The 144179-nt window shown below is 35.1% G+C and overlaps 6 protein-coding genes and 1 long non-coding RNA gene across 29 annotated transcripts; 6 read left to right on the plus strand and 1 right to left on the minus strand.

Annotated features, from left to right (window-relative positions):
* Positions 1-6263: 6263 nt before the first annotated feature.
* Cln7 (CLN7/MFS domain-containing 8) lies at positions 6264-69943 on the plus strand. Of its 19 annotated transcripts, XM_073981569.1 has the most exons (9): positions 6351-6396; positions 6710-6896; positions 10375-10553; positions 10609-10953; positions 66512-66858; positions 66962-67468; positions 68582-68733; positions 68800-69287; positions 69364-69943. In XM_073981569.1, exons 5-9 carry the CDS (start codon positions 66676-66678, stop codon positions 69780-69782), a joined length of 1749 nt encoding a protein of 582 aa, XP_073837670.1. In that variant the 5' UTR covers positions 6351-6396; positions 6710-6896; positions 10375-10553; positions 10609-10953; positions 66512-66675; the 3' UTR covers positions 69783-69943. The 19 variants fall into 19 exon arrangements, with proteins under 19 accessions (XP_073837671.1, XP_073837669.1, XP_073837680.1 ...); XM_073981570.1 differs by lacking the exon at positions 6710-6896 and having other exon boundaries at positions 6264-6396; XM_073981580.1 differs by having other exon boundaries at positions 6339-6896; positions 66966-67468.
* On the plus strand, positions 27678-29171 carry LOC141401525 (protein roadkill-like). Its single transcript, XM_073981816.1, has one exon. It carries the CDS (start codon positions 27985-27987, stop codon positions 28978-28980), a length of 996 nt encoding a protein of 331 aa, XP_073837917.1. The 5' UTR covers positions 27678-27984; the 3' UTR covers positions 28981-29171.
* LOC141401454 (speckle-type POZ protein-like) lies at positions 41391-44100 on the plus strand. 2 transcript variants are annotated; one of them, XM_073981714.1, is made up of 3 exons: positions 41391-41406; positions 43334-43422; positions 43548-44100. In XM_073981714.1, exon 3 carries the CDS (start codon positions 43582-43584, stop codon positions 44098-44100), a length of 519 nt encoding a protein of 172 aa, XP_073837815.1. In that variant the 5' UTR covers positions 41391-41406; positions 43334-43422; positions 43548-43581. The 2 variants fall into 2 exon arrangements, with proteins under 2 accessions (XP_073837815.1, XP_073837816.1); XM_073981715.1 differs by lacking the exons at positions 41391-41406; positions 43334-43422 and adding an exon at positions 41490-41514.
* Positions 69944-76423: 6480 nt separating the features above from the next.
* On the plus strand, positions 76424-83143 carry LOC141404134 (uncharacterized). Of its 2 annotated transcripts, XR_012412955.1 has the most exons (3): positions 76427-76583; positions 76642-83024; positions 83083-83143. XR_012412955.1 is itself a non-coding variant. In XM_073987454.1 (2 exons), the coding sequence occupies exon 2, from the start codon at positions 77829-77831 to the stop codon at positions 82632-82634; it is 4806 nt and encodes a 1601-aa protein (XP_073843555.1). In that variant the 5' UTR covers positions 76424-76583; positions 76642-77828; the 3' UTR covers positions 82635-83143. The 2 variants fall into 2 exon arrangements, 1 of the variants encoding a protein (XP_073843555.1); XM_073987454.1 differs by having other exon boundaries at positions 76424-76583; positions 76642-83143.
* Positions 83144-86766: 3623 nt separating this feature from the next.
* Positions 86767-96606, plus strand: Su(z)12 (Polycomb protein Su(z)12). 2 transcript variants are annotated; one of them, XM_073987456.1, is made up of 6 exons: positions 86767-87367; positions 87434-87765; positions 88632-88806; positions 88868-89762; positions 89831-90705; positions 95616-96606. In XM_073987456.1, exons 1-6 carry the CDS (start codon positions 87112-87114, stop codon positions 95804-95806), a joined length of 2724 nt encoding a protein of 907 aa, XP_073843557.1. In that variant the 5' UTR covers positions 86767-87111; the 3' UTR covers positions 95807-96606. The 2 variants fall into 2 exon arrangements, with proteins under 2 accessions (XP_073843557.1, XP_073843556.1); XM_073987455.1 differs by having other exon boundaries at positions 86789-87367; positions 96206-96606.
* A 3947-nt stretch (positions 96607-100553) lies between these two features.
* LOC141404136 (uncharacterized) lies at positions 100554-101001 on the minus strand. The gene is made up of 3 exons (XR_012412956.1): positions 100896-101001; positions 100759-100823; positions 100554-100689 (listed from the first exon to the last, which is right to left on the minus strand). It is a non-coding gene; the product is annotated as an uncharacterized lncRNA (long non-coding RNA).
* A 17910-nt stretch (positions 101002-118911) lies between these two features.
* LOC141402384 (farnesol dehydrogenase-like) lies at positions 118912-121937 on the plus strand. Of its 2 annotated transcripts, XM_073983454.1 has the most exons (3): positions 118912-119048; positions 121072-121677; positions 121751-121937. In XM_073983454.1, the coding sequence occupies exons 2-3, from the start codon at positions 121105-121107 to the stop codon at positions 121913-121915; spliced, it is 738 nt and encodes a 245-aa protein (XP_073839555.1). In that variant the 5' UTR covers positions 118912-119048; positions 121072-121104; the 3' UTR covers positions 121916-121937. The 2 variants fall into 2 exon arrangements, with proteins under 2 accessions (XP_073839555.1, XP_073839554.1); XM_073983453.1 differs by lacking the exon at positions 118912-119048 and having other exon boundaries at positions 120981-121677.
* The last annotated feature ends 22242 nt before the right edge of the window (positions 121938-144179 follow it).

Consider the following 144179-nt stretch of genomic DNA (forward strand, 5'->3'; position numbering starts at 1 on the left):
ATAAAAGCACCCTTTCTTTGAGAAAGGGATTATAAAAGCACCCTTTCTTTGAGAAAGGGATTATAAAAGCACCCTTTCTTTGAGAAAGGGATTATAAAAGCACCCTTTCTTTGAGAAAGGGATTATAAAAGCACCCTTTCTTTGAGAAAGGGATTATAAAAGCACCCTTTCTTTGAGAAAGGGATTATAAAAGCACCCTTTCTTTGAGAAAGGGATTATAAAAGCACCCTTTCTTTGAGAAAGGGATTATAAAAGCACCCTTTCTTTGAGAAAGGGATTATAAAAGCACCCTTTCTTTGAGAAAGGGATTATAAAAGCACCCTTTCTTTGAGAAAGGGATTATAAAAGCACCCTTTCTTTGAGAAAGGGATTATAAAAGCACCCTTTCTTTGAGAAAGGGATTATAAAAGCACCCTTTCTTTGAGAAAGGGATTATAAAAGCACCCTTTCTTTGAGAAAGGGATTATAAAAGCACCCTTTCTTTGAGAAAGGGATTATAAAAGCACCCTTTCTTTGAGAAAGGGATTATAAAAGCACCCTTTCTTTGAGAAAGGGATTATAAAAGCACCCTTTCTTTGAGAAAGGGATTATAAAAGCACCCTTTCTTTGAGAAAGGGATTATAAAAGCACCCTTTCTTTGAGAAAGGGATTATAAAAGCACCCTTTCTTTGAGAAAGGGATTATAAAAGCACCCTTTCTTTGAGAAAGGGATTATAAAAGCACCCTTTCTTTGAGAAAGGGATTATAAAAGCACCCTTTCTTTGAGAAAGGGATTATAAAAGCACCCTTTCTTTGAGAAAGGGATTATAAAAGCACCCTTTCTTTGAGAAAGGGATTATAAAAGCACCCTTTCTTTGAGAAAGGGATTATAAAAGCACCCTTTCTTTGAGAAAGGGATTATAAAAGCACCCTTTCTTTGAGAAAGGGATTATAAAAGCACCCTTTCTTTGAGAAAGGGATTATAAAAGCACCCTTTCTTTGAGAAAGGGATTATAAAAGCACCCTTTCTTTGAGAAAGGGATTATAAAAGCACCCTTTCTTTGAGAAAGGGATTATAAAAGCACCCTTTCTTTGAGAAAGGGATTATAAAAGCACCCTTTCTTTGAGAAAGGGATTATAAAAGCACCCTTTCTTTGAGAAAGGGATTATAAAAGCACCCTTTCTTTGAGAAAGGGATTATAAAAGCACCCTTTCTTTGAGAAAGGGATTATAAAAGCACCCTTTCTTTGAGAAAGGGATTATAAAAGCACCCTTTCTTTGAGAAAGGGATTATAAAAGCACCCTTTCTTTGAGAAAGGGATTATAAAAGCACCCTTTCTTTGAGAAAGGGATTATAAAAGCACCCTTTCTTTGAGAAAGGGATTATAAAAGCACCCTTTCTTTGAGAAAGGGATTATAAAAGCACCCTTTCTTTGAGAAAGGGATTATAAAAGCACCCTTTCTTTGAGAAAGGGATTATAAAAGCACCCTTTCTTTGAGAAAGGGATTATAAAAGCACCCTTTCTTTGAGAAAGGGATTATAAAAGCACCCTTTCTTTGAGAAAGGGATTATAAAAGCACCCTTTCTTTGAGAAAGGGATTATAAAAGCACCCTTTCTTTGAGAAAGGGATTATAAAAGCACCCTTTCTTTGAGAAAGGGATTATAAAAGCACCCTTTCTTTGAGAAAGGGATTATAAAAGCACCCTTTCTTTGAGAAAGGGATTATAAAAGCACCCTTTCTTTGAGAAAGGGATTATAAAAGCACCCTTTCTTTGAGAAAGGGATTATAAAAGCACCCTTTCTTTGAGAAAGGGATTATAAAAGCACCCTTTCTTTGAGAAAGGGATTATAAAAGCACCCTTTCTTTGAGAAAGGGATTATAAAAGCACCCTTTCTTTGAGAAAGGGATTATAAAAGCACCCTTTCTTTGAGAAAGGGATTATAAAAGCACCCTTTCTTTGAGAAAGGGATTATAAAAGCACCCTTTCTTTGAGAAAGGGATTATAAAAGCACCCTTTCTTTGAGAAAGGGATTATAAAAGCACCCTTTCTTTGAGAAAGGGATTATAAAAGCACCCTTTCTTTGAGAAAGGGATTATAAAAGCACCCTTTCTTTGAGAAAGGGATTATAAAAGCACCCTTTCTTTGAGAAAGGGATTATAAAAGCACCCTTTCTTTGAGAAAGGGATTATAAAAGCACCCTTTCTTTGAGAAAGGGATTATAAAAGCACCTTTCTTTGAGAAAGGGATTATAAAAGCACCTTTCTTTGAGAAAGGGATTATAAAAGCACCCTTTCTTTGAGAAAGGGATTATAAAAGCACCCTTTCTTTGAGAAAGGGATTATAAAAGCACCCTTTCTTTGAGAAAGGGATTATAAAAGCACCCTTTCTTTGAGAAAGGGATTATAAAAGCACCCTTTCTTTGAGAAAGGGATTATAAAAGCACCCTTTCTTTGAGAAAGGGATTATAAAAGCACCCTTTCTTTGAGAAAGGGATTATAAAAGCAGCCTTTCTTTGAGAAAGGGATTATAAAAGCACCCTTTCTTTGAGAAAGGGATTATAAAAGCACCCTTTCTTTGAGAAAGGGATTATAAAAGCACCCTTTCTTTGAGAAAGGGATTATAAAAGCACCCTTTCTTTGAGAAAGGGATTATAAAAGCACCCTTTCTTTGAGAAAGGGATTATAAAAGCACCCTTTCTTTGAGAAAGGGATTATAAAAGCACCCTTTCTTTGAGAAAGGGATTATAAAAGCAGCCTTTCTTTGAGAAAGGGATTATAAAAGCACCCTTTCTTTGAGAAAGGGATTATAAAAGCACCCTTTCTTTGAGAAAGGGATTATAAAAGCAGCCTTTCTTTGAGAAAGGGATTATAAAAGCACCCTTTCTTTGAGAAAGGGATTATAAAAGCACCCTTTCTTTGAGAAAGGGATTATAAAAGCACCCTTTCTTTGAGAAAGGGATTATAAAAGCACCCTTTCTTTGAGAAAGGGATTATAAAAGCACCCTTTCTTTGAGAAAGGGATTATAAAAGCACCCTTTCTTTGAGAAAGGGATTATAAAAGCACCCTTTCTTTGAGAAAGGGATTATAAAAGCACCCTTTCTTTGAGAAAGGGATTATAAAAGCACCCTTTCTTTGAGAAAGGGATTATAAAAGCACCCTTTCTTTGAGAAAGGGATTATAAAAGCAGCCTTTCTTTGAGAAAGGGATTATAAAAGCACCCTTTCTTTGAGAAAGGGATTATAAAAGCACCCTTTCTTTGAGAAAGGGATTATAAAAGCACCCTTTCTTTGAGAAAGGGATTATAAAAGCAGCCTTTCTTTGAGAAAGGGATTATAAAAGCAGCCTTTCTTTGAGAAAGGGATTATAAAAGCACCCTTTCTTTGAGAAAGGGATTATAAAAGCAGCCTTTCTTTGAGAAAGGGATTATAAAAGCAGCCTTTCTTTGAGAAAGGGATTATAAAAGCACCCTTTCTTTGAGAAAGGGATTATAAAAGCACCCTTTCTTTGAGAAAGGGATTATAAAAGCAGCCTTTCTTTGAGAAAGGGATTATAAAAGCACCCTTTCTTTGAGAAAGGGATTATAAAAGCACCCTTTCTTTGAGAAAGGGATTATAAAAGCACCCTTTCTTTGAGAAAGGGATTATAAAAGCACCCTTTCTTTGAGAAAGGGATTATAAAAGCACCCTTTCTTTGAGAAAGGGATTATAAAAGCACCCTTTCTTTGAGAAAGGGATTATAAAAGCACCCTTTCTTTGAGAAAGGGATTATAAAAGCACCCTTTCTTTGAGAAAGGGATTATAAAAGCACCCTTTCTTTGAGAAAGGGATTATAAAAGCACCCTTTCTTTGAGAAAGGGATTATAAAAGCACCCTTTCTTTGAGAAAGGGATTATAAAAGCACCCTTTCTTTGAGAAAGGGATTATAAAAGCACCCTTTCTTTGAGAAAGGGATTATAAAAGCACCCTTTCTTTGAGAAAGGGATTATAAAAGCACCCTTTCTTTGAAAAAGGGATTATAAAAGCACCCTTTCTTTGAGAAAGGGATTATAAAAGCACCCTTTCTTTGAGAAAGGGATTATAAAAGCACCCTTTCTTTGAGAAAGGGATTATAAAAGCACCCTTTCTTTGAGAAAGGGATTATAAAAGCACCCTTTCTTTGAGAAAGGGATTATAAAAACACCCTTTCTTTGAGAAAGGGATTATAAAAGCACCCTTTCTTTGAGAAAGGGACAAATGGAGCACCCTTTCTTTGAGAAAGGGACAAATGGAGCACCCTTTCTTTGAGAAAGGGACTAATGGAGCACCCTCTCTTTGAGAAAGGGACTAATGGAGCACCCTTTCTTTGAGAAAGGGACAAATGGAGCACCCTTTCTTTGAGAAAGGGACAAATGGAGCACCCTTTCTTTGAGAAAGGGACAAATGGAGCACCCTTTCTTTGAGAAAGGGACAAATGGAGCACCCTTTCTTTGAGAAAGGGACAAATGGAGCACCCTTTCTTTGAGAAAGGGACAAATGGAGCACCCTTTCTTTGAGAAAGGGACAAATGGAGCACCCTTTCTTTGAGAAAGGGACAAATGGAGCACCCTTTCTTTGAGAAAGGGACAAATGGAGCACCCTTTCTTTGAGAAAGGGACAAATGGAGCACCCTTTCTTTGAGAAAGGGACAAATGGAGCACCCTTTCTTTGAGAAAGGGACAAATGGAGCACCCTTTCATGGAGAAAGGGACTATAGAAGCACCCTTTCATGGAGAAAGGGACTATAGAAGCACCCTTTCTTTGAGAAAGGGACTATAGAAGCACCCTTTCTTTGAGAAAGGGACTAATGGAGCACCCTTTCTTTGAGAAAGGGACTAATGGAGCACCCTTTCTTTGAGAAAGGGACTAATGGAGCACCCTTTCTTTGAGAAAGGGACTAATGGAGCACCCTTTCTTTGAGAAAGGGACTAATGGAGCACCCTTTCTTTGAGAAAGGGACTAATGGAGCACCCTTTCTTTGAGAAAGGGACTAATGGAGCACCCTTTCTTTGAGAAAGGGACTAATGGAGCACCCTTTCTTTGAGAAAGGGACTAATGGAGCACCCTTTCTTTGAGAAAGGGACAAATGGAGCACCCTTTCTTTGAGAAAGGGACAAATGGAGCACCCTTTCTTTGAGAAAGGGACAAATGGAGCACCCTTTCTTTGAGAAAGGGACTAATGGAGCACCCTCTCTTTGAGAAAGGGACTAATGGAGCACCCTTTCTTTGAGAAAGGGACTAATGGAGCACCCTTTCTTTGAGAAATGGACTATAGAAGCACGCTTTCATGGAGAAAGGGACTATAGAAGCACTCATTCTTTGAGAAAGGGACTATAGAAGCATCCTTTCTTTGAGAAAGGGACTATAGAAGCATCCTTTCTTTGAGAAAGGGACTATAAAAGCACACTTTCCTTGCGAAAAGGACAACAGAAGCACCCTTTCCTGTAAAAAGGATCTATAGAAGAACCCTTTATCAGAGAAAGGGACTATAGAAACATCCTTTCTTTGAGAAAGGGACTATAGAAACACCCTTTCTTTGAGAAAGGGACTATAGAAACTCCCTTTCTTTGAGAAAGAGACTATAGAAGCAACCTTTCGTTGAGAAAGGTACTATAGAAGCACCCTTCCTTTCAGAAAGGGACTATAGAAGCACCCTTTTTTATAGAAAGGGTCTATAAAAGCACCCTTTTTTTATAGAAAGGGACTATAGAAGCACCCTTCCTTTCAGAAAGGGACTATAGAAGCACCCTTCCTTTCAGAAAGGGACTATAGAAGCACCCTTTATTTGAGAAAGGGTCTATAGAAGCATCCTTTTTTATAGAAAGGGACTATAGAAGCACCCTTTCTTTGAGAAAGGGACTATTGAGACACCCTTCCTTTGAGAAAGGGACTATAGAAGCACCCTTTCTTTGAGAAAGGGACTATATAAGCACCCTTTCTTTGAGAAAGGGACTATAGAAGCACCCTTTCTTTGAGAAAGGGACTATAGAAGCACCCTTTCTTTGAGAAGGGGATTATAAAAGCACCCTTTCTTTGAGAAAGGGACTATAGAAGCACCCTTTCTTTGTGAAAGGGGCTATAGAAACACGCTTTCTTTTCTTTTTTTGTATGAAATGGTCCATTTTATTAAATGTACCAACAGAAAATCGCTACATTGGCATCACTACTCACTGTTGTGTTTGGTTTCGTAATCTCACACATTCACACTCTGTGTAACACAGATACTTTTTCAAGTATCTGCGAACACCATTCACTCTCTCATGCTCACTTGTTGATTGCTTTCATTGAGATTACGAACGGCGGGAAGAATAACAATAACACCCATGAAAAAATCATAAGAACAAAAAATGTTTAGTTTGTTAAAGATCGCGCGAATGGGAGAGGTCGTCGTTCGGAAAAGTAAGGAAATGTTTTTTTTTTTATTTTCTCTGATGGGAGAAAGATTCTTATGTTCGGATAATATTATAGAAAAGTAACGAATGGTAGGCAGGAGGTCATTGGCGCCGTTATTTCTGTTACCCAAAGAAGAAAAAGGAAAATATTATTAAAAAAAGTGTCAAAATTGTAAAAAATGTATGCAAAGTGTGAAGTCATTCCGATGTGTGTTTTGAAGTATAAAACTCGCGTACAATCTCCGCCCTCCCATATTGTCATAATAGAAAGTGCTGTTTTTTTTTAAGTTGAATAAATTTCTATTTGAATAAATTTCTAGTTTTGTATGTGGACCCGAAATTGTCGCTACAAAACAAAAAAAATGTGTATTGAAATAAAAACAAATGCATTAAATTCAATTTCATGAATAAATAAAAAAGAAAAAAAAATCCCAAAAAATATGTGTAGTGAAATAAAAACAAATGCATTCAATTCAATTTTATGAATAAATAAAGAAAAGAAAAAGTGTATGTGTGTTTGTGCTTGTTTTTTTATCTCAATAGGGTGAATATATGGGCTGAAAAGTATCGGTCTTCTATACCAAGAAAACCAATAGTAGGAATTTCGGTTACTTGTCGGATCGGAAAGTTGTATGAAGTTGTTGACATAATGACAGAATGAAATGTCACAGCGAAATCGAAGAAAATCCTTGGGAGATTCACAGGGGAAATGTATCTACGGCATTTATCTGCGAATTCGAAACGAAATCTGGACGAAAACAAGTAAGAAAGTGTCAGTTTGGTGTGCCGACAGAGGCTGAGGGTATCCCTCGGACCTAAAGATAGAACGTAAATACAATACTTCTGACGTCTATAGGGGTTTTGGTTCCATGGTCCGAAGTAGTCAATATAGTCGGACATTATCAAACCTCATCTATGCCGCCTGCAAATAATATTACCAAGGTCATAAAGTTATGACCAATTCGGTTACTCTCTTCACCATTTCAGCGAACATGTTTGAAGTTTGTTGCAGAAAGGGTCTATCGAAGCACCCTTTGTTGCAGAAAGGATATATAGAACCACCCTTTGTTGCAGAAAGGATATATAGAACCACCCTTTGTTGCAGAAAGGATATATAGATGCACCCTCGGTTGCATAAAGGGTCTATCGAAGCACCCTTGTTGCAGAAAGGGTATATAAAAGTACCCTTTGTTGCAAAATGGATCTATAGAAGCATCATATGTTCCAGAAAGGGTCTATAGAAGCACCCTTTGTGGCAGAAAAGGCCTATACAAGCACCCTTTGATGCAGAAAGGGTCTATAGAAGCGCACACCTTCTCTTAAAAAGAGTCTATAGAAACAACCTTTGTAGCAAAAAGGGTCTACAGAAGCACCCTATGCAGCGGAAAGGGTCTATAAAAGCACCCTTTGCTGAAGAAAGGGTCTATAGAAGCACCCTTTGCTGAAGAAAGGGTCTATAGAAGTACCCCTTGTTGCAGAAAGCGCCAATAGAAGTACCCTTTGTAGCAGAAAGGTCCTATAGAAGCACCCTTGGTTGCAGAAAGGGTCTATAAAAGCACCCTTTGTTGCAGAAAGGGTCTATAGAAGCACCCTCGGTTGCATAAAGGGTCTATAGAAGAACCCTCGGTTGCGTAAAGGGCCTATGAAAGCACCCTTTGTTACAGAAAGGATCTATAGAAGCACCATTTGTTGCAGAATGGGTCTATAGAAGCACCCTTTGTTGCGGAAAGGGTCTATACAATCACCCTTTGTTGTAGAAAGGGTCTATAGAAGTACCTTTTTTTTTAGAACTGGTCTATACAAGCACCCTCTGTCGTAGAAAGGGTCTATAAAGTACCCTTTGTTGCAAAATGGATCTATAGAAGCATCATTTGTTGCAGAAAGGGTCTATAGAAGCACCCTTTGTGGCAGTAAAGGCCTATACTAGCACCCTTTGATGCAGAAAGGGTCTATAGAAGCACACTTTCTTGCAGAAGGCACCCTTTGTTGTAGAAAAGGCCTATACCAGCACCCTTTGATGCAGAAAGAGTCTATAGAAGCGCACACCTTCTCTTAAAAAGAGTCTATAGAAACACCCTTTGTAGCGAAAAGGGTCTACAGAAGCACCCTTTGTTGAAGAAATGGTCTATGGAAGCACCCCTTGTTCCAGAAAGGTCCTATAGAAGGACCCTTTGTAGCGAAAAGGGTCTACAGAAGCACCATTTGTAGCGCAAAGGGTCTATAGAAGCACCCTTTGTAGCAGAAAGGGTCTATAGAAGCACCCTTTGTAGCAGAAAGGGTCTATAGAATCGCCCTTTGTTGCAGAAAGGGTCTATAGAATCACGCATTTTTGCAAAAAGGGTCTATACAAGCACCCTTTCTTTGAAAAAGGGACTATAGAAGCATCCTTTCTTTGAGAAAGGGACTATAGAAGCACCCTTTCTTTGAGAAAGGGACTATAGAAGCACCCTTTCTTTGAGAAAGGGACTATAGAAGCACCCTTTCTTTGAGAAAGGGACTATAGAAGCACCCTTTCTTTCAGAAAGGGACTATAGAAGCACCCTTTCTTTCAGAAAGGGACTATAGAGGCACCCTTTCTTTGAGAAAGGGACTATAGAAGCACCCTTTCTTTCAGAAAGGGACTATAGAGGCACCCTTTCTTTGAGAAAGGAACTATAGAGGCACCCTTTGTTTGAGAAAGGGTCTATAGAGGCACCCTTCCTTTGAAAAAGAACCTATAAAAGCAACGTCATTTGAGAAGGGGTCTCTAGAAGCACCCTTACTTTCAGAAAGAGTCTGTAGAAGCAACCTTTCTTTCAGAAAAGGTCTGTAGAAGTATGCTTTCTTTCAGAAAGGGTCTGTAAAAGCACCCTTTCTTTCATAAAGGGTCTGCAGAAGCACCCTTACTTTCAGAAAGCATCTATAGAAACCCCCTTTCTTTGAGAATGTGACTATAGAAGCACACTTTCTTTGAGTAAGGGACTATAGAAGCACACTTTCTTTGAAAAAGGGACTATAGAGGCACTCTTTCTTTGAGAAAGGGACTATAGAAGCACCCTTTCTTTGAGAAAGGGACTATAAAAGCACCCTTCCTTTGAGAAAGGAACTATAGAGGCACCCTTTATTTCAGAAAGGGTCTATAGAGGCACCCTTCCTTTGAAAAAGGGCCTATTAAGGCAACCGTCATGTGAGAAAGGGTCTTTAGAAGCACCCCTAGTTTCAGAGTCTATAGAAGCACCCCTAGTTTCAGAGTCTATAGAAGCACCCTTTCTTTCAGATAAGGTCTGTAGAAGCACGCTTTCTTTCAGAAAGGGTCTGTAAAAGCACCCTTTCTTTCATAAAGGGTCTGCAGAAGCACCCTTACTTTCAGAAAGCATCTATAGAAACCCCCTTTCTTTGAGAATGTGACTATAGAAGCACACTTTCTTTGAGTAAGGGACTATAGAAGCACCCTTTCTTTGAAAAAGGGACTATAGCAGCACCCTTTCTTTGAAAAATGGACTATAGAGGCACTCTTTCTTTGAGAAAGGGACTATAGAAGCACCCTTTCTTTGAGAAAGGAACTATAGAGGCACCCTTTCTTTGAGAAAGGAACTATAGAGGCGCCCTTTCTTTGAGAAAGGAACTATAGAAGCATCCTTTCTTTGTGAAAGGGACTATAAAAGCACCCTTTCTTTGAGAAAGGAACTATAAAGGCACCCTTTCTTTGAGCAAGGAACTATAGAGGCACCCTTTCTTTGAGAAAGGAACTATAGAGACACCCTTTATTTGAGAAAGGGTCTCTAGAAGCACCCTTACTTTCAGAAAGAGTCTGTAGAAGCACACTTTCTGTCAGAAAGGGCTTGTAGAAGCACCCTTACTTTCAGAAACGGTCTGTAGAAGCACCTATTGGTCTATAGAACCCTTTCTTTCAGAACGGAGTTTTCTTTTATAAAAACCAAAACTTTTCAGCCCATGTTATAAAACCGAATTTACACGGACACCTAAAACATGTTTTCTTGAACAGATATTCAATGGACAACCTAAATGACGCGTTTTATTAAAATTCGTTTAGTGTAAATGCGTCATAATAATATATTATGTAAATATGTATTGCATTTGTTTAATAAAATAATCAAAACAAAACACCTTCAATTACTGTGTGACATATATTTGCAGCATCTCAACCATAGAGAGAATATTGAAGTGAGATGTTTAAAAACCGGAATTTTTTTCTCTATTCACCTTGTTTTCTTTATAGTGCGTGTGTGTGACGACGTTTGAATTTGATGCATCTTTCACCGTTCATCTATCTATCCCCCCGCCAAACAATGCATGCAACAGTAATGTTGTTGTTGTTGTTGCTGTTATGAAAAAATACCAAAAAGATCATACTATCAATTTATTTGCTATCGCATTTTTCTCGGCTGTTATGTCAATAGAACCGAAAGAGATTTTTTGTAACAATAATAGTGGGAAATAAAACAAAAAATTAAAAGAAGAAGCAAAAAAAAAAAACGATTATATTCGATTGGTGTTGTTCACCTTGAAAGAACTGACTGACACGGCGTTAGTACTTACGCGGATTTGTTGTTATCAATGCACAGTAAGTATCTGTATTATTTTTACACTCAAGATAAAATGTCAATTGCAATAAATGTTGTAATGCATGTTAAAGGTAGCCATTGTGGTTGTCTGTCATAATCACAACTCTTATATTTATCTCATTAAATTACCTCAAATTAATATCAAGAGCCAAAGAAAGAGATTTTGCATTAATTACAAATGAAAAGCCAGTAGAAAGAGGAAGGGAAAGAATAACAAGTCAGGCTGATGTTGCTTGTTTAAGACCGTTCAGAGTTTTTATTTTGTTAGATGCAATAAATGACTTGAACTTTAACCCTTTGGGAAGGAGAAATCGCTTTCTTCAATTGCTTTAATAACTACTATTATTCATACACTCATGAAAAAATATCAATAAATTGTTAAATTTTATTTGTTGTAGTTCTTAAATTGGGTTCTCTCTCGTTCTATTGAGTACCTACATATGTAAAAATTAATAGCAACAGTTTTTTTTAATTATTAAATGCCTGTCAACAACAACACTTTTAGAGGCAAAAAATTGGATTGTTTTGAAATTTTCACCAGACGACTGTCTTCTTGTCCGCTAAATATAAGCAGCCTTTCTTTTACAAATGGTCTGTAGAAGCAACCTTACTTTCAGAAAGGGTCTGTAGATGCACCCTTTCTTTCAGAAAGGGACTATAGAAGCACCCTTTCTTTGAGAAAGGGCCAATAGAAGCAGGAATTTCTTCATAAAGGAACTATAGAAGCACCTTTTCTTTCAGAAAGGGACTATAGAAGCACCCTTTCTTTGAGAAAGGGACTATAGAAGCACCCTTTCTTTGAGAAAGGGCCAATAGAAGCAAGAATTTCTTCATAAAGGAACTATAGAAGCAAGAATTTCTTCATAAAGGAACTATAGAAGCACCCTTTCTTTCAGAAAGGGACTATAGAAGCACCCTTTCTTTCAGAAAGGGACTATAGAAGCACCGTTTCTTTCAGAAAAGGACTATAGAAGCACCCTTTCTTTCAGAAAAGGACTATAGAAGCACCCTTTCTTTCAGAAAGGGACTATAGAAGCACCGTTTCCTTCAGAAAGGGACTAAAGAAGCACCCTTTCTTTCAGAAAGGGACTATAGAAGCACCGTTTCTTTCAGAAAAGGACTATAGAAGCACCCTTTCTTTCAGAAAAGGACTATAGAAGCACCCTTTCTTTCAGAAAGGGACTATAGAAGCACAGTTTCCTTCAGAAAGGGACTAAAGAAGCACCCTTTCTTTCAGAAAGGGACTATAGAAGCACCCTTTCTTTCAGAAAGGGACTATAGAGCACCCTTTCTTTCAGAAAGGAACTATAGAAGCACCCTTTCTTTCAGAAAGGGACTATAGCAGCACCCTTTCTTTCAGAAAGGGCCAATAGAAGCAAGAATTTCTTCATAAAGGAACTATAGAAGCACCCTTTCTTTCAGAAAGGGACTATAGAAGCACTCTTTCTTTCAGAAAGGGACTATAGAAGCACTCTTTCTTTCAGAAAGGGACTATAGAAGCACCCCTTCTTTCAGAAAGAGACTATAGAAGCACCCTTTCTTACAGAATGGGTCTATAGAAGCACCCTTACTTTCAGAAAGGTTCTGTAGAAGCCCCGTTACTTTCACAAAGGGTCTATAGAAGCACCCTTTCTTTGAGAAAGGGACTATAGAAGCACCCTTTCTTTGAGAAAGGGACTATAGAAGCACGCTTCCATGGAGAAAGGGACTATAGAAGCACCCTTTCTTTGAGAAAGGGACTATAGAAGCACCCTTTCTTCCAGAAAGGAACTATATAAGCACCCTTTCTTTGAGAAAGGGACTATAGAAGCACACTTTCTTTCAGAAAGAGACTATAGAAGCACCCTTTCTTTCAGAAGGGGACTATAGAGGCACCCTTACTTTCAGAAAGGGTCTGTAGAAGCCCCGTTACTTTCACAAAGGGTCTGTAGAAGCACTTTTTCTTTTAGAAAGGTTCTGTAGAAGCACCCTTTCTTTAAGAAAGGGTCTGTAGAAGCACCCATTCTTCCAGAAAAGGTCTCTAGAAGCACACTTACATTCAGAAAGCGTCTATAGAAGCACCCTTTCTTTTAGAAAGCGTCTATAGAGGAACCATTTCTTTCAGAAAGCGTCTGTAAAATCACCCTTTCTTTCAGAAAGGGTCTGTAGAAGCAACCGTTTTTTCAGAAACGATCTGTAGAAGCACCCTTACTTTCAGAAAGGGTCTGTATAAGCACCCTTTCTTTCAGAAAGGATCTGTAAAAGCACCCTTTCTTTCAGAAAGGATCTGTAGAAGCAGCCTTTCTTTCAGGAAGGGTCTGTAGCAGGACCCTTTCTTTCAGAAAGGGTCTGTAGCAGCACCCTTTTTTACAGAAAGGGTTTATAGAAGCACCCTTTCTTACGGAAAGGTTATATAGAAGCACCCTTTGTTACGGAAAGGTTATATAGAAGCACCCTTTGTTACGGAAAGGTTATATAGAAGCACCCTTTCTTACCCTTTTGGTCATAGCAAAGTTACGAAAATCGAGCAGAAATCGGAGGCGAAAAATTGTCGTGACCAGAATAAAAAAATCTACCTAAGGCAACAATTTCAATGCGATCCGAGAAGCGTCACCAAGCAAAGCAATAGTAATAAAATTAAACATTTCCCAAAAAACCAAGACACATATTTCGGGAAGTATGGACTTCCTACCGGAAAACTTTATATGGTTACGATCAGGATAACATTGGCCAAGACTCCCAAAAACATTTCAGAAAAAGTCAAAGTGAATATTGAATATTTCTATATAATGGAAGAGCTTTTGTATAGAAGTGTTCCTTTGTATAGAATGCATGTATTTCAAACTTTTTTTAATTTTATAAAACTTCCAATTTAAAAAAAAAAAAACTTAAGTTAATAATTCAATTCATAAACATTTGTAAGAGCAAACAAATTTAAGTGCATTTTAAAAACATAAATTAAATTCGTGCATGTACAAAAATACATACAAAATGTAGCAAGCCGAACTATAACAGGGTAATTTTCGGAACCCATATCTCGGGAAGTATGGACTTCCGCAATAAATGTTATGTATATATATATATATATATATATATATATATATTTGTGATCAGGGTACCTACCTGTGCAAAAAATCTGGTCCCGATCCGAGCTTAATGCTTAATGATGGTAATAGGCGAATCTATTGTATGTATCGTAATCGATGCAAAGCTGTAATGCGTAATGAGAGGAGAAAATTTTATGAAACAATGTTTGGTCGTATGAATGATACTCAATTGTGGAAATCGCTTAAATCCTTTGGTTGTCTAGATGATGGTGATGAGGTTCCTTTTATTGATGTTAATGCGGTTAATGATTATTTTTGTGGCGTGAGCAACTCGAGTTTGATGGTTAATAGGAGAGTTGATGAGACCAATGTTGAGGATTCCTTTAGGTTTTACTGTGTGTATATTGAAGATGTTGTGAGTGCTTTGCGTAAGGTTAAGTCTGGAGCTGTTGGTGTTGATGGGTTGCCTATTAAGTTTTTTAGGTGTGTCTTTCCTTATATATGTGGTCACTTTTTGCATTTTATTAACACTATTTTTATGACGTCGACGTTTCCGCAAGCCTGGAAGGTAGCTCGTGTTGTGCCTGTGCCAAAGAAAGGGGGTTCGTATAATCACACGAATCTTCGCCCAATAAGCATATTGCCGTCGATGTCGAAGATTGTTGAACACATTGTTAAGAATGCTATTGTAGAGTTTATTGATGACCGTAAGTGTTTGAGTAGTTCCCAGTATGGGTTTCGACATGGCCATAGTAGTACTTTGCATTTGTTATGCCTCACTGATCTTATTCGCGATGTTTTCAATGGTTCTGATGTTGGTTTACTTGTTGGTCTTGATTTGTCCAAGGCCTTTGATTCCGTTGATCATGGCCTTCTGCTCCACAAGTTGAGGCATAAGTTTGGTTTTTCTCTTTCTGCGTGTAGGTTGATTTCTTCATATGTAGTGGGTAGGTCCCAGTTTGTGGAGCATAGGGGTGTACGGTCTGATGTTAGTGATGTTCGGCGTGGTGTCCCGCAGGGTTCGGTGCTTGGGCCCCTTTTGTTTATAATGTTTATCGATGACATTGTGGATTCAATTGCAGGTTCTGGCTGTAGTATTTTTATGTATGCGGATGACATCCATGTTTTCTTCAGGAGTGTAAATCTCTTGAATCTGGAGAATTTAGCAAATTCTGTGCTACAATCGCTATCACTTTGGATCTCCTCTAATGGTTTGGCTATCAACTGGGATAAAACTGAAGCTGTTGTCTTTAATACGCCTGTTAATTCTGTAATTCCTAATATCTGTGTGAGTTCTTCTGTTGTTAATGTTGTTGGTGAGATTCGGTGCTTGGGTGTAGTCATCGATTCTAAGCTTAGTTTTGTAACGCATATTGATGTTCTGTTGTCTCGTGTTCGCTTTCAGCTTAGGAGGCTTTATAGTCTCCAAGTATATTTACCCCTTAATGTTAGGCGGAAAGTTGCTATGTCGTTGTTGATGTCTCATGTAAACTACTGTTTGGAGGTTGTTTCTGGAGCTAGTTCTTCTCAAATGCTGCGTGTTCATAAGATTGTTAATTCTATTGTGCGATATGTGTTTGGTTTGCGACGTGGCGATCATGTTTCGCAATTTGTTGTTAAATTCCTGGGCTTGTCCTTTGACAAGTATGTTGAATATCGCCTTCTTTTATGCCACTATAGGATAATGAAGGACGTCAACTCTCCCCTCTTTAATAAGTTTGTGTTTAATCGATACTTTAGGAATCCTCAATTGTCATTTCCTATATTTTCGTCGTGGATAGGAGAGCATTCTTTTGTTGTTAGGGTTGCAAGATTTTGGAATCGGTTACCTCTTGACCTACGTAATTTTGCTTTCTCCACCTTTGTTTTTAAAAGAAGGTGTTTTGAGCATCTCTCTAACAGATTAATGTAGATTAATGTTTGTTTACTAGTCACTAGTTACAGGGTATACATATATACTTATGATTTTTGTGGCTGGGGAGCCATATTTATATTGTTTGTTTTTTTTTTTTTTTGACTTTTTTATGGATTTGGTTCCTGTAGACCTTCTATGTTCACTCTAGTGATTGAGTGAAACATAGCATTTATTGTGTAGGGACGTCCCTTGCTCATCTCCCCTCCACTTTTCTTAACATTTGTTAAGTGAAGTGCAGTGGTTAGTGGCTATGAATAGGGAGTCTATTTATATTTGTATTTCAATGAATTCCTTTGATAGTCATTAATCATAGTATGCATAGTATTTATGTATATATTTTATTTATGTATTTACATATATATTTAATTTTAATTATTTACTTCTAAGTTCTTGGTGTTTGGATATTGTAGTAAGATAATATAAGTTATTGGCCATGTTGGCTTTTTTATATTACATTTGATGAATAAATGAAATGAAAAAAAAAAAAAAAAAAAAAAAAAAAAAAAAAACTCAACAACATAAGCCCACAAAACTTGAATTATTCATGTATTCTTTCAAAAATCTCCACACACAATTTTAGATTGGACGCACGAAGTTTCTTCCAACTTTCTGTTTTCATGACTTCTTTCATATTTCCCTTTATGAATTGAAGAGCACGGTTTTTGAGATGTTCATTTGAATTAAGATCAGCCAATAGAATAACATCACCAACTGAAGATACATCCATGCTTTTGGTTAATATATTTTCACACATTATTTCCAAGTCCACTAATGCATATGTATTGGCAGCAGAGAATAGATCAAATATCATTTCCTTGGGTATTTCCTTACCCGTGTATATAAACGTTAGCATATCTTGCATTACTTGTGCATCCATATCATCAATATTTATGCGATTTGTCTCAGCAAAGTCGCCGCGAAGCATGGTGGCAAAAACTTCGCTACGTCCACTCAGAATAACTTTGTGAGCCTTGAACTTGCATCCATCTCGTGTAATCAGTGTTATATCGCTAAATTCCTCGTTTGCCAACATTTTGCCAAAATCAGTAACTGTGGTGGTGTCAACTTCTGGCTTCTTACGTTCCGATCTGACATGGATGATAACACTATTTTGGTTATTATAATTACCACCAATCTCGAAAAAGCAGATTCTCTTATTTTTCTCATCGATTGAAATATTTTTTGTTTTGTGGCTCAGACTGTTCGTAATTAAAATCAGCGTTACTTCGAAATGTGGTGCCTCAGTCCAGTTTCCCGATCTGCGTATCGAAGAGCTTTTCTACTTCTATTTTCCAAACCGATTTAATACCCTCATCCTCCAATGCAATTTCAGTTGATATTCCAGCTGTATTATTTGTGGGTAGATAAAAAATGCACAGATTTTTATTGAGATGTCTGAACATTTTCTCGTTTCTTTTATAAAAACGTGCAAAAACTTGTGTTTGGAAAATGAATAAAATTGCTTTTAGGAAAGAAATCGGCTCTTCTATTGGCAGTTGAACTTAAATCATGGCACAATCATACAGGTACCCGCATCAGCCCAGCTGATGTACTGTGAGCTGTCAAAAAAGTTGTTGTAATTGAAAACACAAAATTAAAAAACAAAAATTTAAAAGAAAAACTGTGAATTTTTGACGGATTTTTGTTATAATGTGTTTATTAATAACTGCCTAACAAAATTTTGTTGAAAAAAATGTGTGAATCGCTTTATTTTTGTAAAACATTTTTGACATTTCACAGTACTGAACTCGGTTTTGTTGTAGTTGTTTGCTGATGCATCTACCTGGTAATTGTGCCATGACTTAAATAGAGCGTCGTTATTCTGCCCGCACAATGCAACAAATTGAATGTGATTAGTGCACAACGTATTGTAAGACAAGAACAAATTTCACAAAAGAGATATAAGGTGACCTGCACACACGACAATTTACCATAACGGACAATAAACATAAGGTGTGTTCGTTTACTCAACAATTTGTACAAATTTGTACAAGTTCAGCAACTTCTTGTAATCGGCTAAGGACTTTTGCAATGTACTGTAGAGTAAACGAACAACATCCAGTAAAAATTTGTACAAATTTTGAGTAAACGAACACACATATAATTGGATGCTAACTTTACAAAAGCTTCGCTCCCGTTCTTTTTAACAGTGAAACTCGTAAAAGAGAGAACTATAAAAAATATTTTTTCACACAAAAGTTTTATGAAATAGTCCGGGAACGCAAAAATGCAAAATACGTCAAAAAAAAACTAGAACAAATGTCAAAGTCGGGGTATCAGCCAATCAGACGCCGGCAACCATGTTACTATTTTTACAGACTCAAATTTGTCGAGTAAAAAGTTTTTAAAGAGAGCGCCATTCAGCGCCATTTTTGTTTAATGAAAAGTGAACATTTTACAACTTTTTTGTGTACTGGAACGGGTTTTCAGATAAAATGTGTAAAAGTCCTAAAAGTTGTTAAATCTTTTTAGTTCTAGAACAAAGTAAAGTCAAAACTTTTCATCTTCTTTTAAAGCGGTTTACACACGATCAGTTTTTACTGTCGATATTTCGCAATTATCGATAACTTTCCAACCGTCCAGCAACCACAAAATATTTTGTGGCTGTCTGATGACTGACAAAAGTGAACGGCTACACTGGCAAGCAACCGATTATTTGAGCAAAACTGACAGTCAAAACTGATCGTGTGTACTGTACATCGTGTGTACTGTACTGTACACTTTAATTTCAATAGCTGTTTGACATCTGTGATGGGATTCTCAAACGCATTTTCTTTTTTGTTACCAACAAATATCTAAAATGCTTATAATTTCGCTAATTCACGAAATTTGTCGGTAAGTTAACAACCAAAATATAGTTGTTGCTAAATCCTACCGATATCAACAGTGTTACTAACTTTAATTCATAATTTTGCATTTTTATTTTACCGATTTTTGTCTGTAACCAAAAAATTCTATTGCTCTGTTCCAGAACCTGCAAGAAGCTACTATTTTTTACTACGATAACATTTTTTCCTTTATGTTATCGGAAAAAATATTGAAAATTAGTAGATTCTTGCAGTACTGGAACAGGCCATTTCTTTTTGGTCAATTTCACTAGCATTTACTTTTTTATTATTTATTATTACTGACTGACTGACTTACTACATGGTCAGTGTAGCATAACAAAGCATCTGTAGTGTCTGTAACTATTTTGTTGTTACCGACAAAAAATCGGTAAAATTAAAAAGCTTATAATTTTAATATTTGACATACTTTTTCTATAAGTCAGTGATCAAAATAAAAGCTTTCCCCATGACACAGTTTCAAGGTACTTGCATCAGGCCAGCTGAATGAATAGATTGATATTTCAAATGTTTAATTCGTCCTACAAAAACAAGACCTTTGACAAAATTCCCAAAATTGTTAGACCTAAAATAATTATTTTATCCCCTAAAAATCATGGTAGACCGAGCAAGGTAAAGTAAATACTACAACAAATACAGCTCAACAACAACCACATAGATATTTGTTTTTGTTTGTAATGTTAGTGTCATCGGCTATTGTAAACAGATTAAGGAAATGTCTATAAATTATTGGAATTTAAAAAACTAATATTTTTTCACATTTGGCTATATTACACCATATGCTTTTTCACATGTATGTAGTCACCTTTGGTATACTAATATACAGACCAGCTGATGTCATACATGTGAAAAACATATGGTGTAATATAACCATTCAATTTTCAATTTGAATGTTTTCATATGATTCCACTAAATGCATAAATTCTCGCAAAAAGAACAATTCTTGCAGATAGAATAGAATTCGGACTTGGAGGAGGTTACATGTCATTGATATGAAGAAGTCTCTATGGGAAATAGTTTTATTTTCTGATGAATATATTTTTCTTCAAAAAATATATATCCCTAATATACAACGAACATAGAAATAAATATATAAAATGTCGTATGGAATTTGACACTAACATTACAGCCCAGTTCAGTCAGCTGGGTATTGTTGTTACCTTTTAAGGCCTGCGTACATAAGCTGCTCTGCCTGATTGCCTTGCTTTCCTGCTTCATTTTTTGACATAATAAAAATAAAAGAATAAAGAAGGCCGAGGAAATTTCGAACTGGGTTGCCCTTTTCTTTTTTATTCTTTTATCAGAAGTAAGCAAGGTAAGCAGGCAAGGCAGCTTATGTAAGCAGGCCTTTATTGTTCTACCATGCCTCACAAATTGTAACTTGGCGTTTACTAGGCGTTTACACCAGACAGTTTGTCTTCAAATACAACTCTGATTTACTAACACATACATACATTTGTCGGCTGTCTCCCAGCTGTCTATCAGTTTTTCACAGACAGCAGGGTTAACAAATTTTTGACATTTTTGTGAAAAAGAAGTGAGATGATAATTTACAAAATATGTGAACGGAAAACAAAAGGAAATCTATGGTTTTCATTCATAATTTTACAACTGTTTTTACAGTTGTCTGGACGCCTACGTCACAGAGGCAAGCTTTGGGTTTTTGACAATCAATACATGAAGTCAACTGTCCTGTCTTTTGTAAACGCAGGGTAACACAAAACAGACTGTCTGCAAATACAACTCTGATTTACTTATACATACAAACATTTGGCTAGTTGCCTCGTCACTGTCTGGTAATTTTCGTAGACAGCAAACATGAATATTTTTGAACAAATGAAAACAAAACTATTTCAAATAATAAAAAAGACAACAGAACTGGGATGCAACAAAGCAAAAACAAAATATGTGAACGGAAAACAAAAAGAAATCCACGATTTTCATTCATAATTTTACAACTGTTTTTGCAGTTGTCGGGACGCCTACGTCACACAGGCAAGTTTTGGGATTTTGACAATCAATACATGTACTCAACTGTCCTGTCATGTGTTAAATATAAACAATAAATAGAATTGTTGCTTAAATTTTTTGAAATAAAATTTGCCACAATCTAATGTGTCACGGCGAATCTATATTTTTCACAATTTCTAACAAAATTTTAAAGATTATATTCTATCAACACTAATGAAATTCACTCTAGTGTGGACCGAGACTAATGAAATTCAACCTAGTTTGGACTAGGGATACGTAATCGAAGTCAAAAATCGACTATTCGATCTTTCGATTTTTACCTTCAACGGAAAAGTCGACTTTTCGATCATTCAATTCTCACCTTTAACAAAAACGTCGATTTTTCGATCTTTCGATTATGATCAAAGTCGACTAAAATCGATTTTTGATCGATTTTATAGCTTTTTTGATACATATTGCTGTCAACAGAGGGTGTTATTACAATATTTGGCATGTAAAAAATGTTGGGTAAGAAAATCGAAAGTCGACCATGTAAGGTCGACTTTTCGATTTCTCTATAACCAAAGGTCGACTTCGATTTTTAGACTTTTCAAACCAAAAAGTCGACTAATCGATTAATCGAAAGTCGACTTGCCTATCCCTAGTTTGGACCCCGACTTAGCGACTACTTAACTTTCGTCGCTAACTAGTTGGTCTTTTGTCACACACTGAAACTTGCACTAAAAACTTTTTCATTTTATAGGAGTTTTCAGATCGAGTTACCCACTACAGCAATTTAATAAAATTACTCTAGTATGGAACTCGATCAAAGAGCCCATAATTTCATGAATCGCACTACTGCTTTGGACGTCTACTCCAATTACCCATTGGATTTAATTTGACGTTTAAGCAATGGAATTGACAATTGAAATCGAGTGGATGTCGTAAATGTAAACTTTATATAATGTAGTACCAGCTTATGCTTGGTTTACATTTACGAAATCCACTCGTTTTCAGGTTAAACGTCAATTGAAATCCAGATGAGATTTCTCATCTCATCTGCATTTCATTGGACGTTTAACATATGGATTTGACAGTTGAAATCGAGTGGATTTCGTAAATGTAAACCAAGCATTAGCATTAGTTGTGTTCATTTACTTATAGTACGGTTACACTAGAGATTTTTGTCGGGTTAACCCACTTCATGAGGATTTATTTGACGTTTGCGCTATGGAATTGACATTTGAAAACCAAGCCCACTGGGTTAAGTGTAACCGGGGTATTACCTGAGGTTACCACTGGGTTAATGCGGTTAAGTGTAACCGGGGTATTACCTGAGGTTACCATTTTTAACCTGCAAAGCGTTCCTTAACCCCAAAAAGTGGTAAAACTGGAAGCCATTTTTAAGAGAGTGAGAGAGGAGAGAGAGCAAAAATTACTTTCACTTCTACCAAAGGCTACCAGATGAATTTCTTCAGGTAAAAAGTGGTAGAACTGATTTTTCGACATTCTTTGACAATGAAGAAAAAAATGAACAAATAACAGAAGAAAAAGGCAAACGCTGATAAAACAAAATAAAAACTGGGTAATAAAAGAAGAAAATTGCATTATTATGTTTCTTTTTGACATTGCTACCAGATCTACCATTTTTTCGTTCCTTTACTTTTCTGGTAAAACTGTTCATGAGAGAGCAATTTTGACAGTTTTCTCTTTTACCATTAAAAATGTAAAGGAACAAAGCAAGGCATATTTATATAAGGTAGAAGTGACAATCAGCTGTATTCTTACTGTTTTTGTAAATTTAGTTTTCAAAATGTAATAGGGTCTACTCATGCAATTTAAAACTTCGAAATTTGCTATCATAAAATACTATTTTTCATCCTAAACGTACAAAGAACATTATCAACGAGAGTTCTGAATGCATTATATTTACATTTTGATTCAAAATTCTTATATTTTAGACATGGCACAATAACCCAGGTAGTGACATCGTAAAATTTCGAATATGTTATGTCAAAACTTTGTTTATGTTGTTGGGGAAATTACAACAAAAATAATTTTTTATAAAGTCCCAATTTACATTAGGCGAGTTTACTTGCGGCAAGTCTCTGTTTGTAGGAGAGACACGTAAGGTGAATGGAAATGGAAAAAAATTGCTCGTACCGGCAATTTTCAGGCAATTCCTTTTATTATTTTCATTGTTTTGAAAACAAAACTTGTCGGAACAGAATTGCCTTTTATAAACGCAAGAGGCAAGATTATAGAGGAACGAGAAAAATTGCCGCAAGTAAACTCGCCTAATGTAAATCGGGACAAAGGGATTTGACTTTTCATATTCTATTAGTTGGTGTGGTACCACTACCATGATTTTAGAGGATTTTCAAAATGTTCTTTTTTTTCTGAGAAAATTTTTGGAACGACCCTCAATTCAATTTTCTTTGACAATTAATTTTCAATAACAACAATGTTGTTTTTGTAAATTTGTTAGTTCCCAATAGAAAATGTCTTCAAGACAACATTGATGACTCGTGCACGACATTTCCAATTCGTTCACGACTCTTTGTTGACAGCCCTTTGGTATCGTTGACGACATTTTCACACAATTGTCCCAGTATTCATGCACGACAACATGGGCGATAAGGTAAGACCGATTGGAACCCCCTTCAGAGGTTACGCATCATCCTGAAGAGGCAAACGATGAAATCCAGATCAGTGTTCAAAATAATAGAGAACAGGACTCTACGCCCATAAATCCGTTACCAACAACTAGACCTACTAGGAACTAGAGTTGTGTAGTTCGCGAACGAACTAGTTCAATTGAACGACTCACCTCGAAGAACGACTGAACTAGATCAATCGAAGTCGTTCTTTATAGTTCGGTAGTTCAGTAAAAGAACGAAAGAAATGTCAGCTGTTTCAACCGGCGTTTGCACATTTGTCAGCTGTCCATAATTTTTTCACAGACAGTAGGGTTAACAAATTTTTGACATTTTTGTAAAACAAGTGAGATTATTAATAGAAATGTTTTGAAAACAAAAAAACATGAACAAAAACAAAATATGTGAACGGAAAACAAAAACAAATCGACGATTTTCATTCATAATTTGACAACTGTTTTCAGTCGTCTAGACGCCTACGTCACACAGGCAAGTTTTGGATTTTTGACAATTAATACATGTACTCAACTGTCCTGTCATGTGTAAACGCAGGGTAAGACAATTACATTTTGCTAGTTTTTCTCAATCGAAGAGTGCAAATTTGTTCTTAGAAAGTAATATGTCTGAAAACAGAAAATATGGTGGAATTTGGATGCATTTTAAGGAAAATGAATCTAATGCTAAGTTTACATTTACGAAATCCACTCGCTTTCAACTGTCAATTCCATAGCTCAAACGTCAAATGAAATCTCATCTGGATTTCATTTGACGTTTAACCTATGGATTTGACAGTTGAAATCGAGTGGATTTCGTAAATGTAAACCAAGCATAAAAGAGCGAAATGCAATTTAAGTAGACACATGAAGACAAAGCATCATCATATTCCTTTGGTGGTGAAAAGGCAGTAACCGCCTCTTGAAACGGCAGCAAACACACAGGACTCTGAACTTGGAATCTGACGCGGTTGGAGTAGAATTGCCAAGTACAAGCTCTCAAGAAGAAATTGATAGGCAAAATGGTAGCAAAAGTCATCATGCGCTACACATAGCTGATGAGCCAGAATTCAAAAAAAAAAATAATATAACTTGTGTCACACAGTCCTGGGTATCATGGTACAATAATACAGGTAGCAATATCACGCCAGCTGATGGTAACATAATGTGTCAATTGCATTGAATTGATGTCAAATGTTGACATCTTATGTTACTAACAATTGCCGATGCGGCTACCTGTGTATTTGTACCATACTGGGTATACTCTACCAACGAGAAAAACACTCTCCGAATTTATTATCAACAGTTAATAGGATCTTCGGTCAACTATATGGTAATGAGCAACATTTTAGAGAGTTTCATTGCAAAGTGCTTGCTGAATGACGACCTGAACTACTGAACTAAAAGAACGAACTAGTTCAATCAAAAGACCTGAACTAAAAGGATCGATCAGCTAAACGAACTAGAAAGCACAGCTCTACTAGGAACCGCAGACTTCCAAGGCAACTACAGGACTACCAACTAGATGTCTAAGGTACCTGATCCTGCTTGGCGTGATGTCTTTTAAAACTGAACACCACCTTGCATGGTATAAGTAAAGAGGTAGGTTTAAATGAAAAAATCTATAGAAACCTTGTTTTTCTTGAATTCCTAAAACTTCAAAATAAAAGCAACAAGTGGGTTTGTTTACAATGCATTTTTTGAGCATTTTATAAAAACCCCGAAAAATGAATGAAGAGTTAAGTTTTCTCCACATAATCGAGTTGTGAATATGATAAACTGATTGTTTCAATGCAAATCTCACCAATTTCTTCCATACAAATGGTCTAAAAACAATTTTAAAAATCATTGAATTCGATTGTTTTTAAAATTGTTTGACATGTTATTCAAACACCACACACACATACACAGTTTGTTTATATTGTTTTGAAGTTTTAGGCATACTCGAATGAAAAAATTTAAATTGACAAAGAGCTTTGGCTAACCTTTCTTATTAAACCATGCCACCTTGTATATATATATATATATATATATATATATATATATATATATAATTTTCTATTATATTTCTTATTGGATCTCATTATATGAAATTAATTAATATGCACTTGAATTATAAAAGAGGGGAAAGATGTTATAATCGAATGTATCGATTGTTATCGATAGGTAATAACTTAACTCATGGTAGAACAAATACAAGGTAAAGTTAATACTACAACAAATACAACTCGAACAACAACCACAAAGGAATTTGTTTTTGTTTGTAAACCTTAGTGTCAACGTAAATGTAAACAAAACAAGGAAATGTCTATAAATTATTGGAATTTAAAAAACTAATAATTTTTCACATTTGATTGAATATTTTGGAAAACATGAATGAAAACTCGTTAGATTTTCAATTTGAATGTTTCCATATCATTCCACTAAATGCATAATTTCTCGCAGAAAGTAGAATACTTGCAAAAATGTTTCGGGTCGCTGGTAATTCATTGAAAAAAGAGAAGTTGTTTCAATCATTTGCTTTTGAAAACAAAAAAGCACATGTTTATTAGGGCTTTATTCTTTTCAAGTTTAACAAAATACCACACATATTAACAAATATTGTACCGCCTCTATAAGCGGTGTTTTAGTGTGCGGCATGTCGTTCGGACCTGGAGAAGGTTACATGTCAATGATATGAAGCCGTCTTTATGGGAAATAGTTTTTTTTCTGATGAATAAATTTGTTCTTCAAAAATATATATCCCTAATATACATCGAACATAGAAATAAATACATAAAATGTCGAATGGAATTTGACACTAACACTACAACCCAGTTCAGTCAGCTGGGTATTGCTGCTACCTTTTCTTGTTCTACCATGAACTTAACTCATGAATTTAATAACAATAAATGTCAGTTCTAGTTTCAACCATCCTTTTGGGTGAATTCTGCAAAGAATAAAACATTATGCACAATCTTGTGATGTATAAATATATGTATATATGTCATTTATATACTTCCCTTTAATTGTTTCCAGGATCGCGTTCCAATATAATAGACTCCAAATAAAATTTCCAATTCTATGTTGATTGCTTCATCCTTTGTTAAAGAAACAAACAAAAATCATTGTTTTAAAGTTAATACGTATATCAGCCATACTATTTTTCACTTACCTCCCGCTATTTAGAAAAATGTTCCGAATTTTTAATTCAAAACGTAATGTTTGAACGAAACCAGTCGTATTAAAATATTAACAATTTCTGGATATGTACACTTCTTTCATAGCATATTTCGTTTGAGTATTTTTGGTTTTTTCTGGTGACACATTGCAAGAAATTGCATGACAATTTCGGAAATTTCATTAACGAATCGTCGGCGAACATGTCATCGAAGACTTGATTTTCTATTGGGTTGTTGTAATTCATGCATATACCTTATATAAGTCCATATTTACATTAGGCAATTTTCCTTGCGGCAATTGTCAGTTTGATGAAGAGAGAAGTGAGGTATATGGTAACCCTTTAGCCCCCGGCACATACGGTACGTTGTGCGACGCGTTGCGCGTTGAAAACAACAACCACATGAAAAATGTGTAAGTGATGCCAAGTTTGTTCTTGAAGTTTTCATGTGGTTGTTGTAACACAACGCTCAACGCGCCGTATGTGCCGAGGCCTTTTGCCTCTCAACAACCTCTCTCACCCACAAACTGACAATTGCCGCAAGGAAAATTGCCTAATTTAAATATGAACTAAATTGCGACAGCACTAGACCAAAGTCCCTGTTTATACAGGGAAAGTTGATGGGAAAGAAAATTGAGTTTATGGGCGAGGGAGTAGAGAGGAATAAGAGGGGGTACACACACCTCTGTACTGGCAAATTCTGTTTTGTTTCGTTGTTCTTCGTATACAACCTGAAGTTGGCTGCAGATTTGTTTTTGCATTTTCTTTCATTTTATTTTCTCTGTCGAGAAACAAACAACAGCGAAGACAATTGTAAAAAAACCTTTTGGAGGAAAAACTATTTTTTAAGCAAAAACAATTAGAAATAAGTGGAAATATCAAAATTAAAATGCAATTCAAGGGTTCCTTTAATGATTAATTGTTTATCACTCACGTCCATTTTTACTTTTCATTACAATTTTGCCTTGGCTTTGTTTTTGAACGGCGTAATGAGAAAATGAGTGTGAAGAAGAATAAGAAAAATTATAAAATTGACACAAACATGAGCTCTGTTCCAGAACTAAAAAGTTTTTACAATTTTTACCAATTTTACACATTTTGCGTTCCCGTACACAAAATTTATATGAAAATCGTTTACGACTTTTACAAGTTTTACGACTTTTACCACTTTATAAAGTACGGGAACAGGCCAATGATTTTCGTGTCTAAACAACAAGGAAATTTTAAAAGAAATTGAGAAGAAAAATTTTCTTTCCAGTTTGAGTGTCTAAACACGGTCAAACACTAAATTGTCCTGTGTCCAAGCCACCTTAGGCAATTGTTGTGAAGCTAATGTTGTTGTTTCACAATGCGTCGTGCACAAATTACATTAGACAAGTTACGTTGAATGAGGTTGTTCCAGCGTTAAATTTTTCGTATCTCGAAGGCGAATTGGACAGAAATTGAATTCAGCAAGAATAGTATTTTTTATTAAAAAGTAGAAATGTATTCTCGTTATAAATTGAACTGTACTCGTGGTAATATAAGCGAAATAGGTGATAATACATTTGCTTGGAAATTTCATGGAGATGATTTTGATGAAACTTTTCTGAAGGACGGAGGATTTGTAACTTCTCCAACAACAATAACGGGGCGCAATGGAAATGTCATATCTGAATGGAAACTATTAATAGTTTGGCGTTCTGCAGAAAGTAAATATAACTACGACGCTCGTGTTCAGCTGATTTCAGCGAATACAGCAAATGGCCTTTTCGAAGTTTTGATAGATGTAAAAGGCTACAATATTACCAAAAATATTCCCGTAGAAGAGAAAAACAGTATTTCATTATTCAAGGCTCCTAAAGAATTTTTAACTAAAAATGAAATTATCTTCAAAGTGAAATATGTACCCAAAAAGATAAAAACAAAAGAACAGATGCAACTGGATAAAGTCACATCAAAGCCGAAGCTAATAAATGATTTTTTAAAGATTTTGGTGAACAACAAATATGCCGATATTATTCTGGTTGCACGAGATGGCACTGAATTCATGGCCCATAAACTTGTTTTAAGTGCCCGTAGCGAAGTTTTTGACACTATGCTTCACAGTGCATTTGTTGAGAATAAAACAAATCGGATAACAATTGATGACATGGATGCTGATGTAATGAAAGAAATGTTAACCTTTATATACACCGGCAAGGAGATACCCAAGGAAATGGCATTAGCCCTATTTCCGGCGGCTAATAAATACGCCTTGGACGATTTGGAAACAATGTGTGCAGGCATATTAACTGAAACAATCAATACGGCTTCATCTGTTGAGATTCTCTTACTGGCCGACCGACATTCCAATCAACTCTTAAAGAAGAATGCTATTATATTTATAAATACAAACTTGAAATCAGTTATGAAAACAGAGGGTTGGAAAATTCTCAAAGATACCAACTATGATTTATATAACGAAATTTTGGAAAAGGCCCTACAGGAACGTTTGTAGAGCATTTTATTTATATCCATATAAACTGATTTTATAAAATAACATGAATTTATGTTGAGTTTGGTTTTTTGTAATCTCTTTATGTTTCGTTTGTATTTTTGTATACCTCCTAAAAATAAGATATCCAATAAGAATCCATTTGTATCCAAATGAATTGCATAGTAAATAAAATAAATGAATTGGGTGTTTTATATTGTTTCAAATTCGTGTTTTAGGTCTAGTTGAAGGACTGCATTCGGCCGACAAGTCCTATATCATTAGATATTCTTCTGTTATCCTTCACTACATGTGGACCTCCCGACGACCTATGATTGACTTTTAAACATACGTACATACATACAAACGGATCTGAACTCATCTAATATATTTTCAATAGAAAACCGCATCTGAAATGATCTATAAAAAATTTCATCTGACAAGAACTTTTCTATAGAAAAACGCAAACATCTGACATGAACTTTTCCAAACTTCATCTGACATGAACTCTTCTATAGAAAACTTCATCGGACATGAACATTTCTATGGAAAACTCCATCGGACATGAACTTTTCTATAAAAACTTTTCTATAAACTTCATCTGACATGAACTTTGTTAAAGAAAACTTTACCTGATATGAACTTTTCTATAGAAAACTTCATCTGACATGAACTTTTCTATAGAAAACTTCATCTGACATGAACTTTTCTATAGAAAACTTCATCTGACATGAACTTTTCTATAGAAAACTTCATCTGACATGAACTTTTCTATAGAAAACTTCATCTGATATAAACTTTTCTATAGAAAACTTCATCTGACATGAACTTTTCTATAGAAAACTTCATCTGACATGAACTTTTCTATAGAAAACTTCATCTGACATGAACTTTTCTATAGAAAACTTCATCTGACATGAACTTTTCTATAGAAAACTTCATCTGACATGAACTTTTCTATAGAAAACTTCATCTGACATGAACTTTTCTATAGAAAACTTCATCTGACATGAACTTTTCTATAGAAAACTGACAATTAAAACTGATCGTTAACAAACAGTCTACAATACAACAAAAAATATTTCAATGTAAAAAGCGGGGTACACACGATCAGTTTTGACTGTCGATTTTTCGGAAATATCGATAATGTCAAACTGTCCAGCAACCACAAAATATTTTGTTGCTGCATGATGAGTGACAAAAATGAACGGCCACACTGGCAAGAAACCGATTATTTGAGAAAAACTGACTATATATTCAATTGTCTGACCTTAATTCAGATGAATGAAAGATGTAATGAAAACAGACAGTTCCCAGCTAACAATATCCGAATTCGGACCGAAACTCTGCACAAGTATCCGATTCTGATGCTGAATTCGTTCCGAAATCGGAACAAAATTGTTCGAAAAGTTTTGTCGAAAAAAAATCGGAAGGAACATTCGAGTTTCTTTCCGAATTCTGAACGAAATCCTTTAAAAACTCTATTCTCCACAATTTCGGAGAAAACTCTAAAGGAACATTCGAAAATGGCCAGAAAATCAAATGACTTTTGGAAAATCAGAATTTCGAAAAAAAAAATCATCTCACAAGAAATTTTTTATAGAAAAGTAAATTTCTATAGAAATTTTCTATAGAAAAGTTCATGTCAGATGAAATTTTCTATAGAAAAGTTCATGTCAGACGAAGTTTTCTATAGAAAAGTTCATGTCAGACGAAGTTTTCTATGGAAAAGTTTATGTCAGACGAAGTTTTCTATAGAAAAGTTCATGTCAGATGATGTTTTCTATAGAAAAGTTCATGTCAGATGATGTTTTCTATAGAAAAGTTCATGTCAGATGATGTTTTCTATAGAAAAGTTCATGTCAGATGATGTTTTCTATAGAAAAGTTCATGTCAGATGTAGTTTTCTATAGAAAAGTTCATGTCAGATCAAGTTTTCTATAGAAAAGTTCATGTCAGATGAAGTTTTCTATAGAAAAGTTCATGTCAGATGAAGTTTTCTATAGAAAAGTTCATGTCAGATGAAGTTTTCTATAGAAAAGTTCATGTCAGATGAAGTTTTCTATAGAAAAGTTCATGTCAGATGAAGTTTTCTATAGAAAAGTTCATGTCAGATGAAGTTTTCTATAGAAAAGTTTATGTCAGATGATGTTTTCTATAGAAAACTTTGTCAGATGCAGTTTTCTATAGAAAATTTCATGTCAGCTGAAGTTTTCTATAGAAAAGTTCATGGCAGATGAGGTTTTCTATAGAAAAGTTCATGTCAGATGAAGTTTTCTATAGAAAAGTTCATGTCAGATGAAGTTTTCTATAGAAAAGTTCATGTCAGATGAAGTTTTCTATAGAAAAGTTCATGTCAGATGAAGTTTTCTATAGAAAAGTTCATGTCAGATGAAGTTTTCTATAGAAAAGTTCATGTCAGATGAAGTTTTCTATAGAAAAGTTCATGTCAGATGAAGCTTTCTATTGAAAAGTTCATGTCAGATGAAGTTTTCTATAGAAAAGTTCATGTCAGATGAAGTTTTCTATAGAAAAGTTCATGTCAGATGATGTTTTCTATAGAAAAGTTCATGTCAGATGAAGTTTTCTTTAGAAAAGTTCATATCAGATAAAGTTTTCTTTAGAAAAGTTCATGTCAGATGAAATTTTCTATAGAAAAGTCCATGTCAGATGAAATTTTCTATAGAAGAGTTCATATCAGATGAAGTATTCTATAGAAAGATGAAATTTTCTATACAAATGGTCATGTCAGAAGAAATTTTCTATAGAAAAATTCATGTCAGATGAAATTGTCGATAGAAAATTTCATGTCAGATGAAATCTTCTATAGAAAAGTTCATGTCGGATGAAGTTTTCTATAGAAAAGTTCATGCCAGATGAAGTTTTCTATAGAAAAGTTCATGCCAGATGAAGTTTTCTATAGAAAAGTTCATGCCAGATGAAGTTTTCTATAGAAAAGTTCATGCCAGATGAAGTTTTCTATAGAAAAGTTCATGCCAGATGAAGTTTTCTATAGAAAAGTTCATGTCAGATGAAGTTTTCTATAGAAAAGTTCATGCCAGATGAAGTTTTCTATAGAAAAGTTCATGCCAGATGAAGTTTTCTATAGAAAAGTTCATGCCAGATGAAGTTTTCTATAGAAAAGTTCATGCCAGATGAAGTTTTCTATAGAAAAGTTCATGTCAGATGAAGTTTTCTATAGAAAAGATCATGCCAGATGAAGTTTTCTATAGAAAAGTTCATGTCAGATGAAGTTTTCTATAGAAAAGTTCATGTCAGATGACGTTTTCTATAGAAAAGTTCATGTCAGATGAAGTTTTCTATAGAAAAGTTCATGTCAGATGAAGTTTTCTATAGAAAAGTTCATGTCAGATGAAGTTTTCTATAGAAAAGTTCATGTCAGATGAAGTTTTCTATGGAAAAGTTCATGTCAGATGAAGTTTTCTATGGAAAAGTTCATGTCAGATGAAGTTTTCTATGGAAAAGTTCATGTCAGATGAAGTTTTCTATAGAAAAGTTCATGTCAGATGAAGTTTTCTATAGAAAAGTTCATGTCAAATGAAGTTTTCTATAGAAAAGTTCATGTCAGATGATGTTTTCTATAGAAAAGTTCATGTCAGATGAAGTTTTCTTTCGAAAAGTTCATATCAGATAAAGTTTTCTTTAGAAAAGTTCATGTCAGATGAAGTTTTCTATAGAAAAGTTCATGTCGGATGAAGTTTTCTATAGAAAAGTTCATGTCAGATGAAGTTTTCTATAGAAAAGTTCATGTCAGATGAAGTTTTCTATAAAAAGTTCATGTCAGATGAAGTTTTCTATAGAAAAGTTCATTTTAGACAAAGTTTTCTATAGAAAAGTTCATGTCAGATGAAGTTTTCTATAGAAAAGTTCATATCAGGTAAAGTTTTCTTTAACAAAGTTCATGTCAAATGAAGTTTATAGAAAAGTTTTTATAGAAAAGTTCATGTCCGATGGAGTTTTCCATAGAAAAGTTCATGTCCGATGAAGTTTTCTATAGAAGAGTTCATCTCAGATGAAGTTTTCTATAGAAAAGTTCATGTCAGATGAAGTTTTCTATAGAAAAGTTCATGTCAGATGAAGTTTTCTATAGAAAAGTTCATGTCAGATGAAGTTTTCTATAGAAAAGTTCATGTCAGATGAAGTTTTCTATAGAAAAGTTCATGTCAGATGAAGTTTTCTATAGAAAAGTTCATGTCAGATGAAGTTTTCTATAGAAAAAAAAAAACTTTTCTATAGAAAACTTCATCTGACATGAACTTTTCTATAGAAAACTTCATCTGACATGAACTTTTCTATAGAAAACTTCATCTGACATGAACTTTTCTATAGAAAACTTCATCTGACATGAACTTTTCTATAGAAAACTTCATCTGACATGAACTTTTCTATAGAAAACTTCATCTGACATGAACTTTTCTATAGAAAACTTCATCTGACATGAACTTTTCTATAGAAAACTTCATCTGACATGAACTTTTCTATAGAAAACTTCATCTGACATGAACTTTTCTATAGAAAACTTCATCTGACATGAACTTTTCTATAGAAAACTTCATCTGGCATGATCTTTTCTATAGAAAACTTCATCTGACATGATCTTTTCTATAGAAAACTTCATCTGGCATGAACTTTTCTATAGAAAACTTCATCTGGCATGAACTTTTCTATAGAAAACTTCATCTGGCATGAACTTTTCTATAGAAAACTTCATCTGGCATGAACTTTTCTATAGAAAACTTCATCTGGCATGAACTTTTCTATAGAAAACTTCATCTGACATGAACTTTTCTATAGAAAACTTCATCTGGCATGAACTTTTCTATAGAAAACTTCATCTGGCATGAACTTTTCTATAGAAAACTTCATCTGGCATGAACTTTTCTATAGAAAACTTCATCTGGCATGAACTTTTCTATAGAAAACTTCATCTGGCATGAACTTTTCTATAGAAAACTTCATCTGGCATGAACTTTTCTATAGAAAACTTCATCCGACATGAACTTTTCTATAGAAGATTTCATCTGACATGAAATTTTCTATCGACAATTTCTTCTGACATGACCATTTGTATAGAAAATTTCATCTTTCTATAGAATACTTCATCTGATATGAACTCTTCTATAGAAAATTTCATCTGACATGGACTTTTCTATAGAAAATTTCATCTGACATGAACTTTTCTAAAGAAAACTTTATCTGATATGAACTTTTCTAAAGAAAACTTCATCTGACATGAACTTTTCTATAGAAAACATCATCTGACATGAACTTTTCTATAGAAAACTTCATCTGACATGAACTTTTCTATAGAAAACTTCATCTGACATGAACTTTTCTATAGAAAACTTCATCTGACATGAACTTTTCTATAGAAAACTTCATCTGACATGAACTTTTCTATAGAAAACCTCATCTGCCATGAACTTTTCTATAGAAAACTTCAGCTGACATGAAATTTTCTATAGAAAACTGCATCTGACAAAGTTTTCTATAGAAAACATCATCTGACATGAACTTTTCTATAGAAAACTTCATCTGACATGAACTTTTCTATAGAAAACTTCATCTGACATGAACTTTTCTATAGAAAACTTCATCTGACATGAACTTTTCTATAGAAAACTTCATCTGACATGAACTTTTCTATAGAAAACTTGATCTGACATGAACTTTTCTATAGAAAACTACATCTGACATGAACTTTTCTATAGAAAACATCATCTGACATGAACTTTTCTATAGAAAACATCATCTGACATGAACTTTTCTATAGAAAACATCATCTGACATGAACTTTTCTATAGAAAACTTCGTCTGACATAAACTTTTCCATAGAAAACTTCGTCTGACATGAACTTTTCTATAGAAAACTTCGTCTGACATGAACTTTTCTATAGAAAATTTCATCTGACATGAACTTTTCTATAGAAAATTTCTATAGAAATTTACTTTTCTATAAAAAATTTCTTGTGAGATGATTTTTTTTTTTCGAAATTCTGATTTTCCAAAAGTCATTTGATTTTCTGGCCATTTTCGAATGTTCCTTTAGAGTTTTCTCCGAAATTGTGGAGAATAGAGTTTTTAAAGGATTTCGTTCAGAATTCGGAAAGAAACTCGAATGTTCCTTCCGATTTTTTTTCGACAAAACTTTTCGAACAATTTTGTTCCGATTTCGGAACGAATTCAGCATCAGAATCGGATACTTGTGCAGAGTTTCGGTCCGAATTCGGATATTGTTAGCTGGGAACTGTCTGTTTTCATTACATCTTTCATTCATCTGAATTAAGGTCAGACAATTGAATATATAGTCAGTTTTTCTCAAATAATCGGTTTCTTGCCAGTGTGGCCGTTAATTTTTGTCACTCATCATGCAGCAACAAAATATTTTGTGGTTGCTGGACAGTTTGACATTATCGATATTTCCGAAAAATCGACAGTCAAAACTGATCGTGTGTACCCCGCTTTTTACATTGAAATATTTTTTGTTGTATTGTAGACTGTTTGTTAACGATCAGTTTTAATTGTCAGTTTTGCTCAAATAATCGGTTGCAACCATAAAATATTTTGTGGTTGCTGGACGGTTGGACAATTTTTGAATATTTGCAAAAAATCGTCATTCAAAACTGACAATGTGTACCCAGCTTTAGAAACGTGCTTCAGTGCAGTTGGCCGATAACAGCGTCAAGCAGATCCTGTGGGTATCGAAGAGCTTTTCTACTTCTATTTTCCAAACGGATTGAATACCCCCATCTTCCAATGCAATTTCAGAAGATATTGTAGAAACAACATCTTCTGGTATATAAAATATGGACAGATTTGTATTTAGGTGTTTGGTAATTTTTGTTTTTAAAAATGTGTAGGAGTATTTGGAAAACGAATAAAAATGACTTGAGAAAAGAGAAATCGCCGAAGTTTAACATAAATTTTCGTTATTTCTTCCGCATAATGCAACAACTTGCATGTAATTAGTTCACGACGTATTGCAAGACATCACATCTTTCGTAACAGAGATATAAAGTGGCTTGCACACATGACAATATACTTTAGTCGAGATTGACAGACATTTTTGGGAGAAAAATATGAAGAAGAATATTTTTTATATCTCCCCTGTTTCAGAAACACAATTTCTTATGAAAATATGTAATATTTAATTCCAATAACCGACAACTTGTTTTAAATGAAGACATCAGTTGGTATTATTAGATGTGTTCGTTTACTCAACAACAAGTCCAGTAACTTCTTGTAATCGACAAAGGTCTTTTGCATTGTACTGTAGAGTAAACGAACAACGTCCAGTAACAATTTGTATAAATATTGAGTTACGAACACACATATTGTATCACCTTTTTCTTGCACCATGATCACCACCTAACCAACTGCCAATCATTTGCATGTATATTTAAAATAAATATAAATAACGATGGACTACTGCCCCATATCTGCAGAAGTAAAAAAGCAGAAACAACTTAAGATTGTTGACAACTTGGTTTCACTTTGCCTTAAGCAAAGTCCAATATTTATCATTTAACATATATATTTACACATGCGATATTGTGACGTTTCTAAAGAAATACTTACTAATAAAGAGGTTCTCTTTATGACAGCTCATTAGAGGTAGTTTTTAATGGAAAACCAGATCATGTTTAGCGGAGGAAAGAAGAATAGAAGAATGGAAGTTATCTATAAAGAAGGCTATCCAAGATGAACTTTTATTGCTGAAATGAACGATTCATTTAATTTGGCAACGTAGTACTATTTTCCATGTTCTGGGACATACTATTACAGCGATGGAGCCCACTAGATCAATTATGCATTTTTGGGAGCAAAATAGGAAAGAAGATTTAAAAATGTCTCATTTCGTTTCTTCCAACTTTCTGTCTTCATGACTTCTTTCGAAAAGAAGGAACGGTAAAAATACCATTGCAATTTTGATGGTGCTTTTAAAATTGACATAAACCATTTTGATATTTAGAGGCTCTTACCCAAAAACAATTGACTTCCAACCGCGTTATTGCGTTTTTTCCTTATCTACCCATAAGAAAATTTTTAATTATTTGACCTCCATTCTTAGTAGTGCTCGATTGCGTCTAGCACACTTTTCAATTCTTTTGATTACATTTTGTTGCTTTATTCTTATTTATTCCTATTATATTATTTTCTAATCAGTAACTAGCTTATATTTTTTACTGATACGAATTGTGACCAGTTAGTTTCTCTATAATGTAATGTTGGGGTATGCCATAAACTTTTAATTGTACTGCCGGTTATCTTACTTTTGCATGGGACCATAATTAAGTTATATTCGTCATATTGATAATCATGTTTTCTTGTTTCTTATCGTTGAGGAATACAATAAATGAAATAGAAGTAAAGAGGAGATGGACGTTGCATCCATGTACATGTTTTTGCAGTTGTCGGGACGCATACGTCGCACAGGCAAGTTTTGGTTACTAGACAATCATAATAGCTGTGTTCCTTTACGTTCAAGTTTTGCCACTTTGTACTCGAAAAGTTATCCATTACTCGATGTAAGCATTCAATAGATATGAAGGTAGTTCACAACTTTTGCTACTTCTACTATTTTTAAAAGTAAAGGAACATACCATATATCAACTCAAATGTCCTGTTATTTGTAAACTAAAGGTTGCTCTCTGTTATGCTAGGTTTACATGAAATTATGCGTCTCTAGATCAATGATGAACACGAAGAGATCATTTGTATGGTGAATTGTACGAAATCGTAAAGGCGAGTGCTCATCTTCTTCACCTATGCTCTAGATCGACTTCCATACATGGTAGAACAAAGAAGGAAAAGTAAATACTACAACAAATACAACTCAACAAGAACCACATATAAACTTGTTTCTGTTTGTAATGTTACTGTCACCGGAAAATGTAAACAAAGTAAAGGGGAGTACACACTATCAATCAAAAATGACAGCCAACGTACTTTTAGGAAATTTTTTCCTGCAAATAACAGCTTTTATTTAGCGGAAAACCTTTTAAATACAATATATACGGTATTATTTAGATATTACAAAAGACATTTTTCAGTTAGGCTTTGATATTCACGAAATAGGCCTCGATGACTGTCAGTTTTGCTTGTCAATGTGTACTATACTTAAGGAAATGTCTATAAATTATTGGAATTTAAAAAACTAATAATTTTTTACATTTGATTGAATATTTTGGAAAGCATTAATGAAAATTTTCAATTTGAATGTTTCCGTATCATTTCACGAAATGCATAATTTCTCACAGAAACTAGAATTCTTGCAAATATGTTTGAGGTCGCTGGAAATTCATTGAAAAAGGATAAGTTGTTTCTATATTTTATTATTGAAATCGAAAAAGCACATGTTAATTAGGGCTTTTTTCAAACTTAACAAAATACCACACATATTAACAAATGTTGCACCGCCTCTATAAGCTGTGTTTTAGTGTGCGGCTCGTCGTTCCGACTTGGAGGAGGTTAAATGTCATTAATATGAAGATGTCTTTATGGGAAATAGCTTTTTTCTGATGAATATATTTTTTCTTTAAAAATATATATTCCTAATATACATCGAACATAGAAATAAATATATAAAATGTCATATGGAATTTGACACTAGCATTACAGCCCAGTTCAGTCAGCAGGGTATTGCTGTTACCAGTTTTTGTTCTAGCATGACTTCCATAGTAGAGTAAAATCATAAAATTGCTGCAGTAGGGAATACGATTTAAGAACGCCTAATTTCATGAAATTTTTTACTGAAATTCTTGCTAGTGTGGACTGGGACTATACAAAACCAAAAACGTAAAGCAATAAAGACCCGAACAAATGCATTTTCCAAAAACATATGCTAATGGGGTTTCTACACGGTATGTTTTTTACATATTCATGCATAACAACTGTCACTTTTTTCGCCCATATGTGATTCCTTCTGCACGGCAAAATTTTATTTTTCATTCGTTTTCTGTTGTTTTCTTTATTTATTCCGCGTACAAACCAAACAGCTGTTTACCTTTGGTTGTACAGACGAGAATAGAGCGCGTTCTATTCGAAAAATATACATATGTATGCACATACACTTTCATGCATTGAAATTTCTGTATAGTTCACACCATGTGTACAAAATTCAGGTTTGTAAAAAGTGACAGTTGGTATGCACAAATATGTAAAAAACATACCGTGTAGAACAGCTTTAATAGTTACACATTTTGGTTACAGATGGCTACACAACTCACTGGAATTGATAACAGCAATGCCAATAGTCATGGTACAATAATTCTTAGGTAGGCCACAACTAACAGCTGATTACATTTTTTTTTGTTATGGCTTAATCTGTCAAAACCGTGTTGACATGCAGAGTTGATATTTATTATTGATCAAAAAATTCAACTCTGTTTTGTTTTCATTTCAACGTTTCGTTCTTCTTCTTCTTTGTATACTCATCCGTTATCATTCATCAAAACAATTTTGACGTTTTAAGCCAAGGGTTGTATTTTTTGGCGATTCTCATACCTGGCCTACCTATGAATTATTGTACCATGCCAATAGTTTTTGATTCCCATTTCTCGCGGCAGAAAACATGAACGTCGTGTTTTGTGGCTGAAATTTATTTCTTCACTATTTCTTATTTTTTATTTAATAAAAAAACAAAAGTCAACGCCGTAAATTTGAGTTTTAATGTTTTTCTTGTCAATATTCCAATGAGTAACAGTTTTCGTTTAACAGAATAAGTCTGTCTGGTTACTTTTCCAGCAAGAATTGTCCAGCAAGAACTTTCTCAGAGAGTAAGGAGTATTTATTCTCTTTTGCAAGAGAACTGTAAAAAGTAAACAGACACTTTCCCAGCAAAAACCAGCAAGTAATCAGCTGACTTGCCAAAACAGAACAATTTGTCCGTCAATAAAGGAACCAAAGGAAGCAAAGATATTGTATTTTTTTTTTAATAAAAAAGAAAATGACCAACAAATGTATTTTTTCACTTGCAACTTTGTTCTCCAAAAAAACAATACCATTAGGCTTGCTATTTCCACAATAAAATTGTTTTTAATTTTCACAAACATAAATCAACAACAAATTAAAAACAGCTGATTGATTGTTTTCAGGAAGAAGAAGAGCTTGCAAGTGCTTGCTAGAAGAAATTTGTCCAGCAAGAATTTGCAAGCTCTCAGTGAAAGAACTGTCAAAATGTCTCTCTCGAATCGCTCTCTTTTGCTGGTTTTTTGTGTTAACAGACGACTTCCAGCAACAATTGGTACAAATTGTTACAAATTTTAGGGTAACCAGACACAGCTAATGTTGCTATGATATCGTAGCAACAGTAGAGTTGTGCCAATTGAACTATATTACACGACCTAGTTCACTATCTAGTTTAATGGACACCGGTCGTTTGTAAGAAACAAACTGCGTATACTTAATATCTCACGTTAGTTTGTATAATGTTACTCATACGTTTTTGAACTAGGACAGTGAACTAGGTCGTTCAATAGCCCAACTCTAAGCAACAGAGGTTAACTCCCTCTACAGTTAATTTTTCACAATTGACTTTTCCATGGTACAATAAGAAAGGTAGATGCATCCGCGAATTGCTACAACAAAGCAACTTTTTTTGTAATGTAAATTGTCAATATTTTCGCCAAATGGTCTCTTGTTGTCTCTTTTTATCGCTTGTGTTTGCCTATAAAGTGTAGACATGCTATCTCTTACTTACCGAATCATATGATTTTTTGTTTTGATTTTTCATGGCGAATTCATAGCTTTTTGACGTTTTAGATTCGATCAGCTGGGCTGAGGCATCTACCTTTCTAATTGTACCATGGACTTTTCCTATCTTATAATATTGACATCTTTGTACCATGGTACAATTACTTAGGTAGAAACATCGGCGAATTGCTACAACAAAGCAACTTTTTTTGTAATGTAAACTGTCAAAATTTTCGCCGCATGGTTTCCTGTTGTCTCTTTTTATCGCTTGTGTTTGTATAGTGAAGTGAACTCATGCTATCTCTTACTTACCGAATCATATGGTTTTTTGTTTTGATTTTTTATAGCGAATTCCTAGTTTTTTGACGTTTTAGATTCGATCAGCTGGGCTGAGGCATCTACCTAAGTAATTATACCATGCTTTGTACAAAACTGTCTGCAAGGTACTTGTATGTGTAATCATCGGGTAAAATTAACGAAAACCACTCGATTTCAACTGTCAATTTCATTGATTAAACGTCAAATGAAATCCAAAGGATATCAGATGAGATTTAATTTGACATATATGTACACTGACAGTTGAAATCCACTCGATTTCGTAAATGCAAAAGTAAATTGTAGTGTGTACAAATCACCTTATATGTCCGTTACGAATGTTGTGCTGTCTTACAATACGTTGTGCACTAATTACATTCAACTTGTTGCAGTGTGTAGAGGAATAACGACTCTATTTAAGTAAAACTTTTCTTTTCTCAAGCCATTTTTTTATTAACCTTCGAAATAAAAGTTTTTACACGTTTTTATAAAAGAAACGAAAATGAACAAATACATAAATAAAAACCTGTGTGTCTTTTATTTACCACTAAATAACACATTTGGGCTTAACTCTAGTTTAGTAAAAACTCTCCGATTTTTTTGAAATTTTTACCAGAGGTAGATATTACACTGTGCAACACTCGAAATGCAAACAACTTCTAATGGGAATTTTCTGAAAGTACATATTGAGACTACAAAAACCTTAATTGGGTTTTGTGTTCTTAGATCGGGTTTAGATTTTATGGCCTCATCTAAACCGACCTAAATTGAGCCTTTTTTCCAGTGATCGGACCTTTATTTCCGAAACTAATAAGAATTTTGCTTTGCAGTCTTCATCAATATTGTAGCCCTAAAGTAGTAGAACTTATATGTCAAACAGATGAACTAGGAAAAGCTGCATCTAGCGCAACAAACTCGTTAAATTATAGAAAAGTTTACATAATTTCTGAAATTATGGTCAGTAACAACTAAACTGTTGGAAGTTGAAACAAGTAACCATTCTAAAAATCTTCCAAATAATGTGACTATCAATTCTTCAGAACATTCTGAACCTCTGAAATTGTTATTTCACGTTGTTTAAGGGGTATTTCATAATATACATACCTTTTACAAAACTTATTTCAAACAATGTTCACACAGGCTCTTTATTCTCATGTTGGGGATTTCAATGAATTATTGAAATACTTACCAAATTGTTGTTGAAAAATTTGCTATAAACAAGGCGATAGAGGCATTTTACAACAAAATAATGTTCTGAAGAGTTGTGAATTATATTTCAGAGAATATTTTCCCAAAAGGTAACATTAAGATGAATTTAACATTTTGGGAGATACGCTGCGAAATATATACAAATTATAGAATTTTTAGATATATTATAAAATTTGAGGCAATAAATGCAATTTTTCGAGTTCACTATTCCTCCAAATATTTTCTTCTTGCTCTTATCTACAAGTTTGCTGCAGATGTCAAAACAAGATTCGTATTGGTTTCGGACATACAGCCCCGATTTATTTTAAAAATTCGATCTTTAACCATTTTTAGATGAGGCCATAAAAACCGAACCCGATCTAAGAAAACAAAAACCCAAATATGGTTTTCGCCTATTGGTCCTCTACTTTCATAAAATTCTGGACAGAAGTTGTTTGCACGCGATTGGCTCAAAAATGTTGCACAGTGTTATTGCGCTGATCACGGAAATGCATAATTTTCTTGGGGGACGGACCCGGTTTCCCGGTTATTGGACCCGAAAGTCCGGGTACAAACCCCGGGTTGGACCCGGCTCTACTGAACCGATTGCTACAAAATGGGTATCATTGGAAAGCTTATATATAAAGCTTATTCTAAGAGCCATATCTCTGGATCCAGAGAAGGTATTACAACATATAGCACCATTTTGGAAAGGTTAAAGTGCGAGCTATAATCTGACATAAATTAAGCGGGCTCCCATAATGGACCCATTTTCGATTTTTTGAGGGTTTTATGGAAAAATCCGGGTCCAAAAATCAGTTTTTGGGTTATATCACCTGACCACCCGGAAATAACCCCACCATATGACCACTTGTTGGATAGGTATTTCCATAAGCTTTATAATGATACCCATTTTGTAGCAATCGGTTCAGTAGAGCCGGGTCCAACCCGGGGTTTGTACCCGGACTTTCGGGTCCAATAACCGGGTCCGTCCCCCAAGAAAATTATACATTTCCGTGATCAGTGTAACAATATCTACCTCTGGAAAAAATTTCAAAAAAATCGGAGAGTTTTTACTAAACTACAGTTGTTCCCACATTTGCAATATCTCCGGAAATTGCATTGGAAGATGAGTGTATTAAATCGGTTTGGAAAATAGAAGTTGAAAGGTCCATCAATATTCACAAGATCTACTTGAAACTGTTATCGGCAAACTGCATTAATGCAAGTTTCGAAGTAACGCTAATTGTAATTATACCCACTTATCACCTAACCAAATATATTTCAACCGATTAGAAAAATACGAAAATTTTCTTTTTTGAGATTAATGGACTTTATGTTTCTGATCACCCAAATGCTGTCATCCATGTCAGATCAAAACTTAAAAATCCGGAGGTACTCCCCATAATGACTGATTTAGGCCAAATGCTGGCTAACGAGAAATTCAGCGATATAACACTGATTGCACGAGATGGATGTGAGTTCAAGGCTCATAAAGTTATACTGAGTGGACGTAGCGAAGTTTTTGATACTATGCTTCGCAGTGACTTTGTGGAAGCTAAAACAAATCGCATAACAATTGATGATATGGACGCTGAAGTAATGAAAGAAATGCTAACATTCATATACACGGGTAAGGGAATACACAAGGAAATGGCATATGACCTATTCTCTGCTGCCAATAAATACGCATTGATGGACTTGGAAACAATGTGTGAAAATATATTAACCAAAAGTATGGATGTATCTTCAGTTGCTGATATTATTCTATTGGCTGATCTCAATTCAAACGAACGTCTCAAAAGTCGTGCTCTTCAATTCATAAAGGGAAACGTGAAAGAAGTCATGAAAGCCGAAAGTTGGAAGAAACTACGTGCGTCCAATTTGGAATTATGTGTAGAGATTTTGGAAACAGTTTGTTCATAAACAATTACAGTTTTATATCATCAAATAGATGTACGAACGAATTTAATTTGATTTTATGAAATACATATAAATGTAATTTCTGTTCTTATAAATTGTTATTAAATGAATTATTAATAAATTTAAGTTTTTTATAACCGGAAGTTCTACTAAATAAAAATAAAATACAATTTATAAAAATGCAGTGCTCTATACAAAGGTCTTCCATTTAATCTATGAAGAATCTTTTCTATAGTAAATTTCTCATGATAAAGTTTTCTGTAGAAAAGTTTATGTCAGATGATGTTTTCTATAGAAAACTTTATGTCAGATGCAGTTTTCTATAGAAAACTTTGTCAGATGAAGTTTTCTATAGAAAATTTCATGTCAGCTGAAGTTTTCTATAGAAAAGTTCATGTCAGATGAAGTTTTCTACAGAAAATTTCATGTCAGAGGATGTTTTCTACAGAAAAGTTCATGTCAGATGAAGTTTTCTATAGAAAAATTCATGTCGGATGAAGTTTCCTAAAGAAAAGTTCATGTCAGATGAAGTTTTCTACAGAAAATTTCATGTCAGAGGATGTTTTCTACAGAAAAGTTCATGTCAGATGAAGTTTTCTATAGAAAAATTCATGTCGGATGAAGTTTCCTATAGAAAAGTTCATGTCAGATGAAGTTTCCTATAGAAAAGTTCATGTCAGATGAAGTTTTCTATAGAAAAGTTCATGTCAGATGAAGTTTTCTATAGAAAAGTTCATGTCAGATGAAGTTTTCTATAGAAAAGCTCATGTCAGATGAAGTTTTCTTTAGAAAAGTTAATATCAGATGAAGTTTTCTATAGAAAAATTCATGTCGGATGAAGTTTCCTATAGAAAAGTCCATGCCAGATGAATTTTTCTATAGAAAAGTTCATGTCAGATGAAGTTTTCTATAGAAAAGTTCATGTCAGATGAAGTTTTCTATAGAAAAGTTCATGTCAGATGAAGTTTTCTATAGAAAAGTTCATGTCAGATGAAGTTTTCTATAGAAAAGTTCATGTCAGATGAAGTTTTCTATAGAAAAGTTCATGTCAGATGAAGTTTTCTATAGAAAAGTTCATGTCAGATGAAGTTTTCTATAGAAAAGTTCATGTCAGATGAAGTTTTCTATAGAAAAGTTCATGTCAGATGAAGTTTTCTATAGAAAAGTTCATGTCAGATGAAGTTTTCTACAGAAAATTTCATGTCAGATGAAGTTTTCTACAGAAAATTTCATGTCAGATGAAGTTTTCTACAGAAAATTTCATGTCAGATGAAGTTTTCTATAGAAAAGTTCATGTCAGATGAAGTTTTCTATAGAAAAGTTCATTTCAGATAAAGTTTTTCTATTGAAAATTTCATGTCAGCTGAAGTTTTCTATAGAAAGGTTCATGTCGGATGAAGTTTCCTATAGAAAAGTTCATGTCAGATGAAGTTTTCTATAGAAAAGTTCATGTCAGATGAAGTTTTCTATAGAAAAGTTCATGTCAGATGAAGTTTTCTATAGAAAAGTTCATGTCAGATGAAGTTTTCTATAGAAAAGTTCATGTCCGATGAAGTTTTCCATAGAAAAGTTCATGTCCGATGATGTTTTCCATAGAAAAGTTCATGTCAGATGAAGTTTTTCTATAGAAATGTTCATTTCAGATAAAGCTTTTTATAGAAAAGTTCATGTCCGATGAAGTTTTCCATAGAAAAGTTCATGTCCGATGAAGTTTTCTATAGAAGAGTTCATGTCCGATGAAGTTTTCTATAGAAGAGTTCATGTCAGATGAAGTTTGGAAAAGTTCATGTCAGATGATTGCGTTTTTCTATAGAAAAGTTCTTGTCAGATGAAATTTTTTATAGATCATTTCAGATGCGGTTTTCTATTGAAAATATATTAGATGAGTTCAGATCCGTTTGATGTCACATAAAGTTCCCTTACGTATGTATAAAAGTCCATCATCTGTCGTCGGGAGGTCCACATGTAGTGAAGGATAACAGAAGAATATCTAATGATATAGGACTTGTCGGCCGAATGCAGTCCTTCAAGAAGACCTAAAACACGAATTTGAAATAATATAAAATACCCAATTCATTTATTTTATTTACTATGTAATTCATTTTGATACAAATGGATTCTTATTGAATATCTTATTTTTAGGAGGTAGACAAAAATACAAACGAAACATAAAAAGATTACAAAAAACCAAACTCAACGTAAATTCATGTTATTTCCTTTTATAAAATCAGTTTATATGGATATAAATAAAATGCTCTACAAACGTTTCCGTAGGGCCTTTTCCAAAATGTCGTTGTATAAATCATAATTGGTATCTTTGAGAATTTGCCAACCCTCAGTTTCCATAACAGCTTTCAAGTTTTTATTTATAAATGTAATTGCATTCGTCCTAAGGTGTTCGTTGGAATGTCGCTCCGCCAATAAGAGAATCTCAACTGCTGAAACCGTATTGATGGTTTCAATTAATATATCTGCACACATGGTTTCCAAATCGATCAGGGCGTATTTATTAGCTATCGGAAATAGGGCTAATGCCATTCCCTTGGGTACTTCATTGCCTGTGTATATAAAGTTTAACATTTCTTTCATTAAATCAGCATCCATGTCATCAATTGTTATCCGATTTGTTTTATTATCGATAAATGTACTGTGGAGCATGGTGTCAAAAAATTCGCTACGGGCACTTAATACAACTTTATGGCCCTTGAATTCAGTTCCATCCCGTGCAACCAGCACAATATCGGTAAATTCGTTGTTCTCCAGCATCATTGCAAAATCTTTTACCAGCTTTGGCTTTGATGTGACTGTTTTTAATTTCACCCGTTCTTCTGTATCAATGATTTTTGGTACATGTTTCACATTAAAGCTGATTTCATTTGCAGTTTTCCATTTTCGAATAGGTTGGACGAATACAAGTCTGTTCTCCCTTTCAAATGGAATGTGTTTGATAATATTGTAGCCATTTGCATCTACCATAACATCGAAAAGGCTATTTGGGGTATTCGCTGACATTAGTTGAACATTAATGTTGTATTTGTTATCTACAGAACGGTAATATATTATTATTTTCCATTCAGATATGACATCTCCATTGTGCGCTGTTATTGTTGGAGAAGAGAAACATCCTCCCTCCTTCACATAAGGTTCCTGAAGATCAGCTCCTTGAAATTTCCAAATAAATGTATTATCACTTTTTTCACTTATACATCCACGAGTAAAGCTAACTTTATAAGGTGAATACATTTTGGTTTTTTTTTTTAACAAAAAATTATAATCCAATTCACCCGCCTTGGTGGAGCAGAAGTATGAAAATGTGAAAAATAAAATTAGTGCATGACGCATTGTAAAACAACCTTCGCAGAATAATAAAATAAAGGTAGAATTAGTCATGATCATGGCACAATTACCCAGGTAGTGGCATCATAAAATTTTGAATATGTTATGTCAAAACTTTCTTTATGTTGTTGGGGAAATTACAACAAAAATAATTTTTTATAAAAGGATTTGACTTTTCATATTCGATCAGCTGGTGTGATACCACCTGGTAGTTCTGCCATGGTCATGATCATAATAAAATTATAAAGCTGGGCCCTCATCTATCAGTCAGCCCGACAGCATTTGTGATAGTATGTGTAAATTTTCGAAACTTTGAGAATGTAAGTTAACACATAAACATTAAAAATACCAACTGAATTGAGTTAACACATTAACATACAAAATATCAACTGAATTGCCAGACGCTGAGCTTGCAGTTTGATGCGAGAAGAAAAATACAATGAAAATGCTGATGTTGCAGCAACTGTTGCGAATGTGTGAACCATGAGTTACGTGACCTGATAGTCGATGGTCAGACTAGCAAGATTTCAACATGGCGACGTCAATTTAAAGGTAGAATCAGACGTGACATAACCATAACGCCTTGAGGTCATATCAATCAGCTGATTGAACCAAACCTATGAAAATCAATGTATTCGATCAGTAGTGACCATGGTACAATAAGAAAGGTAGATGCATCGGCGAATTGCTACAACAAAGCAACTTTTTTCGTAATGTAAACTGTCAAAATTTTCGCCAAATGGTCTCTTGCTGTCTCTTTTTATCGCTTGTGTTTGTCTATAAAGTGTAGACATGCTATCTCTTATGCCAAGTTTACACTTGCGCTCCAAAATCCACTGGATTTCACGAAATCCTGAAATACACCCTGGTGTTTACACTAATTTTTTTCTTGGTTTCAAACATATCACAAAAATCAAGGGAGATGCAAATGCGTAGCTGATCGAATATGAATTTTCGAAAAAAGTTGTTGTAAATTGAATTAATCATCAAAAATTTACGACAATATAGAACTTTACTGCTTTATTTCGAAAATGATCGTAAAATTATCTATATATCGCATTAATTGTTTATAATACTAAGAAATGAAAAACTAAAAAATGATTTTATCGTTGAGACATTATGATAATAAATTTTGATAGATAAAATTTGTGTTCAGAACCCGCAAAATATAAGTACTTGTAGTAGTTTTCCCGTTTAGCGCTAAAAATGCGTTCCTGTACTCCGAAATCTAGCAAGACTTGCACTTGTTTTTGAATTAAAGCCTCTTCTCCTGTTCTCTGCTATAAAAATTTGGCCAAGTAAAAACTAGCAGCATGTTTTTTGGCATCTGAACACGATGGCTGATACGCAGATTTTGGCATTTTTGCTGGAGTTTTTGCAATTTCCGTCATTTTTTCGTTCCCGTATTTTTTAAGAAATTTGTATGGGGAAGCAATTTTTGACAATTCGGTCTATTTTCTAACATTACCATTAAAAAAGTACAGGAACGCAAAGAAATTAGCATTGTAACAATGTAATTTAATATTTTTTCACATTGTTTACAAATTTTGATATTAACATATTTTGTTCCAGCAATTCGCACATCTACCTTGTTTATTGTGATACGTGAAAAGTGTTGCAACTTTTGGTACTTTTTTAGGCAAAAGCAAGGTTGTATATCATGTTTAAGGGCTGTTTACACCATCTATCAATGTCATATGAGCTGTCATTTCTTTCACCCATTCGACATTCTCTATGTTTGTCAAAATTGACGTCATCCATACAACTTTCAATTTGTGTGTTCATACCTACAAGTGTTATTTTCGTATGACATAACCTATAAATATAAAAACAGCTGTTTTTGTCATTGTTTACATTTATTGTTGAGTTGCAAATTTTAATTTTGGTTAAAGGAAAATGAATATCTAGCATGTTTGTTGTGGTAGAATAGGTTTTTGGGGTTATAGAGGCATTTATGTTTTTGCCGCAAAGCAATTATTTCCAAGACTGCTTCTTTCGACCAATCGATCTGAAAATTACATTATAAACACTCTTTGTTTACTTTTTACTAAATATTTAAAGAAACATAACTTTCCATTTTATTTTTTAAAAGATTTTGTTTTTTTTTTTTTGAGAATGCCAGAAAACAGCTGTTAAATTTATGTTTACATACAAGAATGCCGTATCAAATAGAGCGCTCCCTAAATGAAAAATTTACATATGAGTTGCCAAATCATTTTGATAGATAAAAATTTTCATAGTGGTCACACTATGTGTACAACATTCGCAGGTAGAAAATTTGACATCTCACACGACATTGATAGATGGTGTAAACAATCCTTTACTGTGATTTCGATGTTGATTTCGCTGAAATCACGAAATGAGATGATTTCATTTTTGTATGCGAAATCATGATAAATTTTGCATGATTCCGCGCGAAATCACGAAACGCCTTCGAAATCACGAAAAGACGCCGAATGTAAACCAAACATTATTTGCCGAATCATATGGTTTTTTGTTTTAATTTTTCATGGCGAATTCATAGTTTTTTGACGTTTTAGATTCGATCAGCTGGGCTGAGGCATTTACCTTTCTAATTGTACCATGGTAGTGACATAACATAATGCCATAGCCATAACCATAAGAAACCAATTGGGTTTTGGTTCTCTATGGGTATGACGTTATGGCTATGTAACGTCTAATTCTAGCTTTATATGCGAAACCTCTGCACAAGGTTTTCTGTGTTCATCATGTTGCCTCTTCATATTTTTCGTAAACAAAAAACCATAAACCATCGACATAAATAGATCTTGGTCATGACATAGCCATAACAACCATAGAAAACCAAATCCCTATTGTTTCTTATAGCACGTTTAGACTTACGAAATCCACTAGATTTCAAATATCATTTCCATAGCATGTACAATGTTTACATTTACGAAATCCAATCGATTTCAACTGTCAATTCCATGGGTCAAATTAAATCCAATCTAATTTATATATACACAATGGAATTGACAGATGAAATCGAATGGATTTCGTAAATGTAAACATAGTATATGTCAAATCAAATCGAGTGGATGTAAAACTATTATTTATTTGACGTATACACTATGAAATTGACATTTGAAATAGAGTGGATTTATAAATATAAACGTACCATTACAGGCGTTATGGTTATGTCATGTATAAGTCCCAATTTACATTGGGCGAGTTTACTTGCGGCAATTGTCAGTTTGTAGGTGAGAGAGGGTGCTGAGAGGCAAAGGGTTACCATATGCCTCACCTCTCTCTCTCTCATACAAAATGACAATTGCCGCAAGTAAACTCGCCCAATGTAAATTGGGACTTAATTAACTTCTTTTCTTGGGACATTTTTGGTTACTATTTTTTTGGTCTATCCAGAACTACAAGAATCTACTAATTGTTACCTTTCTTTTTGATAACATAAGAAAAAAATTGTTATCGTAGTAAAAATGTGTAGGTTCTGGAACAGAGTAATTATTTTTATTAAAAACACATTCAGAAGAATGACTTTAAATTCAATCCAAAGCACGCAATCAAAAGACATACTAGAAGGATTTCAATGATATAATTTCATAGAATTATGCGTTCTTAGATCGAGTTCCATACTAAAGTAATTTTATAAAGTAGCTGTTACGGGAAATATATCTAATAAAGCCTAATTTCATGAAATTATTTCATTGACATCACTCTAGTGTGGACCGGAACTAATGATGTTTTCTAGAGAGACTTATACTATGTTTACGTTTACGAAATCCAATCGTTTTCAACTGTCAATTCCTTTGTGTATACGTCAAATGAAAACTCATCTGATAACGTTTGGATTTCATTTAACGTTTGAGCAATTGAATTGACAGTTGAAATCGAATGGATTTGGTAAATGTAAACACAGTGTTATGGTACGGTTACAAGGTTACACGTTTGTGCAATGTAATTGACATTTGAAACTAAGGTTATGTTTACATTTACGAAATCCACTCGATTTCATCTGTCAATTCCTTTGTGTATACGTCAAATGAAAACTCATCTGAAATCGATTGGATTTCATTTGACGTTTGAGCAATGGAATTGACAGTTAAAATCGAGTGCATTTCGTAAATGTAAACATAGTATCAAACCCACTGGGTTAATCCGGTTAAGTGTAACCGGGGTATTAGTGAATTCATATCAGAAGATAAAAAGCCTTTAGTTGAGTAGTGGAATTCTGTAACTTCTTTTTAGTTGTTGTTGTTTCTACATGTTGTCACTTTGGGTATACTAATATACAGAACAGCTGATGTCATACATGTGAAAAAGCAGATGGTCTGATGGCGGCCTAACATAAACTGTTATGTGTTCAAGCCACCTTATATCTCTGTTGCGATAGTTGTACGGTACTACAATACGTTATACACTAATTATATTAATTTTGTTGCATTGTGCGGGGGGAATAACAACGCTATTTGAGTTAAACCTGGGGCTCAATTCTGTTTCTATGAAAATGTGAACTGAAAACTTCTATAAAGGAAAAAAACTGTCAAATTTAAAAAATATAAGGGAAATATTTTTCATTTCAAATTTTCATAGGGCAAGAATTGAGCCCCAGCCCCTGAGCATCACGGTACAATAATACGGGTAGCATTATCATGCCAGCTGATGGTAACATTTGTCAACTGCATTGAGTTGATGTCAAATTTTGACATCTTATGTTACCAAAAATTGCCGATGCGGCTACCTGTGTATTTGTACCATGCTGGGCATGGTGTAATCAAGGTAAATTTATAGAAGGTATGTGCATGAATTACAACAACTAACAAATTTACAAAAACAACATTGTTGGTATTGAAAATTAATTGTCAAAGAAAATATTGAATAATAGGGTCGTTCCAAAAATTTCCTCAGGAAAAACATAAATACATTGTGAAAATCCGCCAAAATAGAACAAATTTGAATGACAATGTAAATATAAAGCATTCAGAACTGTGGTAGGTCATTTTTACTACAAGTTTAGGAAGAAAAACAGTATTTTATGGAGGCAAATTTCGAAGTTTCAAATTTCATGAGTAGACCCTATTACATTTTGAAAACTAAATTTACAAAAAAAGTAAGAATACAGCTGATTGTCACTTCTACCTTCTATAAATGTACCTTGGGTGTAATAATACAAGGTGTAAGTGACAATCAGTTGGTTTTTTAAGGCCCCCACTCATTAGTCAGTCTGACTGCCAGCATTTATGGTAGTATGTGTAAATTTTTGAAATTTTGAGAATGTATGTGTGAGTTTTCCAAGACTGATGAAAATCAAAATAGTTTTGATTTCAAAATGAACGCCCATCAGTCTGGGTGAATTGTGTATATTTTCAAATTGTCAATAAATAATTTTGAAAAACAGAAAATAATTTTGGTGTTGGAACACAAAAAACGTAGAATTCATTCATTTTTGGAGGAGGAATTCAAGATTTTTAGACTTGACTGATGGTTCGTGCTACACACTTGTCAGTCACACATACAGAAAGGGTTCATCGGACTGATGGCACAGACTGACTAATGAGTGGGGGCCTTTACAAGGCATATTTATTATAAGGTATATGCATGAATTACAACAACTAACAAATTAACAAAAACAACATTGTTGTTATTGAAAATTAACTGTCAAAGATAACTATTGAATAATAGGGTCGTTCGAAAATTTTTTTCAGGAAAAACATAAATACATTTTGAAAATCCTCTAAAATAGAACAAATTTGAATCAAAATGTAAATATAACGCATTGAGAACTCTCGTGTGTAATTTTTATTACAGTTTTATGATGAAAAGAAGTATTTTATGGTAGCAAATTTCGAAGTTTCAAATTTCACGAATAGACCCTATTACATTTTGAAAACCAAATTTACAAAAAAAGTAAAAATACAGCTGATTGTCACTTCTATCTTCTATAAATGTGCTTTGGTTTTTTACTTTGTTATAAACTAAAATGTCAGAATTTATTAGGATCTACCCAGAATATTCCACAATTTAAAAATAGATTTCTTATCTGCTTTTACTACGCCGCATAATAAATATATGAAGTGTAGAATGTATCACATTAGCTCTGTTCCTTTACGTGCAAGAATTTTCAAGTTTTACGACTTTTTACTCGAAAAGCGTTCGTTTACTCCTGAGACTATACAATTCATATGGGAGCAGTTTACAAGTTTTACTACTTTTGCCGGTTTCACCATTTTCAAAAGTAAAGGAACAGACCAATTACGTTCAGAGTAAATTCGAAGCCAATTTACACGGCGTTTATATTATAGATTTTTGCAGGGTTAACCTTCTTTATGAGGATTTAGTTGAAGTATAAGCAATGAAAATGACAGCAGAAACCCAAACCCACTGGGTTTATCCGATTATATGTAAACGGGGTATAAGATTAATTTTTAAATCTTTCCATTTATTTCCTGTCATTTTTTCTGAACTATTTTTGAACGATCCTAGTATTCATTGACAGTTTTGTTCTCATAAAATCATGTTATTTTTGTAAACTTGTTAGTTGTTGTAATCCATGCATATGAGTTTTACATATGAGTTGTCACTTTGCATATACATTTTGTATAGGAGAAGTGACAACTCATATGTCTAAAACATATCGTGTAAAGTACCCATTACACCATGCCATGATACAATTAAAAAGGTAGATGCCTCAGCCCAACTGATCGAATCTAAAACGTCAAAAAACTAGGAATTCGCCAGGAAAAATCAAAACAAAAAACCATATGATTCGGTAAATAAGAGATAGCATGTGTTCACTTCACTGTACAAACACAAGTGATGAAAAGAGACAACAAGAGACCATATGGTGAAAATTTTGACATTTTCTTCAAATTTTACAGGCCTTGTATCATGATACAATAAGAAGGTAGCAGCAACTGCCGTTTTTGGTAACATAAGATGTCAAAATTTGACATAAATTCAATGCAATTGACACATTACAGCTGTGTTCCTTTACTTACCTGAGGTTACCATTTTAACCATTTGTTACCATTTTTAACCTGCAAAGCGTTCCTTAACCCCGAAAAGTGGCAAAACTGGAAGCAATTTTTAAGATAGTGAGAGGGTAGAGAGAGCGAAAATGCCTTTCTCTTCTACCACAGGCTACCAGCAAAATTTCTGCAGGTAGAAAATGGCAGAACTGATTTTTCGACTTTTGTTTGACGATTATTTCACAAAATGGACGAAAAACCGAAGAAAAAGTCGAACACTGACAACACTAAATTAAAAACTGTGAAATAAAAGACGAAAATTGATTTTTTATGTTTTTTTCTGACATTGCTGCCGGATCTACCATTTTTCCGTTCCTTTACTTTTCTGGTAAAAATGTTCATTAGAGAGCAATTTTGAACAATTTTGACACTTCTCTCTTTTACCACTCTTACCATTAAAAAAGTAAAGGAACAAAGCTTATGTTACCATCAGCTGGGCTGATAATGCTACCTTCTTATTGTATCATGCCTTGTACAGAACATAACAAACATGCTCTGTTCCTTTACGTGCAAGAATCTTCATGTTTTACCACTTTTTACTCGAAAAGCGTTCCTTTACTTCATACACCATACAATTCATATGGGAGCAGTTTACAACTTTTGCTACTTTTGCCGGTTTTACCACTTTCAAAAGTAAAGGAACAGACCAACAATTCTTCATTATTGGTGAACTTTTTTGTAGAAAACTTCCTTATGGATGAACTTTTCTATAGACAAATTATCTTATTATCTTCTCAAAATTCTTGTTTGCTAATTTCCAACTTCAATAAACGTCCAACAATAGAAACAGCTTGTTTTTTATTATTCAATTTATTGTCAAGCAAAAGGAAATGTTTTATGGTTTATGAATATAATAAAAAAGGAACACAAACAAAATTCAAATACACATAAGATACAAAAGCTCAATATCCATTTTCCAAAATTTCCACACACAACAGTGGATTGCATTCTCGTAGTTTCTTCCAACTAGGTGTTTCAATAACAGCTTTCAAACTTTTCAGTATAAACGGCATAGCATTCTTCTTAAGACGATCATTTGAATAACGATCAGCCAATAGAATAACATTAGCAATAGTCGACACATCCATTGTTTCTGTTAAAATATGTTCACACATTGTTTCCAAATCGAGCAATGCATATTTATTGGCAGGAGAGAAAAGATCTAATGCCATTTCCTTGGGGATTTCATTGCCCGAGTAAATATATTTTAGCATTTCTTTCATTACTTCAGCATCCATATCATCAATTGTTATGCGATTCGTTTTAGCCTCCTCGAAGTCACCGCGAAGCATAGCGGCAAAAACCTCACTACGTCCACTCAATATAACTTTGTGAGCTTTAAATTCGCCTCCATCTCGTGCAATCAGTGTTATATCGCTATAATCCCCGTTAGCGAAAATCTTTGCAAAATCAGTATTTATATGGGTATCTACGGCGACTTTCTCCATTACAAACTTTTTGCGTTGTGCTTCGACATGAAAGAAAACACGGATTTCGTCACCAGAATTATAACCTAGGTTAAGCAGAAACCCGATGTTCTCGTCTATTTCCTTTATTGAGAAATGTTTAGTGCAAGGGAAGGATTCTGCAATTATCGTAACATCAAAATGTGCCATTATGTAGTTTGTTGATAGCAATATAACGCCGATGTTATAGATTTTGCGCTGCGCATTTTCTACTCTTTCTGCCACTATTTCCCAATTAGATGTGATACCATCATCACTCACTTCAATTTCGATGGACCTCTTAGTACCCAGTTTATCAAAAGTCCACAAATAAAGATTTTCACTTCGTTTTTCTAGTTTGCCACTCATTTTTGATTATTTTATAAAATCGGCAATCAAATAAACAGCTTGTTCGAAATAAACGATCTCAAATTTATTCAGCAGATACATTAAATAGCGCACGCAACTGCTGCCAGACGTATATCGTAATTAGTGCAAAACGTAATGTAAAACAGGATGAGCTTCGTAATGGGTACTTTACACGATATGTATTTTACATATGGGTTGTCACTTTTTATATACAAAATGTATACGCAAAGTGACAACCCATATGTAAAATACATATCGTGTAAAGTACCCATAACATATACAGATTTAAGGTGGCATGTACACACAACAATTTACATTAATTGCCTGTTAAGGCCTGGCTACATAAAGGCCAGAACAGAATCAATCGTCGCTTGCTTTCTTTGCTTCCCCAAATGTCAAATTACACTGTGCAACACTGGAAATGCAAACAACTTCTAATGGGCATTTTGTGAAAGTACATATAGAGACTACAAAAACCTTAATTGGGTTTTGTGTTCTTAGATCGGGTTTAGATTTTATGGCCTCATCTAAACCGACCTAAAATTAGCCTTTTTTCCAGTGATCGGATCTTTATCTCCAAAACTAATAAGAATTTTGTTTGCAGTCTTCTGCAATATTGTAGCCCTAAAGTAGTAGAACTTATGTGTCAAACAAATTAACTAGGAAAAGCTGCATCTAGCGCATCAAAATCGTTAAAATATAGAAAAGTTTACATAATTTCTGAAATTCTGGTCAGTAACAACTAAACTGAGGGGAGTTGAAACAAGTAACCCTTCTAAAAATTTTCCAAATAATGTGACCATCAATTCATCAGAACATTCTGAAAATCTGAAATGGTTATTTCACGAGTTCCATACTACAGTAATATTATAAAGTTGCTGTAACGGGAAAATCTATCTAATAACGCCTTCTTCTTCTTTATTTGCCTATTCGTTTTACGAATTTATGGTGATCAATGCAGTTACATAAAATGTATTACAATATATTCGGTACATATATGTGTTTATAAGTTGTTGATTATTTCAGCAAAAGATTGTCGATTTCTGCACTCGCTGAGTAGAGTTGCAACATCATTTATACCGGTCCATTCCTGAATATTATTTATCCAAGATTTCTCTTTTCTTTCCCTGGACTGTCTTCCCTCTATTTTCCATCGAATAATGTTTTGGAGTAGTTTGTATTTGTTGTTTCCCATGATGTGTCCAAGATATGCAGTTTTTCGTTTCTTTATTGTACGTATAAGCTCTTTTTCTTGATGTATCCTTTGCAGCACTTCATTGTTCGTTACAAACTTGGTCCATGGTATTTTTAGAATTCGTCTGTAGGTCCAAAACTCGAAAGCTTCAAGCTTCTTCATGTCGGCTGCCTTCAGGGTCCACATTTCGACTCCATATAGCAAAACTGACCATACATATGTTTTCAGATATCTTAATTTTGACTTTATATTGATATCATGACTCACAAAAATTTTCTTGTATTTTAAGAAAGCTTCTCTCGCCATTTCAATTCTGCTTCTTATTTCGTTTGAAATGCTCCACTTGTCATTTATTGTGGCACCAAGGTATTTAAAACTATGTACTCTTTCCACGTCGATATTTTTTATTTTTAAAGGCGTTTGATTGCCCATATTCTCTTTGGAAATAACCATATACTTAGTCTTTCTAATGTTTATCTTTAAACCATAGCTTTCACTGTGTGCTGCCAGTCTATGTAGTAGGTATTGGAGTCCTGCAAAGCTATCAGCTAGTATGGTTGTGTCGTCTGCATATCTAATATTGTTGAGAAAAGTACCATTTATAAGAATTCCTTTTTTGATATCGTTGATTGATTCTTGGAATATTCTTTCGGAGTAGACATTGAACAATAGGGGGGATAATATGCATCCTTGTCTCACACCTTTAGATATTATTATGTCTTCTGTACATTCTCCATTGACATCCACATGTGCAGTCTGGTGCCAATACAAGCTTTTTATGCATCGAATTTCATTCTGTCCAATACCAATGGACGTTAGAACCTCTATCAATTTATCATGTTGTACTGTGTCAAAAGCCTTCTCGTAATCGATAAAGCATATGTATACATCTTTTTGAACAGTTTTGCATTTTTGGACTAGGATTTGTAGGGATGAAAGAGCTTCTCGTGTTCCCATGCCTTCTTTAAAACCAAATTGGGATGCACCCATAACTTTCTCACACTTCTGATATATTCGCCCATGAATTATTTTTAGAAAAATCTTCAAAACATGGCTCATTAAGCTGATAAGTCTATAGTCACTGCAGTGTTTCGGTTGGTTGTTCTTTGGGATCGTTATAAACGTTGATCTCAGCCAATCATTTGGGTATTCTCCGGTCTCATATATGTAGTTGAATAGCTTGTTCAGGATATTAATGTTATCTCCCTCTATTAACTTTAGTATTTCCGATGGAATCTCGTCAGGACCACATGCTTTTTTAACTTTTAAGGATTTTATCGCTGACTCAATTTCTTGCTTGGTTATAGATGTTCCTTCTGGCGGTTCATTTCTCATCATCTCATAGGTAGATCGGTTCTGGTCGGTAAACAGGAGCTTTATGTAATCTTTCCATATTGCCATCTTTTCCGATTTATCAAAAATAGGTTCATTTTCATTATTGTATAACATTTTTGGTATTGATTTGTGGTATACGCCTGCCATTTCTTTGATTTTCTTGTGAAGATTGAAATCGTCATTTAACTGTTGCAATCTTTCAATCTCCTGGCATTGTCTGTTTATGAGATTATTTTTCGCATTTCTGATTGCAGATTGTATTTCTCTATTTAATTCGTAGTATATTTCGTAGTTTCGATTTTTATGTTTTCGACGTTCCTCCATCAGATCCAGTATCTCCTTTGTCATCCATTCATTCTTTTGTGTTTTTTTCATGATTCCTAGATTATTGTCCGCTATGGATTTTAGCGTATTTTTAACAGAATTCCACATCTGTTCACTATCTGTAGCTTCAATTCTTCTAATTTCTTGATCAATGATCTCTTTCATTCTGGTCTTAACTCTTGGTTCCTCCAGTTTTCCAGTATTGAGTTTTCCACGAATTGTTCTCTTTGGGTGTCTCTTCAATTTTGCTCGTATTTTTGTCATAAACAGGATATGGTCCGATGGAACATCTGCCCCTGATATGTGGGTGTTTTCATTACAAACGAAGAAAAGCGTTTATTGATCAATATATAATCTATTTGGTTTCTTATTATATTTGTGGGTTTGTCTAGGGGGGATTTCCAGGTATACAATAATAACGCCTAATTTCATGAAATTATTTCATTGATAACACTCTAGTGTGAACCGGAACTAATGATTTTTTCTAGAGAGATTTCTACGAAATCCAATCGATTTCAACTGTCAATTCCTTTGTGTATACGTCAAATGAAAACTCATCTGAAATCGATTGGATTTCATTTGACGTTTGAGCAATGGAATTGACAGTTAAAATCGAGTGGATTTCGTAAATGTAAACATAGTATCAAACCCACTGGGTTAATCCGGTTAAGTGTAACCGGGGTATTAGTGAATTCATATCAGAAGATAAAAAGCCATTAGTTGAGTAGTGGAATTCTGTAACTTCTTTTTAGTTGTTGTTGTTTCTACATGTACTAACTCCGCTACCATAAACTGTTATGTGTTCAAGCCACATTATATCTCTGTTGCGATAGTTGTACGGTACTACAATACGTTATACACTAATTATATAAATTTTGTTGCATTGTGCGGGGGGAATAACAACGCTATTTGAGTTAAACCTGGGGCTCAATTCTGTTTCTATGAAAATGTGAACTGAAAACTTCTATAAAGGAAAAAACTGTCAAATGAAAAAAATATAAAGGAAATATTTTTCATTTCAAATTTTCATAGGGCAAGAATTGAGCCCCAGCCCCTGAGCATCACGGTACAATAATACAGGTAGCATTATCATGCCAGCTGATGGTAACATTTGTCAACTGCATTGAGTTGATGTCAAATTTTGACATCTTATGTTACCAACAATTGCCGATGCGGCTACCTGTGTATTTGTACCATGCTGAGCATGGTGTAATAAAACAAGGTGTAAGTGACAATCAGTTGGTTTTTTAAGGCCCCCACTCATTAGTCAGTCTGACTGCCAGCATTTATGGTAGTATGTGTAAATTTTTGAAATTTTGAGAATGTATGTGTGAGTTTTCCAAGACTGATGAAAATCAAAATAGTTTTCCAGTTTGTCTTCGGACGGCTCACAGCACAGACATAAATTTCTATTGAATTCACGCCTACGGGCTTAAAAAATTGACAAAATGGCGGTGTTAAGTTCTCGCTTGGCATCCCACGTGTTTTAATTATCAAGGATTTATTCCTAAATATACGATTTCTTCGCAGAAGAAGACTTCGTAGCTTCCAAGTGCTATAAAGCCGACTTTTACAAAATTCACTTAACTATTATATAAAACAACGAAAATTCGTAAAGAAATAAAATCCGATCGGATTAACAAAGAAAAGTAGACAAGGTCTACATAATTGATGATGGCTTTAAACTCCCGCACAACTAGGGAGTAGGCCAAGGAGAATTATCTCTTAATTTAATTCGAAAAAAAAAAAAATAGTTTTGATTTCAAAATGAACCCCCACCAGTCTGGGTGAATTGTGTTTATTTTCAAATTGTCAATAAATAATTTTGAAAAACAGAAAATAATGTTGGTGTTGGAACACAAAAAACGTAGAATTCATTCATTTTTGGAGGAGGAATTCAAGATTTTTAGACTTAACTGATGGTTCGTGCTACACACTTGTCAGTCACACATACAGAAAGGGTTCATCGGACTGATGGCACAGACTGACTAATGAGTGGGGGCCTTTACAAGGCATATTTATTATAAGGTATATGCATGAATTACAACAACTAACAAATTAACAAAAACAACATTGATGTTATTGAAAATTAATTGTCAAAGATAACTATTGAATAATAGGGTCGTTCGAAAATTTTTTCAGGAAAAACATAAATACATTTTGAAAATCCTCTAAAAAAGAACAAATTTGAATCAAAATGTAAATATAACGCATTGAGAACTCTCGTGTGTAATTTTTATTACAGTTTTATGATGAAAAGAAGTATTTTATGGTAGCAAATTTCGAAGTTTCAAATTTCACGAATAGACCCTATTACATTTTGAAAACCAAATTTACAAAAAAAGTAAAAATACAGCTGATTGTCACTTCTATCTTCTATAAATGTGCTTTGGTTTTTTACTTTGTTATAAACTAAAATGTCAGAATTTATTAGGATCTACCCAGAATATTCCACAATTTAAAAATAGATTTCTTATCTGCTTTTACTACGCCGCATAATAAATGGCCTGTTCCCGTACTTTATAAAGTGGTAAAAGTCGTAAAAGTTGTAAAAGTCGTAAACGATTTTCATATAAATTTTGTGTACGGGAACGCAAAATGTGTAAAAGTGGTAAAAATTGTAAAAACTTTTTAGTTCTGGAACAGAGCTTAATATATGAAGTGTAGAATGTATCACATTAGCTCTGTTCCTTTACGTGCAAGAATTTTCAAGTTTTACGACTTTTTACTCGAAAAGCGTTCGTTTACTCCTGAGACTATACAATTCATATGGGAGCAGTTTACAAGTTTTACTACTTTTGCCGGTTTCACCATTTTCAAAAGTAAAGGAACAGACCAATTACGTTCAGAGTAAATTCGAAGCCAATTTACACGGCGTTTATATTATAGATTTTTGCAGGGTTAACCTTCTTTATGAGGATTTAGTTGAAGTATAAGCAATGAAAATGACAGCAGAAACCCAAACCTACTGGGTTTATCCGATTATATGTAAACGGGGTATAAGATTAATTTTTAAATCTTTCGATTTATTTCCTGTCATTTTTTCTGAACTATTTTTGAACGACCCTAGTATTCATTGACAGTTTTGTTCTCATAAAATCATGTTATTTTTGTAAACTTGTTAGTTGTTGTAATCCATGCATATGAGTTTTACATATGAGTTGTCACTTTGCATATACATTTTGTATAGGAGAAGTGACAACTCATATGTCTAAAACATATCGTGTAAAGTACCCATTACACCATGCCATGATACAATTAAAAAGGTAGATGCCTCAGCCCAACTGATCGAATCTAAAACGTCAAAAAACTAGGAATTCGCCAGGAAAAATCAAAACAAAAAACCATATGATTCGGTAAATAAGAGATAGCATGTGTTCACTTCACTGTACAAACACAAGTGATGAAAAGAGACAACAAGAGACCATATGGTGAAAATTTTGACATTTCCTTCAAATTTTACAGGCCTTGTATCATGATACAATAAGAAGGTAGCAGCAACTGCCGTTTTTGGTAACATAAGATGTCAAAATTTGACATAAATTCAATGCAATTGACACATTATAGCTGTGTTCCTTTACTTACCTGAGGTTACCATTTTAACCATTTGTTACCATTTTTAACCTGCAAAGCATTCCTTAACCCCGAAAAGTGGCAAAACTGGAAGCAATTTTTAAGATAGTGAGAGGGTAGAGAGAGCGAAAATGCCTTTCTCTTCTACCACAGGCTACCAGCAAAAATTCTGCAGGTAGAAAATGGCAGAACTGATTTTTCGACTTTTGTTTGACGATTATATCACAAAATGGACGAAAAACCGAAGACTGACTGACAATACTAAATTAAAAACTGTGAAATAAAAGACGAAAATTGATTTTTTATGTTTTTTTCTGACATTGCTGCCGGATCTACCATTTTTCCGTTCCTTTACTATTCTGGTAAAAATGTTCATGAGAGAGCAATTTTGAACAATTTTGACACTTTTCTCTTTTACCACTCTTACCATTAAAAAAGTAAAGGAACAAAGCTTATGTTACCATCAGCTGGGCTGATAATGCTACTTTCTTATTGTATCATGCCTTGTACAGAACATAACAAACATGCTCTGTTCCTTTACGTGCAAGAATCTTCATGTTTTACCACTTTTTACTCGAAAAGCGTTCCTTTACTTCATACACCATACAATTCATATGGGAGCAGTTTACAACTTTGGCATAAGACGAGCTGGCCAACTATGCTCGGATCGGGATGAAATGTCTTTTCGCAGATAGATCTCGTCTCCCTGATCACAAATATATACAACATTTGTTGCGGAAATCCGTACTTCCCGAGATATGGGCCTCCGAAATTGCGAAAATTCCTCTGTTAAATGGCGGCTACTTAGAGAAAATTTTTAACTTAAAAGAAAATTGAGTTCCCGTGCCCGAGATTGGCTCCTGTCCATAGGAGAAAGTCTTAAATCCCCGGCCAAAGGCCGGCTTTTTAAGAAAAATTTACATTTTTAAAGAAAAACTTTTCCCATAGTTGGTAAACTCAACTTGTTCCACAACTTTTGCTACTTTTGCCGGTTTTACCACTTTCAAAAGTAAAGGAACAGACCAACAATTCTTCATTATTGGTGAACTTTTTTGTAGAAAACTTCCTTATGGATGAACTTTTCTATAGACAAATTATCTTATTATCTTCTCAAAATTCTTGTTTGCTAATTTCCAACTTCAATAAAACGTCCAACAATAGAAACAGCTTGTTTTTTATTATTCAATTTATTGTCAAGCAAAAGGAAATGTTTTATGGTTTATGAATATAATAAAAAAGGAACACAAACAAAATTCAAATACACATAAGATACAAAAGCTCAATATCCATTTTCCAAAATTTCCACACACAACAGTGGATTGCATTCTCGTAGTTTCTTCCAACTAGGTGTTTCAATAACAGCTTTCAAACTTTTCAGTATAAACGGCATAGCATTCTTCTTAAGACGATCATTTGAATAACGATCAGCCAATAGAATAACATTAGCAATAGTCGACACATCCATTGTTTCTGTTAAAATATGTTCACACATTGTTTCCAAATCGCGCAATGCATATTTATTGGCAGGAGAGAAAAGATCTAATGCCATTTCCTTGGGGATTTCATTGCCCGAGTAAATATATTTTAGCATTTCTTTCATTACTTCAGCATCCATATCATCAATTGTTATGCGATTCGTTTTAGCCTCCTCGAAGTCACCGCGAAGCATAGCGGCAAAAACCTCACTACGTCCACTCAATATAACTTTGTGAGCTTTAAATTCGCCTCCATCTCGTGCAATCAGTGTTATATCGCTATAATCCCCGTTAGCGAAAATCTTTGCAAAATCAGTATTTATATGGGTATCTACGGCGACTTTCTCCATTACAAACTTTTTGCGTTGTGCTTTGACATGAAAGAAAACACGGATTTCGTCACCAGAATCATTACCTATGTTAATCAGAAACCCGATTTTCTTGTCTATTTCCTTTATTGAAAAATGTTTAGTGCTTGGGACGGATTCTGCAATTATCGTAACATCAAAATGTGCCATTATGTAGTTTGTTGATAGCAAAGAAACGCCGATTTTATAGATTCTGGGCTGCACATTGTCCACGCTTTCTGCCACTATTTTCCAATTAGATGTGATACCATCATCACTCACTTCAATTTCGATGGACCTCTTAGTACCCAGTTTATCAAAAGTCCATGAATAAAGATTTTCACTTCGTTTTTCTAGTTTGCCACTCATTTTTGATTATTTTATAAAATCGGCAATCAAATAAACAGCTTGTTCGAAATAAACGATCTCAAATTTATTCAGCAGATACATTAAATAGCGCACGCAACTACTGCCAGGCGTATATCGTAATTATTGCAAAACGTAATGTAAAACAGGATGAGCTTCGTAACATATACAGATTTAAGGTGGCTTGTACACACAACAATTTACATTAATTGCCTGTTAAGGCCTGGCTACATAAAGGATGAAATTGGTGAGATTTGCTGATTTGATTTTATTTTGAAGTTTTAGGAATTCAATAAAAACAAGGGTTCTATAGATTTTTTCATTTAAATCTACCTTTTTACTTATACCATGAGTCTGACTGCCAGCATTTATGGTAGTATGTGTAAATTTTTGAAATTTTGAGAATGTATGTGTGACTTTTTGAAGACTGATGAAAATCAAAATAGTTTTGATTTCAAAATGAACCCCATCAGTCTGGGTGAATTGTGTTTATTTTCAAATTGCCAATAAACAATGTTGAAAAACAGAAAATAATGTTCGTGTAGGAACAGAAAAAACGTAGAAATCATTCATTTGTGGGAGAGAATTTCAAGATTTTTAGACTTGACTGATGGTTGGTGCTACACACTTGTCAGTCACACATACAGAAAGGGTTCATCGGACTGACGGCACAGACTGATAAATGAGTGGGAGCCTTAAAGGCCAGAACAGAATCAATCGTCGCTTGCTTTGTTTGCTTCCCCAAATGTCAAATTATAAAGGAATACCAGAGCCTCTTTGCAAATCCACCTGCGTTCCCCTTTAGGAGGCTCCGATATTCCTTTATTATTTCACATTTTGGAAGCAAGCGACAATTGATTATGTTCTGGCCTTAAGCTGCTTTGCCTGGTTGCCTTGCTTCTGATAAGAGAATAAAAAAGAAAGGGGCAACCCAGTTCGAAATTTGATCGGTCATCTTTATTCTTTTATTTTTATTATGTCAGAAATGAAGCAGGAGAGCATGGCAATCAGGTGAGATAGCTTATGTACCCAGGTCTTGATTTATGTTTTATTTTTTCATAGAAAAGTCCTTCTTTAATGAGTTTATCTATCGACTGTCAATGAAATTCTTCAAAAAATGCAGGGACGCCCTTACTGTAATTTTCTGTACTAAAGGTCATCAATCTTCTGCTATTTTTTTCTTTTTTGTTATAGAAAACCTCTATCATGATGGGAATTTATATAGAAAAGTTTTAGTTTGTTCAGATTTATGTAGAAAATGTCATTATTTATCTATAGAAAAGTTTATAAACATGAATTCTTTTACAGAATTTGTTATGTGGCCACATTACCCTGTTATTTGCCATATGTTAATTTAGCAACAGCTGTTTACTGCTATGAAGAGCTTTGAAATTTTTAGAACAGCTTTTATAGCTTTTATCAAGGTCCTTGTATTCCTGCAACATTTATGTTGCTATAAACAAGGACCTTAAGATGATATACAAATGTATGTTTCATATGATAAAGGAAATAAACATATGCATCTGTGCATCTGTATACCGCATCTCAGCTACAATGGAAACCTGCATATATCCCCATAGAAAAATGTAAAAAGCGAAGAAAATATAATACTTACCAAATAATCTTCTTATTTGTTTATTTTTAGAATGTCCAATTGGTGGAAATATAAAATACAACATCTGTGATCCCTTTTACAAAACTGCCAGTCCTTTTAAAGGACCTTTGTTAGATTTTTTATTTACTTAATAAACGACATCTGCACCAGAAGAGTACAAGACCTATTGGGTTTTCCCAGAAAAAAAGAAAACAATGGAAAAGTTAAAAAATAGTTTTCGCACCACAAAAATTCCCGACAATGTCAATGATGGCCTCGAAACCTTGGATGAATATCGTGCCCGTTGGCGTTCAGTGCGTGTTATTTATTTTACCATGTTCCTGATGTCATTGGCCTTTAGTATAATTCTCACAGGCATATGGCCATATTTGAACAAGGTAATACAAATCATATATATATCTTATTTGAACAAGGTAATACAAATCATATATATATCTTTGAATTTTAGTTTAGTAACCTTATTAAACTATTTCCTCTTAGCTAGATCCAGCCGCTGGCAAAGAATTCATGGGTCTTATTGTGGCCGCCAATCCATTGGGACAAATGATATTTAGCCCCTTGTTCGGTTGGTGGAGTAATAAAATACATTCCATTCGAATACCCATGTTATGTTCCCTAACCCTATTTACCGTGGCCAGCGCAATATATTCATCATTGGAGCTAAGGCCGGATAATGTAAAATATTGGATGTTGGCATCACGTTTTCTTATTGGTGTCAGTTCTTCCAATACTGCTGTGTGTCGTTCGTATTTATCGGATGCAACCCGGCTAAGTGAACGCACAAATGCCGTATCAATGATTTCGTTGGCCCAGGTTTTGGGATTTATCATTGGTCCTGGTCTCCAGGCATTGGTTACACCATTGGGTTCAGATGGTATACAGTTGTCTGGTGGTGGAATAATATTCAATATGTATACAGCGTCGGGATGGATAAATGTTATTATGTCCATTGGAAATCTTATTATGTTTATGCCGTCTATATTTGAGGTGAGTAGTAAGGGAACGTAGCTATAGAAAACTTTATCTGTCCTAAACTTTTCTATAGAAAACTTCCTTTTAACATGAACCCTTCTATAGAAAACTTGATATGACATGAACTTTTCCATAAAAAACTTCATCTCATATGAACTTTTCCATAGGAAACTTCATCTGACATGAACTTTTTTATAGAAAACTTTATCCGACATGAACTTTTCTATAGAAAACTTTATCCGACATGAACTTTTCTATAGAAAACTTTATCCGACATGAAGTTTTTTTATAGAAAACTTTATCCGACATGAAGTTTTTTTATAGAAAACTTCATCTGGCATGAACTTTTCTATAGAAAACTTCATCTGGCATGAACTTTTCTATAGAAAACTTCATCTGGCATGAACTTTTCTATAGAAAACTTCATCTGGCATGAACTTTTCTTTACAAAACTTCATCTGGCATGAACTTTTCTATAGAAAACTTCATCTGGCATGAACTTTTCTATAGAAAACTTCATCTGGCATGAACTTTTCTATAGAAAACTTCATCTGGCATTAACTTTTTTATAGAAAACTACATCCGACATGAACTTTTCGATAGAAAACTTTATCCGACATGAACTTTTTTATAGAAAACTTCATCTGGCATGAACTTTTCTATAGAAAACTTCATCTGGCATGAACTTTTCTATAGAAAACTTCATCTGGCATGAACTTTTCTATAGAAAACTTCATCTGGCATGAACTTTTCTATAGAAAACTTCATCTGGCATGAACTTTTCTATAGAAAACTTCATCTGGCATGAACTTTTCTATAGAAAACTTCATCTGGCATGAACTTTTCTATAGAAAACTTCATCTGGCATGAACTTTTCTATAGAAAAATTCATCTGGCATGAACTTTTCTATAGTAAACTTCATTTGACATTAACTTTTCTATAGAAAACTTCATGTGATATGAACTTTTCTATAGAAAACTTCATGTGATATGAACTTTTCTATAGAAAACTTCATGTGATATGAACTTTTCTATAGAAAACTTCATCTGATAAGAACTTTTCTATGGAAAATTTCAGCTTTTCTAAGGAAAAACTAAGGAAACTCCTTACTTTTCTTTCATTTTTAGGAACGCAGAATAGCCGCCCGTGAAATCATGATAATGCAGGGTAAAACATCGGAAAAGGAAACATGGAAATCTATTAAACCCGATTATATATCTGCCTGGACCCTGATTGTGGCATTTTTTGTATTGGTTTTCAATTTTGTCCTATTAGAGACGTAAGTTTTTGATTTCGATAAAAAAGACAAACCCACACTTAATGAACTTTTGTTTACATCTTACAGCTTGGGAACATCCTTGACCATGGATCAGTTTGCCTGGTCCAATGAAGAGGCTTTAAACTATATGGGTATACTGATGTCGGTGGGCGCCATTGTGGCCTTAATCACCTTTGTGGCTATTAATCCATTGTGTAAAATTTTCCCCGAAAATCAAGTCTTAATATGGGGTGGTTTTTCACTGATGGTCTTGGGTAGAGTTCTTTATATCCCCTGGGGTGATGGACCACCAAAAATTGCCGAAGTATATAATGTTACTATACCGTTGTCGGGTAATTCCACGCTGGATTTAAGGCCAGATGATAAGATTTTCTTGGGTTGTCCAAAAACACAACAATGGTGTGAAACAACACCCGCCCTAACATTGACGCAATTCATCATTGGTTATGCTTTTACCTCAATTGGTTATCCAATTGGTGTGACACTGATCCAAACCATATTCTCGAAAGTGTTGGGACCAAGACCACAGGGTGTTTGGATGGGTTTGATGACAGGTAAGTGCAATGAAGGAGGCGGAGATGTGTTGGGGGAATTTATTTGAAATGTTTGTTTATTTTTTTTTTTTTTTAGGATCCGGTTGCTTGTCACGTGTCATGGGTCCCGTATTTGTGGGCTCAATTTATACACGTCTGGGTACAAATTGGACATTTGGTTTTACATCCATTATGATGTTGATTTCAATGATTTGGCTGTTGTGCTCCCGCAGACGTTTAATACCACCCACATATGACCCGGCCGCAGTGGATCCAGTGGAATTGAAAGAACTCAAAAAGTCGGATTTAGAACAAAATGGCATGGCTAGTAATATTGGAGGTGGGGGTGGTGGTGAGGGTAGTGTTGTTGCTCTAGCAAATGATAATGCAACCCTACCCTATATTGATGCTGAAATTACAGATACAAATGCTGGGGTGGAAGAAGAACATTCCCAGTTATTAAATCAAAAGAAGGCAACAATTGTTGCAGTTGGTGGACGTACAAGTGATACTTAAGGAATTTATTTAAAAAAGTTTTAATTTTAAGAAAAATAGTATTTTTTTAAATGCAACAAATTGTTACTTAGCGAATTTTTTATATACATACTGGAAAAAAATGTATTCCCCCAAACCATTGTACTTTTGTTAATAAAAAAATATTGTACTTAAGAAGGACATTTAGAAAGCTATTTGTAATTTTCTAAAGGACACAAAAAGATGGCCGTTTGTCATTCTATAAGAAGAGCTACTTGTCTTCTGTAAGAATATCTACTCTGTTTCTATATGCTAGAGCTATTCGTCTTCTACAAGAAAAGTGTGCTAAGTAACTTCTTCTAGTAGGAAGACGTATGTATATGAAGACCTATTGATCATCTATAGCAAGACCAACTGGTGTTTTGACGGAACGGGACGAAAGTTAGGTCGTCCTTTCCGTCAGACACAGTGACGAAAGAGAGGGGGAGGAGATAAGTCAACCCCTCCCCACCCCCTGAATTAATAACAACCACCCTCTTAATTATTAATTTATATTTGGTCTGTTCCGGTACTAGAACAGAGGCAATTATTTATAATTTAATTTATATTTTTATAATGAGACAAATAAAAATTAAATAGAATTATGTTTTTCCCCACACACCGCAACTAACTACTTCGTCTAGTATACCGTAATTAGTGCACAACGTAATGAAATGCAACACAACCTTCGTGAGAGACAGATAAGGTGGCATGTGCACACGACAATTTTCATTGACTAGAGTAATTCCACAAAAATGTTGACATGAAATTTTGCTGCTTCCTTTTTGGGAAGAACAATGGGATAATTACGAAGATAGTGGCAATTGGTGTGTTGGCGTATGATTAAAAGTCACAAAAAAATTATAAACTTTTTTGTTTTGGAACACAAATCTCATTGAACCTATCCTACATGACTTGTTGTAACTTAATTAGTTCACGACGCATTGTAAAACAACACAACCTTCGCAACAAATGCATAATGTGGCTGGCACACATCCCAGCAAGCATTTTCTATCGCCCATTACCCGAAGCAGTCACTCCCGGGCGATAGAAACACACATCCGCGATATCGCATTCTAATTGATGTAGGCACACCGTACGGGAAGAAATGAACCACGCATTCGTTTCCTCATAAAAATATCGCCATCGTGACTCTCGACTCTGGACTAAAGCGATTCTTTCAAAGACAACGCATGAGACACATTTATGAGGAAACGAGTGCGTGGTTCATTTCTTCCCGTACGGTGTGCCTACATCAATTAGAATGCGATATCGGGGATGTGTGTTTCTATCGCCCGGGAGTGACTGCTTCGGGTAATGGGCGATAGAAAATGCTTGTTGGATATAGTACCTTTAGGCGACAAATAAGTACATTGTTTGAAAGATATTGTATATTTTACCATAAAATAGTGGCAATGACCAATAAATAAATAAATAAATAAATAAATAAATAAATAAATAAATAAATAAATAAATAAATAAATAAATAAATAAATAAATAAATAAATAAATAAATAAATAAATAAATAAATAAATAAATAAATAAATAAATAAATAAATAAATAAATAAATAAATAAATAAATAAATAAATAAATAAATAAATAAATAAATAAATAAATAAATAAATAAATAAATAAATAAATAAATAAATAAATAAATAAATAAATAAATAAATAAATAAATAAATAAATAAATAAATAAATAAATAAATAAATAAATAAATAAATAAATAAATAAATAAATAAATAAATAAATAAATAAATAAATAAATAAATAAATAAATAAATAAATAAATAAATAAATAAATAAATAAATAAATAAATAAATAAATAAATAAATAAATAAATAAATAAATAAATAAATAAATAAATAAATAAATAAATAAATAAATAAATAAATAAATAAATAAATAAATAAATAAATAAATAAATAAATAAATAAATAAATAAATAAATAAATAAATAAATAAATAAATAAATAAATAAATAAATAAATAAATAAATAAATAAATAAATAAATAAATAAATAAATAAATAAATAAATAAATAAATAAATAAATAAATAAATAAATAAATAAATAAATAAATAAATAAATAAATAAATAAATAAATAAATAAATAAATAAATAAATAAATAAATAAATAAATAAATAAATAAATAAATAAATAAATAAATAAATAAATAAATAAATAAATAAATAAATAAATAAATAAATAAATAAATAAATAAATAAATAAATAAATAAATAAATAAATAAATAAATAAATAAATAAATAAATAAATAAATAAATAAATAAATAAATAAATAAATAAATAAATAAATAAATAAATAAATAAATAAATAAATAAATAAATAAATAAATAAATAAATAAATAAATAAATAAATAAATAAATAAATAAATAAATAAATAAATAAATAAATAAATAAATAAATAAATAAATAAATAAATAAATAAATAAATAAATAAATAAATAAATAAATAAATAAATAAATAAATAAATAAATAAATAAATAAATAAATAAATAAATAAATAAATAAATAAATAAATAAATAAATAAATAAATAAATAAATAAATAAATAAATAAATAAATAAATAAATAAATAAATAAATAAATAAATAAATAAATAAATAAATAAATAAATAAATAAATAAATAAATAAAATAAATAAATAAATAAATAAATAAATAAATAAAATAAATAAATAAATAAATAAATAATACAAAAATTAAAATCGAAAATGTTTACATTTTAAAAGTCAAATTATATTATCATTATTTCTGCAAACTTATTTGTTTTAATTTTCTTTGTCGAATGAGTGTAATAAGTACTGTTGGCACTTTTGAATTTTTGGAATTTTTTCGATTTTTTGTTTTTTTTTTCTAATATTCAAATTCACTCTATGATAAAGAAAATGAAATTTATTTTTTCTTATCTAAATATCACTCACATTATACACAATACATATTATTATTTTTTCTGCTTTTTATCATTCACAATTATTTAGTCACTGCACTTTTTTACATTTCAATTTATAAATGTTTAAATATTAAATTATTAATTTAATTTTTTCAATTTCACTTTTCCACGAACCTTTCGCACTAACAATATCAAACTGACTGATATTTTTCTTTTTGTTGATATTTGCAAATACTTGGAGTAGCTGTAAAACTCTCACCTTATCTCTCTCACGAGAAGAAATAGTAAAACAATGTAAATTGTTTGTGTAAACAATCAAATGCAGAATTTTCATCTTCTTCTGTGACACTAGGTAGTTCTTGCAGATCGATCTAATTTGAACAGTAATACATTTGTTATTGTAAAATGATAAAGTATCGCTCTTTTATAGAAAAGAAGTTCAGAAAGCGATTACTTTTGGTAGAGGAAGTGAGTAAGTCACTTCCAAATGCTAGCTGGGCATGACAATTTAGCGTTTGGTTTGAAGCAGGGTGGAATATGAAGGTGTTCTATCAGTAGCTGTGTTCCAGAACTATAAAGTTTTTACAACTTTTACGACTTTTACACATTGTACCCGAAAAACCGTTCCCGTACACAAAAAAGTTGTAAAATGTTCACTTCTCTTTAAACAAAAATGGCGCTGAATGGCGCTCTCTTTAAAAACCTTTTACTCGACAAATTTGAGCGTGTAAAAATAGTAACATGGTTGCCGGCGTCTGATTGGCTGATACGCCGACTTTGACATTTGTTCCAGTTTTTTTGACATATTTTCCATTTTTCCGTTCCCGAACTATTTCAAACAACTTTTGTGTAAGAAAACATCTTTTACAGTTCTCTCTTTTACGAGTTTTACTATTAAAAAGTACGGGAACGAAGCTAGTGGCTCAAATTCAGACCAAACTGTTATTGCATCACGGTCTAGTAAATAGCGCAATAGTAACGTGTTATTTCCACGCACGCTGAAATTTTCACTTATTTATACCGCATTTTACAAGAAGATGAATCCCAGCAAAAGGAGTAGTGAATAAATTCACACTATTTATAACACTTTGGAATAACTTGCTTAGTCAGTAGTCACACGCACAAAGTTAGTGGTAAAGGAAATTGAGTTTTTTGGTTGAGAAAGGGGAGGAAAAGGTATAGAAGGGCTCTTTCCTCTGCGCTCTCTACCAAAAACTCAATTTTCTTTACCACAAATTTTGCGCGTGTGACTACTGACTAAGTCAGGAATCCCTACAAGCCAGCCAGTTTGAAGATCCATACAAGAAGCGACGAAACAATTCTCCCAAAGACAAAGTTGCAAACATTTTTCCGGTAATTCACAGGAATTCTTAATGGAGTAGAGTTAGAGTCCGTGTCGATATCTGAACTGGTGATGAGAAGGCAATACAAAAATCGTTGATATTATAATATACTAGCAATGACGAGTTAGTTGTGTTTTAAGCGTTGAACTGAACAGATCGGTTAAAGAAGAGCTGCGTGCTAACTGGAAACAAGCTGTGTGCTTAGAGGTAGTTTTAAAGGAATTGACATTTAAAACCCAGTAGGTTTGTTAAATCCGCTTATATATAAACGTACTATTAGAAGTTCAATTTCTATCAGCTGTATTTTCTGTTTCGTCAAACAAAAATAACTACGGTAAAAACGTTTTGTATCATGGCAGAACTACCAGGTAGTGGTATCATACCAGTTGATTGAATATGAAAAGTCAAAAATTAAAAAAAATATTTTTGTTGTAATTTCCCCAACAAAAGAAAGAAGGTTGTGACATAACATGTTCAAAATTACACGATGCCACTACCTAGGTAATTGTAGCTGTGCTCCTTTACTTACCTGAGGTTACCATTTTTCCCATTTGTTACCATTTTTAACCTGCAAAGCGTTCCTTAACCCCGAAAAGTGGCAAAACGGGAAGCAATTTTTAAGAGAGTGAGAGTGGAGAGAGAGCGAAAATGGCTTTCTCTTATACCACAGGCTACCAGCAAAATTTCTGCAGGTAAAAAATGGCAGAACTGATTTTTCGACTTTTGTTTGACGATTATTTCACAATGAAAAAGAAAATGGACGATAAACGGAAGAAAAAGTCGAAAGCTGACAAAACTAAATTAAAAACTGTGAAAAAAGACTAAAATTGATTTTTTATGTTTCTTTTTGACATTGCTGCCAGATATACAATTTTGCGTTCCTTTACTTTTCTGGTAAAAATGATCATGAGAGCAATTTTGACACTTTTCTCTTTTACCATCCTTACCATTAAAAAAGTAAAGGAACAAAGCTTGTGCCATGGTTTTATATGTAGTATCTACCTGAATTGAAAGAAAAGAAATTCGCCTCAAAAAAATTTTTCGCCTCTGTTTATGAATTTTGACATTACAAATCTTTGTTTTTCTTTGAATTCGCTTGCTGAAGGACCTGTAATTGGGCCATGTTGATACCTGTATTATTATGCCATGGTCATGATGTAAGCCTAGCTTTAGACATCGCTGCACGATCACAAAATGCCGCCGTCAAAATTAATTGTTTTCTGAGCAATACTGCCTTTGGGTTATTCAAGAGGTTCGGCGAATCCTTCGCAACTGTTTAAAGAATAACTGTGTTGCATAAATTTGCCTAACCAATTATAAATCCACAGAAGATGAGTACTAAATATTTTGACCAAATCAATGCTAATAAATATAGATGGGAATTCGAAGCTTCTGATATATTCGCTACAGAATGCCGTACTCCAAAATTTGCCGTTGATTGTTGTTGTGATGGTGACATTAAATCTGAATGGAGACTTCTGGGAGGATTATATTCCATTGGTTGTTGGCAGATTTTTATACAATTGACTTCCACGAGCCACAAAGATGCACTGTTTCTAGTTACGATTTCATACCGAGACCAAAGGCTAACTAAAAAGATAACGTCAGACATGATGTATGCTCATACTAGCTTTATGGAATATTCTGTGAATTATAATGTTCCTAATCAACGACATATCTTCGATGTTGAAGTGAAATGTGTAAAGTACACAATTTCACCAAGCATTACAAATGATATAGAAAATATTCTAGCTAGTAAAGAATTTAGTGATGTAACTCTTGTCGCACGAGATGGAACTGAATTGAAAGCCCATAAATTTATATTATCTGCTCGTAGTGAGGTTTTTGCTGCAATGTTCCGCAATGATCTGCTGGAGTGTCGCTGCCGCTCATATATTTGTTATGTTTGTTTACATTTTATTTGATCTCAGTTTACATACAGCATCATATGGGTGACAGTGTGACGTCACCATGGCACAATTACCAGGTAGATGCATCAGCAAACAACTACAACAAAAACCAGTTCAGTACTGTGAAATGTCAAAAATGTTTTCCAAAAATAAAGCGATTCACGCAATTTTTTCAACAAAATGTTGTTAGGCAGATATTAATAAACGAATTATTACAAAAAACCACCAAAAATTCACAATTTTTCGTTTAAATTTTTGTTTTTTAATTTTATGTTTTCAATTACAACAACTTTTTTGACAGCTTGCAGTACATCAGCTGGGCTGAAGCGGGTACCTGTATGATTGTGCCATGGACGTCACTGACACAGCCATCCATATGTTTGCATGTGTGTGTTTCTATGTTTTGATTTATTTTGTTTTGAGTCGTTCTCTTTTTTGATCATTTGAGCCTTTGTTATGTTTTTGTTTACCGCAGTCCTTTTCTCCTCATATTCTACTGCATTGATTGTCACTCAAACAGGTTTTTGTTGGAACAAAACCGTTAGAAGTTTGCAATGCAGTAGAATTTTGTGGTTTATTATTGTCGCCCTTTTTTAATAAATTTAGTTCGTGAGGGATAAAGACTGCGGTAAGTTGTGTGGCTCTTTATATTTTTATTAGTTTTTAATTTTAGTTATTTTTATTAGAAATAAACGCTCTTAACGCTACGTGCGCTACTACCCACATACATATACACGTACATAAGAATTTATGAAGGTGTTTTTATTTGGTTGGTGGGAATTGGTGGCTCACAGGGAGTTGTTAAATTCGCTATCCCTCCCAGGAGAAACTCAAGTCGCAGCCAGCGACAAACTTTATTTCGCATTTCTTGTTGCGATTACTAACAATTTTGGAAAAAATTTATTGTGCAATCTGGAGCGAACTTTGTCAAAAATTTTATTTGGAAAAATTTGTGTACCATTGCTGTTTTGATAATTTGTGTGGCCCGTCGTTAATAATTGGAAAATTGTTTGCTGTTTCGAGAAAGAATTGGTGTTTCAAGAAACAAGTGTGCCGTTTTGCAATTTGTGGCTCTTTTGGATTTTAAAGTTTGTTGTGCTGAAATTTTAAAAAAAATAATTCTGTGGCCATTTTGGAGTGAAATTTGCTGAAATTTTTGGTGACAATTGGAGCCATTTGTGTGAATTTGCTGCCATTTTCAAAAATTGTTGTTTACCGCCGTAAAACTTGGAGAAAATTTGTGTGAACAATTTTTGCGACATTTTTTATTTTTTGAAATCTGTGCTGCCTTTGATTGGTTTGTGTGTGTGCTGTAAAGATGATGCCGAGATCGCCACCAAATACAACAAAAACAAATTGCGAGTTGTACTAAAAGTGTTTCAGTTGGTGCCTCCACTTCAGCCGGGGGGTCAAATATGCCTACCACTGCTGGAGCTTCTAGTACAACAACAACAGGTGTTATCACGCAGCCGATTACAACAGCAGCAATGCAAAGTGTTTCCCAAGTAGAGATGGAAAGTTTAAGGAAACAAATTGACGTGTTGCAGCTACAACTGGCGAATTCTCAGCGCGCACTGAAAGCTGCATCAATACCAAGTTCAACACAAGTGGTTACTGGTAATATTTTAAGTGAGTATGGTGGTGGTTCCTGCAGTGTCCAGTCTGAAGTAGACATAAATCGCCAAAGTGTCACACCACAATCTTACGTAACCATTAGCCTACAGTCTCCCGTCATAGTCAGCTGCCACCTCTGCAACCTGCTCCGTCGTCCGTTGCCCAACCGTCGCTGCCAGCTTCTCTGCCTGCATCTCAGTCGCCCTTGACGCAGCCGTTTAATGCAGTTCAACAGCCGCCATATTATAACAACTTTTTGATGCCGCCATTGCCAAAAAAGTTGTATGACCTGCCGAATTTTAGTGGTGTTCCTGAAGACTGGCCAATGTTTTCAACGGCATTTGAACATTCAACGGCAGCGTACCAGTACAATAATTTTGAAAATTGTTTGCGACTGCAGAAAGCGTTGAAGGGTGATGCCAGAGAATGTGTGAAGTCGTTGCTCATACATCCCGACAATGTGAACACAGTGATGGAGCAACTGAAATTCCAATATGGCCGACCTGAATTTTTGATACGAGGGCAGTTGAAGCAGGTGAGGGAAATTCCGTCCATTAGCGAAAATGCCGTGGAGAAGTTGGTGCCATTTGCAATTAAAGTACAAAATCTTGCCGCCTTTTTGGAAACAGCAAATGGTCATCAACATTTATCAAACCCTACACTAATGGATGAGTTAATTCAAAAGTTGCCCATGAGTAAGAGGTTGGAATGGGCTCAGTATTCATCGAATTTGGAATCGTGGCCTACAGTTTTGGATTTTAACAATTGGTTGAAAGGTGTTGCCAATTTGATCCGGAGTGTTCAGCTTACAACAACAAGTCGTCCAACTGGTGAAACAAAGAAAAAAGTAGTTCTATATGCATCTGATGAGCAAGATAAAGAAGAAGAGTGCCGAATATGCCGAGGACAACACAATTTGTTTGATTGTAAGAAATTCCATTCCATGTCAGTGCCGAATAGATGGAATGAAGTGAAGAAGTTAAGGTTATGTTTTTCTTGTCTTGGTAGTGGACATTCTACTAGAAATTGCCGCCGTAGAAAAGAATGTCATGTAAATGGTTGCCAAAGAAAACATAACAAATTGCTGCATGACAAATCAAAAGATGTTGGTGAAAATAATTCAAATTGTGTTGCTACTCGAGGTAATTCAGATGCAGAACCAGTATTGAGTTGTGTTTCCAGTATTTGTGAAAATTCAAACTTGTTGTTCCGTGTGGTGCCTGTGAAGCTTTATGGTTCGAACTGTGTTGTTGAAACGTTTGCCTTGTTAGATGAAGGTTCGTCGGTGACCATGATAGACAGTTCGTTGGTGAGGCAGCTTGGACTTAGTGGCCGTCAAAGCAAGTTGAATTTAAGCTGGTATGGTGGTAAGTCGTCTCAAGAAAGTGCAATGGTGGTCGATCTTCATGTGAGTGGAATTTCAAAGAAGAGGAAGTATGCTTTGAGAAATGTGTATGGTGTTCCAAATTTGAAATTGCCGACTCAAAGTTTCAACATGAAGTCAAATAAGCATTATGAAGTGCCAGTGCAGCCATACAGCAACGTGACGCCTAAGTTGCTCATCGGACTTGATCATTGTCATTTGGGGTTGCCAGATGAAGTTGTGCCATTGGAAGAAGGTGGCCCTTATGCAGCGAATACACCCCTAGGATGGGTAGTTTTTGGTCAGGTGTGTGGAAGACAGCCTACATCCAACACATGTTTGCTGACAGCTCAGCCAGAGCAAAATTTATATGATTTGGTGTCAAGTTACTTCGAAACGGAAAATTTTGGTGTCAAGGCCCTGCCGACGATAGAGGGTAAGGATGATGTTCGTGCTAGAAAGTTGCTCAAGGATTTTACGATGAAGGTTGCCGGAAGATTTCAATCCAGACTACTATGGCGTGATGAAAATGTAGTCCTGCCGGATAGCTATTCCATGGCCTTTAATCGACTAGCTGGAATTGAGCGGAAAATGAAGAAGAATCCTGAGTTTGGTGCCGACTACAAAAGAATCATTCAGGATTATGTCAACAAAGGGTATGTACGAAAGTTAAGATCATCCGAAATATCTATTTGTAGCCCGAGAACTTGGTATCTACCACATTTTGGAGTGTTGAATCCCCTGAAGCCTGGGAAACTTCGCCTCGTGTTTGATGCTGCCGCCAAAGTTGAAGGAGTTTCTCTAAATTCAAAACTATTGAAGGGTCCTCAACAATATAGACCACCGCCTGCCGTCTTGTTTAATTTTCGAATGGGGAAAGTTGCTGTTTGTGCAGATATCAAAGAGATGTTTCACCAAATTATTATTGCCGAAGAAGATAGGTGTTCTCAAAGATTTCTTTGGCGTGAAAATGAACATTGTCCCCCAGATGTTTATGAGATGACTGTGATGACGTTTGGAGCCGCTTGCTCGCCTTGTATTGCCCAGTATGTGAAAGAGACCAATGCCCTAGAATTTCGTGATCGTTACCCCAGAGCAGTAAAGGCAATTATCGACAACCATTATGTGGATGATTTCGTCGACAGCTTCGAAACATCAGAGAAAGCCATAGAGATATCGATGCAAGTACGTGAAATACACAAATCAGCTGGTTTCGAGTTGCGCAATTTCACATCGAATTCAAAAGAGGTTGTCGTGGCTCTGGAGGGTAATTTGGGAAGAAAGGTCAACTTCTGTGATGATTTAGCCGATGTACAGTTTTCCACAGAAAAGATTCTGGGCATGTATTGGCATCCTGGTGACGACGCATTTAAATTTGAGCTGAAATTCCATCGAGTCAAACCAGACATCATCAGTGGAGAAAGGTGTCCGACAAAGAGAGAATTATTGAGTGTTGTCATGTCGGTATACGACCCCCTGGGCTTATTAAGTCACTTCATGGTAACTGCTAAATTGTTATTGAGAGAAGTCTGGAGATATGATATTCGGTGGGACGAAGATATCCCAAATGAACTGTTTGACATATGGAATAATTGGCGTGATGAGTTGAAGAATGTGGCCCAAGTGAGTGTTCCTAGACACTACTTTGGAATTGGATTGCCTGAAACAGTCGAGTTGCACATTTTCGTCGATGCCAGCGAAGACGCATTTGGTGCCGTGTCGTATTGGAGGTCGATAAAGTCAGATGGTGAGATTGAAGTCTCGTTTATTACCTCAAAAACCAAATGTGCTCCGTTGAAATCAATGACCATTCCCAGACTTGAGCTACAAGCTGCCGTATTGGGAACTCGTTTGCTGTGCACTATCGAGAAGGAACATTCGGTCAAGGTTTCCCGACGAATTTGCTGGAGTGATTCTTCAACTGTCATCAATTGGATAAATTCTGATAACAGAAGATATAAGCCATTTGTCGCCCATCGAATCACAGAGATTTTGGATTCCACACGTCCTACTGATTGGAAATGGTTGCCCACAAATTTGAATGTTGCCGATGAAACAACAAGAGCCAAAAGAAATATGGATTTCTCTTTTAATTCTCGCTGGTACCAAGGTCCACAATTTTTGCATCAGCCGGATGATGATTGGCCCGAAATGATTTCAACCTCCAATGATGAGCCGCCTGAAGAAGAGCTTCGTTCGAAATTTGTTTTAACGGTCAGTACAAATGTTGTTATTGATTTTAATCGTTTCTCTTCTTTTCTCAGGATAAAACGTACAATGGGTTATGTCCTGAGATTTGTCGATCGATATTTGAAGAAGAAAATTGGAGACGGAGAAACTTGTCTAACAGTCGCCGAATTGAAGGATGCCGAAACTGTTCTTTGCCGCCTATCTCAACGCGAAAGTTTCGCCTTCGAATTAGACATTTTAAAGTCTGGTGGTTCCATTCCGAAAAGCAGCGAGTTGTACACGCTGTCGCCCTATATTGATGAAAATAATTTGATGCGAGTATATGGACGTATTGATGCCGCCAGTTGTTTGCCTATTGAAACCAGACGTCCCATTATACTTTCGCCAAAGCATCGCCTAGCCGAACTTATTGTTGTCCACGAGCATAAACTTATGAAGCACCAAAACTTTGAAGCCACTATTGCCGCCATAAGAAGACGTTATTGGATTCCTCGACTTCGAAAACTATTGAAAAGCTGTATCTTCAAATGTAATGTCTGCAAGTTACGCCGTGTCTCTCCAATGCCGCCATTTATGGGTTCCCTGCCTAGTGACAGATTAACTCCAAATGTCCGTCCATTTGCCTACACCGGGTTAGATTATTTTGGCCCAATTACCATCACTATCGGTCGACGTCATGAAAAACGATGGGTGGCTCTTTTTACATGTTTGACGATCAGAGCCATACATTTGGAGATTTCCTTTGATCTGTCAACTGATGCCTGCATTTTAGCCATACGCAATTTTATAAATCGCAGAGGAACGCCCATAAGAATACGGAGTGATAATGGCAAGAATTTTGTTGGAGCAGACCAAGAAGCCAAGAGATTTGAAGAAGTTTTCGAAGTGGTCCGAGTGAAGGATGAGTTGTCTACAAAGGGCATTGACTGGCAGTTCAATTGCCCATATAATCCATCAGAAGGAGGCATTTGGGAACGGATGGTTCAATGTGTCAAAAAGGTATTGCGTGTAACGTTGAAGGAAGTCGCCCCCAGAGAGCACACGTTACATAGTTTTCTCATTGAAGCGGAAAATATAGTCAATTCACGCCCTTTAACCCATCTGCCTGTTGGTCCCGATGAAGAAGAACCATTAACGCCGAATCATTTCTTATTGGGCCATCCAAATATGCCAGAAACTCCAGCCGGAACAATTGTCGACAAACCAGCTGTGTTGAAGAAACAGTGGCGTATCTCACGACAGCTTCGTGACCACTTTTGGAAAAGGTGGATCGCCGAATATTTGCCCACACTGACGAGAAGAGCTAAATGGTGCCAGTACACAAAGCCCGTATCCCCAGGTGACTTGGTTTTAATTTGTGATCCTGATGTCTCTCGTCGTGAATGGAGAAGAGGTCGAGTGCAAGAGGTGTACTTAGGCAAAGATGGTGTAGTCCGACAAGCTGACATTGCCACATCGACTGGAGTCTTGAAGCGCCCCGTCTCTAAACTTGCCGTTTTAGATATTGAATAGTGAATCGGCTCGATTCACGGGGGCGGGGATGTCGCTGCCGCTCATATATTTGTTATGGTTGTTTACATTTTATTTGATCTCAGTTTACATACAGCATCATATGGGTGACAGTGTGACGTCACTGACACAGCCATCCATATGTTTGCATGTGTGTGTTTCTATGTTTTGATTTATTTTGTTTTGAGTCGTTCTCTTTTTTGATCATTTGAGCCTTTGTTATGTTTTTGTTTACCGCAGTCCTTTTCTCCTCATATTCTACTGCATTGATTGTCACTCAAACAGGTTTTTGTTGGAACAAAACCGTTAGAAGTTTGCAATGCAGTAGAATTTTGTGGTTTATTATTGTCGCCCTTTTTTAATAAATTTAGTTCGTGAGGGATAAAGACTGCGGTAAGTTGTGTGGCTCTTTATATTTTTATTAGTTTTTAATTTTAGTTATTTTTATTAGAAATAAACGCTCTTAACGCTACGTGCGCTACTACCCACATACATATACACGTACATAAGAATTTATGAAGGTGTTTTTATTTGGTTGGTGGGAATTGGTGGCTCACAGGGAGTTGTTAAATTCGCTATCCCTCCCAGGAGAAACTCAAGTCGCAGCCAGCGACATGGAGAATAAAACAAATCGTGTAACCATAGATGACACTGATGCTGAAGTTATTGATGAAATGTTGCAGTATATTTACACGGATAAAAAAGTGTCTGAACATTTGGCGGCAGAACTCTTTGCCGTTGCGAATAAATATGCTTTGCTGGGTCTGCAAGAAATGTGTGAAAGCATTTTAATCAAAGAAATTGAAATTGATTCTGTTGCTGAAATTCTTTTATTGGCCGAAAGACACTCGCATGAACGCCTTAAAAATGCGGCTATTCAGTTTATATTAGAATATATTGAAGTTGTCACTCAAATGGAAAGTTGGCAGAAGTTAAGAGATGCTGATCGTAATTTGTGTATGGATATCTTGGAAAAGGCATTACAATCAAAGAATTCACTAATGAATTTTTCCCAAAAACCAACAAACACTCAAACTACTATCTGGCAGAAAATAACACGTCCAATCGTTGTGGTGCCTTCATTATTAGCATTAATTTTACTTAGTCGCAGATAATTAATTGTATTTAAATATTTATTATAAAATTGTTAACATTACCATATGAATATACATATATTTTTGGCCACGAAGGCATTGTATTACAGTTTCAATAAAAAAAATAAAATTATAATCGAACCACTCTTTGTGAATATAGAAATTTTCAATTGGAGCTCTACAAACGTTCATGAAGAGCCTTTTCCAATATCTCGACATATAAATCATAATTTGCATCTTTGAGATTCTCTATTTTCATGACTTCTTTAAAGTTTGTAGCTATGAATGTGATGGCATTCGTTTTAAGGTGTTTATTAGAATGTCGCTCGGCCAACAGAAGAATATCAACAGATGAAGCCACATTCATTGTCTCGGTTAAAATATTTGCACACATTTGGTTTGTTCCTTTACTTTTGAAAATGGTAAAACCGGCAAAAGTATTAAAAGTTTTAAACTGCTCTCATATGAATTGTATGGTGTCTGAAGTAAAGGAACGCTTTTCGAGTAAAAAGTGATACAACTTGAAGATTCTTGCACGTAAAGGAACAGGGCTATTATTTCCAAATCGAGCAAGGCGTATTTATTTGCAGCCGGAAATAGTGCAAATGCCATTCCTTTGGGTATTTCCTTCCCAGTGTAGATAAAGTTTAACATTTCTTTCATTACATCAGCATCCCTATCATCAATTGTTATCCGATTTGTTTTATTTTCCAAGTAATCACGGTTGAGCATTGTTTCAAATACTTCGCTACGGGAACTTAATATAACTTTATGGGCCTTGACTTCAGTGCCATCGCGTGCAACCAGTGCAATATCGGTATATTTGTTGTTCTCCAGCATCATGGCAAAATCTTTTACCAGCTTTGGCTTTGATGTGACTGTTTTTAATTTCACCTGTTCTTCTGTATCAATGATTTTTGGTACATATTTCACATTAATAGTACGGTTACACTTAAGTTTTTTTGCCGGGTTAACCCACTTCGAGAGGATTTATTTGACGTTTGCGCTATGGAATTGACATTTGAAATCCAAACCCACTGGGTTAATCCGGTTAAGTGTAAACGGGGTATAAAGCTGATTTCATTTGCAGATTTCCATTTTCGAATAGGAATTCTTAAGTCCCGGGCCACACTACAGTAATTTCACTCAAATTTTGATATGAAATTATGCGTCTCTAGGTCGACGTCCATAGTAGAGTAAAATCATAAAATTGCTGTAGTGGGGAATTCGATTTAAGAATACCTAATTTCATGAAATTTTTAATGAAATTCACGCTAGTGTGGACCGGGACTAATGGAGTAGAGTTGGACTCCGTGTCGATATCTGAAATGGTGATGAGAAGTAGAGCTGGCAAAAAATCGATGGCACTTTCGATAATATCGATTGTTATTTAAAAATTCAATATCGATAGATAGTTTTACCTATCGATATTATCGGAATAACAACCCCTAACCTGAAATTCATTGAAATAAATAGAAATTTCGCTACTTTTCGGTTGTGTGTGTGTGAGAAAGTAAGCCCGTAGTCACACGTACACATTTTTCGGTAAAGTAAAATGTATTTTTTTATATTTTTTATAAAATAAAAGCAATTGTTTATTCTGCCTCACATTTCTGTGAACTACTTGTGCAAAATTTCAAGAAAATCGTTGACATTTCCGCCATTTTAATTTCCAAATTAATGGTGATGACGGCTTAACGATAATATCGATAGCAATCGATATTTTAAAACATTATATCGAAAACATCTAATGTTGGCAATATCGATAGTTTGCCAGCTCTAATGAGAAGGCAATATGTCCCAATTTACATTAGGCGAGTTTACTTGCGGCAATTGTCAGTTTGATGGAGAGAGAGGTGAGGTATATGGTAACCCTTTGCCTCTCAACACCCTCTCTCACCCACAAACTGACAATTGCCGCAAGTAAACTCGCCTAATGTAAATTGGGACTATAAAAATCATTGATATTTGGTCTGTTCCTTTACTTTTGAAAATGGTAAAACTGGCAAAAGTAGCAAAAGTTGTAATCTACTTCCATATGAATTGTATAGTGTCTGAAGTAAAGGAACGCTTTTCGAGTAAAAAGTTTTAAAACTTGAAGATTCTTGCACGTAAAGGAACAGAGCTATTATGAATCAAAATTAGTTGAGGTTGTATTAAATGGAGAGCGGAGGAAACAAAATGAGTTGCGGTTGAACTTAAAGGAGACATTTTATAATTTTTGTTTATATAATAAATTGTAAATATTTGTCTTATAGCCTGTTTTGCAGGGTAATAGTACGGTTACACTACAGTTTTTTGCCGGGTTAACTCACTTCATGATGTTTTATTTGACGTTTATTTGACATTTTGAACCCAAATCCCCTAAGTTAATCCGTTTAAGTGTAACCGGGGTATCAATAGTACGGTTACATTAAAGTTTTTTGCCGGATTAACTCACTTCATGAGGATTTAATTGACGTTTGCGCTACCCAGCAAAAAAGTTGGAAGTTGTGTATTTGGAGTTATGATTTCACAACATCTTTCGATGTAGTCCAACAGAGTTATGAAAAATGCTCCCCGTTCGATGCATTTTATAAGCAGTTGTTATCGAACGGAGTGCATTTTTCATAAGTCCGTGTGGACGGTATTGAAGGATGTAGTGAAATCATAACTCCACATGCACAACTTCCATTTTTTTGCTGGGAAAGCTTGCGGAATACACTATCATATGCTTGGTTTACATTTACGAAATCCACTCGATTTCAACTGTCAAATCCATAGGTTAAACGTCAAATGAAATCCAGATGAGATTTCATTTGACGTTTGAGCTATGGAATTGACAGTTGAAATCGAGTGGATTTCGTAAATGTAAACTTAGCAATATGCAATACAATGTATCTCTAAATAGCCGGCCTTCGGTGATTTAAGAATTTCTCCTATGGACAGATGCAAATCTCGACCCTCGTAAAAATGCCTCAACGGCGTCACAAAGCCCTCGCTGGCTCTTTGAGCGGCGTCTAAACTGTACAACTGGCATTGCTCATGAATGTTATCATTTCGTAGTGAATGATTCTCTTTTTTTATACAACGAGGAGAACAATTTTTAATTCGCGCGCTGTATTTCTAAGGCAATTTTAATAAACAGAATTTTATAAGAAAAATCAAGCTATTTTTACAAAATAAATAACACCAATGGTCTCTAAGAGCAGAAGACACACGTAGATATAAAAAATTGCTAATTATTATTGCAATTTTATGATTATTACATGCAATTGTTGAAAAGTCTGGCTGGCGTTAGTTTGCTTTGCTGAGAGAGAGGATTGTTGTGAGTTAGTGGCCGAGTGTTTATGTGTGTGTGAAAGTGTTTGGTTGGTTGATTGCGAAAAACAGAACAGAAAACAGAAATGAAAAAAATGCCACCGCAAAAGAAACGTGAAAAGGAAGCCAAAGACAAAGATTCCTCCTTGAATTCCACGGCAAATCATAACAATAATTTGGACAGTCAAACAAACAACAATCATCAGAATATGGTAAATGGTGGTGGTAATGGAGCAGTAGATGCAACAGCATTGGCCACAGCGACGCCGCCAACATCAACAGAGCAAATCAAGCTCAATGGTCATCAGCAGGAGCAGGAACTCTTTTTGCAGGCCTTTGAAAGTATGTTGTTTAAAAGAATATGATTTTTTCTTTGTTTCTTAAAAGTTTCTATTTTATTTTTTGCAGAACCCACACAAATCTATCGCTTTCTACGTAATCGTCATGGCACTAGCCCGATTTTTCTCCAACGCACCCTTAGTTATATGAAGGAACGTATGTCACGCAATCACAAAAAACGTAACAACTTTAAAATCAATAACATGTTGGATACCATAACGCAAAAGGGTCAAACATTAACGAATAATTTTTTGAACATCATTTATTTTGGCCTATTCGAAAAGAATCCCAATGTTGAACATAATTGGCAACAAGGTGATGTGATAACTGTGGAATCAACTTTATATAAAATTACGAAAAGTAAACGAAAGGATAGTACTTCAGATTTTCAGGAGGTGCTGGTATGTATTGTTTATTTTTTTTTTAATTTTATTTTATGACGTTCTTCTTGGGCTTAAGTCTCGTTTAGGGGCACATCTCGGATTGGGCTGGGCTCGAATTTCTACCATAGGTAGTCCTTGGGATCCTGATCACTACGATATATAGCTTTCACGGGGGATGTCCATACTTCCCGAGATATGGGACTTGACATTTTGGCCCTCTATAAGAGGACCCTTTAGCCTTCTATAAGAAGACTTTTTTGCCTTTAATAAGACCTTTCGGTCTGCTATAAGAATAGCTTTCGGCTTTCTATAAGAATACTTTTGGCCTTCTGTAAGAAGACTTTTTGGCCTAGTATAAAAAGACCTTTTGGTCTTCAATAAGAAGTCCTTTCGGCCTTCTATAAGAAGAGCTTTTGGCTTCCTATAAGAAGACGTGTGGCCTTCTGTAAGACTTTTTGGCCTTCTATAAGAAGACATTTAGCCTTATATAAGAAGACCTTTTGACCTTTATTAAGAAGACCTTTTGACCTTTATTAATAAGACCTTTCGGCCTTCCATAAGAAGACCTTTTGGCTTTCTATAAAAAGAATTTTTGTCCTTTAAGAAGACCTATTGACCTTCTATAAGAAGACCACCTTTAGACTTCTACAAGAATACCTTTTTGTTGTCTATAAGAAGCGCTTTTGGCCCTTTATAAGAAGGCATTTTGGCCTTCTATATGAATACCATGTTCGTTACTTTGCGTTATGCTCTATAAGGACCTGTTTAAGAAGACCTCGTGGTCTTTTATGTGGATACATCCTACCTTTCTGTTAGAGAACCTACGTTATTCTATTAAAAAACAGTGTTTCGTTCTAGTTATTATTTTCCTTTCCCATTTTCAGTCCTACTCTTCAACAGTTATCTATAATCCTCATGAAAACTTGGATCAAATGACTGCCGTATCCATACCGGCACAGTCTATACAATCTCTGGGTGATCAACATACCATTTACAAGCTATTGTTTCGTATTAAAGTTGTTCCCAGCAGCAATGAAAATACTGTAAATAGCAATAATGGTGAGTAAAATGGAGAGCTAAAAATACAAATATTTAAATTTGCCCTCTTCTTCTTTTATAGAAACTCCAACCAAACGTTCCAAAATGTCAACAAAACTCTATGGCTGTGAAGTTATTGTCTATGAGAAAAATATTGGCTGCATACCCGAGGGCGATTATGATGCTGCATTGCAGGAATTGAACTCATCAATTATCAAGTCCTTCTCACCAAAGAAACGTAGCTGGGAAACGTTGCCGGATAATTACATTCCAATATCTATGAAATTCGATGTATTTGCACAAAATCCAACTCTAAAGTTTCGTCTAACATGGACGGCAAATGAGCTGCCCAAAGAAATTGCAGCCAAAGATATGGAAAAATATGGTAGTTTTTCGGAAATAACAAATGGTAGTCACCAGGAAGAGGACGTACAAGAACAACTCAACAATAATAATAACAACAACAATAATAACAGTAATTGCCTCAAAGGTGGTTCGGCAATAACCAAAGCTACGAGGTCATCATCCAGTAAAAAACCCTTAGCCAAAACTGAAAAAATTCAAATCGTTTATAATTTTCTATATAGCAATAATACACGCCAACAAACTGAATATACTCAGGAGGTAATATGCCCCTGGTGTGGCCTCGATTGTATGAGACTTTATTCGTTACTTAAGCATTTGAAACTGTGTCATGCACGCTTTAATTTTACCTATCAACCAGCCGCGGGTAATGGTGCACGAATTGATGTTACCATTAATGATTCCTATGATGGTTCATATGCTGGGTCACCATATGATTTGGCTGGACCTTCTGGTTGTAGCTTTGCTCGAACATGTGGCCCTGTAAGGCGTACCTCGGTTACGAATCTTTTGGTATGTCGTCCCAGACGTCAAAAGACATGTTTGGATGAATTCCTGGAACTTGATGAAGATGATTTATCCAATCAGAGGCCCTATGTAACAGGGCACAATAGGTAAGCCAAGAATTTGTAATCTAGACAAGGATATATTCTCTAACTCCTTCCTTTTTTCTTCTCCTTAGACTTTATCACCACACTGAAACCTGCCTACCAGTACATCCCAAAGAATTGGACATAGATTCGGAGGGTGAAAGTGACCCCCTGTGGTTACGTCAAAAAACCATACAAATGATTGATGAATTCACCGATGTCAACGAGGGCGAAAAAGAACTTATGAAACTCTGGAATTTACACGTCATGAAACATGGCTTTGTTGGCGATTGCCAACTGCCAATTGCCTGTGAAATGTTCATTGAAACCAATGGTTATGAAATAATACGTAAAAATATTTATCGCAATTTTATATTACACATGAGTTCGTTATATGATTATGGTCTAATATCACCGGAGACATTCTACAAGATTGTACAAAAACTCCAGGGTATCTTAAGTAGATATCCTGAGGGTCAAGCTCTAATGTCGCGTCAACGTGAACAACAATTAAAATATTGGCTTGAGATTGGTATTCACAAGCAAGAGGAACAAAAACTGAAATCACCACAAAAACCCACAGCAACAACAGCGACAGCGATGGCAAATAAAACGGTTAGCGGTAAGGCGGAAACTCCGGGTAGTAATAAAAAATCAATGCAACCACCTGCAAAACGTACCGGGAGTAATGCACTTAAACGTTCAAGTATTCATTCAAATAATGAGAGTCAGGATACATCTTCTGTAAATGGTGGAGGTGAGAAATTGGCCAATGCCGTCGGCGCAAAGGGTGTAGCTAAAAAATCAGCAACACAGGATGATGACAATAGCGATAAAGGAAATGGTTTGCGTCGCCTTTCAAATGGTCTGGATAAAAAGACTGACAACAACAAATCATCAGCGAATGGCAAAGAATCAGCGGATACGTCAAAGACTCAAGGCACAAAGAGAAGACTGTCAATGAGAGGTGAGTTCAAATGTTTTTGTTGTATTTATAAAATGGTTTGGTATTTTTGTTAATTTTTTTACAATATGTATGATAATTTGCAATTGAAACTAGATAAAACCACAAATTTGAAAGAGCTAGGATTTCACTTTAAGGGTCTTTAATGGTAGAAGAAACCTATTAAGAGATGCAACGGGTCTTCAGGCGTCTTCTGTGATAGAAGATCGAGCGAAAGACGCTTTGAATGTAAAAGAAGTTCTTTCGAAGATTTCCTATGGGCCAGAAGATTTTCCACATGGTCTTCTACAGATGAAACAAGAAATTTTTCGAAGGCTTTCTGTGGTATGAAAGACCTCTATGAGGGTCCTCTATGTCTAGAAATGTTTTTTTAAGTTATTCTATGACTTCTGTGTTGCAAAAGAGCTCTTAAAGGCTGTCCGTTGTATAACCAACTTGCTACATTGATTGCTTTGTTACAGAAAAGCTCTATGAGGTTCCTATATGGTACATAGGTTCTTTTGTGGTGTAGAAGAATTCTTAGAGCGTATTTTGTGGTACAGAACACCTCTATGAAGGTCCCGGAAGGTATTTTAGAAGGTATTCGATGTCTTCTGTGGTCCAGAAGAGGTCTTAGAGGGTCTCCGGTAGTATACAATACTTCTTAAATTGATTGCTGTGGTTCTATGGTGTCCTTTATGCATCGAAAGACTTTTAAAAGGTATTCCATGTTTTATGTGGTCCGTAAGAGTTCTTAGAGGGTTTCCGGTGATATAAAAAACTTCTTAAATTGACATCTGTGGTAATGAAGAGCTCTATGAGGTTCTTCTATAGAACAGAATTCTTCTTAGAGGACCTCCACGAAAGTCCTCTATGTCTCGGAAGGGTCTTTTAGAATTTATTATATGTCTTCTGTGGTGCAGAAGGTCTCTTAGGGGATCTCCGGTGGTATAAAAGATTATTTACATTGACTGCTGTGGTAGAGAAGAGCTTTATAAGGCTCTATACCACTTGAAGATTCTTCCTTGGTTCAGAAAAATTCTTCGAAAGCCTTCAGTAGTAGTATAGAAGACCTCTTTGAAGGATGTCAGAAGAATTCTTATTTTTTTCCTGGCTTACAGAAGAATGACTTTTATGTCTTATGTGTTCCAGAAGACCTCTTGGAGAGTCTATTTGGTACAGAAAACCTCTTAGGTTAGTTTAGGGGATGTGTAGCCACTTGCATAACTACGCCACTCGGCGACCATTCGGTCCATTGTGATAATCCCAAAATAAATAAGATATCTTACAAGAAAAAATCTCAGGATATTATATAGAATATTTTGTATATGGTCTTCTTAGAGGGTCGTCTCCTATGGTACATAATATCTATTAGAGGCTCCCCTATATTTAAGTAGTTTTTCTATGGTTTAGAAAACATCTTCGAGGATTAACTTCTGTTCAGAAGAGGTATTGGGATATTGTTATATTGTACAGAACCTCTTAGGAGACCTCTTAGAGGCTCTTCTGTAGTACAGAAGACCTCTTGGGTGGACTTCTATATCTTTTGTTGTGCAAAAGACTGTTTGGGAGTCTTTTGGGGTACAGAAGATAGTCTTCCGACCTCTTAGAAGGGAGTTTGAACTCTTACATGGATTCTGTGCTAATGAAGACCTCCTAGAAGATCTTTGGTAAAGAAGACTTCTTAGATTGTCTTCTATGCTTCAAAATACCTCCTAAGACTATTTCTATATAATATAAGACCTTTTAGAGCGCATTCAATGATAAAGAAAAAACGATAGAGGGTCTTGTGTGGTCTCCTAGATAACCTTCTACTGTATAGAAGTTCTCTGACAGGGTCTTCTAAGTTTCCGAAGTCCTAAAATGTCTCTTTGGAACTCTTTTGGTGTTCAGATGACCTCTTAGAAGGTCTACTATGGTACACAAATCTTCTTGGAAGTTGCAGAATTGGAGCTGAAAATATCCTCGATAGTCTTCTGCATTGCAGAAGTCCCCTTAGAAGGGCTTTTAGGTGTGATATGATGCAGAACAGTGCCTTCTATGTTAAAGTAGAGCTAACAAAAACCCCTTAGAGGCTCTCCTGTGGAACAGAGTTTTTCTATGGATCAGAATTCCTCTTATAAGGACTTCAAAAAATAATTAATGGTCTTCTATTGGGGGTTATTCTGAATGAAAATTCCCCGTGAGTTTTTGTCTTTACGCCGTTTCAACTTAAGGGAGAAAGTTAAAAAAAAAAACTCTCGGGGAATTTTCATTCAGAATAACCCCCATTGTTTAGAAGTTATCTTTAAGGGTCTTCTAGGCTCCAAAAAACCTTTTGAAGATTTTTTAGTTTTCAGAAGGCCTCTTATATGTTTCAGAAGGTCTCTTTTATGTTTCAGAAGGCCTCATAGAGAGTCTTCGATGGGGTAGAAAAGTTTATAGAGCTTATTTGATGTCTCAAAAAAAAAAATCTAGTAGATCGTTTGTGGTACATAAGTCCTCTTTCAAGACATCTTAGAAGGTTTTCTATGTCTCAGGACACCTCTTATAAAGTGTTATCTGGTACAAAAGGCCTCTTGGAAGGTCTTCTCTATGGCACAGAAGGTCTTTTGTGGTACAAATATCCTCTAAAAGTGTCTTCTTTGATACAAACGCCATTAAGAAGCTCATATAGAGGTTCTTCTTTGGTACATAATTCCTGTTACAGGAACTTTTGCATTATAACTAGACTGCGGAATCCTATGTAAATGCATATATGGTTAGGATGGTCGTAGAGAAAATCTGATTAGACAGAAACTCGTTTTATTACAAAATAAAACGAATTAGGCCCAGAAATTTTTGCATATTTTGCATATTCTGCATATCGTGCATATTTTGACATATTTGTACATATCTGCATAAAAAGAGCATATGCAAAACTATATGCAAAAATATATTCAAGGATTTGTGGTCTAAATATCCTACCAAAATGGCTGAAATTTGGTATTAAGTCTTCGTTAGGGGTATGCAACTTTACAACTGAAATCTGTCCGCATAGGTCCACGTCTTCATATAGGCCCCATAGAACGGTACCTACCGATATTCGGTATTTTGAAAGTTGTAGCTTCAATATCCCACCGAAATGACTGAAAATTGGTATTTAGTCTTCGTTGGGGGTATAAAACACTACACCTGAAATTTGTCGGCATAGGTCCACGTCTTCATATAGCCCCCATAGAGTGGGACCTCCCGATTTTCGGTATTTTGAAGGTTGTGGCCTCAATATCCCACCGAAATGTCTAAAATTTGGTATTTGGGTTTCGTTGGGGGTATAAAACTTCCCACCAGAAATTTCTCGATATAGGTCCACGTCTTCATATAGCCCCCATAGAACGGTACCTACCGATATTCGGTATTTTGAAAATTGTAGCCTTAATATCCCACCGAAATGACTGAAAATTGGTATTTAGTCTTCGTTGTGGGTATAAAAGTTTCCACCTGAAATTTGTCGGTATAGGTCCACGCCTTCATATAGCCCCCATAGAACGGTACCTCCCGATTTTCGGAATTTTGAAGGTTGTGGCCTTAATATTACACCGAAATGGCTGAAATTTAGTACTTAGTCTTCATTTGAAGTATTAAACTTTCTCCCAGAATTTTTTTGGTATAGGTCCACGTCTTCATATAGCCCGCATAGAACGGTACCTCAGGATTTCTGGTATTTTGAAGGATGTGCCTTCAATATCCACCCGAAATGGCTGAAATTCGGTATTAAGTCTTCGCTGGGGGTATAAAACTTTCCAACTAAAATTTATCGGTATTGGTCCACGTCTTCATATAGCCCGCATAGAACGGTACCTCCCGATTTCTGGTATTTTGAAGGATGTGCCCTCAATATCCCTCCGAAAAGGCTGAAATTAAGTATTAAGTCTTCGTTGGGGGTATAAAACTTTCCACCTAAAATTTGTCGGCTTAGGTTCAGGCCTTCATATAGCCCCCCATAGAACGATACCTCCCGATTTTCGGTATTTTGAAGGTTGTGGCTGTGGTTATACATTTCTCTATTTTATTGACTTGTCTGAAGAGAATTTTAAACAGAAAAATTGTACACATAGACATTTTTTGTACCTATTATTGAAATATTTGTTGCATAAGAAAATATGTAAAATGCATAAATTTTGCATATGCAAAAATTTATGCATTTTGCATAATTTTGCATATGTCATATGTTTCGATTGCAATGTAATCAGAAGCCAAAAATATGCCCAGTCCCAAAATTTGACATGAATCGGACCAAAAATAGGTGTTGCATAAAATTCCGCTGTCTAATTATAACAGACCTCTTTGAAATCTTCAAATTTGTGTTTTTATTTACTTTATTTTATTTTTTTTTGTAAATATTTTATTCTTTTATTTAGCTATTCATTCACATATTTTTTAAAACATTTTTAATGTAAGCAATATAATTATGTGTAAATATCATTCAAAACAACATCACCACCAGCGCCATAATCATCACACAACCTTGCAACAGGATTGCATTTATCAAAAGGTCAATAACAAACATCTTCAAAATGTATTGGGAAAACTTCATCACAGATATCACATTTTATCTCTCTCTCTCTCCGTCTTTCTTTATCACTTTCTACATGGTTCATTATCATCTTCCCTAGTATTAAGGATGTAAAGACTTCTTATATATATGCTGCCGTTGCTGTTGCTACCTTTTCCAAAAGAAAAAAAAAAACTGCTTTGAACATTCAAACGCATCATCGTCCATGAACGCATCATCTCCCACTTCAACAACACAATCATGTTTATGCAAAATTTTCTTATTGAAACTTAAAATTTAAGAAATTCTTTTTTTTTTTTTGTATCTTTTTGTCTTACTGTTTGTTCTCTTTTTCTAAAACCAAATCCAAATTATCTTCCTCCACAATGGATAATTGATTGATTCCTTCTTGTGAACTCAGATGGTGATGATGATAATAATAATGGTGTTGATGATAATCATGATGATGTTAATGGTGGACAACAAAATATAGACAATAGTATTTGTACAAATAATCTACCAGAAGTGCAAGAAGAACATGACAAATCTCAAAATCAACAACAACTACTTAATACAGCAGCTACTACTACAATAATAGATTTGAAACAATGATTTTAGTGAAATTTTATTTTTGTGTCACTTTGCGTAATTTAAGATGAAGAGTTTATGGTTAAGTTTGAAATTATATTTAAAACACTGTTATAACGAAATGTTTTGAAAAATTAAGGGGGCCAGGGACATTGAAGTTGAAATGTCTTCTTGAATTGTTGATGCATCCTAACAAAATTACCAAGAAGACACATGCTAAGGTCTGTTGTAACAGACCCACCTTAGAGAGTTACCAATAATTAGCATTTTGCGGTTGTCAAAGTTCGTTATAACCGTGTTTCGAGTTTAAGAAAAAAAAACATTGTAGTTCTTTTGTCTATCGTTAACAAAATATTAGGTTTTATATCATTATTTGCCACTTAAGATTTGTGTTTCTTTTTTCTCCAAACGAATCCCCTTTAGATGTACAACAACAACCAGCCACAAAACGTCAACGTAGTGATTCAACAAACAATAACACTGCCGCCAATATAAATACCTCAAGCAATAGTAGTAATAACAGCAATAACAGTAGCAACTCACGCAAAGACTCATCATCAACGTCATTGTCCTCAACAAACTCCAACACAAACAATCTCACCACAGGTCAATCAAAACGCCTAACAACACGACGCCAATCTTTAGCCGGTCCTTCTCCCACAGAGAGTAAGACACAACAGGAAAAAGCTATAGCTAATGGTAAAAACACATCGTCTGCATCATCAACACATACCCTGCGTACACGTCTTTCGGTACCACTTAATAATAAATCCGAAAAACGTTGATATATATATCGCTGATTTTGTATAATGACAACAACCAAAGGTGATTTTTTTCCAGTCTATATGAAAGAACAATTATGGGTAAACTTTGTATAGATGTCCAACTATATCTCTCAGAGATTTTTAATATTATTGGCTGATTTCCGAAACGTCAGTTGTTTTGCATTTCTTTAGATTTTGTCAAAATTTGTCAGTTACACACTCATGCATTGTTGATTGGAAATGCAACTACGAATGTATCAAAAATAAAAGTGATGCATGTTTGATTTTTTGCATTTAAAATGCGTGTAAAAAGCTGTGAAGTTTAAAAATACAAAACAGTTGTTAAGTATCACTGCGTTATGAAACACAATACTTCAGATATTTGCAAAGCAACTGACGTTTCAGAAGTCAGCTATTCTTCTTATATCTCTCTTTTGAACAAATAACTTTGATACCAACTCTCTCGTTAAGACCGGGATATGAATGAAATTGTTTTATGTGTGAAAGAAGCTGGGGTTTTGGCTAAATTCAGTAGTTTTGCAATTCAAATCAATGTGTAAGGCAAGTTTTGCAGACAGGTCCTCCCACCGCATAGTTATTAGTGTCTCCTTTTATAATTATGTGTGTCTGTTTGCCTGCAAGTGAAAGACTATCAAAAAATTGTGTTAAATGAACCAAATTCAATAATATTTTGTAAAAATTATTACAATATATCTAGTAATCAGACGTACAGACCTATTATACAAATGCCGTTCAGACACATGATGTTTTTTGTTGTATCACATAGAAACTTAGGCCATGTTTATATTATAGCCTTTTGCAGGGATAACCTTCTTAATGAGGATTTATTTTACGTATACGCAAAGGAATTGTCATTTGAAACCCAGTGGGTTTGTTAAATCCGGTTATATAAAAACGTACCATTACGTAGAAGCATATTTTGTTTTGTTTTGATGCATTTTGGCGCCTTTTTTTCGCCAAATATAGTTTCTCGAAGAAAGGGTGGGAATCAAAGCCTTTTTAACAGAAATGATGGCTTTGTTGCTTTTATGTGTATTCTCCCACCATCTTCATTTACTCGGTAGTCAGCAAGTGATAGTTTTATGTAATTAATAACATAGTTTTTGTAGCTGATATCGCACTGTTATTTTAGCATCTCATAGAATTATACGAATGACAGATATTTAACTGTTACCAGGCCACACATTAAGTTGCTGCATTTTGGCGCCTTTGTTTAGATCAATGACTCTCTGCGAGAAAAATTAGAATAAAAGCCAATGATAGCTTTATTGCGTTTATGTGTTTCCCACATTCATCTTCACTTACTTTATACAAATTATAAATTATTGCTTACATAACAAAATTCTTTTAATGGCTTTTACTCAACTATAGATAATGCACATGCCGTTATAGATTGACATTTCAATGTTAACAGGCCACACATTAAATTGATGCATTTTGGCGCCGTTTTTAGTTCAACGGCGCTCTATCCGAGAATGAAGAACGAAGTCAATACAACAGAAATGATAGCTTTGTTCCGTTTGTGTGTTTCCCACTTTCATCTTCACTTTATACGAATTAAAGCATAAATTTTGTTGCTTAAGTGGGGTACACACGATCAGTTTTGCTTAAATAATCGGTTGTTTGCCAGTGTGGCCGTTCACTTTTGTCAGTCGTCAGGCAACCACAAAATATTTTGTAGTTGCTGGACGGTTGGACAGTTATCGATAATTCCGAAAAATCGACAGTCAAAACTGATCGTGTATGCCCCGCTTTACACCTTAAAGTTGTTCCAGTTTCATCCATTATAAATTATGCAAATTCCGTTATTGATAGATGTTTTCATGTTACCAGGCCACTCACATTGGGTTGATGCCTTTTGGCGCCTTTTTTTTAGTTTAATGACTCTCTGCGAGAAAAATGAGAATAAAAGTAAATTTAACAGAAATGATAGCTTTTTTGCGTTTATGTGCTTCCCACTTTCATCTGAACTCTATACAAATTAACGCATAGATTTTGCGGCTTTTACATCTCAATGTTCTTTCCGTTATTGACAGATGTTCTATTGTTACCAGGCCACACATTGAGTTGGTGCACTTTGCCTTATTTTTTAATTCAACGGCTATCTCTTTAATATAAATGAGAATAAAAGCCAATTTAACACAAAATTGAAGCTTCGTTGCGTTTATGTTTCTCTTCCTTCCATCTTCGTTAACTCTGTAGTCAGCAAATGATAGTTTTATGCAATTTAAAGCATAGTTTTTTTTTCTTACATCTCGAATGTTATTTTCAGTGCAAATTCCGTTATTGACAAATGTTTTATAGGTACCAGGCCACACATTAAGTTGATGCATTTTGGCGGCTTTTTTAGTTCAACGGCGCTCTATCCGAGAATGAAGAACAAAGTCATGTGTTTCCCACTTTCATCATCACTTTATACGAATTAAAGCATAAATTTTGTTGCTTACACCTCAAAGTTCTTCCAGTTTCTCCTACTCCCTTATAAATTATGCAAATTCCGTTATTGATAGATGTTTTCATGTTACCAGGCCACTCACATTGGGTTGATGCATTTTGCCGCCTTTTTTTTTTAGTTTAATGACTCTGCGAGAAAAATGAGAATAAAAGTCAATTTAACAGAAATTATAGCTTTTTTACGTTTATGTGCTTCCCACTTTCATCTTAACTCTATACAAATTAAAACATATATTTTGCGGCTTTTACATCTCAATGTTCTTTCCGTTATTGACAGATGTTCTACTGTTACCAGGCCACACATTGAGTTGATGCATTTTGCTGTATTTTTTAATTCAACGGCTATCTCTTTAATATAAATGAGAATAAAAGCCAATTTAACACACATTGAAGCTTCATTGCGTTTATGTTTCTCTTCCTTCCATCTTCGTTTACTCTGTAGTCAGCAAGTGATAGTTTTATGCAATTTAAAGCATAGTTTTTTTGCTTACATCTCAAATGTTATTTTCAGTGCAAATTCCGTTATTGACAAATGTTTTATAGGTACCAGGCCACACATTAAATTTATGCATTTTGGTACCTTTTGTAATTCCACCCTTCTAAAGATGATAAAGAAAGATTTAATGAAAGTTGTGCTGCATTTTTGTCTCTCCCCCCACCCCTTATTTGAGTCAGTGTTGGTTTTATGTAATATTAAGCATAATTTACACCATGATGGAATACATAAGGTTGAAGCGATTAGACCAGCTGATTTAAGCCAATCAAATTGTTATTGTTAATTAATCGCATGAAAACGTAAAGAAAAATGTTGACAGCTTGAAGAACTTTTAATAAAAACCATGGTATAAGTAAAGAGGTAGATTTAAATGAAAAAAATCTATAGAACCCTTGTTTTTCTTGAATTCCTAAAACTTCAAAATAAAAGCAACAAGTGGGTTTGTTTACAATGCATTTTTTGAGCATTTTATAAAAAACGCGAAAAATGAATGAAGAGTTAATTTTTCTCCACATAATCGAGTTGTGAATATGATAAACTGATTGTTTCAATGCAAATCTCACCAATATCTTCCATACAAATGGTCTAAAAACAATTTTAAAAATCATTGAATTCGATTGTTTTTAAAATTGTTTGGCATCCCAGTAGAAAGTGTCTTTAAGACAACATTGATGAATCGTGCAAGACATTTCCAATTCGTCCACGACTCTTTGCAGACAACCCTTTGAGATCGTTGACGACATTTTCACACAAGTGTCCCAGTATTCATGCACGACAACTTGGGCGACAGGGTAAGCGAAGGTGTCGTCGACGACGACTTTGAAGACAATGTCTTGTAATTTGTCACCAACGACCCTCCTAAAGATAATTTTATTTACATACATAAATATGTTTTTAACATTTTTTATTTTATTAACATACAAAATATAACATTTATGTACATATAAAAATATACTACATAATGGGGGTTATCATGAATGAAATTTCCCCGTGAGTTTTGAGTTTCCGCCGTTGCAACTTAAGGGAGAAAGTGAAAAAATCCACGGGGAATTGCCGTTCATGATAACCCCCAATATAAAAGCATTTCCGCGGCAGTGTGGTCTATAATCCAGAACGTCCCAAGACTCCATTTAACAAAAACTCCTAGGACAGCAAGAATTTTTAGGCAAATTCTGCAAATAATAAAACGTTATGCTCAATCTTGTGATGTATAAATATATGTATGTCATTTATGCACTTACCTTTAATTGTTTCCACGATCGCGTTCCACTATAAAAAATTCGAATTCTTTGTTGATTGCTTCATCCTATTTTAAAGAAACAAACAAAATCATTGTTTAAATTTCATATGTATGTCAGTCATACTATTTCTCACTTACCTCTAGCTGTTTAGAAAAATGTCGCGAATTTTTAATTCAAACTGCAATGTTTGACCGATTTCAGTCGTATTGAAATATTAATAATTCCTAAATATGTGTACAATTATTTCATAGCATATTTTGTTTGATTATTTTTGTTTTTTTTTTCTGGTGACACATTGCAAGAAATTGTCATGCATCGTGTCGTGCACGACAATTTCGGAGATTTCATCAACGAATCGTCGACGAAAATGTCATCGAAGACTCGATTTTCTATTGGGATATTATTCAAACACCACACATACATACACGGTTTGTTTATATTGTTTTGAAGTTTTAGGCATACTCGAATGAAAAAATTTAAATTGACATAAAGCTTTGGCTAACCTTTCTTATTAAACCATGATAAAAACAATTTGGTTGCGGTATTTTCTAGTTCACCTTATTAATTGTATCATAGTTTTCACAAATGCCGTTAATAACATATTTAGCAAATCCAGTGGTCATTTTCATACAACATATGTCAAATAAATCGATATAGTGAATGCACTCAATCATCGTATAAAACAGCTTTTACATCTATGTTCATTTAAGTTGTCAATTCCATAGGATATCTGTCAAATAAATGACGTAAATTCCCAAAACAATTGTTTCAAATGCAAGTGTAAAACGCGTTTAAGAGTATTGTCTAAACCAAAGTTTCATATGAAAGTTTCAAGGTGTAACTTAGTCCCGGTCCACACTAGCGTGAATTTCATTAAAAATTTTCATGAAATTAGGCGTTCTTAAATCGAATTCCTCACTGCAGCAATTTTAAGATTTTATTCTACTATGAAAGTCGATCTAGAGACGCATAATTTCATGAAATTTTTTCAATGAAATCACTTTAGTGTGGACCGGGACATAAGAGTAACCTTGATCAATTTCTATAGCAAATATGGGGATACTAATAGCTGGTTTACATTTACGAAATCGAGTGGATTTCAACTGTAAATTCCTTTGCGTATACGTCAAATAAAAACGAATCTGAAATCCATCAATGAAGATTTCCGAAGAAAAAACTTAGCCTTTCCGGAACGTTGAACTAGAAGGTGGTAGCTTAGCTTTACAGCACCGGTCTTATTTTTGAAACATAAACACCTTTTTAGTATTATTAACAGAGGAACAGATCCTCTCCACTTTGTGATCTCTTGAACACACATTTTATTGCTTTTTATAGTATCTATTTTACATATTTTTATACAGTTTACCGCGATAATTTGCTTTAGTGTAAATGACGTTGAAGTATATTTAAAATTCGTTTTTCGAGAAGAAATAAAAACTAGAACGCTTTTTATTCAAAACAAATTTGATGTGTGGCCATGTCGCTTTACTGCATTTTTCATTAACGGCATCTGTGCTCTCTGGAACATACATTTTATTGCTTTTTATAGTATTTATTTTACATATTTTTATATAGTTTACCGCGATAATTTGCTTTAGTGTAAATGACGTTGAAGTCTTTGGAAAATGCGTTTTTCTTGAAGAAATAAAAACTAAAACGCTTTTTTTTTCAAAACAAATTTGATGTGTGGCCATGTCGCTTAACTGCATTTTTCATTAACGGCATTTGTGTAAAACATGGCAGAACTACCAGGTAGTGGTATCACACCAGCTGATCGAATATGAAAAGCTAAATCCCTTTATAAAAAAATTATTTTTGTTGTAATTTTCCCAACAACATAAAGAACGTTTTGACATAACATATTCAAAATTTTACGATGCCACTACCTGGGTAATTGTGCCATGGTGTAAAACTATCATGAGGGGCAATATAATAGTACTCAATATCAAATGTCAATTCCATAGCGTATGCGTCCAATATAATCCAATGGATTTATTTGACGTATACACGATATGTAATTGACATTTAAAATCCAGTGGATTTGCGACAATGATTTTTTGGAGAAAAAGAATGAGTTTCATTAAACTAAATTTATGATGTGGCCATGTTGTCGCTTTACCTCATATTTCCCATTTATGGCATTTGTTTTGTGTAAACCTAGTTTCTCTTTGATACAAGTGGCTTAGGTTATGTTTACATTATCAATTACTGTTATGATAGTTTGCATACAATTTACACCAATTAAATCACGACAGAGCAATATGTTGTTGTAAATCGTTGATCAGACACAGAAGATAATTGTAAAATATTGAGAAAAAAGATAATAACATGGATAACAGTAACCCCCATTATTACAAGTCTTCTTTTGTTATATTTAGAATTTACCCAACAGATTTAGAGCGTTCCGCACAACTTAAAGTTAAAAGTGATGATTAAATTTCAAGGAGGAGCTTCTTGGCATTAACTTTCAATGTAAAAATTATATTTTTAAAAGAACACATATAATAATGGCCCTAAGTGTTATTCTGAATGAAAATTCCCGGTGAGTTTTCTCACTCTCACAACTCACGGGAAGTTGACATTCAGAATAAGGCTGAGAGTTTGTTATTTCTCTTACCCCCCCCAAAAAATTATTCACATTCCTTTAATGAGACCCTACTTTCGCGGGGTATGGATATGTTGTCATTAGCATTCCTTAACATGATAAGTGCTCTATAATAATTTATTGGGCGTATATTTTTATACATTTAACGTCAAAAAATAAATATGGGCAGTTTATCATGATAATGAGCGCCAAGTGTGAAACTTCAGTTAGAGTTATAAATTCTGAGAGAGATATAAGAAATTACCTTGCATCGTTTTTACCAATTTGAATTACAAGTCTTTGGCTATATATGTATATGGCAAGACCAGGGTTGCCAAACCACTCTTTTTTTATTAAATATTTTACCGTTATTATATTAAAAGACTATTTTTTTATTATTACTTAATGATCAAAAGTGTATAGTTGCAAAATACCTATAAACAAAAAAAAATGTTTTAATGTTTTATTACAATTTATAACTAAATTAAGTTAATTTCTTTTAGTTAAAAAAGGAAAAAAATAAAACACACAACAATTGTAAAATATATCAATTCAATTCTTTGTTTTACAAAAAAAAAAAAAAATGTTGCACAGACATGATTTTTTTTGTCAACCCAGCTTAAAGGTTGTTGCTGTGGTAACTGTTACATTTCGTTTTTTTTTTTTTTTTTTTTTGAACTTTATTTTCTTGCAATTTACGACGACCTTGTGTATACAGAACAGTCTATGGTCATAATATGGACCAGAGTAAGGTCAGTTTACACTTACATATATTCACATTGACGTTCATTCTCTTGAAAATGTTCTTTGAATAATTTAAAATCAGTCCATCATGATAGTGAGTTGTACAAAGTTAGCCTCACAGTTGCTTCAGTTCTTCTGCTGTTTTGTTATGCTTTTACAATTTTTTTTATATATTTTTATTTTTTAAATTTGAAATTCAATACTATCTTTTAAATTGTTAACAAAAAATGGAACTTTCGATTGGTGTTTGAATATTATTATATTCAGAAATATTTACATATATTTTTTTACATAACAATTGTTTATTATTTTACAAATGTATAACAGAAACTTATACATATAGATATCTATTATTTTTTTTGCGTTACAATTTAATAAATATTTTTTGTAAATTTAATTATTATAAATATCTATTTTTTTTTTAAATTCAAAAGAAACCTACCAAAACCGAAAGAAAAGGAATCTAAAAAAAAAAAAAAAACAACAACAAAATGAATATTAATTTGTAATACTGAATTTAAACAAAATATACATATATTATACACAAAAATATAGAAGCGGTTTTTTATTTATTTAAAGTGAAAAATATATATATATATATATTTTTTTTTTGAAAATCTTCGAAGCGATTTTCTTAACTATGCAAGAAGATCATAAACAGGGCAATCATGAATATTTCCCTCGCCATTTTCCGTACAGAAAATAAAATAATAAAAGTTATATTTTTTTTAAAATCAATATTTTAAAACTACTAGAATCATTTAATTATGGAATATTCGAAAATATTCCCTATTTGGACATAAATATGGAAATAAAAAATTGTGAAAAGGGGACAAATTCCGCACGGAATTTTTATTCATGATTGCCCTGTAGTGGAATTCTGTAACTCATTTCTCAAGTTACCAAAAAATATTGGAAAATTAAAAAGCAAAATTATGAATGAAAAGTGTCAATAAAAGTTGACAACACTGTTGCTATCGATAGGACTTAGCGAGGGTGTTTGTCAGGTCTCCTACCGGGCGCGTCCCAACCGGCGGATAGGGGGAAGTGGATGGTCGTGCTACTCTATCATTTACAAGGGAAATCACTTGTGACATGACCCGTCTAGGGTGGAGTGGCACAACCACCTACATCTGGAACCTCTGAGGTTCCCGCGGACAAAAAACTGACTACGGGGGTGTTCCCCTAAAACAAAAAACAAACATGGAGGACAAAGAAGGAATACAAGTTACAGTGCAGGGCCTAAATAACCCAGTACCGGCGGGGAATAGTGATCTGCCTGCGAGTCACACCTCGCCGTCATCAAGCGATCGTGAGCAAACATCTCCCACAGATGTGGTTGCCTTGGCATCTGTGGTCGACGGTACTGCTACAAGCACGCAACCGAAAGGTAAAAAAGATGAGGAGAAGGGGAAGCGAAGGGAGAGTTTAATCTGGACCCAGCCATTCGAGGATGGGAGCGACCCTGACTCCGAATCAGACAGCAGTTGCAAAATCAACACCACCGTTGTGGAGAAGCCCTTTAACGAGGAGGTCCACAAGATGGTAGAAGAGGTGAGCGAAAGCATATCTAAACTTACAACGGAGAAAAAAGTTCGGTGGACTGGAGCCCAGAGACGTAGGTACAAGAGGATCCAGGCACAGCTAAACAAAAAACAGCGGACCGCACCAAAAGAGATCAACAATCCCTCCACTTCTTCGGAAACGGCGAAGAGGATCAGATTTCCAGAGGAAGAAAATACCGCCAAACCAAGTAAGAAGAAAATGAGCTTCCCACCATCAAATGCCCTAAGCAATTCCTCTCAAAACCCACGCGAAGTAGACTGCCCAAAGAACCCTTCGACGGAGGGCGAAAAGGAGTACTCGGGCACGAAGAAGGTGAGCGCGACGGCGGAATCCTCTGGAAGTACCAAGGGCTGTGATAAGAAGCCCAGGGCCTTCCAGAAGAGGAAGATGGGCGCAGAGACTGGCTCGGAGCCATCTACTTACGCCAAGGCGGCCAGGAAGAACTACAGGGACGAGAGGTGCTATGCAGTGGTCGATACCAGTAGAGGGTCCGGCAGATTACCTAAAGAACATCAGCAGGCCATCGAAAATATGGTCAGCGATAAAATACTGGAACACATTCTAAAGAGTGGGCCAATAAAAATAGTCAGCAGCGAGCTCAAAGGGGACCTCCTAGTATACCACTTGGGACCGCACGCGAACCCGGCCGCTCTCGAGGAAGTCACCAACAGTGTGACAACTCCTTGGGAAGGCGGCAAATTGAATCTGGTGAGGAAGGACGAGATACCTCAACTGACTAAAGCGACGGTATACGTCAAAGGGTATGGCTGCAAGTTCGAGACAGAACGCATGCTCGAAGTCTTTGGCAAGCAAAATGAGACCTTGGAAGTGAAGAGCTGGGAAGTCTTCCACAGGGAGAAGAAAGAGGATGGCACTCTCCTTGTGGTTGGAATTGACGACCTCTCACTAGCCAGTCTTACAAAGACAAAGGGCAAGGCGTACTACATCTGTAAAGCAGTCACCTTTAAAGTTGGAAGGGCACGAGTCGGGGAAGAAGAAGAGGATGCCCACCAAACCAGCAAGAAGGACAAACCACCGAGCAATACCGAAGAGGGGGTCGAAGCCATCAGCTACTCCCAAGAAGCACGCTTACTGGATGACTCATGATTGAGGTCATCCAGATAAACCTCCATCGGAGCGAAACGGCAACTCAAGCCCTGATGGATAAAATAAACAAAGGTAATATACACATCAGTTTAATCCAGGAACCTTGGACCGTAAAGAACAAGGGTTCCGGACTAAACCACCACCAACTCTTTTACGCTAATACAGGAAACCGACCGAGGACCTGTATTATATGCTTTCTTTTCTCCCCAGAGTTGTCAACCTAGGACGCCACAGTGTTGAAGCAAGGGAATGGTAATATATACTTAGCATCAATTTACCTGTCGTTCGACTTGCCGACATTACCACCTTCGTCGGAGCTGCAGCAACTGGTGAGAAGGATCAAGCAAACAGGTAACAAAGTGGGGTAGTACTAACAGTAACAAGAGGGGTCAAGCCCTTCTAGAATTTTTGAATACTAACGACCTGATAACCCTTAACATAAGAAATACACCAACCTTTGTTAACAGAGTTAGGGAGGAAGTATTAGATGTAACAATATGCTCAGAAAATCTAATAAACGAGGTACATGAGTGGAGGGTTTCAAAGGAACACTCCTTCTCTGACCATGGGTATATTAGCTTTAAAATATCAAGGCCACCGCCGAATCCGATAACTTTCCGAAATAAATCCAAAACAAATTGGACTAAATTCGGAAAAGAAGATATAGATAGAAATGTCAATAAACTAACAGAGGCTCTAGCAAGGTCTTTCGAAGAAAGTTGTCCACTTCGAGAGAGGAAATCTGCCTACAAAAAACCCTGGATGACAAGGGAACTTCGTAACAAAGGCAAAGAGGTCCGAAGACTTTACAATAGGGCAAAACGTAAAAAAGCAGCTGTATTCTGGGACAACTTTAAATGGAGAGACCATATTCAGGAAAGGGCTAATAAAGCCCACAGATGTTGGTCAACCTGCAGAAGAGCTATAGGCTCAAAATGGGGTTTCAATCCTAGGATGACACACTGGTTATGCAGAAGCGTAATTAGACCGATTTTAACTTACGCTTCTGTGGTATGGTGGACAGCTACGGACAAGAAATGCAACGTAAAAGTACTGCAAAAAGTCCAAAGAACGTGCTGCTTAAGTATTAGCGGGGCAATGAGGACTAAACCAACTAGGGCTTTAGAGACAATTTTATTTGTCCACCCAATAGAAATTCAGGTAAGGTATGAGGCAGCCATCGCAGCTATAAGACTTACAGCGTGTTTTTGTAAAAAGTTGTTGCCCATTCGTTCGTCGATTTCATGAACGAAGACACAATTTGGTTTTCATAGCGGTTGACGTTTTTATTCGTGTGACAAACAAATGAAAGCTTTTTATTTTCGTAATTTTTTTAGTTTTCGTAACAAAATCAGACGAACGAATACGTGAAAAATCAACGAATGGAAAAGACCCATCATTTTTAATGAAAATTAAATAATTTGAGTAATAAATGGCACAAAACACACGAAAACTGGAAGGGAAGCAATTTTATTTATTTCCATATGTACATCCGTTTCTTCATATTATCACAATTATTTTTGGACAAATTTGATTACATTTTTTTCTTATTTTTTGTTTTTCATCTGTTTATCGGGGTTGCCATCAAGTAACACATTTTACGTGCAGATGCCTGTGCAAAATTCACAAAATAAGTATCATGGAAACCCTGAAATATAAAAGCTTTTATGAAATAGACGAAAGCTTTCAGATGAAAACGAATTGTTCGTAAAATTTTACAAGAACCAAATTTTGAACGTATACGTTTTAGTACGAACGGTTCGTGTGACAGGCAAGCATTTTTACAAAAACACCCTGTTAAGTCGATGAGCGAGTGGATCGTAAGAGACCACCAAACATACCACCAAAGCATATTACAGGTTACAACGGGTGAGTCATATTGTATCAGACCGTATACCTGAAACAGTTGAATCCGCCTTGTGTGAAATTTTAATACCAGACAGGGACATGTGGATCGATGGAACCCTGGAACGGATGCCAACTGGAAAAGCTAACACAAGGCCAATCACTGTAAACATCCTAACGGACAGTATAGCAGCAATTAAAGCAATAAGCAAGACGATGAAATCAAAAACTGTCCTGCAGTGTAAAAAATCAATCAACGACTACTCCCACCATGGTTCTGTTAACATTATATGGGTATCAGGACATAAAGGGGTTAGGGGTAACGAGATAGCTAGCTCCTTGGCAAGGCAAGCCAGTGGGGCAAACTATGATAAGCCTAGATAACGCTAATGGCCCCGGCACATACGGTACGTCGTGCGTCGCGTTACAACAACCACATGAAAACTTCAAGAACAAACTTGGCATCACTTACATTTTTTTCATGTGGTTGTTGTTTTTAACGCGTGACGCAACGCACAACGTACCGTATGTGCCGGGGCCATAAGCCTTTAAAAGCGGCGCGTCTAGAGTTATGGGCATGGGCAGAAAACGCCCATACATCCCTCTGGAACACTGAAGAGAAAGGGAAAAATAACAAAATCCTCTGGGGAAACCCAGACGAGGATAAAACAAAGGAGCTCCTTCAAATGAGTAAAAAGGACATTAGTAGACTGACAGGCATCCTTACAGGACACCTAGGGCTACAAGCACACCTGCACAAAATCGGTTGTGCAGAAAGCAGCGAATGCAGAGCATGCGTAGAGGACGACGAAACGTTGGAACACTATCTCTGTCATTGCCCAGCCTTCGCGAAGCTAAGAAACCAATTTCTAGGGAATAACACTATACCAGAACCCCACCACCAAGCGAGTTCAAAAACTTAAGAGATTATGTCAATGGCACAGAATTTCTTAACTGATAAATTTATTTATTTATTTTATTTATTTATTATTATTAATATTTCGTGAATTACCGAAATTATAAGCATTTTAATTTTACCGATAATTGTCGGTAACTAGAAAAATGAGTTACAGAATTCCACTACTGAATAATTAATTTTTTATTTTATTTCACTGTTTTTAATTCTGTTTTGTCAGCGCTCGCTTTTATATATTTTTTCTTTATTTTGTCTTCTACCATTTTTTACCCGAAGAAATTTGTCCGGTAGCCTGTGGTAGAAGAGAAAGCCATTTGCTCTCTCTCCTTTCTTTATTCCTTTACCAGAAAAGACTAGTCTGTGTTTAGACACACAAATTTCTCGGGAAAGTAAATTGAGTTTTTTGGGAGAGAGCGGAGAGGAAAGAGCTCCTCAATACTCTTTCCTACCCCTTATTGCCTAAAAACTGAATTTACTTTCCCGAGAAATTTGTGTGTCTAAACACGGACATAAGCGAGAAAGCCAGTCGCTTATGTGTCGTGGCCTTAAAGGTTGAGAACACAACGAGAAATTCATGCTTTCCCAAGCCTTAATTTGTGTAAATGAATAAAGAAATGCAGGATTGCATTTGTATTAGGTAGTACCTGGCCTTTATTCGTTTACATGAAATTGAGCGTGAAGCAAGCAACAAAGTTCATTGTATTTTAACGTTAACTTCCGAATCGTCAGTTGCTTTGTTGTAATGCATGAAACTAGGATTTTTTAGATCGAGTTCCATATTAGAGTAATTTTAAGAAAATTCGGGGAATTCGATCTAAGAACGCCTACTTTCGGAAGTCAGCCAAATTGTAAAAATGGTAACCTCGGTACGTAAAGGAACACAACTTATGTGTCAAGGTACATTTATATATGAGGTAGATGCATGAATTACAACAACTAAAAATATTACAAAAACAACATTGTTGTTATTGAAAAATAAATGTAAAAGAAAATATTGAATAATAGGGTCGTTCTTAAAATTGTATCAAGAAAAAAAAACCATAAATACATTTTAAAAATCCTCTAAAATAAAACAAATTTGAATCAAAATATAAATATAAAATATTCAGAACTGTCGCAGGTCCTTTTTACTACACGTTTAAAAGTTTATAATTTAAGTTAAAAATGTTATGAGTAGAACCTATTACATTTTGAAAACCAAATTTACAAAAAAGTTAAAACTACAGCGGATTGTCACTTCTACCTTCTAAAACTATGCCTTGTGATGTGTTATACCCCGGTTACACTTAACAGGATTAACCCAGTGGGTTTAGGTTTCAAATGTCAATTTCGTAGCGCAAATGTCAAATAAATCCTCATATAGTGGGTTAACCCGGCAAAAAGTGCTAGTGTAACCGTGCTATTAATCTAATCAATATTTTGAAAATACCTATATTCGCTAGGCACGCTAAGCATATCACGTCAATTGTGAAAAGTTCCAATGTAAACATAGCCTTATAGCTGGTTTACATTTACGAAATCGGGTGGATTTCAAGTGTCAATTCCTTGACGTATACGTCAAATGAAAACTCATGTGAAATCCATTGGATTTCATTTCACGTTTAAGCAATGGAATTGACAGAATCGAGTTGATTTCGTAAATGTAAACATAAGCTAGGGTCACTAGAGTGGTTTTAAAAAATCGATGTTGGATTTTTTTTTATGCGGCACGCTCCTAAAATGTTTAGTCATGTTAGAAATTAAGATTGCCAAAGTTGGAGTTCAACCAGAATATGTTAACAAGTACCACTGGGGCCTCAAAGTTTGCAAGGGCCCTTTATATAGCCAAAATTAAAATCTGACCCGATTTTCAAAATTTTTTGTAGGATTACTTGTTTAGCCATTACAAAGAACGGGATTTAAGACTTTCTCTTATGGACAGATGCAAATTTCGGCTACGCGGACCAAAGTTACTTTAAAATTCTAAGTTTTCTTAAGTAGCCGGCATTTGGCCAGGGATTTAAGGCTTTCTCCTATGGACGGGTTGAAATTTAAGCTACGCGGACAAACAGTTTTTTTAAAATTGTAAGTTTTCTTCCTTAAAATTTTAATAACTACCACAATTTTTAAGCAAAAAATATAGTTAAAGTACACTTTTTTCTCTAAGGAAATCAAGGAAATTCCCCAGACGAGATTGATGATGGGTTCAAGGCGGAAATAAGACAGCAATTTGCTGAAATAAGGGACTCATTTCGTTCACTTGCCAGTGATATGATAAAAGATCAAATGGAAATCAAACAAACATTTGAAACCATGGTGACTGAAATTCGATCTGATTTATCAAATGGACTCCAGAGATAAGGGATGATGTGCAGGAGTGCAGAGATCTTGTTGGGTCTCATGATGTTGCCAATAAAAATAAATTCATGGAGCTTGAGCTCCAAAATCATTGTCTTCAGTACAGATTAAACCGATCGGACATTATTGTTACTGGCCTTCCCGACAAAATTGATAATTTAAATGATATTGCTGTACGAATCTGTGGTATTTTCAAAGTGGATATTACTCCGGAGCTTATTGATAGCGTCATCTACATCAGAAAGGGCCGTTCAATTCTAATTAAATTCAAGAATGTTGGAAAAAAAGATGAGGTTATGTCTTCTTACTATAAATTAAAATCACTCAAAGTTTCTGATGTCATTGGCGGATCCGATGGAACGGGTGTATATCTAAATGATAATTATTCCAATCTGGCCAACAAAATTTGGAAAATCTGTTTGAAAGTTAAAAAAGATAACAAAATCTCTGGCTTTATTCTTATTAATCGAGAAATACTAATAACCAAATTAATCACGCCCAATAATATTTCTAAAATGTTGACTTTTCATGAATGTGTCGATTTTTTTTTTTTAAAGCAATGGATATACATAACTTTTAAATTATTTAGTGTCTATCCATTAATTTCAAAATTTTTTGAGATTTTGGCTTACGCCTTTTTCTTACTTGTTAAATTTTTTCATATTGAAATTGTTATTTGTATTCTTTAATATGTTTTATATATTTTGCATTACTCGGTTCCCCCAAATATATGAATATTGCTCCTATTTTGATGAGTTATAACATTAATCTTGGTCCTGTAGCTATGGATAATACTATATTGAAAAATTTTACTTCTTCTTTTTTGAGAAACCTTAATATTGGTCATGTTAATGCTCAGAGCTTATGTCCTTCTAACTCCAATGCTAAGTTGGAAGAGTTTAAGCTTATTTTTGATGACTGTGGATTGGATATTTTGGGAATATCGTAGGCTTGTCTTAAACCCAATATTTGCTCAAGTTCTTTAAACATGTCGGATTATACCGTGGTTAGAAATGATGGCTGTTCTCATAGAGGAGGTGGTGTATGCTTATACATATCCAAAAATCTTGAAAACTGGAATGCTTACAAGCGTTTAAGAAATAAAGCTAAGTCCATAATTAGGAAGATACGTTGTCAGTTTGGCAATTCTTATTTTAAGGATGTCAATCGTGTACAATTGTGGAGAAAAATTCGTCAATTAGGTTGCATTGAACGTGAAAATTCAGAAACTGATGGAAGTGAAGTTCAGTCTATAGCAAATAACTTTCTAAGCAACATGTGTTCCTCTGATAATTTTTCGTTTAACTTTGATAGTGTTACGAATGTAACTGTTAAGTTTAAGTTAATTTGGTTTATTTCCGTTACAACAACCACCATGTAGAAATCTCTTCATCATTTTAGTTCTTACTTTACCTTTCATTAATGTGCTTTTGTTTTGTTTTGCCATAATCATGTAATTATCGTTTAGTTTAGTACTTCTTTATTTCTCGCATTTGTTTGTTGTTGTAATTACGTCATTAGTGTGTTTGTCCATTTGTATTGATATTCCCCCATGTATGTGAGTGTGGTTGTTCGCTTATGGGTACTTTACACGATATGGTTTTTACATATGAGTTGTCACTTTGCATATACATTTTGTATGGCAGAAGTGACAACTCATATGTAAAAAACATACCGTGTAAAGTACCCCTTAGTGCGAATGTGCGTCTGTGTAGTCGTTGTACAGATTCGAGGTGTTGCCAGACGTGTTCTAGAGGACACTCGAACAGGGAGATTTTGGAGTATAAATACAGGCGGAACTAGCAATGACGAGTTAGTTGTGTTTTGAGCGTTAACCTGAACAGTTCGGTTAAAGAAGAGCTGCGTGCTAACTGGAGACAAGCTGTGTGCTTAGTAATTAAAGTCGGTTCCGAATAAGTGTAATAAAGTAAATAAAGCATTGTAGAAACGTAATCTAAAACGAACCCTGTTTTATTTGGTACAAATCGTACTGGGAATAAAACAACGTCTACACGGAGATTAGATAAATCTAATTCCGTAACAATAGTTTGGTTGAAGATTTTGATTCGTTTTCTTTCCGCTGTATATCCGAATATGAGCTATCAGCATCACTTAATTCTATTAAATCAAACACCTGTGGCTATGACTGTATTCCGATCAAGTTTGTTAAACAGATTTTTCCTGCAATTTCGTCAGCTTTGTTGCATATATTAAATACTGCTCTCACAGTCTCCAGTTTTCCTGATGCGTGCAAACTTGGGAAAATAATTCCGATACTCAAGGACTGCCAAAACTCTATCAGAAACTATAGGCCCATTTCCATATTACATTCGTTATCAAAAATACTTGAAAATGTCATGAAGAACCAAATTCTGGAACATTACCGTCGTATATCTTTTTTAGCCCTTTTCAGTTCGCATTTCGGAGAAAACATAATACAACTTCTGCTCTGCTCTCTATTACTGACTCTATTAGACAATAAATGAACACTCATACCAGCTGTATGCTCGTTTCTTTGGATGTCACTAAAGCATTTGATCGTGTCAATTATTGCGTCTTGATTGAAAAGCTTCGCGACCAATGTAAATTTTCTAAAACGGCGTGTCGCTTAATTTACTCATACCTTTCTTATCGTAGACAGTATGTTTCAGTAAATGGTCTGGATTCTACTGTTGATTTTGTGACTTCTGGTGTACCTCAGGGATCAATATTAGGTCCTATTCTCTTTCTTTCATACATTAATGATATAGTTACTGCATTAAAAAGTCCAATTTGCGATCCTTATGTCTTTGCAGATGATTTTCTTCTATTATTTAAGTCCTTTGATTCTGATAATTCTATAAACTCCCACCTTCTTCACGTTTCTCATTTACTGTCACAAAATAAGTTGGATTTAAATCCTCTTAAGACCAAGGCAATGTTTTTCCATCCCCGAAATCAGTTCTCTTCTTGTCATAGAATTAAAATTGGGAACACATTTATTGATACTGTGGATTCTATGAAATGTCTTGGCGTAATTATTGATTTAAGTCTTAATTTCAGTGACCACATTGATGATATATCAAGGAAAGTTTGCCTTATTTTAAGAATACTTTAGTCCCAAATTACATTAGGCGAGTTTACTTGCGGCAATTGTCAGTTTGATGGAGAGAGAGGTGAGGTATATGGTAAACCTTTGCCTCTCAACACCCTCTCTCACCCACAAACTGACAATTGCCGCAAGTAAATTCGCCTAATGTAAATTGGGACTAATAGAAAGTATTGCTTGGTTTACATTTACGAAATCCACTCGATTTCAACTGTCAAATCCATAGGTTAAACGTCAAATGAAATCCAGATGAGATTTCATTTGACGTTTGAGCTATGAAATTGACAGTTGAAATCGAGTGGATTTCGTAAATGTAAACCAAGCATATTATTCGCAAAATTGTTAGATATGTCTATCAAATAAGTGTATATAATCACGTACTTACATTTGAGTTACTGGAAGTATTTCTTGGTTGCAACTTTCATGTCTATATTAATACATAAATTTTTTTACATTTTTATAAACTTATTGAATACCAACAACCTGAAATATTGGTAGATAAGTTTTTGTTTATAAACTTAACACGAAACGTGCAAATTGAAGTTCCCTTGGTGAGAAATTCTATATTTGAGCACTGTTTTTTGGTTCGGGTTTATAGAGTTTGGAATCAATTACCAAGTTCCTTGAAAATGTTCTCATATTCCTACTTCACATTAAAGAGGAAGCTAAAAGTAATTTTTAGTTCTGAGCATAATTCTTAATATTTTTTTTATTTCAAAAAGACCTCTGTTCTATGGGACCATAAAATAATGTTACGGAATTAGATTTAACTAATCTCCGTGTAGACGTTGTTTTATTCCCCGATACGATTTGTACCAAATAAAACAGGGTTCGTTTTAGATTACGTTTCTACAATGCTTTATTTACTTTATTACACTTATTCAGAACCGACTTTAATTACAAAGCACACAGCAAGTCTCTAGTTAGCACGCAGCTCTTATTTAACCGATCTGTTCAGTTCAACGCTTAAAACACAACTCACTCGTTATTGCCAGTTCCCCTGTATTTATATCCCACAGTCTCCCTGGTCTAGAATTATCCAGTAATCTGGCAACATCTCGAATCTGTGTAACGAACACACAGACGCACATTCGCACTAAGCGAACAACCATACTCACATACATACGTGGGGCGAATACAGGCGGACGACAAGCACAGTAATGACGTTATTACAACAACAAACAAATACAAGAAGTAGAGACTAAACGATAATTACATGATTATGGCAAGACAAATAAAAGCACATTAATAAAAGGTAAAGTAACATCTGGAATAATGAAGAGAGTTCTACATGGTAGTTGTTGTTGCTTAAATAAAGTAACTGCGTAATAAAAACTTTACGTTACAATTCAAATTTTTAAATTAACGGAAATTAAACTAAATTAACCTAAACCTATCAGTTACATTCGTAACAATAATATAAAACTAAGATTTTTATTTTTATACATTTATTAACATGCAATATTCATATGGCTGGGGAGCCGTTTATCGTTTTTCTATAAAATTACCATTAAATGTTATTATTATCTTTTGAATTATAATTGTTACTATCATAGTATTAGCTTGTTTATTGTAATCTCCAATACATACATAATTGGCTAGGAAGCTATCTATGTATTGGTTTTTGAAATAAATAAATAAAAAAAACACAGCGTACAACGTATAACCAACGGCGGCAAGAAAATTATGGCGGCGGCCAAACGATCTGGCAACAACACATCGATCAATCAAAAATGCAACACTGAATGGGAGGATCTTAAATAAAATAGACAAAATTATAACGGTATCCTTCAAAAAGGAATACCAAACAACAGCTGCCATAAAAGCGGCAAAATCCCAAGCTCGCTCTCTCTCTTTGAATTCAGTTTTTTTGGACGCGTAACGAGGTAAGGTGGTGGTGATGAATAAAGAAAAAGTTGGTGTACGTGAAAAAAGAAAGAACAGCGCTAACAAAGTTAAAATATCAAAGTGAATTTATTAAAAGAATATATTAACTATGAATGAAAATTCAAGAAAAAGCAGTAAAAATAATTAAAACATGAAAGAAAAAATAATTAAAATAAATCTAAATAAGAAAATAAATTAAACCTGCAAAGGAAAATTAATCAAAGTTATAGGCCGTTTATATATAACAAGGTTAACCCAGTGGGTCTGGGTTTCAAATGTCATTTCCATTGTATATACTTCAAACAAATCCTCATAAAGAAGGTTAACCCTGCAAAAAACTATAATATAAACGCCGTATTAACCTGTAAAAGAAAATAAATAAAACCTGAAAAAGTAACATAAAAAACCTGAAAGAAAAAAATAATATAACCTGAAAAGAAGAAACAAATATCATTCGCTGAAATAAAAAAAAAAACTGAAAGGAGTGGAAAATTGCTAAAATTCTAGAGAAATCTAAGAAAGATTGTAAAAAAGTGTAATTCGCAAAAGAAAGGAAACAGAAAAATACAAATACTTACGCAAAAATATACTTACCGTTTGCCAATGTTAAACAATGTAGTAAAACCTGCAAGAAAGAAAGAGATAAAAATATTTCGAAAAGAAAAAAAGTCAATCACGGTATCGTCAGTGGTAAACTCGCCAAATATCCTGAAAAGAAAGAAAAAAGTATTAAATTAAACACGCCAGTTTATGACCTACTAAATGACAAAGAAAAAGTTAAATTTTGTGAGAAAGTTCAAGAAACGTACCCCGATTTGTGTTTTTATTTATATGATATCGATTTGTACTCTGAAAGATGAAAAAAACATACCGTTCGCATACATTAACCGAAAAGAAAAGATTGATGGAAAAGTCACAACTACATTTTAAGTTATTAAAATAAAATTACATTTTAAAGTATGTTGCCTTCAGCCATATATTCCAAAAATAATTGTTATTAAATCGGTGATAATATATAAACAAAACAGTGACAAAAAGTGTGCTGGATTACGCAGGCTTTACATGTAAAGTCCCAGCAAAATTTATTTGAAGTTGTTCCTTGTGAAGTAGTGATTGAATAGCTTTTTTTGAAGCAGTCCACGCAGAGTCATGAAAAATGCAGTCCGTTCTTCACATTTTGACAATGTCCGATTTGAATCCATTTCATAAAATTTTCACATTTAAGAAATTTCAAAATTTTGCAAAAAAAAAACTTAAAAAGACAAAGAACATAATTTGTTTCTTGTTAATTCTAATAACAGCAATATGTTTGCATCCATAAAAAGTAATTTGTATACAAAAAATAATAAAAGTGATTTCGAACTACATCTTTGTTTGTAGCCAAAGAAGTAGTTGAATCATATGTTGTTGTGATTTATCCACTACAAAGAACTAATGCAAAATGTTTGCTTAAGAAGTAAATTAGACAGTATCCTCACTGCACCATGCCCTTGTAAAAATCATGACTTCTTTCACGTAAAAAGATGTAGTCCGAAATCACTTGCACTCATGATTTAACTACTTCTTTGGCTACTACAAACATTTTGCTGGGGTGTGGTCAGTTGCTCTACACACACATATCATATACCGAATCAATACATCCCAGCAAACATGTGGTGAAAAGTTCAAAAAAAAGAAAACTACAAAAGTAAAAACTTACATAACCTGAAAAGAGAAAAAGTAAAAATTTTGCATAACCTTAAAAGTAAAAACATTACATTTAACGTGAAAAAAGTTAACATAACCTGAAAAGGAAGGTCCTCATAACCTGAAAAGAAAAGATAAAACTCACCTAATCTAAAAAAACACAAAAGGATAGAACACATAACTTAAAAGATGTTTAACCTAAAGTGTTTAGTGAAAAGAGATAAAAAGACAACATACCTGAAAAGAGAGAAAAACTTAAAGAAAGTGGAGTGCGACTATTATTACTTACCCAGCTTACAGTTTCGGAAATTATAAACCATTAAATGAAAATCATAAACACTAAACATAGTCCGATAAACTAAAATAAAAATATCACCCAAAGCCACCTCGCGTCAGAAATGAATCACCAAAAACTTATCTACTTCATCCGTCTTGCCAAAACATAATCCTGTCAACACATTATCCTGCTCATCATGCCGAGAAACGAATCTGCAGCACCAAGCATCAAACCATCCTGCTGACAACATTAAGTAACCGAACAAGGCCAGATCTTTACATTCTTAATTATATTTATTAGATCTAGAATCATTATTAAAACTTTTCTTTTATTATTGAAAGGATTTTCTTGAGCAGGTTTATTTTGCCTTTTAGTTATCCTAATGTTTAAAGCAATTTTTGCAATTAAGGAGAGCATGATCATAAATATTTAATGAGCAAGTTGTAAATTTAAAGGAAGTTTTCTTTACCTTCTATAAAAATCCATTTTATAACCACAGAGCATGTTTAATAATGGAATTTACCTATAAATACTAACATTTATTTAAGATCCTGAATAGATTATTCCTCTTTTGATAACGTGTACAGCAATCAATTTGATTTTGCTTGTTAATTTTATATCCTACGAGAAAAAGTCGATCGATTTTTTTACCATGGATGATAAGGATTAATTTCGCTTTAACAAAGATAAAATATTCCAACCAAAATGATTGCTAGAGATAGGGAAGTTAATAAATTCTGGAAGAGAACTTCCAGTTGATTCATAAACATCGTAAATTAAAACAAAATGCACATCAATCATACCTAGAAAAACAGAATTCATATCCATCATACCTACAAATTTTGAGCATATTTACATGCAAGAAAACTTCTATCGATTTTTATAAACTTACTTTCGATTTACATAAACTTACCTTCGATTTTTATAAACTTACTTTCGATTTATATAAACTTACCTTCGATTTATACTTACCTGAAAGAGAACATAATAAGCCTGAAGGAAAAGAAAACAAAATTTACTTACCTTAATTTAAATCAATTGAATCTAAAAACAAATTAAAAAAAAAAACTTACCTTATCTTAAAACATATTTTGAACTTAATGGTGTCGAATATAACATTCTAACATACTAACTTTATTGTATTTTTTTTATTTCATTTGCTTTAATTTTTATTTCATTTGCTTTTTTTATCCCTCAATTTGCGACATGTAAATAACCTTTTTATTTCAGTTAATTTCCAATGTCAAATAGTTTTTTTGATTTTCTTGTTTAGTTTTTTTCCTCTAAACCTTCGTTAGATTTAGTTTTCCAAATTTTAATTCACACTGTGCTAGGCTAGCTTAAGAATACATGAATAAAGAAATGAATTATAACGTTTTCCAAAAACAGATAGTGTTTTCAGTAAACATGGAATAGAGAGAATTACGGGTAAGTGAGTGGGTGAAAAATCGTCAGTGTAGTCGATTAGGGGTATCCTTAAAATAGTCAAAGTGATACCATGGTTGGGGAGGGTGACCAGGAACTTATTCATCTATCGTTCCTAGAGAAAGAGTCGCAGACACAACAATCAGTTTTATTTAACATTTGGTGGTTCTCCGTTCACTTCTAAATATTTCTAGTTCTTCTCAAGTTTGTTTCAGCCAGGTTTCAGTTTTAGCTTCTAGCTTTTGCTTTTATTTTTTTTGCTAACAGCCGTGTCACATTCATAGTACCTAGAACTTAACGCCATCTACCGACAGCCGAGCAAAACATAAAAAAACCGGTGGTACTTGAATGATGACGGTGGACACACAGGCGGTTGCTACAATTTTCCATAGGAAAACTTCGATTCAGCCTGGCTGAATAGAGATTTTCCATAGGAAAGCTTCGATTCAGCCTGAGTGAATAGAGATTTTCCATAGGAAAACTTCGATTCAGCCTGGCTGAATAGAGATTTTCCATAGGAAAACTTCTGAATAGAGATTTTCCATAGGAAAACTTCGATTCAGCCTGGCTGAATAGAAATTTTTCCATAAGAAAACTTTTATTCAGCCAGTTTTCCTATGGAAAACACCGTACATGAAAAGTTTTAACATTCAACTTAAGATTTGATCAAAGTATTCCTTTCCTTTTCATCCAGTTATCAGCTAACCTTTATCTAAACTTGTATATGGTTAAGCATAAGATATGACGAGGTACCTACCTACCTACCTCATTTGCCATGCGATAAGCTTTTGATAACCCAAAATAATGCAAGTAATTGATTTTTTTTTGTGTTATTTCTGACTAATCATCAGTTGGAACAGAACATTTCAGGAGGCAACTAAATTATGGAACGTTGGCATAAACGTATTGCTGTTGTTACCGGCGCTAGTTCAGGCATTGGAGCTGCTATTGTCAAAGATCTGTTGGCATCGGGTTTAATTGTCGCCGGTTTGGCTCGTCGTAAATTTGCCATTGAAGAATATCGCAAAGAACTGCCGGAAGAACTGCAGGCCAATTTGCATGCAATCAAATGTGATTTAACCAATACACGTTCCATTAATGATGCCTTCGATTGGGTGGAAGCCAATTTGGGAGGTGTTGATATTCTAGTTAACAATGCCGGCGCCTTTGCTTTGGGCCAATTGGCCACCATGGATTTAGCCACGGTACAAAATATCCTACAAGTTAATGTTATGGGTGTTGTGGCCTGTACCCAACGTGCCTTTAAATCGATGAAAGAACGTAACTTTGATGGTCATGTGATAATTGTTAATAGTGTTATGGGCCATAGTATACCGTTGGGTTTGCAAGGACCAGTACCATTTAATATTTATCCATGTAGTAAATATGCTGTGACCGCCATAACGGAAGTTTATCGCCAGGAATTTATGGGTTTGGGTACAAAAATTAAGGTGACGGTAAGTTGGTGTTTACGTTTACTTGTTTCTTCTTTTTATTCTACCGATGTATTTTGTGTTTGTTCTGTTCCAGAGTGTTAGTCCCGGACAAACAGACACCGAAATTGTACCCGACGCCTGGAGACGTGGTCAAACTATGTTGAAACCTGAAGATGTTGCTGAATGTGTTCATTTTGCCATTGCCACACCGCCCCATGTCCAGATACATGAATTAACGGTACAACCACTGCAAATGTAAATTGGAAGATAAAGGATAATAAAGTCAAAGTAGGAATTAACAATGAAATGATATTTGCTGGAGTTTCCTTTGAGGGAGGCCTACATAAATAAGGAGGTGTAACATTAAAAACAATTGATCACACAATTAATTCACAATAATACTATTGCTCTGTTCCAGAACCTGCAAGAAGCTACTACATTTTACTGCGATAACACTTTTTCCTTTATGTTATCGAAAAAATAGTAAAAATTAGTAGATTCTTGCAGTACTGGAACAGACCATATGTTTACATTTATGAAATCCACTCGATTTCATCTGTCAATTCCTTTACGTATACGCCAAATCATGGTGCAATAATAAGGTGTAGCGCCAAAAACAGCTGATCTTCATACCAGTTGTCAAAATGCGTTATTGTGAATAAAATCACATACTAAATGTAAACAAGCAATTCACAGAAATGCATTATTGTGAGCAAATTTGACGTTTGACATGATTTGATGTAACACCTTCTTATTCCACCATGCGCCAAATGAAAACATATCTTAAATCGGATTTCGAAATGTAAACATAGTAGCTCTGTTCCTTTACGTTCAAGAATCTTCAAGTTTTACCACTTTTTACTCGAAAAGCGTTCCTTTACTTCAGACACAATACAATTCATATTGGAGCATTTTATAACTTTTGCTACTTTTGCCGGTTTTACCATTTTCAAAAGTTAAGGAACAAGCCAAGTATAACATCGAATTTCACATATTGTGTTCAATTAAGCCCCCGGCAAATACAGTCCGTTGTGCGTCGCGCGTTGAAAACAACAACCACATGAAAAAAGTGTAAGTGATGCCAAGTTTGTTCTTAAAGTTTTCATGTGGTTGTTGTAACACGACGCACAACGGACCGTATGTATTTGGCCCTTTAACTAGCCGTTTCACACCACCCATAATGCAATAAATAAGGCGAAACAGAAACTACAACATGTCCTGACCTAGGGACCCCCAACGTTTGGAGTGGGAACTACGTCACTGACGGTGCTGGCTGGCTGACATATCTGCACGGCGGTAGCTCAGTCTGTGGGGCCGCAGTTCTTGCCAGTGACAGTAGACCTCGTTAGGGTGGACAAAAAACTAAATTCCTATTGCCAGCTGGATGACATAAACGAAGCACCAATATCTGCACACTAGTATACTTTCTGTCGACAGAAGTTGAATGGTTAATCTGGCACTAATTAGGTGTTATTTGTGCCGGAGAAATTCCCTCCCCACCAAGGTATCCCTGCTCTCCAATAATCAGTGGGATACCCCTTACTTCTCCCACCTGCTATTAACTACGTTTTCTTACCTTTGTAAAAACTTAGTATGCCATTTTTAAAACTCTTCAAAATTTCATTCAAACATTATAAAATGTGGTTTTATTTGAGCCATTTTAACAAACAATCAAATTCATGCTACTATGAGGAAGGAAGAAGAAAAAAAACATAATAATAAATATCATAGGAATTGCATGTATTAATCTAAACTGGAAAATTTGATGTTTAGCAGAAATTCAAAACATTGAGTAGATTTAGATAACAGCAATTTTCTTCTTTCTCGTTACAGCAACACCGACTGGACAAAAGGATGATGAAAGGCTCAAGGTAACTGGCTGCTGGCTTTTATCTGTAAGCTTTTCCCAATATGTAAGTATGTCTAGTGTTTATAGTATTAGCGTCATAATTACATTCCGGATTGTAAAAAACTAATAGTTATATTTTCTTTTCTTTTTCTTTCAGGAAAGGATAAACAACCGTCGCAGAATCGCCTTCACATTAACAAGGCGGGCAGAGTGAAATGATGTAACCTAACCCTGAAATGAGCTCAGTTCGGAGTAGGGGTACGGTACCCAACGTAAGGTAAGTAAAACTCACAACTAATCTCGTTTGTTTCTCCTTCTAATTTTGTATTTATTTTCTTTTCATGAACACCACGGAATCTAACTATTTTGCCTGTCGTCCGTCTGTCTGTCCGGAGTTTCAACGTAATAAGTGTCTATTGGGAAATTATACCAGCGACATGCCTGTCTGGCCATGCCGTAAATCAGCGCCTCCCTCGTTGGATTGGATCCGCGATGAGTGTGGCTCAAAGAGTGTTGGTTTTCAAAAACTTTCAGTTTACGTATTTTTATTTTTATATGTTTAATAATTAGACATCTGTATGTACATCAGTGTTACATGTTTATTCGATCTTTTTTTTTTTTTTGAACTATTTATGAAGCGAGACCTCCTTTATACAGGAGAGTAAAATGGCGATCTTTAAGATACACGCGGCCAGGTTATATTCAAGACGTAGAATACCGCAACATATACTGCTTCAGCAAACAAGACTCGATCGCTGCAAATTATACAGCATACAGAATTAGACATAAATCAAACGGAAGTACATAGAGTACAAATTGTTAGGTAGAGTAAAAACTTTTTAACACAAACTTACGAACACCTGGTTGAGATGTAGCTTCATACGTTGAAAGTGATTCAGGGTGTAAAATCGATAGCCCAGAATATGTATCTCGTCGTGTCGTCCTGAAGATATGGCTGTTGAGAAAAAGAGAGTAAGAGAACGGGACAACAGTGGGGAAAAGGATCGGAGATTTGATATTAGTACTAATCCTTCAACAAATGTATTTTAACAATATAAATAAAATGATCACAGATAATATCACAGATGGGTAAATGATCACAAGTGAATCTTTGCCTCCTTGATAAATCCAAGAAGGAGGTGGTAGAGTTTCAGGTTTTTGGATTTGAGGAGGGTCGTCAGTTCATAGTGTTGGGAAAAAATGGATGGGTAATTTTTCCTTATGTTAGCATAATTAGGACATTCAAAAATGCAGTGTTGTGCACTTTCAGGCACTTTACATCGTTCACATAGATTTGTAGATTGTACACCAATGCGATGGAGAAAAACCTTATCATAAGTTTGACCCATTAGCAGTCTGTTAATTCGCTTGGTTTCCCCAGGGCTAAAATCTGCCTTCAAAAACCATGGCTTATCAAAAATGTTATCAACAAATTGAAAAAAGTATCGTCCTTTATTCTCAGATTGGGCAATGAAGTCTTCATTCCAGTTAGTTTTTATTCGAGTTTCAATCTGCAACATAGCTTCATTCGGCGTCAGACCAACTTCTACCGTAGCCCCAACTTCAGCAGCCTGTTTTGCTAGCCAATCGACTTCTTCATTAAAACGTATGCCCCTGTGTCCCGGTGTCCAAACAACATGGCATCTTCTAATACACGATTTCTCCAATATTTCATGACATTCCGCCACCAAATAGTTGTCGGTCTCATCCGCGCCCAAAGCCTTACAGGCCGCAAGGCTGTCCGTGAAAACGACAACATTATCATGTCTATCCTCGGCCGCTATTTGAAGCGCCTTTCGTATTGCGAAAAGTTCGCCAAACATAGACGAGGATTTAAAATTCAGTTTAAACAGAAACCGATGCCCTTTTGTTACATTTAGGATACCACAGCCCGTGGTCGAGTCATTCACCGAAGCATCAGTGGCAAATATAACAAAATCATGTTGCATGTAAAACATGATTTCATAATTATAAACAGCAACAATAACTTCATCTGGGGTGTGTTGTTTTGTTGCAGGCAATAGGTTGAACCTGATATTCAAACTATTTTGTCGGGTGAAAGGTAGAAACCTAACCTTTTGTATGATGTCCGCAAATTCATTGTAGATCGCACTGTAGCTAGATTTCACAGGAGGATTGTCTGAAATGATGTCAAAAAGGTAATCATTACTTGCTTTGATCTTAATTATCTCCTTCGCTGTTAACATTTTTGCTCGATATTTAGGAGGAAGCTCCCCCGCCAGGGCATAAATTGAATGAATTGGAGAGGAGTTTGTAACTCCTAATGATCTTCTCAGCATCTCATTTTGCAACCTTTCAATTTTTCTGTTGACATATTCCGGTGAGTTAGCTGTAGTGGTTCTACCATAGTCAACCTTGGATCTCACCAAGCTTTTATAAACATTCAGAGACATCTTTGGGTGTAAGCCCCCATTTTTCGCTGTTAGGCATTTCAATAACTTTGTTCTTCTGCTTACCGCCTCACTTATGTGCATGTAGTGGTCTTTTACGGCCAGAGAATTAGAAATAATTCTTCCCAGGACCTTTAATTTTTTGACCTGCTGTATTTGTTGACCATTGACGTTTAGTACAATTTGCTTCGTGCTATTTTTGGCAAAGTATATTGTGTTCGACTTCTCTGGGTTGAAGGACAAGTTTAGGTTGAAACATTTTCTTTGGAAAATCATTGTCTTTCTCTGAAGATTCTCTAGGGCCACTTCAAAATCCCTATCAAAAGACATCATTAGAAAATCATCAGCATACTGAAAGATCAAAGTTTTGTTGTCTTCAAGTTCATGTAGGCTGGTAGTATAGATGTTAAAGAGAATTGGCGAAAGACAGCTACCCTGTGGGATGCCGTCCCTCACTATAATCTCGCTATTTCCCAATTTTAAGATCCTTTTTGACAGGAAATTTATGATCCAATTTATTATTTGACTATTCACCCCATATTTAGTCAAAAGTTTCTGCAGAATATTTATTTTTACACAATTGTAAGCATTACTTATGTCCAGAGAGAGGACAAGGACTTTGTAATTATTTGCCTTTAATAAGGCAATCCGGTGCAAAAATTCGTTTAGGCAAGTTGATGTAGACATGCCTTTTCTGTATGCAAAGGACCTTGTTGGCAACACTTTGTTCTCATCTAGAAACTTGACAAGCATATCTTTCAACATTAAATTTATACATTTCATAAAGACTGATATAAGTGAAATAGGTCTAAAGTTGGCCATGATACTTAGATCCTTATTAGGTTTTGGGATGGGCACAATCTTAATAATTCTCAAATCATCCTGAATTATATTTTCCAAGAATATGTTGTACATGGCCGTTAGGAGTGCCCTTTTAGACACACCTGGCAATGCCCTCAGCATTTCATATGTTATACCATCATAGCCTCCAGCGGAACCCTTCTTTTTCTTATCCAAAATGGACTCCAAATGTTCAAACTCGAACGTGATTGGATCCTGGTTATCAACCTCGTCATACCGCACAACGTCTGTACTGTTTTGGGACACTGGTACTTGCTCTTTTAGTAACCTTAAATATGCCTCATCATTTTCATTGTCCCACATTCTTGGAACCGCTGATTCCCTTTTGCTCACATTCTTGATAAAACGCCAGGCTTCTCTAATATTACCAGTGGAGTTCACTTCTTCAATCTTAGATACAAAGCTTTCACTTTTTGCTTTTGCCACTAACTGCTTCCATTTTTCCACTTCCTGCGTTGCCTCCAAAAGGTTCTGATAGTTTGAATACTTTCTTGCTCTTTTGACGGCTGCTAGCTGTTTTCTGTAGGCCACTTCTAATGACTCGCTCCACCAATATTTCGGTGTCCGTTTACCAGTTAGTCTGCTCGTTGCAGCCTTTACCTCATCCGCAATGGCTTCCCCAATACTCAAGAGATCCGGTTCCAATTCCAAGTTTCCCAAATTTTTCAACAGTTTCCGTTTATGTAAAAACATTTCACCATTCTTACAACCAGTCAAAATTTCAAAATGTATAGGGTAGTGATGACTTCCACCAAAGTGGCCTTCCAAAACATCCCATTTACATCCAAAATCGCTGCTACAAAAGGTTAGATCCGGTACAGATCCTCTAGAGTCACAATTTCTCCTAAAAGTCGATTTGCCATTGTTTAAACAAGTCATTCCAGCCTCAACCACAAGAATTTCCATCTCTTTACCCTTCCTTGTTGTTATATGGTCACCCCATTTCTCGTTTCTGGAGTTAAAATCACCACATAACACTACATTTTCAAACTTATCCAAAAAGCGTAGAAGCTTTGAAACTTCTTCCTTGAAGCAATTATATGTTACTGAGGGGGGAAAATATGCGGAAACAAAAACAAAATTACGACGTAAATTCATCGTTTTGACAATGAGAATGTCCTGATCTGTCTCATAGTCAATTTTTGCAAACTTTATATTTTTTTTAAGACCGATTGCCACACCACCATAGCCATCTGGTCTGAATTTCTGAATCAGGTTAAAATTTATTAGTTTGTTCATAGATTTTCTGCTTTCAGCAAAAATTTCCGATAAAATGACCACATCATATTTATATTTGTTTAGAAAGAATTCCACAAAATTTTTGTTATTTTTAAATGATTGGATATTAAATTGGAATACCTTAATGTTCTCCATCATTGTCATTTGTAGATTTTTTGTTATTAACTCCATCAAAAGATATTCCACATCTCTCAATTCTTCTCTGAAAATGGCTAACTGCCTCTCCCGCCACAACATTATTCTCCTTATTGAAATAATCCAGCATGAATTTGACCAGCTCCTTTGTAATATTTTCCAATTCTGATACTCTATATTCCTCTTTCATATAAACTGGCGACGACGGCTTAGGTTCTGAAAACATCCGACTATTCATCTGTACACCTGGTCTGTGTACATATGTTTTTTTGGGCTTTTTGGCTACAGCACTATATTTGTATGGTGTCAGAATAGCATTGACGTCCTCCTCAATGCTATTTGTGGATGGTTTCTTTGCCGCTGCATTATTTTTCCTGTCAGCTCCCGAAAGAGGCGGAAAATTAGATTCATCATCCCATAAAATATCAAATCTATTTTGGTTATTATAAATGTCCTGCACCTCCCTCTTCGACAACTTTTTCCTCGTCATAATCTTGTTCGTCTCTATTTCCTTACTCCATTTCGGGCACTTGATCTTGTCTTTGCATATGTGGTCATTTCCACCACATAACACACATATCTTTGTAGTACAGTTAGTGTTGCAATCACTCTTACCACAATTCAGACATCTTGGATTGGACCTGCACCCCAGTTTGGTGTGCCCCAAACGTCCACAGTTAAAGCACTGTCTTACAGCAGGATAATACGTGTCTACCACCAAAACAGCACGATTGAAAATGACCCACGATGGGTGGTTGTCACCATAAAAACCAATCTTAATTGTTTCCGTCTCCTTAAAGCCCGAAGCTTCATTTGCATCTCTTCTCCTGAACCTCATAACTGACGCCACCTTTCTATCAGACACAATTCCTTCCATAAGCTCGTCCTCCGAATAACACACAGGAATGTTTCTAATCACCCCAAAAGTTTGAATAAAATTTTTGGGACAAAAGCCCGCAAATTTCTTTCCTTCAACTCATCATTGCCTACAAACATGTTCGCCGACACCATGTCATCAAAAAATAACTTATATAGCGTGGGCCCAATCGCTACCACACGCTTAATCTTTTCAATTTCCTCCGCCTTTATGTTTTTAATTTTATCCATAAGATATAAGCCATTTTTAATTTTCTTATTCTTCATATTTTCAGCACTGCTTGTATCAACCAACACTATGAACTCACCTTTATGATCTTCTGTGTACAACACAGGGTCTTCATTAAAGCGCCTCTTCTTCAACATGCCATTTTGTACTTCTGCAACTGTAGGTGCATCGTCATTATTAACAACACTACTGCAACGAGTGCCATCGTCAGGTTTTGATACGCCATTTTCTAGTGGTCTTTTATTTCTCACAGAACTATCATTATAATCGACACTCATCTCACACTCATCCACATCATTAGATGTCGACGCCATCATGGCGCCCTTAACCTCCAAATTCTTGGCCAGCAACTTGGCCACCATCCAGGATCTTCAACAAAAACGACCCTCCTCAATTATATTTTTATTACCACTCTTCAATTTACCACACAAAACTTTACAGCTCCACACCAAACAGCAAACAGGCAACAACAATCCAAATCTTCCAATAACAATTTTCGTTTCTCTTCTATATCTTCACAGCTCTGTATAGTAAACAAGACGTCTTCACGCTACACAATCTCAACCAGGAATGCGAGTTCGATCTTAGTTTATTTAAAATTTAGTTCATAAAAATCTTTTATTTTAAAAATTGTTCTTTTTTATTTAAAATTTTCTTTCAGGATTTATTTTCTAATTGTCTTTAGTTTTTATGTTTTATTTTCAATTTGTAGCATAGAGCTTTTTTTTTTATTCAATAAAATGCCCACTGAACATTAACATTGGTCTTTTCTTTGGTTCGGTAACATGAGCCACACATCCAATCTTCGCTCCAGGTGAGATAAAAGGACAGATTTTCCTTCCTCTAATTGTCATCATACCTCTTTTCCCCTCATTTTGTCATTTTTCTCCTCTCTACTTTATTTCCCCTTACTGACATATGACTCTGTTATACAAAACAGCTGTTTTGGTGAATACCAAAAACTGAATTCTTCTTCTTCTAACTTTCATAGTTAGTCATCTAAGTGTCGCACACCACAAACCCCACTATCCTGCTGATATCCTTTATCAAAGGATAGGAGGGAAAAAAGCGACAATAAATAAACTGATCATATTTTTTTGTTTTGTTTTTGGGCATGAATAAGATAGAGTTTAATATGGCACTCCTACACTGACATAGTTTGGCAACCCTCCAACTCATTTTTCCATTTTCCAAGAAAAAAATTGAGGAAAACTATAAACATTTATTTACATTGATGTAAACCTGGTTTAACGTGATAAGGCTCTGTGTAAACATAGCGTGATTGAAATCATTAGTGCGATTTATACAAATCAGATGGTGCGAACTACTCTAATTCCCAAATTGGCTCGTGCTATCAATCAATAGTGGCCACTAGTGTCATCAAGACTAGAAGAAGCAATCAGTTCGCGTTTTTTCTCGTATGGACGGACATATTATCGTGGGTGAGTTGTGTAAATAAATTTAATTTGAAGGTGAATTGTGTAAAATACGAATAATAGTTGAATAAATTAAACGGTATAATACGTGTTTCGGGTTCGCGGAAAATGTTTACTAAACGTTTGAAGGAAATCGGTAAGGAAAATAGCATTAATGAAAAAGCTACTTGTGTGTGTGTGCGGTTACTATGAAAAGGCCGGCAAAAAAAACTCTATGTATAAAACAAAACAAATGATGTATGAATGGCGGTGGAATCGTACAGGTGGTCGGCTGGTAATTATGGTAAGTGGAGTGTTAAAAAAAGAAATGCTAACTAGTAAATCGAATCGTGTATCGTGTGCGTAAAAAGTTGATAAAGTGCGTGAAAATAAATGAATGGAAGTTTCATTAAAACATACAGTGCGAGTTGGCGGGTTGTATGTGAATTCATTGTAAATTCTTACAGGCAAAAAGGTATAATCTGGCGATTTCCTAGCCAATGAAAATTAAAGAAAGAATTCCCCTAGAAAGAAATAAATGAAAATTATTGGAAAAATTAACCTAACCTATAAAAGTTTATCAATTCATGCATGTGTGTGTATGTGTTAGTGTGCAAATTAGTGGTTGAATGAGAAGACGCTTCACTCGAAAAGTGCACTCATTCACCAAAAACGTGATTTTGGCGGAAATTCGAAAATAGTCCATGTAACTTCGAAGTAACGGCGATTGTAAGAATAGCAAACGGAAAAGAGAATAAAAATAGAGAAATGAATGAAGAAGTGAATATGAATCAAAAGAGAAAAGCAAAATCAAAACAAATGGTGAAAAGATCTAGTGTCATAATAGTGAAGAAGCAAAAGAAATAATTAATGTAAACAAAGCTCGAAAATGTAAACAATATAGGAAGAATAGTGATATTCGGTGAAAAAAAAAATTAGAAATTCGGAAAAAATGTGTGCTGATTATAATGAAAACCTTTATGAGCCAAGGAGATAATATGACCCTAAGGCCATTATTAAATGTCTTCTTTTACTATTGGATGGATTTGAAAACACAAAGCATTCAAAATAAAACTTTGAAGTTAAAAGTTAATAACAAGAAGGCGCTCTTTGAAATATAATGACCATTTAAGCTTAAGTTAACCGGAACGCTATAAATCTTTTCGTAAAATCCATACTTTAACCAAAGAAGACTTTTAATAATGGGGGTGTGCTATAATTAACAAGGTCTAATCAAGGGCTGATCCTAATTTTCTTGTGAATATGTCAATGTGTAATGTTTTGAAAAGAAATATGGAAAATACAAAAATCAAAATCGATTATCATAAGATTTGTGGAAGATATTCATATAATTCAACCATTATACCGCATTTCCGTAGTGTTTAAATAAATGGTTAACATGATGTTTCGTTCGATTCCCGTGTTTTTTATACGCCAACATTAATTTTGCTAATGAAAATAACATCAATACCTGATCAAATCGTAATGATTGGCTCAACAGAATAAATATCCGGGATTCCTAACTACAATGATCTCAAATCAGATAATCGGTTTCCAGATAAAATGGTGTATAAAGTGGTTTTATTTTCTCAATGTAATGAGTGTCGTGATTGTGATTACTGGAAAAAATAAGATCAAATCAAAATTAACTGCCTGATCAATACCAATTTATGAATGAGGGCTGGTGTATACGAGTTTTCTACCCCAAATAATCTTATAGAAATTGCTTGAAATCTCTGTTTTGAATAATAATTTAAAATTGTGTACCTTTTCAAGTTCGATAGCCAATAGAGAAAGTCTGTTAAGTGATATATTAGCATCGACCTGATTACCGATTGCTCCAACTGAAATAGTGATTGTGGTAATTACATGTTTCTTTCCTTTTTTCGCTACCTTGTGTTCTTTATAAAATTCTTGATATATCTAAAGGAGCGTTTTAATATTATTTGATAATGGATGGAAAATTGAAATGAAAACGGTTATTGTGCAAAACATATCGGGATTTCGAGTTGTATGTGTAAAGATCTGAATGGAAAGGCTATTCCTTGGAGGTCTGCCCATCAAGGAAGATGAGAAAAGGTAAGAATTCCTATTTATCTATGTTGCCCTACAATCAAAGCACTCGATTCAAGATCATTCTAAGATTAAAACGAAACAAAATTGAAATGCATGCCGTATTATTCTGCCTATTTCCTATGGAAGGCTTTCATTTTCCGTATCCTCGAATCAGCCTATTGAATTTTCTTATTTGCGGGGTCATCTGTGGGACTCACATAAAGACCGGTGAAAGTTTAATGGCGAAATTGTACCCTTATTTAAAATTTTATCTAAAACTACGAAAGTTTAGTAACGAATTGAAGTATGTTTACATGTTTAATAAACTGGCGAGATTACGAAAATAATTTTAGGAAGAACTGTAAGTTCCTAACACCACTGCTTACTTTCTTCACCCCAGGGTACCAATCACTAGTACCGCGGCCCCGTCCGAAGGTTGGATACGTTGTTCCTTCAAATACATTTAGGTGTACTTGATGTTGTCTTCCCTACCTTCAGACTTTCACTCCATAAATCGACAACTGACAGCTCCGCGACTCTGTACCGCAGTCCCAGCCTTGTGTCACTAGTTTCAAATGGGTACTGCTATTACACGCATTATGTAGTATATATACTATATGTATATATATAAACGTTATGTGTGTACGATATAAATACGGGACGGGTACATAAGGGTCAACGACAGTCACAAGCTGACTGCTCAGGAGTCGTAAATACAGTGCCGGTCTGCAAGCCAGGGAAGCTTTTATTCGTACTCTGACCTCCCAATTCGGACGTCTGCCGATGTGTTCAGTGGAATGGCTCCTTTTCGGTGAAGAAATAAGTAGTTTTTTCCTGGAACTCAAAATTTCCGAAGATTGTCGAAATAGCCTATTGCTCTGGATTTGAATTCAATGATTTAGGATACTTTTACTGTTTGAATTATACACAGATCTCTCCTCTGATCTTGCTCACGACAGAAATAATAGCGCCAACCCTACTAAAATACAACGACCAATGCTTAAAAGCCTTATATTGTTACCTATGGGTTCCTGTGGACTTCTCGTTAACTGCAATATTTCGTAGGTGCAGATGAAGCAATGCAAACAAGTTTCTCCTTTTCTATCCTGCAACAGTGAAACTGTCCCACACACAAGCACACAACCTGCCTTAAAGATCGGCAATAACGATTGCACGAAGGCTATGAATTGATGAGGAGGATCAAATGCATCGAAATCTTGGGATCTGGAAAAAAAATTTACTTATCGAAAGTTATCAATGATTTAGTTGTATATTATGTTATTGTTAAACGTCGTATTGCTTCTTCTGGTTATTGCTTAAGATCTCGAACATGATACACCCCTAGAGATTTCCCTTTCAGGTCCTCAATCTCATAAAGACAACTTCCAACTGACCGTAAAATCCTGCATTTTATAAACTTCTTACACAGTTTCGCGTTTATATTCTTACCGAAATCACTTAACTGGTGATTGCGGTGATATACTTCCTGTCCCGGGATAAACCTAATTTTATGCGTTCGCACGTTATATTTCCGCGACCGATCCATAAAGCTTCTTTGTAGGTTCTTCTTCACTTCATTGCGTATAAGTTCTAGCTTCGAAGCCTTAGGAACAGCACTGAACTCGGGATCACTCATTATCTCTAGTTGTTTCGCTAACCTGTATACACTGCCATGTGTTATCATATTATTGCCGAATAAAGCAAAGTAGGGTGTCATGCCAATTGATGAGTGAACCGATGATCGAAGAGCGCATTCTATCGCAGAAAGATTCTCGTCCCAATCGCGTTGGTCCTCTTTGAGATATGATCTTATCGCTGCTAGAATGGATTGATTCACCCTCTCAGACTGGTTGGCTTGTGGTGAATACAATCCCGTCTTGAAATGCCTTACCCCATAGGACTGTAAGAAGCTTGTGAAATCCTTACCAACAAATTGTTGTCCATTGTCTGACATCAGCACCTCAGGCACCCCGAACTTATGAAACACTTCATCCATTAGAAACTTAATCACGTTACGGGACGTTGCTTTGGACATTGGCTTCAACAACACATATTTCGTGAAGTGATCGAGTACTATGAATATGTATGAGTTATTGGCCTTTGATCTAACATAGGGTCCTAAGAAGTCTACGTACACTTTTTGAAACGGGCGTTCGAACATTACAGTGGACTCCATGGGTTGTTGCATGTTCCGGTAATTTGCTTTGGCTTCTTTGCAGGTTTCACAGTTGCTTACAAAATCTCTCGTCTGTGCATTCATATTGGGTCAGTAGTAAAGCTGTTTCAGTCTTTTCAGAGTTTTATGGTATCCCCCATGCGCTGCTGTTGTTGAATGGTGGGCTTTTCTGATAGCTTCCGAAGTCAAACCGGCTGGTACCCAGAGCTTCCAAGTAAAATCTTCATGCTGAATGTCCACAGTAGTTGGGACCGTTTTCTTGTAAATGTATCCTTCTCTGACTAGCAGATCCGGTAACGATTCTTGATTCTGCTGGATAGTCTGAATTTTTGCCATATAGTCTTCACTTTTAAAATCTTCGGACATTAGGTCAACTACGCTTTCCATATTGTCCACCAGCTCCTCCAAGTTGTAACGGGACAGTGTATCTGGCACCACATTTTGAATACCTCGGCGATGCTCTATATCAAATGAGTGGCTTTGTAAGAGCAGGCTCCACCTGGCTAGACGTCCACTCAGTTCCTTGTTTGTCATCAGCCATTTGAGCGATGAATGGTCGGTAATCACCGTAAAGGGCATCAACTCGATATATGGACGAAACTTTTTGATGGCCATTACGACCGCCAGACACTCTCGCTCGGTTACCGAGTAATTTTTTTGAGCTGATGTCAGCTTTTGCGACATATACGCCACCGGATGCTCGCCCCCATCTTCATCTTTCTGAAATAGGACCCCGCCAATGCCTAGATCCGAGGCATCACACTGCACAAAGAAGTGCTTGCTAAAGTCCGGGTGCTGTAATACCGGGCTTTGTGTCAGGGCAACTTTAAGTTTATCGAACGCCTCCTGCGCCTCTTTTCCGAATTCAAATGTTCGACCTTTCTTCAGCGTGGCGAAAATTTGGTGCTGCTAAGGTGGCATAATCGGCTATAAAGCGGCGGTACCAGCCGGTCATCCCTGTGAATCTTCGGACTTGCCGCACATTTTTCGGGTACGTACATTCAACAATTGCTGCAATTTTTTGAGGATCCACCTTCAACTGGCCTCCACCCACGATATATCCCAGATAGCGTAGCTCACGGAAGCAAAATTTTGACTTGCCCACATTGATGGTCAAATTAGCTCTCTTCAGATGATGTGCAACTTGTGTAAGAAGGTCGATATGCGTCTCGAAGTCGGGGGCTACAATGAGTAAATCATCGAGATACACGAATACTCTCTCCCGCATATGTCCAGGGATGACCTTCTCCATCAACCGACATAACCTTTGGGCCGCATTACACAGCCCAAAAGGCATGACGGTATAATGGTATAAGGGTCTCGCCGGGACCGTGAAAGCCGTCTTCTCTCTGCTCTTCATCTCGAGCGGGACCTGCCAGAAGGCATCCTTTAGATCCACACTCGAGATGTAGTGCGTTTCTCCTAGCCTGCTGAGCAGACCCTCGATGTTTGGGAGAGGATAGGCATCCTTGACAGTCAGGGCATTGAGCCTCCTGGCGTCCAGACATAGCCTGTTCTTAGTACCCTTCCGCACCAAGGTTACAGGACTATTCCAGGGACTCTGGCTTGGCTCAATGACCTTCATGTCCAGCATCCTATCCAACTCCGCAAACATGAGAGCCTGGACTGCAGGAGAGACGGGATAGTGCCTCTGTTTGACAGGCTCTGCATCTGCGGTGTCGATAATGTGCGTCTCCAGTTCTGTTTTACCCAATCCTAGCACAGCGAATGACGGAAACAGCTGTATGACCTCTTGCAGTTTCTTTCTTTTTCCCTCGGAGAGGTTGTGGGCGATTGGATCGATTGGCTCCGCTTCGGCTTCGTCCTCTATCGAGAGGCATTCTACGGCGGCTAATAACTTAAATGCGCGCATAAAATCAATACCGAGGTAAAGAACTCTGCCTAAAGTAGGGACTAAAAAAAATTCAACTTCTCTCCCTATTTTATTCAATTTAATATTGGCTCTGATCCTACCAACTACTTGATGGGGTGTGCCATCGGCGGTTCTAATCACCGACCTATAAGGAAAGATTGGTATACCTTCTCTATCGGCCAACTCCACTGCACCTTTACCCAGGCAGGTAACTGTAGCACCACTATCTAAAAGGCCTTCGACTTCTGTGCTCCCAATCTTAATCCTGGCATACAATCGGGTGTCTTCACCTTCATACAACATAGCCTCATCTATCTGACGCCTAAGGCTCTTCCTTGCCTTGAATCTTCTTCTGGCCTTCTCTATCCTTTTCCGCCAATTCTTATTACTAAAATTCAATACACATTTCTTAAACCTAACATTTACTCCTATTTTGTTTGCCTCTGATGCTTCATCAAATCCAATCTCCTTACTAACTAAATGTTGTTCGCAGACTTCATCGCGCTTACTAAATAATTCACTTCCTTCGCCTTCGTGGCCCTTAATATCTAATTCATTCCCTTCGCCTTCATGGCTCTTAATATCTACTTCATTTTCTAGTACTCCATTAAAAATTCTCCTCCTAGCCGTCTCATACTCGCGTAGACGTATATGCCAGGGTCTTATTTCCTTAATTCTACCTACCCGATTCTCTGTTTCTACCACTTTACTACCTCTATTCTCCAAAACCTTGACTTGAACACCCTCCTGCTCCGCATGCTTCACTTCTGGGGATGCGATTGAACCGGACGAGTTATCCCCTTCATCGTGCCGGACTGCCGGTTTCCCTGACACTTCGGGCAATTGGGCTTAGTCACGCTTTCCAAGCCGCAACCATAGCAGAAAAGATTTCTTTTGGTCGATGGGCACTCAATGAAACCATGTCCCTTCTCCTTACAGTTCCAACATACGTAGTTGGCCTGTCTGGATATTGCATCCACCTCAAGCTCCTCCGGAACTTCATATTCTAACGCGTTAACTCTGGGATTATATGCTTGCCGGTGTATCTGCGAGGCTTGCCTCTGATTCGCTAATAATTGCTCGGCTTTCCGACACTCCTCCCGGAAATGCTGGAGCCCGTAAATCTTCATGGGAAAGACCAGCGAGGCCATGGACGGCTTCAAATTACTTTTCATCATATCTACCAGCATGCCTTCGTCCATGGGCACACGCTGCTGATGATGTAATCGGAGCATGGCATTGTAAAAGTCCTCAAACGGTTCTTGGGACCCTTGGCGGCGGTCCATCATACGTCGCTGGACATCAAAATCGCTCTCAAATTTTCGAAATTGCGAAAAAAACGCCTGCTTGATGTCACTAAGACTGCTTAGCCTACCTAAACGCCTCTGCATCCAGAACCAAATTTCACTGCAACCTCTTCATCACTGCAACCATAATCCATCTTTAAGTGCTCTAAGCGAAAAATGAAATCCTCGGCAGTGATAGACTTGGACGTGCCGTCAAATCTCAGTCTCCATTTCTCGATTTCATTTCGTCTTGGACCGAAGGTAGGGCATTGATTTCTACCCGCCGAGACTACTATCCCGACTCCCAAGCCTGGAAATGGGCAATCACAATTGCTTTTATCGGACGGACAGGTACGCAAACTAATTTGGTCTATTTACTCTATTTACTGAAACTAATTCTCCTATTTCCCTCTTTCCCGAATCGTCGCTAACATCCCTATACTTAAGAAGTTAAGCTAGATGTGACTTACGAATCTTCCAAGCGGAAAAAGGTCCATCCCAACCCCATCCTACCCCCATAAGTCCCAATACTTCGCCCTCGGGTGTGGCTTCCAATAAATCTATTCCCGGGTCTAAAATATCCGAACCTCAAGACGTAGAACAGCGCTGGGGATGGTTTAAAAACTTAAATCTGGATACCTGAAACTCAGGCCCCATGTTGCGGGCGCCATTTTTGTCCTGACCTAGGGACCCCCAACGTTTGGAGTGGGAACTACGTCACTGACGGTGCTGGCTGGCTGACATATCTGCACGGCGGTAGCTCAGTCTGTGGGGCCGCAGTTCTTGCCAGTGACAGTAGACCTCGTTAGGGTGGACAAAAAACTAAATTCCTATTGCCAGCTGGATGACATAAACGAAGCACCAATATCTGCACACTAGTATACTTTCTGTCGACAGAAGTTGAATGGTTAATCTGGCACTAATTAGGTGTTATTTGTGCCGGAGAAATTCCCTCCCCACCAAGGTATCCCTGCTCTCCAATAATCAGTGGGATACCCCTTACTTCTCCCACCTGCTATTAACTACGTTTTCTTACCTTTGTAAAAACTTAGTATGCCATTTTAAAAACTCTTCAAAATTTCATTCAAACATTATAAAATGTGGTTTTATTTGAGCCATTTTAACAAACAATCAAATTCATGCTACTATGAGGAAGGATGAAGAAAAAAAACATAATAATAAATATCATAGGAATTGCATGTATTAATCTAAACTGGAAAATCTGATGTTTAGCAGAAATTCAAAACATTGAGTAGATTTAGATAACAGCAATTTTCTTCTTTCTCGTTACAGCAACACCGACTGGACAAAAGGATGATGAAAGGCTCAAGGTAACTGGCTGCTGGCTTTTATCTGTAAGCTTTTCCCAATATGTAAGTATGTCTAGTGTTTATAGTATTAGCGTCATAATTACATTCCGGATTCTAAAAAACTAATAGTTATATTTTCTTTTCTTTTTCTTTCAGGAAAGGATAAACAACCGTCGCAGAATCGCCTTCACATTAACAAGGCGGGCAGAGTGAAATGATGTAACCTAACCCTGAAATGAGCTCAGTTCGGAGTAGGGGTACGGTACCCAACGTAAGGTAAGTAAAACTGACAACTAATCTCGTTTGTTTCTCCTTCTAATTTTGTATTTATTTTCTTTTCATGAACACCACGGAATCTAACTATTTTGCCTGTCGTCCGTCTGTCTGTCCGGAGTTTCAACGTAATAAGTGTCTATTGGGAAATTATACCAGCGACATGCCTGTCTGGCCATGCCGTAAATCAGCGCCTCCCTCGTTGGATTGGATCCGCGATGAGTGTGGCTCAAAGAGTGTTGGTTTTCAAAAACTTTCAGTTTACGTATTTTTATTTTTATATGTTTAATAATTAGACATCTGTATGTACATCAGTGTTACATGTTTATTCGATCTTAGTTTATTTAAAATTTAGTTCATAAAAATCTTTTATTTTAAAAATTGTTCTTTTTTATTTAAAATTTTCTTTCAGGATTTATTTTCTAATTGTCTTTAGTTTTTATGTTTTATTTTCAATTTGTAGCATAGAGCTTTTTTTTTATTCAATAAAAGGCCCACTGAACATTAACATTGGTCTTTTCTTTGGTTCGGTAACATGAGCCACACATCCAGTCTTCGCTCCAGGTGAGATAAAAGGACAGATTTTCCTTCCTCTAATTGTCATCATACCTCTTTTCCCCTCATTTTGTCATTTTTCTCTCTCTCTTTATTTCCCCTTACTGACATATGACTCTGTTATACAAAACAGCTGTTTTGGTGAATACCAAAAACTGAATTCTTCTTCTTCTAACTTTCATAGTTAGTCATCTAAGTGTCGCACACCACAAACAACAAAACTATTTGATTAAAAATTTCTTCAATCTGTCAAAATTTTGGTTTACGTTTTCTCACCTTAATGGTCGCGCCACATAACGTCCGTTGAGTGACGCGTTGATCGTTAAAAACAACAACCACATGAAAATGTGTAAGTGATGCCAAGTTTGTTCTGAAAGTTTCCATGTGGTTGTTGTAACGCGACGCTGAACGGACGGTATGTGCAGAGGCCTTTATGTATTGCATCATGGTACAATAATTCTTAGGTAGGCCACAGCTAACAGCTGATTACAATTTTTTTTTTTGTTATGGCTTAATCTGTCAAAACCGTGTTGACATGCAGAGTTGATATTTATTATTGATCAAAAAATTCAACTCTGTTTTGTTTTCATTTCAACATTTCGTTCTTCTTCTTCTTTGTTTACTCATCCGTTATCATTCATTAAAACAATTTTGACGTTTTAAGCCATAGCGACAGGGTTGTACTTGTTTGGCGATTCTCATACCTGGCCTACCTATGAATTATTGTACCATGTATTGCATCATGACACCACCTTAGTATTTCATCATGGATGCAAGTGTAAATTAGGTTTAAGTCGCATTTACACCAAAAAGTTGTAATAAAATGCATAGTCAAACCCATTGAAAAATAATGGGGTTTCTACACGGTATGTTTTTTACATATTCATGCATATCAACTGTCACTTTTTTCGCCCATATGTAATTCCTTCTGCACTACAAAATTTTATTTTTCATTCGTTTTCTGTTGTTTTCTTTATTTATATCGCGTACAAACAAAACAGCTGTTTACCTTTGGTTGTACAGAAAAGAATAGAGCGCGTTCTATTCGAAAAATATATGTACATATGTATGCACATAACACTTTGATGCATTGAAATTTCTGTATGGTTCACACCATGTGTACAAAATTCAGATTTGTAAAAAGTGACAGTTGGTCTGCACAAATATAGCTCTGTTCCTTTACGTTCAAGAATCTTAAAGTTTTACCACTTTTTACTCGAAAAGCGTTCCTTTACTTCAGACACCATACTATTCATATGGGAGCAGTTTACAACTTTTGCTATTTTTGCCGGTTTTGCCATTTTCAAAAGTAAAGGAACAGACCATATGTAAAAAACATACCGTGTAGAACACCCTTAAACAAAAAAGTTTCATATGAGTTGCCACTTCATATTTATAGATCCAATTTTTCATATTCTCGTTCTATGAAAATTTGAAATGAAAAATATTTTCTTTTTTTAGATTCACTTTGGCAGTTTTGTTGAGATGTGTGTTTTACTTACTATTTGTATGTAAGTCAAGCTTAATCTCATATTTATTGTTTTCAAATTTAAAAACAACAAGTTTAAAGTGGGTTGAAGTTAAAACTGATTACTTTAGCGGATGGCAGAGAAGACTAGTTTCGTCCAACGCCACTTGAACTCATCAGTTCTCTTAGTTCTTTGTATTGAAGCAAACTGGCAAGCAACCGAGCAATTTGAGCAAAACCGACAGTCAAAACTGATCGTGTGTACCCCACTTCAGTCATCAGGCAACCACAGTTTGACACTAACCCTGCGTTTACACATGACAGGACAGTTGAGTATATGTATTGATTTCCAAAACCCAAAACTTGCCTGTGTGACGTAGGCGTCCAGACAACTGCAAAACCAGTTGTAATGTTATGAATGATTCTTTCTTTTTGTTTTCCGTTTACATATTTTGTTTTTGTTTTGTTGCATCCTAGTCCTGTTGTCTTTTTTGTTATTTGAAATTGATTTGTTTTCATTTGTTCAAAAATGTCCATGTTTACTGTCTACGAAAATTACCAGACAGTGTCGAGGCAACTAGCCAAATGTTTGTATGTATTAGTAAATCAGAGTTGTATTTGCAGACAGTCTGCCTTGTGTAAACGCCAAGTTATCGATATTTCCGAAAAATCGGCAGTCAAAACTGATCGTGTGTACCCTGCTTAGTCCCAATTTACATTAGGCAAGTTTACATGCGGCAAGTCCCTGTTTGTAGAAGAGACACGTACGTAAGGGGAATGGAAATGGGAAAAAAATGTCATGCAATTCCCTTTATATTTTTCGTATTTGACATTATTTTCATTGTTTTGAAAACAAAATTTGTCGGAACAGAATTGCCTTTTATAAACGCAAGAGGCAAGTTTAAAAAGGAACGAGAAAAATTGCCGCAAGTAAACTCGCCTAATGGAAGTCGGGACTTAAGTCCTGTTCGATAACTTTGCTTGCAACTACATGCAAGTCTTCTAAGTTCTCTTTTGCTGAACAAGTTTGTTATCGAACAGCGCTTTGTAAAAGTATGTACAAACCATGGCCCAATAACAGGTATAGAAATGTTAAACTGTACAGAAACAGGTAGATGTATCTCGAAAAAAGAAAATAAATAAACTTAATGTTGTAGACGTAAAATGTCAACATTTTTTGTCATGGTAGAACAAATACAAGGTAAAGTTAATACTACAACAAATACAACTCGAACAACAACCACAAAGGAATTTGTTTTTGTTTGTAACGTTACTGCCAGTTGTATTTGTAAACAAAACGAGGAAATGTCTATAAATTATTGGAATTTAAAAAACTAATAATTTTTCACATTTGTTTGAATATTTTGGAAAACATGAATGAAAATTCGTTACATTTTCAATTTTTATGTTTCCACATCATTCCACTAAATGCATAAATTTTCGCAGAAAGTAGAATTCTTGCAGAAAAGTTTGCGGTCGCTGGAAATTCATAGAAAAAGGAGAAGCTGTTTCAATGTTTTGTTTTAGAAAACAAAGAAGCACATGTTTATTAGGGCTTTATTTTTTTAAATTTTAACAAAATACCTCACATATTAACAAACGTTGTATCGCCTCTACAAGCGGGGATTTACTGCGCGGCTTATCGTTCGAACTTGGAGGAGGTTACATATCATTGATATGAAGAAGTCTTTCTGGGAAATGGTTTTTTCCGAATTATATATTTTTTTCTCAAAAAATATATGTCCCTAATGTACATCGAAATAGAAATAAATGTATAAAATGTCATATGAAATTTGACACTAACGTTACAACCCAGTTTATTCAGCTGTGTATTGCTGCTACCTTTTCTTATTCTACCATGATTTTTTGTGTTATGTATGAGAATTTAATTTACAATGACTTATTTTAGCAGTTCAATTTCGATCAGATGGTATTTTCTGTTTCGTCAAACAAAAATACCTCTTCTTCAACTTTTTCTCGGAAAATGTTTTGTATGCATCTACCTGAATTGACAGAAAAGAAATTCGCCTCAAACAATTGTTCGCTTCTGTTTATGAATTTTGACATTTAAAATCTTTGTTTTTCTATGAATTCGCTTGGTGGAGGACCTGTAATTGGGCCATGCTACAAACTTTTGGGTTATCGTACAGACCTATTATTTGATTGCAATCATGGTACAATTACAAAGGTACCAAAGGTACCTACATGGTACAATGAAGTAGAGGTAGGCCAGGTATGAAAATCACTGAGAAATGCCATCCTGCAGCCATGGCTTAAAACGTCAAATGGCATGGTAAAATAATAATGGTAGATGTACCTGCATAGCTATCCCGTATTACAAAAACATATGGAACTAAGAGCTTCACTTTTTATACATATGTTAAAAGTGCCATATAGTGTAAAAACATTTCTTTACCTAGGCTCCAGAATATTCTTGTTGGAAAAGTATTCCAAAAATAGCAAAAGTTCTTCCCAAACTTATGACAATGAAAAATGTCTTTCACTTATTTTC

Source organism: Musca autumnalis, unplaced genomic scaffold, assembly GCF_047663935.1.
Source record: "Musca autumnalis isolate F117 unplaced genomic scaffold, ASM4766393v1 scaffold_4, whole genome shotgun sequence".
Classification (NCBI taxonomy): domain Eukaryota; kingdom Metazoa; phylum Arthropoda; class Insecta; order Diptera; family Muscidae; genus Musca; species Musca autumnalis.

Bases quoted from the DNA above. Each gene is read 5' to 3' on its own strand.
- LOC141401525 (XM_073981816.1), top strand. From the start codon at position 27,985: ATGTATTCTCGTTATAAATTGAACTGTACTCGTGGTAATATAAGCGAA.
- LOC141401454 (XM_073981714.1), top strand. From the start codon at position 43,582: ATGACTGATTTAGGCCAAATGCTGGCTAACGAGAAATTCAGCGATATA.
- Cln7 (XM_073981570.1), top strand. From the start codon at position 66,676: ATGGAAAAGTTAAAAAATAGTTTTCGCACCACAAAAATTCCCGACAAT. The intron at 66,859-66,961 runs GTAATACAAATC...ATTTCCTCTTAG, and splicing joins TATGGCCATATTTGAACAAG to CTAGATCCAGCCGCTGGCAA. The intron at 69,288-69,363 runs GTAAGTGCAATG...TTTTTTTTTTAG, and splicing joins TTGGATGGGTTTGATGACAG to GATCCGGTTGCTTGTCACGT.
- LOC141404134 (XM_073987454.1), top strand. From the start codon at position 77,829: ATGCCGCCATTGCCAAAAAAGTTGTATGACCTGCCGAATTTTAGTGGT.
- LOC141402384 (XM_073983454.1), top strand. From the start codon at position 121,105: ATGGAACGTTGGCATAAACGTATTGCTGTTGTTACCGGCGCTAGTTCA. The intron at 121,678-121,750 runs GTAAGTTGGTGT...GTTCTGTTCCAG, and splicing joins GTACAAAAATTAAGGTGACG to AGTGTTAGTCCCGGACAAAC.